Raw genomic sequence first — 144,179 nt, forward strand, 5'->3', positions numbered from 1 at the left:
GGTAAATGTTCTTCCAGCCTTTCATCCTAAGCATATGCTTATTTCTGTCGGTGAGATGAGTCTCCTGTAAGCAACAAATTGTTGGATCTTCTTTTTTAATCCATTTTGTCAAACGGTGTCTTTTGATGGGTGAATTAAGTCCATTAACATTAAGTGTTAGTACTGATAGGTATGTGGTGATTCCTGCCATTTAGTTGTCTTAGTTATTTGAAGGTTTGATTGTGTGTACCTAACTTGATGTTACTCTCTACTGTCTTGCTTTTTCTTATCCTGTGGTTTGGTGCTGCCTGCCTTTTCATGGTTAAGTTGGGTGTCACTTTCTGTGTGCAGGATCCCTTGCAGAATCTTTTGTAATGGTGGCTTTGTGGTCACATATTGTTTTAGTTTCTGCTTATCATGGAAGACTTTTATTGCTCCATCTATTTTGAATGATAGCTTTGCTGGGTAGAGTATCCTGGGGTTGAAGTTATTTTCATTCAGTGCCCGGAAGATCTCACCCCACGCTCTTCTTGCTTTTAATGTTTCTGTTGAGAAGTCTGCTGTGATTTTGATGGGTTTACCTTTGTATGTTACTTGTTTTTTCTCTCTTACAGCCTTCAATATTCTTTCCTTAGTTTCTGAACTTGTTGTTTTAATGATGATATGTCGTGGAGTAGTTCTATTTTGATCTGCTCTGTTTGGTGTCCTGGAGGCCTCTTGCATTTGTATGGGAATATCTTTCTCTAGATTTGAGAAATTTCCCGTTATTATTTTGTTGAATATATTACGCATTCCCTTCGCTTGCACCTCTTCTCCTTCTTCGATGCCCATGATTCTCAAGTTTGGTCTTTTGATGGAGTCAGTGAGTTCTTGCATTTTCTTTTCACAGGTCTTGAGTTGTTTAATTAATAGTTCTTCAGTTTTTCCTTTAATTACCATTTCATCTTCAAGTTCTGAGATTCTGTCTTCTGTTTGTTCTATTCTGCTGGATTGGCCTTCCATTTTGTTTTACAGTTCTGTTTCGTTCTTTTTTCTGAGGTTTTCCATATCCTGGCTGGTTTCTTCTTTATTGTTGTCTATTTTTGTCCTGAGCTCATTTATCCATTTATTCATTGTGTTCTCTCTTTCACTTTGGTGTTTATACAGTGCTTCTATGGTTTCCTTTATTTCTTCTTTTGCTTTTTCAAATTCTCTATTTTTATTGTCTTGGAATTTCTTGAGTGTCTCCTGTACATTTTGGTTGACCCTATCCAGTATCATCTCTATAAAATTCTCATTGAGTACTTGTAGTATATCTTCTTTTAAATTATTCTTGTGGGCTTCATTGGGTCCTTTGGCATAGTTTATCTTCATTTTGTTGGAGTCTGGATCTGAGTTTCTCTTCTCTTCATTCCCCTCTGGTTCCTGTACTAATTTTTTGCTGTGGGGAAACTGGTTTCCTTGTTTTTTCTGTCTTGCGGTCATTGTCCTTGGTGTTGTTACTGTGCCTGTACTGTGTGTAATTAAGTATTTTCTAGCTTGTAATAATAACAATGGTAATATTGAGAATGGAAGAGTGAGCTGAGATGGAAAGCAAGAAGTTGAAGAAAAGGGGAAAACAAATATACAGACAAGAGGGAGAAAGCAGAACAAGGTATCAGACAAGAGAGTTTCAAAGGTATAAACAGGGAGTGTTAGTGTACTAATCGACAGTAAGCTGAACAGACAATAGAGAGACAGAGAGAGGATTGAAAATCAACGATAAAAAAATAAAAAATAAGTATATGAAAGTAATATCTATATATAAAAATGAGTTAAAATAAAATGGAAAATAGAAAATTAAAAAGAAAAAACCAAAAAACTTCCAAGTTTATATGCAATGCAATTTCAGTCTTAATAATTTGGATGTCCGTCTCAATCTCCAGTCCTGGAGTTGGTGCCTCAGATGTTGTTCTGTAGTTGTCTCATCAAAGGGGATGCATAAAGTAGAACAAAACTACACTCACACAAACACAGAAGAAAAAAAAAGCCCCACCAAGTGTCCCCAGTTCAAATGCAATACAGTTTCAGTAAGTTTTTCAGCTTGCAGGTGTAATTCGGTTGTTCTCTCATCAAAGGTAGGGAGAAAAAGAAAAAAAAAGCATCTGGAGGCAGTTCTGAGAGTGGTATCTGCAACTGTGGCTTGCCTGCCTGCTGCTCTCAGCCTGTAGCTGGCGGCGTTATTTATGCAGATCTCTGGGGTGAGCTAGCACTCACCTGGTCCCACAGGCTTTGTTTGCTCAGAGTTCTCCTGTGCGGGAGCCTCTGCTACAGGCTTTCCCCTTTCCAAGCACTGGGAAAGGTGACACTGCCCCGCGTTGTCAGGCTTGCGTGTTTATTTACAGTTCACGTGGGAAGTGGGTCTTCCCTCCTCTCACAAGCGTCCCCGCTCCTGGTTGCTGGGCGCGCCCCGCTCCCGCCAGAGCCTCTCCGGCCCTCCCGGCTTGTTTATTTACAGTCCCGGGAAGGATTCCCTTCCCCCAATCTTCAGCGCTCAGGGCGCCCCACCCTCTTTCCAGCGTGTCTTAACTGTTCTTATTGCTTAGTACTCAGTTTCTCTTTTTTTCCCGGGTGGAGGTCAGTCTGTACAGGGGGCTATGCTGCTGTGCCCCAGGCTTGTCTGTGGGGCTACCACAGTACCGCGAAGCTCACCTGGTCCACGTCTTCCCAAGCCGTATGGGCGCCGGCCACTGGCGGCCCCGGGGTCCCTCCTCGGTTCTCCGTTTAACGTGAAGTGGAGATTCTCTGCACCGGCTGGAGGTGTGGAGGAGTCAAAGTTATGCCTTTTCTCGGTGATTATACCTACAAAGTGTGTCTCCAGCGTCTCTCCAAGATTTCACTATAGGAGGGTCGCTTTCTGCTTCCTACCTCTAGCCGCCATCTTGGAATTGCAGTACTCCTTTAAAGAGCAAACTGAATTCACAATATTAGCTAAGTTGCTAGACCCTCTTGTTTCCTCCATGAAGGATTTGCTTACAAAAACTGCAGTTTTCATCCCATTCACGTGTATGCAGTGATTTTGCACAAAATTGATGTTCCTCACCCATGAAAACGCTGACAGTTAGGCAGTGTTGCTTTCAAAATCTAACTCAGTTGACCACGCTTAACATAGTGCAAGTCCCACTTGTTTGAAACATTAATGCTTCTCTTACAAGAGCTGCAGTGCTTCTCCCTTTCACTTGAATGGGGTGATTCAGCAAAGGTGATGCAGCTCATCCTGGAAAACATTGAGAGGTATGCAGTAGTCCTTTAAACAGCAAACTGAATTCACAATATTAACCAAGTTGCTAGACCTTCTTGTTTCCAATGTTAAGGTTTCGCTTAAAAAAAACTGCAGTTTTTCTCCCATTTACTTTGATGCGGTGATTCTGCACAAAGTATATGTTCCTCACCAATGAAAACGCTGAAAGTTAGGCAGCGTTCCTCTCCAAAACTAACTCAGTTCACCATGCTTAACACAGTGCAAGGCCCTCTTGCTTGTAACATTAATGCTTCTCTTACAAGAGCTGCAGTGCTTCTCCCTTTCACTTGAATGGGGAGATTCAGCAGAAAGGTGATGTTGCTGACCCAGGAGAACACTGAGAGGTACGCAGTACTCCTTTAAAGAGCAAACTGAATTCACAATAATAACCATGTTGCTATACCCTCTTCTTTCCAACATTAAGGATTCTCTTTCAAATCTGCAGTTTTTCTCCCATTTACTTGTATGCAGTGATTTTCCACAAAGTTGATGTTTCTCACCCATGAAAACGCTGACAGTTAGGCAGCACTCCTTTCAAAATCTAACTCACTTCACCATGTTTAACAAGGTGCAAGAGCCTCTGCCTTGTAACATTAATGCTTCTCTTACAAGAGCTGCAGTGCTTCTCCCGTTCACTTGAATGGGGTGATTCAGCAAAAGTGATGCAGCTCATCCTGGAAAACATTGAGAGGTATGCAGTACTCCTTTAAAGGGCAAACTGAATTCACAAAATCAACTAAGTTGCTAGACCCTCTTATTCTTCCATGAAGGATTTGCTTACAAAAACTGCAGTTTTCCTCCCATTCACGTGTATGCGGTGATTTTCCACAAAGTTGACGTTCCTCACCCATGAAAACGCTGAAAGTTAGGCAGCGTTCCTTTCAAAAGCTAACTCAGTTCACCATGCTTAACAAGGTGCAAGGACCTCTTGCTTGTAACATTAATGCTTCTCTTACAAGAGCTGCAATGCTTCTCCCTTTCACTTGAATGGGGAGATTCAGCAGAAAGGTGATGTTGCTGATCCAGGAAAACACTGGGAAGTATTCAGTACTCCTTTAAACACCAAACTGAATTCACAATATTATCCAAGTTGCTAGACCATCTTGTTTATAACTTAAGAAGAATCTCTTAAAAGACTGCAGGTTTTCTCCCATTCACTTGTATGCTCTCATTATGTGCAAACATGATGTTCCTCACCCATGGAAACACTGAGAGGGAGAGCGTATTGCCTTAAACGGCACACTCAATTCTCAAACCTAAACATGCTGCTAAATCATCTTGCTTCTAACATTAATTGTTTTCTTAGAACAGCTACAGTTTTTCTCCATTCTTTTGAAAGAAGCTGTTTTGCACAAAGTTGATGTTCTTCACCTTTGACAACGCTGACAGTCAGGAAGCTTTCTTTTCAAATGCTAACTCGGTTCACCAAGCATAACAAGGTAAAAGGCCCTCTTGCTTGTAACACTAATGCTTCTATTACAGAGCTGCAGTGCTTCTCCCATTCACTTGAATGGGGTGATTCAGCAGAAAGTTGATGTTGCTCATCCAGGAAAACACTAAGAGTTATGCAGTACTCCTTTAAAGAGCAAACTGAATTCACAATATTAACCAAGTTTCTAAACCCTCTTGTTTCTAACATTAAGGATTCTCTTACAAAAGCTGCAGTTTTTCTCCCATTTACTTTTATGCGGTGATTTTACACAAAGTTTATGTTCCTCACCCAGGTAAACGCTGAAAGTTAGGCAGCGATCCTCTTAAAAATTAACGCAGTTCATCAGGCTTAACAAGGTACAAGACCCTCTTACTTGTAAAATTAATCCTTCTCTTACAAAAGCTGCAATGCTTCTCCCATTCACTTGAATAGGGTGATTGACACAAAGGTGATGTTGCTCATCCAGGAAAACACTGAGAGGTATTCAGTACTCCTTTAAAGAGCAAACTGAATTCACAATATTAACCACGTTGCTAGACCCTCTTGTTCCTAACATTAAGGATTCTCTTACAAATCTGCAGTTTTTCTCCCATTTACTTGTATGCGGTGATTTTGCACAAAGTTTATGTTCCTCACCCACGAAAACGCTAAAAGTTAGGCAGCATTCCTCTCAATAACTAACACAGTTCAGCATGCTTAACAAGGTGCAAGACCCTCTTGATTATAAAATTAATCCTTCTCTTACAAGAGCTGCAGTGCTTCTCCCATTCACTTGAAAGGGGTGATTCAGCACAAAAGTGATGTTGCTTATCCAGGAAAACAGTGAAAAGTAGGCAGAATTCCTTTAAAGAGCAAAATGAATTCACAATACTAACCATGTTGCTAGACCCTCTTTTTTCTAACATTAAAGATTCTCTTACAAACCTGCAGTTTTTCTCCCATTTACTTCTATGTGTTGATTTTGCACAAAGTTTATGTTCCTCACCCATGAAAACGCTGAAAGTTAAGCAGCATTCCTTTCAATAACTAACACAGTTCAACATGCTTAACAAGGTGCAAGACCCTCTTGCTTGTAAAACTAATCCTTCTCTTACAAGAGATGCAGTGCTCCTCCCATTCACTTGAATAGGGTGATTGACACAAAGGTGATGTTGGTCATCCAGGAAAACACTGAGAGGTATTCAGTACTCCTTTAAGGAGCAAACTGAATTCACCATACTAACCATGTTGCTAGACCCTCTTGTTTCTAACATGAAGGATTCTCTTACAAATCGGCAGTTTTTCTGCCATTTACTTGTATGCAGTGATTTTGCACAAAGTTTCTGTTCCTCACCCATGAAAACGCTGAAAGCTAGGCAGCATTCCTTTCAAAAACTAACACAGTTCACCATGCTTAACAAGGTGCAAGACCCTCTTCTTTGTAAAATTAATCCTTCTCTTACAAGTGCTACAGTGCTTCTCCCATTCACTTGACAGGGGTGATTCAGCACAAACGTGATGTTGCTCATCCAGGAAAACAGTGAGAAGTAGGCAGAATTCCTTTAACGAGCAAAATGAATTCACAATTCTAACCATGTGGCTAGACCCTCTTTTTTAAAACATTAAAGATTCTCTTACAAACCTGCAGTTTTTCTCCCATTTACTGGTATGCAGTGATTTTGCACAAAGTTGACGGTCCTCACCCATGAAAACGCTGACAGTAGGGCAGCGTTCCTTTCAAAAGCTAACTCAGTTCACCATGCTTAACAAGGTGCATGGCCCTCTTGCTTGTAACATTAATGCTTCTCTTACAAGAGCTGCAATGCTTCTCCCTTTCACTTGAATGGGGAGATTCAGCAGAAAGGTGATGTTGCTGATCCAGGAAAACACTGGGAAGTATTCAGTACTCCTTTAAACAGCAAACTGAATCCACAATATTATCCAAGTTGCTAGACCATCTTGTTTATAACTTAAAAGGATTCTCTTAAAAAACTGCAGTTTTTCTCCCATTCACTTGTATGCTCTCATTATGCACAAACATGATGTTCCTCACCCATGGAAACACTGAGAGGTGGAGCGTACTGCCTTAAACGGCACACTCAATTCTCAAACCTAAACATGCTGCTAAATCATCTTGCTTCTAACATTATTTGTTTTCTTAGAAAAGCTACAGTTTTTCTACATTCACTTGAAAGAGGCTGTTTTGCACAAAGTTGATGTTCTTCACCTTTGAAAACGCTGACAGTCAGGAAGCGTTCTTTTCAAATGCTAACTCGGTTCACCATGCAAAAGAAGGTGAAAAGCCCTCTTGCTTATAACACTAATGCTTCTCTTACAGAGCTGCAGTGCTTCTCCCATTCACTTGAATGGGGTGATTCAGCAGAAAGGTGATGTTGCTCATCCAGGAAAACACTGAAAGGTAGGCAGTACTTCCTTATAGTGCAAACTGAATTCACGATACTAACAATGTTGCTAGACCCTCTTTTTTCTAACATTAAGGATTCTCTTAGAAAAACTGCAGTATTTCTCCCTTTTATTTAATGCGGTGATTTTGCACAAAGTTTATGTTCCTCACCCATGAAAACGCTGAAAGTTAGGCAGCATTCCTTTCAATAACTAACACAGTTCAACATGCTTACCGAGGTGCAAGATCCTCTTGCTTGTAAAATTAATCCTTCTCTTACAAGAGCTGTAGTGCTTCTCCCATTCACTTGAAAGGGGTGATTCAGCACAAAGGTGATGTTGCTCACCCAGGAAAGCACTGAGAGCTATTCAGTACTCCTTTAAAGAACAAAATGAATTCACAATACTAACCATGTTGCTAGACCCTCTTTTTTCTAACATTAAAGATTCTCTTAAAAACATGCAGTTTTTCTCCCATTTACTTGTATGCGGTGATTTTGCACAAAGTTTATGTTCCTCACCCATGAAAACGCTGAAAGTTAGGCAGCGTTCCTTTTTAAAATTAACCTAGTCCCCATGCTTAAGAAGGTGCAAGACCCTCTTGCTTTTAATATTAATGCTTCTCTTACAAGAGCTGCAGTGCTTCTCCCATTCACTTCAATAGAGTGATTGAACACAAAGGTGATGTTGCTCATCCAGGAAAACACTGAGAAGTAGGCAGTACTCTTTTAAACAGCAAACTGAATTCACAATATTAACCAAGTTGCTAGACCCTCTTGTTTCAAACATAAAAGGATTCTCTTAAAAAACTGCAGTTTTTCTCCCATTCACTTGTAGGCGGTGATTTTGCACAAAGTTTATGTTCCTCACCCATGAAAATGCTGAAGGTTAGGCAGCGTTCCTTTCAAAAGCTAACTCAGTTCACCATGCTTAACAAGGTACAAGACCCACTTGCTTGTAAAATTAATCCTTCTCTTTCAAGAGATGCACTGCTTCTCCCATTCACTTGAATGGGGTGATTGACACAAAGGTGATGTTGCTCATCCAGGAAAACACTGAGAGGTATTCAGTACTCCTTTAAAGAGCAAACTGAATTCACAATATTAACCACGTTGCTAGACCCTCTTGTTCCTAACATTAAGGATTCTCTTACAAATCTGCAGTTTTTCTCCCATTTACTTGTATGCGGTGATTTTGCACAAAGTTTATGTTCCTCACCCATGAAAACGCTAAAAGTTAGGCAGCATTCCTCTCAATAACTAACACAGTTCAGCATGCTTAACAAGGTGCAAGACCCTCTTGATTATAAAATTAATCCTTCTCTTACAAGAGCTGCAGTGCTTCTCCCATTCACTTGAAAGGGGTGATTCAGCACAAAAGTGATGTTGCTTATCCAGGAAAACAGTGAAAAGTAGGCAGAATTCCTTTAAAGAGCAAAATGAATTCACAATACTAACCATGTTGCTAGACCCTCTTTTTTCTAACATTAAAGATTCTCTTACAAACCTGCAGTTTTTCTCCCATTTACTTCTATGTGTTGATTTTGCACAAAGTTTATGTTCCTCACCCATGAAAACGCTGAAAGTTAAGCAGCATTCCTTTCAATAACTAACACAGTTCAACATGCTTAACAAGGTGCAAGACCCTCTTGCTTGTAAAACTAATCCTTCTCTTACAAGAGATGCAGTGCTCCTCCCATTCACTTGAATAGGGTGATTGACACAAAGGTGATGTTGGTCATCCAGGAAAACACTGAGAGGTATTCAGTACTCCTTTAAGGAGCAAACTGAATTCACCATACTAACCATGTTGCTAGACCCTCTTGTTTCTAACATGAAGGATTCTCTTACAAATCGGCAGTTTTTCTGCCATTTACTTGTATGCAGTGATTTTGCACAAAGTTTCTGTTCCTCACCCATGAAAACGCTGAAAGCTAGGCAGCATTCCTTTCAAAAACTAACACAGTTCACCATGCTTAACAAGGTGCAAGACCCTCTTCTTTGTAAAATTAATCCTTCTCTTACAAGTGCTACAGTGCTTCTCCCATTCACTTGACAGGGGTGATTCAGCACAAACGTGATGTTGCTCATCCAGGAAAACAGTGAGAAGTAGGCAGAATTCCTTTAACGAGCAAAATGAATTCACAATTCTAACCATGTGGCTAGACCCTCTTTTTTAAAACATTAAAGATTCTCTTACAAACCTGCAGTTTTTCTCCCATTTACTGGTATGCAGTGATTTTGCACAAAGTTGACGGTCCTCACCCATGAAAACGCTGACAGTAGGGCAGCGTTCCTTTCAAAAGCTAACTCAGTTCACCATGCTTAACAAGGTGCATGGCCCTCTTGCTTGTAACATTAATGCTTCTCTTACAAGAGCTGCAATGCTTCTCCCTTTCACTTGAATGGGGAGATTCAGCAGAAAGGTGATGTTGCTGATCCAGGAAAACACTGGGAAGTATTCAGTACTCCTTTAAACAGCAAACTGAATCCACAATATTATCCAAGTTGCTAGACCATCTTGTTTATAACTTAAAAGGATTCTCTTAAAAATCTGCAGTTTTTCTCCCATTCACTTGTATGCTCTCATTATGCACAAACATGATGTTCCTCACCCATGGAAACACTGAGAGGTGGAGCGTACTGCCTTAAACGGCACACTCAATTCTCAAACCTAAACATGCTGCTAAATCATCTTGCTTCTAACATTATTTGTTTTCTTAGAAAAGCTACAGTTTTTCTACATTCACTTGAAAGAGGCTGTTTTGCACAAAGTTGATGTTCTTCACCTTTGAAAACGCTGACAGTCAGGAAGCGTTCTTTTCAAATGCTAACTCGGTTCACCATGCAAAAGAAGGTGAAAAGCCCTCTTGCTTATAACACTAATGCTTCTCTTACAGAGCTGCAGTGCTTCTCCCATTCACTTGAATGGGGTGATTCAGCAGAAAGGTGATGTTGCTCATCCAGGAAAACACTGAAAGGTAGGCAGTACTTCCTTATAGTGCAAACTGAATTCACGATACTAACAATGTTGCTAGACCCTCTTTTTTCTAACATTAAGGATTCTCTTAGAAAAACTGCAGTATTTCTCCCTTTTATTTAATGCGGTGATTTTGCACAAAGTTTATGTTCCTCACCCATGAAAACGCTGAAAGTTAGGCAGCATTCCTTTCAATAACTAACACAGTTCAACATGCTTACCGAGGTGCAAGATCCTCTTGCTTGTAAAATTAATCCTTCTCTTACAAGAGCTGTAGTGCTTCTCCCATTCACTTGAAAGGGGTGATTCAGCACAAAGGTGATGTTGCTCACCCAGGAAAGCACTGAGAGCTATTCAGTACTCCTTTAAAGAACAAAATGAATTCACAATACTAACCATGTTGCTAGACCCTCTTTTTTCTAACATTAAAGATTCTCTTAAAAACATGCAGTTTTTCTCCCATTTACTTGTATGCGGTGATTTTGCACAAAGTTTATGTTCCTCACCCATGAAAACGCTGAAAGTTAGGCAGCGTTCCTTTTTAAAATTAACCTAGTCCCCATGCTTAAGAAGGTGCAAGACCCTCTTGCTTTTAATATTAATGCTTCTCTTACAAGAGCTGCAGTGCTTCTCCCATTCACTTCAATAGAGTGATTGAACACAAAGGTGATGTTGCTCATCCAGGAAAACACTGAGAAGTAGGCAGTACTCTTTTAAACAGCAAACTGAATTCACAATATTAACCAAGTTGCTAGACCCTCTTGTTTCAAACATAAAAGGATTCTCTTAAAAAACTGCAGTTTTTCTCCCATTCACTTGTAGGCGGTGATTTTGCACAAAGTTTATGTTCCTCACCCATGAAAATGCTGAAGGTTAGGCAGCGTTCCTTTCAAAAGCTAACTCAGTTCACCATGCTTAACAAGGTACAAGACCCACTTGCTTGTAAAATTAATCCTTCTCTTTCAAGAGATGCACTGCTTCTCCCATTCACTTGAATGGGGTGATTGACACAAAGGTGATGTTGCTCATCCAGGAAAACACTGAAAGGTTTCAGTACTCCTTTTAAGAGCAAACTGAAGTAACAGTCTTTTGGGTATATCCCCAAGATTGGTATTGCTGGATCAAATGGTAGATCGATGTCCAGCTTTTTAAGTAGCCTCCAAATTTTTTTCCAGAGTGGTTGTACTAGTCTACATTCCCACCAACAGTGTAAGAGGGTTCCTTTTTCCCCGCATCCTCGCCAACACCTGTTGGTGGTGGTGGTGCTGATGATGGCTATTCTAACAGGGGTGAGGTGGAATCTTAGTGTGGTTTTAATTTGCATTTCCTTTATTGCTAGAGATGGTGAGCATTTTTTCATGTGTTTTCTGACCATTTGAATTTCTTCTTTTGAGAAAGTTCTGTTTAGTTCACATGCCCATTTCTTTATTGGTTCATTAGTTTTGGGAGAATTTAGTTTTTTAAGTTCCTTGTATATTCTGGTTATCAGTCCTTTGTCTGATGTATAATTGGCAAATATTTGCTCCCACTCTGTGGGTGTTCTCTTCAGTTTAGAGACCATTTCTTTTGATGAACAGAAGCTTTTTAGTTTTATGAGGTCCCATTTATCTATGCTATCTCTTAGTTGCTGTGCTGCTGGGGTTTCATTGAGAAAGTTCTTACCTATACCTACTAATTCCAGAGTATTTCCTACTCTTTCTTGTATCAACTTAAGAGTTTGGGGTCTGATATTAAGATCCTTGATCCATTTTGAGTTAATCTTGGTACAGGGTGATATACATGGATCTAGTTTCAGTTTTTTGCAGACTGCTAACCAGTTTTCCCAGCAGTTTTTGTTGAAGAGGCTGCTATTTCTCCATCGTATATTTTTAGCTCCTTTGTCAAAGATAAGTTGCTCATAGTTGTGTGGCTTCATGTCTGGATCCTCTATTCTGTTCCACTGGTCTTCATGTCTGTTTTTGTGCCAGTACCATGCTGTTTTTATTGTTATTGCTTTGTAATATAGTTTGAAGTCAGGTATTGTGATACCTCCTGCATTGTTCTTTTGACTGAGTATTGCCTTGGCTATTCGTGGCCTCTTGTGTTTCCATATAAATTTCACAGTAGATTTTTCAATCTCTTTAATGAATGTCATTGGAATTTTGATGGGAATTCCATTAAACATGTAGATTACTTTGGGGAGTATTGACATTTTTACTATGTTGATTCTACCAATCCATGAGCATGGGAGATCTCTCCACTTTCTATAGTCTTCCTCAATCTCTTTCTTCAGAAGTGTATAGTTTTCCTTGTAGAGGTCATTCACATCTTTTGTTAGGTTTACACCTAGGTATTTGATTTTGTTTGAGGCTATTGTAAATGGAATTGTTTTCATACATTCTTTTTCCGTTTGCTCATTGTTAGTGTATAGAAATGCTAATGATTTTTCTATGTTGATTTTATATCCTGCTACCTTGCTATAGCTATTGATGATGTCTAGAAGCTTCTGAGTAGAGTTTTTTGGGTCTTCAAGGTATAGGATCATGTCGTCTGCAAATAGGGATATTTTGACAGTTTCTTTACCTATTTGTATTCCTTTTATTCCTTCTTCTTGCCTAATTGCTCTGGCTAGGAATTCCAGCACTATGTTGAATAGGAGTGGAGATAGTGGGCAACCTTGTCTGGGTCCTGATTTTAGAGGGAATGGTTTTAATTTTTCTCCGTTAAGTATAATGCTGGCTGTAGGTTTGTCATATATAGCTTTTATAATGTTGAGGAACTTTCCTTCTATTCCTAGTTTTCTTAGAGCTTTTATCATGAAATGATGTTGGATCTTATCAAAGGCTTTTTCTGCATCTATTGAGATGATCAAGTGGTTTTTGTCTTTGCTTCTGTTAATGTGGTTTATTACGTTTATTGATTTTCGTATGTTGAACCACCCCTGCATTCCTGGGATGAAGCCTACCTGGTCGTGGTGAATAATCTTTTTGATGTGTTGCTGAATTCGGTTTGCCATTATTTTGTTGAGGATTTTTGCATCAATGTTCATTAAGGAGATTGGCCTATAGTTCTCCTTTTTGGAGGTGTCTTTGCCTGGTTTTGGGATAAGTGTAATACTGGCTTCATAAAATGTGTTTGGCAGTTTTCCTTCCCTTTCTATTTCGTGGAACAGTTTAAGGAGGGTTGGTATCAGTTCTTCTTTAAAGGTCTGATAGAATTCAGCAGAGAATCCATCAGGTCCTGGACTTTTCTTTTTGGGGAGACTCTTGATTGCTGCTTCAATTTCATTTTGTGTTATAGGTCTATTCAGGTGATTAATTTCCTCTTGGTTCAGTTTTGGATGATCATATGTATCTAGAAATCTGTCCATTTCTTTTAGATTTTCAAATTTATTTGAATATAGGTTCTCAAAGTAGTCTCTGATGATTTCCTGGACTTCCATGGTGTTTGTTGTTATCTCCCCTTTTGCATTCCTAATTCTACTAATTTGGGTTTTTTCTCTCCTCATTTTAGTCAGGTTTGCCAGGGGTCTATCGATCTTGTTTATTTTTTCAAAGAACCAACTTTTTGTTTCATTAATTCTTTGTATGGTTTTTTTGGTTTCTATTTCATTGATTTCAGCTCTTATTTTTATTATTTCTCTCCTTGTATTTGTTTTGGGATTTGCTTGTTCTTGTTTTTCTAGGAGTTTGAGATGTATCATTAGGTCATTGATTTGGGATCTTTCAATCTTTTTAATATATGCACTCATGGCTATAAACTTTCCTCTCAAGACTGCCTTAGCTGTGTCCCATAGGTTCCGGTAGGTTGTGTTTTCGTTTTCATTGACTTCTAGGAACTTTTTAATTTCCTCTTTTATTGCATCGATGATCCATTCTTCATTAAGTAATGAGTTATTTAGTTTCCAGCTGTTTGCATGTTTTTTGTCTTTACTTTTGTTGTTGAGTTCTACTTTTACTGCATTGTGGTCAGATAGTATGCATGGTATTATTTCTATTTTCTTATATTTGCTGAGGCTTGCTTTGTGCCCTAGGATATGATCTATTTTGGAGAAGGTTCCATGGGCTGCTGAGAAGAATGTATATTGTGTAGAGGTTGGATGAAATGTTCTGTAGACATCTACTAGGTCCACTTGATCTATTGCATATTTTAGATCTTGGATTTCTTTATTGAGTTTTTGTTTGGATGACCTATCTATTGATGATAATGGACTGTTAAAGTCTCCCACAACCACTGTGTTGGCGTTTATATATGCTTTTAGGTCTTTCAGGGTATGTTTGATGAAATTGGGTGCGTTGACATTGGGTGCGTACAGATTGATGATTATTATTTCCTTTTGGTCTATTTCCCCTTTTATTAGTATGGAATGTCCTTCTTTATCTCGTTTGATCAATGTAGGTTTGAAGTCTACTTTGTCAGAGATAAGTATTGCTACTCCTGCTTGTTTTCGGGGGCCATTGGCTTGGTAAATGTTCTTCCAGCCTTTCATCCTAAGCATATGCTTATTTCTGTCGGTGAGATGAGTCTCCTGTAAGCAACAAATTGTTGGATCTTCTTTTTTAATCCATTTTGTCAAACGGTGTCTTTTGATGGGTGAATTAAGTCCATTAACATTAAGTGTTAGTACTGATAGGTATGTGGTGATTCCTGCCATTTAGTTGTCTTAGTTATTTGAAGGTTTGATTGTGTGTACCTAACTTGATGTTACTCTCTACTGTCTTGCTTTTTCTTATCCTGTGGTTTGGTGCTGCCTGCCTTTTCATGGTTAAGTTGGGTGTCACTTTCTGTGTGCAGGATCCCTTGCAGAATCTTTTGTAATGGTGGCTTTGTGGTCACATATTGTTTTAGTTTCTGCTTATCATGGAAGACTTTTATTGCTCCATCTATTTTGAATGATAGCTTTGCTGGGTAGAGTATCCTGGGGTTGAAGTTATTTTCATTCAGTGCCCGGAAGATCTCACCCCACGCTCTTCTTGCTTTTAATGTTTCTGTTGAGAAGTCTGCTGTGATTTTGATGGGTTTACCTTTGTATGTTACTTGTTTTTTCTCTCTTACAGCCTTCAATATTCTTTCCTTAGTTTCTGAACTTGTTGTTTTAATGATGATATGTCGTGGAGTAGTTCTATTTTGATCTGCTCTGTTTGGTGTCCTGGAGGCCTCTTGCATTTGTATGGGAATATCTTTCTCTAGATTTGAGAAATTTCCCGTTATTATTTTGTTGAATATATTACGCATTCCCTTCGCTTGCACCTCTTCTCCTTCTTCGATGCCCATGATTCTCAAGTTTGGTCTTTTGATGGAGTCAGTGAGTTCTTGCATTTTCTTTTCACAGGTCTTGAGTTGTTTAATTAATAGTTCTTCAGTTTTTCCTTTAATTACCATTTCATCTTCAAGTTCTGAGATTCTGTCTTCTGTTTGTTCTATTCTGCTGGATTGGCCTTCCATTTTGTTTTACAGTTCTGTTTCGTTCTTTTTTCTGAGGTTTTCCATATCCTGGCTGGTTTCTTCTTTATTGTTGTCTATTTTTGTCCTGAGCTCATTTATCCATTTATTCATTGTGTTCTCTCTTTCACTTTGGTGTTTATACAGTGCTTCTATGGTTTCCTTTATTTCTTCTTTTGCTTTTTCAAATTCTCTATTTTTATTGTCTTGGAATTTCTTGAGTGTCTCCTGTACATTTTGGTTGACCCTATCCAGTATCATCTCTATAAAATTCTCATTGAGTACTTGTAGTATATCTTCTTTTAAATTATTCTTGTGGGCTTCATTGGGTCCTTTGGCATAGTTTATCTTCATTTTGTTGGAGTCTGGATCTGAGTTTCTCTTCTCTTCATTCCCCTCTGGTTCCTGTACTAATTTTTTGCTGTGGGGAAACTGGTTTCCTTGTTTTTTCTGTCTTGCGGTCATTGTCCTTGGTGTTGTTACTGTGCCTGTACTGTGTGTAATTAAGTATTTTCTAGCTTGTAATAATAACAATGGTAATATTGAGAATGGAAGAGTGAGCTGAGATGGAAAGCAAGAAGTTGAAGAAAAGGGGAAAACAAATATACAGACAAGAGGGAGAAAGCAGAACAAGGTATCAGACAAGAGAGTTTCAAAGGTATAAACAGGGAGTGTTAGTGTACTAATCGACAGTAAGCTGAACAGACAATAGAGAGACAGAGAGAGGATTGAAAATCAACGATAAAAAAATAAAAAATAAGTATATGAAAGTAATATCTATATATAAAAATGAGTTAAAATAAAATGGAAAATAGAAAATTAAAAAGAAAAAACCAAAAAACTTCCAAGTTTATATGCAATGCAATTTCAGTCTTAATAATTTGGATGTCCGTCTCAATCTCCAGTCCTGGAGTTGGTGCCTCAGATGTTGTTCTGTAGTTGTCTCATCAAAGGGGATGCATAAAGTAGAACAAAACTACACTCACACAAACACAGAAGAAAAAAAAAGCCCCACCAAGTGTCCCCAGTTCAAATGCAATACAGTTTCAGTAAGTTTTTCAGCTTGCAGGTGTAATTCGGTTGTTCTCTCATCAAAGGTAGGGAGAAAAAGAAAAAAAAAGCATCTGGAGGCAGTTCTGAGAGTGGTATCTGCAACTGTGGCTTGCCTGCCTGCTGCTCTCAGCCTGTAGCTGGCGGCGTTATTTATGCAGATCTCTGGGGTGAGCTAGCACTCACCTGGTCCCACAGGCTTTGTTTGCTCAGAGTTCTCCTGTGCGGGAGCCTCTGCTACAGGCTTTCCCCTTTCCAAGCACTGGGAAAGGTGACACTGCCCCGCGTTGTCAGGCTTGCGTGTTTATTTACAGTTCACGTGGGAAGTGGGTCTTCCCTCCTCTCACAAGCGTCCCCGCTCCTGGTTGCTGGGCGCGCCCCGCTCCCGCCAGAGCCTCTCCGGCCCTCCCGGCTTGTTTATTTACAGTCCCGGGAAGGATTCCCTTCCCCCAATCTTCAGCGCTCAGGGCGCCCCACCCTCTTTCCAGCGTGTCTTAACTGTTCTTATTGCTTAGTACTCAGTTTCTCTTTTTTTCCCGGGTGGAGGTCAGTCTGTACAGGGGGCTATGCTGCTGTGCCCCAGGCTTGTCTGTGGGGCTACCACAGTACCGCGAAGCTCACCTGGTCCACGTCTTCCCAAGCCGTATGGGCGCCGGCCACTGGCGGCCCCGGGGTCCCTCCTCGGTTCTCCGTTTAACGTGAAGTGGAGATTCTCTGCACCGGCTGGAGGTGTGGAGGAGTCAAAGTTATGCCTTTTCTCGGTGATTATACCTACAAAGTGTGTCTCCAGCGTCTCTCCAAGATTTCACTATAGGAGGGTCGCTTTCTGCTTCCTACCTCTAGCCGCCATCTTGGAATTGCAGTACTCCTTTAAAGAGCAAACTGAATTCACAATATTAGCTAAGTTGCTAGACCCTCTTGTTTCCTCCATGAAGGATTTGCTTACAAAAACTGCAGTTTTCATCCCATTCACGTGTATGCAGTGATTTTGCACAAAATTGATGTTCCTCACCCATGAAAACGCTGACAGTTAGGCAGTGTTGCTTTCAAAATCTAACTCAGTTGACCACGCTTAACATAGTGCAAGTCCCACTTGTTTGAAACATTAATGCTTCTCTTACAAGAGCTGCAGTGCTTCTCCCTTTCACTTGAATGGGGTGATTCAGCAAAGGTGATGCAGCTCATCCTGGAAAACATTGAGAGGTATGCAGTAGTCCTTTAAACAGCAAACTGAATTCACAATATTAACCAAGTTGCTAGACCTTCTTGTTTCCAATGTTAAGGTTTCGCTTAAAAAAAACTGCAGTTTTTCTCCCATTTACTTTGATGCGGTGATTCTGCACAAAGTATATGTTCCTCACCAATGAAAACGCTGAAAGTTAGGCAGCGTTCCTCTCCAAAACTAACTCAGTTCACCATGCTTAACACAGTGCAAGGCCCTCTTGCTTGTAACATTAATGCTTCTCTTACAAGAGCTGCAGTGCTTCTCCCTTTCACTTGAATGGGGAGATTCAGCAGAAAGGTGATGTTGCTGACCCAGGAGAACACTGAGAGGTACGCAGTACTCCTTTAAAGAGCAAACTGAATTCACAATAATAACCATGTTGCTATACCCTCTTCTTTCCAACATTAAGGATTCTCTTTCAAATCTGCAGTTTTTCTCCCATTTACTTGTATGCAGTGATTTTCCACAAAGTTGATGTTTCTCACCCATGAAAACGCTGACAGTTAGGCAGCACTCCTTTCAAAATCTAACTCACTTCACCATGTTTAACAAGGTGCAAGAGCCTCTGCCTTGTAACATTAATGCTTCTCTTACAAGAGCTGCAGTGCTTCTCCCGTTCACTTGAATGGGGTGATTCAGCAAAAGTGATGCAGCTCATCCTGGAAAACATTGAGAGGTATGCAGTACTCCTTTAAAGGGCAAACTGAATTCACAAAATCAACTAAGTTGCTAGACCCTCTTATTCTTCCATGAAGGATTTGCTTACAAAAACTGCAGTTTTCCTCCCATTCACGTGTATGCGGTGATTTTCCACAAAGTTGACGTTCCTCACCCATGAAAACGCTGAAAGTTAGGCAGCGTTCCTTTCAAAAGCTAACTCAGTTCACCATGCTTAACAAGGTGCAAGGACCTCTTGCTTGTAACATTAATGCTTCTCTTACAAGAGCTGCAATGCTTCTCCCTTTCACTTGAATGGGGAGATTCAGCAGAAAGGTGATGTTGCTGATCCAGGAAAACACTGGGAAGTATTCAGTACTCCTTTAAACACCAAACTGAATTCACAATATTATCCAAGTTGCTAGACCATCTTGTTTATAACTTAAGAAGAATCTCTTAAAAGACTGCAGGTTTTCTCCCATTCACTTGTATGCTCTCATTATGTGCAAACATGATGTTCCTCACCCATGGAAACACTGAGAGGGAGAGCGTATTGCCTTAAACGGCACACTCAATTCTCAAACCTAAACATGCTGCTAAATCATCTTGCTTCTAACATTAATTGTTTTCTTAGAACAGCTACAGTTTTTCTCCATTCTTTTGAAAGAAGCTGTTTTGCACAAAGTTGATGTTCTTCACCTTTGACAACGCTGACAGTCAGGAAGCTTTCTTTTCAAATGCTAACTCGGTTCACCAAGCATAACAAGGTAAAAGGCCCTCTTGCTTGTAACACTAATGCTTCTATTACAGAGCTGCAGTGCTTCTCCCATTCACTTGAATGGGGTGATTCAGCAGAAAGTTGATGTTGCTCATCCAGGAAAACACTAAGAGTTATGCAGTACTCCTTTAAAGAGCAAACTGAATTCACAATATTAACCAAGTTTCTAAACCCTCTTGTTTCTAACATTAAGGATTCTCTTACAAAAGCTGCAGTTTTTCTCCCATTTACTTTTATGCGGTGATTTTACACAAAGTTTATGTTCCTCACCCAGGTAAACGCTGAAAGTTAGGCAGCGATCCTCTTAAAAATTAACGCAGTTCATCAGGCTTAACAAGGTACAAGACCCTCTTACTTGTAAAATTAATCCTTCTCTTACAAAAGCTGCAATGCTTCTCCCATTCACTTGAATAGGGTGATTGACACAAAGGTGATGTTGCTCATCCAGGAAAACACTGAGAGGTATTCAGTACTCCTTTAAAGAGCAAACTGAATTCACAATATTAACCACGTTGCTAGACCCTCTTGTTCCTAACATTAAGGATTCTCTTACAAATCTGCAGTTTTTCTCCCATTTACTTGTATGCGGTGATTTTGCACAAAGTTTATGTTCCTCACCCACGAAAACGCTAAAAGTTAGGCAGCATTCCTCTCAATAACTAACACAGTTCAGCATGCTTAACAAGGTGCAAGACCCTCTTGATTATAAAATTAATCCTTCTCTTACAAGAGCTGCAGTGCTTCTCCCATTCACTTGAAAGGGGTGATTCAGCACAAAAGTGATGTTGCTTATCCAGGAAAACAGTGAAAAGTAGGCAGAATTCCTTTAAAGAGCAAAATGAATTCACAATACTAACCATGTTGCTAGACCCTCTTTTTTCTAACATTAAAGATTCTCTTACAAACCTGCAGTTTTTCTCCCATTTACTTCTATGTGTTGATTTTGCACAAAGTTTATGTTCCTCACCCATGAAAACGCTGAAAGTTAAGCAGCATTCCTTTCAATAACTAACACAGTTCAACATGCTTAACAAGGTGCAAGACCCTCTTGCTTGTAAAACTAATCCTTCTCTTACAAGAGATGCAGTGCTCCTCCCATTCACTTGAATAGGGTGATTGACACAAAGGTGATGTTGGTCATCCAGGAAAACACTGAGAGGTATTCAGTACTCCTTTAAGGAGCAAACTGAATTCACCATACTAACCATGTTGCTAGACCCTCTTGTTTCTAACATGAAGGATTCTCTTACAAATCGGCAGTTTTTCTGCCATTTACTTGTATGCAGTGATTTTGCACAAAGTTTCTGTTCCTCACCCATGAAAACGCTGAAAGCTAGGCAGCATTCCTTTCAAAAACTAACACAGTTCACCATGCTTAACAAGGTGCAAGACCCTCTTCTTTGTAAAATTAATCCTTCTCTTACAAGTGCTACAGTGCTTCTCCCATTCACTTGACAGGGGTGATTCAGCACAAACGTGATGTTGCTCATCCAGGAAAACAGTGAGAAGTAGGCAGAATTCCTTTAACGAGCAAAATGAATTCACAATTCTAACCATGTGGCTAGACCCTCTTTTTTAAAACATTAAAGATTCTCTTACAAACCTGCAGTTTTTCTCCCATTTACTGGTATGCAGTGATTTTGCACAAAGTTGACGGTCCTCACCCATGAAAACGCTGACAGTAGGGCAGCGTTCCTTTCAAAAGCTAACTCAGTTCACCATGCTTAACAAGGTGCATGGCCCTCTTGCTTGTAACATTAATGCTTCTCTTACAAGAGCTGCAATGCTTCTCCCTTTCACTTGAATGGGGAGATTCAGCAGAAAGGTGATGTTGCTGATCCAGGAAAACACTGGGAAGTATTCAGTACTCCTTTAAACAGCAAACTGAATCCACAATATTATCCAAGTTGCTAGACCATCTTGTTTATAACTTAAAAGGATTCTCTTAAAAAACTGCAGTTTTTCTCCCATTCACTTGTATGCTCTCATTATGCACAAACATGATGTTCCTCACCCATGGAAACACTGAGAGGTGGAGCGTACTGCCTTAAACGGCACACTCAATTCTCAAACCTAAACATGCTGCTAAATCATCTTGCTTCTAACATTATTTGTTTTCTTAGAAAAGCTACAGTTTTTCTACATTCACTTGAAAGAGGCTGTTTTGCACAAAGTTGATGTTCTTCACCTTTGAAAACGCTGACAGTCAGGAAGCGTTCTTTTCAAATGCTAACTCGGTTCACCATGCAAAAGAAGGTGAAAAGCCCTCTTGCTTATAACACTAATGCTTCTCTTACAGAGCTGCAGTGCTTCTCCCATTCACTTGAATGGGGTGATTCAGCAGAAAGGTGATGTTGCTCATCCAGGAAAACACTGAAAGGTAGGCAGTACTTCCTTATAGTGCAAACTGAATTCACGATACTAACAATGTTGCTAGACCCTCTTTTTTCTAACATTAAGGATTCTCTTAGAAAAACTGCAGTATTTCTCCCTTTTATTTAATGCGGTGATTTTGCACAAAGTTTATGTTCCTCACCCATGAAAACGCTGAAAGTTAGGCAGCATTCCTTTCAATAACTAACACAGTTCAACATGCTTACCGAGGTGCAAGATCCTCTTGCTTGTAAAATTAATCCTTCTCTTACAAGAGCTGTAGTGCTTCTCCCATTCACTTGAAAGGGGTGATTCAGCACAAAGGTGATGTTGCTCACCCAGGAAAGCACTGAGAGCTATTCAGTACTCCTTTAAAGAACAAAATGAATTCACAATACTAACCATGTTGCTAGACCCTCTTTTTTCTAACATTAAAGATTCTCTTAAAAACATGCAGTTTTTCTCCCATTTACTTGTATGCGGTGATTTTGCACAAAGTTTATGTTCCTCACCCATGAAAACGCTGAAAGTTAGGCAGCGTTCCTTTTTAAAATTAACCTAGTCCCCATGCTTAAGAAGGTGCAAGACCCTCTTGCTTTTAATATTAATGCTTCTCTTACAAGAGCTGCAGTGCTTCTCCCATTCACTTCAATAGAGTGATTGAACACAAAGGTGATGTTGCTCATCCAGGAAAACACTGAGAAGTAGGCAGTACTCTTTTAAACAGCAAACTGAATTCACAATATTAACCAAGTTGCTAGACCCTCTTGTTTCAAACATAAAAGGATTCTCTTAAAAAACTGCAGTTTTTCTCCCATTCACTTGTAGGCGGTGATTTTGCACAAAGTTTATGTTCCTCACCCATGAAAATGCTGAAGGTTAGGCAGCGTTCCTTTCAAAAGCTAACTCAGTTCACCATGCTTAACAAGGTACAAGACCCACTTGCTTGTAAAATTAATCCTTCTCTTTCAAGAGATGCACTGCTTCTCCCATTCACTTGAATGGGGTGATTGACACAAAGGTGATGTTGCTCATCCAGGAAAACACTGAGAGGTATTCAGTACTCCTTTAAAGAGCAAACTGAATTCACAATATTAACCACGTTGCTAGACCCTCTTGTTCCTAACATTAAGGATTCTCTTACAAATCTGCAGTTTTTCTCCCATTTACTTGTATGCGGTGATTTTGCACAAAGTTTATGTTCCTCACCCACGAAAACGCTAAAAGTTAGGCAGCATTCCTCTCAATAACTAACACAGTTCAGCATGCTTAACAAGGTGCAAGACCCTCTTGATTATAAAATTAATCCTTCTCTTACAAGAGCTGCAGTGCTTCTCCCATTCACTTGAAAGGGGTGATTCAGCACAAAAGTGATGTTGCTTATCCAGGAAAACAGTGAAAAGTAGGCAGAATTCCTTTAAAGAGCAAAATGAATTCACAATACTAACCATGTTGCTAGACCCTCTTTTTTCTAACATTAAAGATTCTCTTACAAACCTGCAGTTTTTCTCCCATTTACTTCTATGTGTTGATTTTGCACAAAGTTTATGTTCCTCACCCATGAAAACGCTGAAAGTTAAGCAGCATTCCTTTCAATAACTAACACAGTTCAACATGCTTAACAAGGTGCAAGACCCTCTTGCTTGTAAAACTAATCCTTCTCTTACAAGAGATGCAGTGCTCCTCCCATTCACTTGAATAGGGTGATTGACACAAAGGTGATGTTGGTCATCCAGGAAAACACTGAGAGGTATTCAGTACTCCTTTAAGGAGCAAACTGAATTCACCATACTAACCATGTTGCTAGACCCTCTTGTTTCTAACATGAAGGATTCTCTTACAAATCGGCAGTTTTTCTGCCATTTACTTGTATGCAGTGATTTTGCACAAAGTTTCTGTTCCTCACCCATGAAAACGCTGAAAGCTAGGCAGCATTCCTTTCAAAAACTAACACAGTTCACCATGCTTAACAAGGTGCAAGACCCTCTTCTTTGTAAAATTAATCCTTCTCTTACAAGTGCTACAGTGCTTCTCCCATTCACTTGACAGGGGTGATTCAGCACAAACGTGATGTTGCTCATCCAGGAAAACAGTGAGAAGTAGGCAGAATTCCTTTAACGAGCAAAATGAATTCACAATTCTAACCATGTGGCTAGACCCTCTTTTTTAAAACATTAAAGATTCTCTTACAAACCTGCAGTTTTTCTCCCATTTACTGGTATGCAGTGATTTTGCACAAAGTTGACGGTCCTCACCCATGAAAACGCTGACAGTAGGGCAGCGTTCCTTTCAAAAGCTAACTCAGTTCACCATGCTTAACAAGGTGCATGGCCCTCTTGCTTGTAACATTAATGCTTCTCTTACAAGAGCTGCAATGCTTCTCCCTTTCACTTGAATGGGGAGATTCAGCAGAAAGGTGATGTTGCTGATCCAGGAAAACACTGGGAAGTATTCAGTACTCCTTTAAACAGCAAACTGAATCCACAATATTATCCAAGTTGCTAGACCATCTTGTTTATAACTTAAAAGGATTCTCTTAAAAAACTGCAGTTTTTCTCCCATTCACTTGTATGCTCTCATTATGCACAAACATGATGTTCCTCACCCATGGAAACACTGAGAGGTGGAGCGTACTGCCTTAAACGGCACACTCAATTCTCAAACCTAAACATGCTGCTAAATCATCTTGCTTCTAACATTATTTGTTTTCTTAGAAAAGCTACAGTTTTTCTACATTCACTTGAAAGAGGCTGTTTTGCACAAAGTTGATGTTCTTCACCTTTGAAAACGCTGACAGTCAGGAAGCGTTCTTTTCAAATGCTAACTCGGTTCACCATGCAAAAGAAGGTGAAAAGCCCTCTTGCTTATAACACTAATGCTTCTCTTACAGAGCTGCAGTGCTTCTCCCATTCACTTGAATGGGGTGATTCAGCAGAAAGGTGATGTTGCTCATCCAGGAAAACACTGAAAGGTAGGCAGTACTTCCTTATAGTGCAAACTGAATTCACGATACTAACAATGTTGCTAGACCCTCTTTTTTCTAACATTAAGGATTCTCTTAGAAAAACTGCAGTATTTCTCCCTTTTATTTAATGCGGTGATTTTGCACAAAGTTTATGTTCCTCACCCATGAAAACGCTGAAAGTTAGGCAGCATTCCTTTCAATAACTAACACAGTTCAACATGCTTACCGAGGTGCAAGATCCTCTTGCTTGTAAAATTAATCCTTCTCTTACAAGAGCTGTAGTGCTTCTCCCATTCACTTGAAAGGGGTGATTCAGCACAAAGGTGATGTTGCTCACCCAGGAAAGCACTGAGAGCTATTCAGTACTCCTTTAAAGAACAAAATGAATTCACAATACTAACCATGTTGCTAGACCCTCTTTTTTCTAACATTAAAGATTCTCTTAAAAACATGCAGTTTTTCTCCCATTTACTTGTATGCGGTGATTTTGCACAAAGTTTATGTTCCTCACCCATGAAAACGCTGAAAGTTAGGCAGCGTTCCTTTTTAAAATTAACCTAGTCCCCATGCTTAAGAAGGTGCAAGACCCTCTTGCTTTTAATATTAATGCTTCTCTTACAAGAGCTGCAGTGCTTCTCCCATTCACTTCAATAGAGTGATTGAACACAAAGGTGATGTTGCTCATCCAGGAAAACACTGAGAAGTAGGCAGTACTCTTTTAAACAGCAAACTGAATTCACAATATTAACCAAGTTGCTAGACCCTCTTGTTTCAAACATAAAAGGATTCTCTTAAAAAACTGCAGTTTTTCTCCCATTCACTTGTAGGCGGTGATTTTGCACAAAGTTTATGTTCCTCACCCATGAAAATGCTGAAGGTTAGGCAGCGTTCCTTTCAAAAGCTAACTCAGTTCACCATGCTTAACAAGGTACAAGACCCACTTGCTTGTAAAATTAATCCTTCTCTTTCAAGAGATGCACTGCTTCTCCCATTCACTTGAATGGGGTGATTGACACAAAGGTGATGTTGCTCATCCAGGAAAACACTGAGAGGTATTCAGTACTCCTTTAAAGAGCAAACTGAATTCACAATATTAACCACGTTGCTAGACCCTCTTGTTCCTAACATTAAGGATTCTCTTACAAATCTGCAGTTTTTCTCCCATTTACTTGTATGCGGTGATTTTGCACAAAGTTTATGTTCCTCACCCATGAAAACGCTAAAAGTTAGGCAGCATTCCTCTCAATAACTAACACAGTTCAGCATGCTTAACAAGGTGCAAGACCCTCTTGATTATAAAATTAATCCTTCTCTTACAAGAGCTGCAGTGCTTCTCCCATTCACTTGAAAGGGGTGATTCAGCACAAAAGTGATGTTGCTTATCCAGGAAAACAGTGAAAAGTAGGCAGAATTCCTTTAAAGAGCAAAATGAATTCACAATACTAACCATGTTGCTAGACCCTCTTTTTTCTAACATTAAAGATTCTCTTACAAACCTGCAGTTTTTCTCCCATTTACTTCTATGTGTTGATTTTGCACAAAGTTTATGTTCCTCACCCATGAAAACGCTGAAAGTTAAGCAGCATTCCTTTCAATAACTAACACAGTTCAACATGCTTAACAAGGTGCAAGACCCTCTTGCTTGTAAAACTAATCCTTCTCTTACAAGAGATGCAGTGCTCCTCCCATTCACTTGAATAGGGTGATTGACACAAAGGTGATGTTGGTCATCCAGGAAAACACTGAGAGGTATTCAGTACTCCTTTAAGGAGCAAACTGAATTCACCATACTAACCATGTTGCTAGACCCTCTTGTTTCTAACATGAAGGATTCTCTTACAAATCGGCAGTTTTTCTGCCATTTACTTGTATGCAGTGATTTTGCACAAAGTTTCTGTTCCTCACCCATGAAAACGCTGAAAGCTAGGCAGCATTCCTTTCAAAAACTAACACAGTTCACCATGCTTAACAAGGTGCAAGACCCTCTTCTTTGTAAAATTAATCCTTCTCTTACAAGTGCTACAGTGCTTCTCCCATTCACTTGACAGGGGTGATTCAGCACAAACGTGATGTTGCTCATCCAGGAAAACAGTGAGAAGTAGGCAGAATTCCTTTAACGAGCAAAATGAATTCACAATTCTAACCATGTGGCTAGACCCTCTTTTTTAAAACATTAAAGATTCTCTTACAAACCTGCAGTTTTTCTCCCATTTACTGGTATGCAGTGATTTTGCACAAAGTTGACGGTCCTCACCCATGAAAACGCTGACAGTAGGGCAGCGTTCCTTTCAAAAGCTAACTCAGTTCACCATGCTTAACAAGGTGCATGGCCCTCTTGCTTGTAACATTAATGCTTCTCTTACAAGAGCTGCAATGCTTCTCCCTTTCACTTGAATGGGGAGATTCAGCAGAAAGGTGATGTTGCTGATCCAGGAAAACACTGGGAAGTATTCAGTACTCCTTTAAACAGCAAACTGAATCCACAATATTATCCAAGTTGCTAGACCATCTTGTTTATAACTTAAAAGGATTCTCTTAAAAATCTGCAGTTTTTCTCCCATTCACTTGTATGCTCTCATTATGCACAAACATGATGTTCCTCACCCATGGAAACACTGAGAGGTGGAGCGTACTGCCTTAAACGGCACACTCAATTCTCAAACCTAAACATGCTGCTAAATCATCTTGCTTCTAACATTATTTGTTTTCTTAGAAAAGCTACAGTTTTTCTACATTCACTTGAAAGAGGCTGTTTTGCACAAAGTTGATGTTCTTCACCTTTGAAAACGCTGACAGTCAGGAAGCGTTCTTTTCAAATGCTAACTCGGTTCACCATGCAAAAGAAGGTGAAAAGCCCTCTTGCTTATAACACTAATGCTTCTCTTACAGAGCTGCAGTGCTTCTCCCATTCACTTGAATGGGGTGATTCAGCAGAAAGGTGATGTTGCTCATCCAGGAAAACACTGAAAGGTAGGCAGTACTTCCTTATAGTGCAAACTGAATTCACGATACTAACAATGTTGCTAGACCCTCTTTTTTCTAACATTAAGGATTCTCTTAGAAAAACTGCAGTATTTCTCCCTTTTATTTAATGCGGTGATTTTGCACAAAGTTTATGTTCCTCACCCATGAAAACGCTGAAAGTTAGGCAGCATTCCTTTCAATAACTAACACAGTTCAACATGCTTACCGAGGTGCAAGATCCTCTTGCTTGTAAAATTAATCCTTCTCTTACAAGAGCTGTAGTGCTTCTCCCATTCACTTGAAAGGGGTGATTCAGCACAAAGGTGATGTTGCTCACCCAGGAAAGCACTGAGAGCTATTCAGTACTCCTTTAAAGAACAAAATGAATTCACAATACTAACCATGTTGCTAGACCCTCTTTTTTCTAACATTAAAGATTCTCTTAAAAACATGCAGTTTTTCTCCCATTTACTTGTATGCGGTGATTTTGCACAAAGTTTATGTTCCTCACCCATGAAAACGCTGAAAGTTAGGCAGCGTTCCTTTTTAAAATTAACCTAGTCCCCATGCTTAAGAAGGTGCAAGACCCTCTTGCTTTTAATATTAATGCTTCTCTTACAAGAGCTGCAGTGCTTCTCCCATTCACTTCAATAGAGTGATTGAACACAAAGGTGATGTTACTCATCCAAGAAAACACTGAGAAGTAGGCAGTACTCTTTTAAACAGCAAACTGAATTCACAATATTAACCAAGTTGCTAGACCCTCTTGTTTCAAACATAAAAGGATTCTCTTAAAAAACTGCAGTTTTTCTCCCATTCACTTGTAGGCGGTGATTTTGCACAAAGTTTATGTTCCTCACCCATGAAAATGCTGAAGGTTAGGCAGCGTTCCTTTCAAAAGCTAACTCAGTTCACCATGCTTAACAAGGTACAAGACCCACTTGCTTGTAAAATTAATCCTTCTCTTTCAAGAGATGCACTGCTTCTCCCATTCACTTGAATGGGGTGATTGACACAAAGGTGATGTTGCTCATCCAGGAAAACACTGAAAGGTTTCAGTACTCCTTTAAAGAGCAAACTGAATTCACAATATTTACCAATTTTCTAGACCCTCTTGTTTCTAACATGAAGGATTCTCTTACAAATCTGCAGTTTTTCTGCCATTTACTTGTATGCGGTGAATTTGCACGAAGTTTATGCTTCTCACCCATGAAAACGCTGAAAGCTACGCGGCATTCCTTTCAAAAACTAACAGAGTTCACCATGCTTAACAAGGTGCAAGACCCTCTTGCTTGTAAAATTAATCCTTCTCTTACAAGAGCTGCAGTGCTTCACCCTTTCACTTGAATAGGGTGATTGACACAAAGGAGATGTTGCTCATCCAGGAAAACACTGAGAGGTATTCAGTACTCCTTTTAAGAGCAAACTGAAGTAACAGTCTTTTGGGTATATCCCCAAGATTGGTATTGCTGGATCAAATGGTAGATCGATGTCCAGCTTTTTAAGTAGCCTCCAAATTTTTTTCCAGAGTGGTTGTACTAGTCTACATTCCCACCAACAGTGTAAGAGGGTTCCTTTTTCCCCGCATCCTCGCCAACACCTGTTGGTGGTGGTGGTGCTGATGATGGCTATTCTAACAGGGGTGAGGTGGAATCTTAGTGTGGTTTTAATTTGCATTTCCTTTATTGCTAGAGATGGTGAGCATTTTTTCATGTGTTTTCTGACCATTTGAATTTCTTCTTTTGAGAAAGTTCTGTTTAGTTCACATGCCCATTTCTTTATTGGTTCATTAGTTTTGGGAGAATTTAGTTTTTTAAGTTCCTTGTATATTCTGGTTATCAGTCCTTTGTCTGATGTATAATTGGCAAATATTTGCTCCCACTCTGTGGGTGTTCTCTTCAGTTTAGAGACCATTTCTTTTGATGAGCAGAAGCTGTTTAGTTTTATGAGGTCCCATTTATCTATGCTATCTCTTAGTTGCTGTGCTGCTGGGGTTTCATTGAGAAAGTTCTTACCTATACCTACTAATTCCAGAGTATTTCCTACTCTTTCTTGTATCAACTTAAGAGTTTGGGGTCTGATATTAAGATCCTTGATCCATTTTGAGTTAATCTTGGTATAGGGTGATATACATGGATCTAGTTTCAGTTTTTTGCAGACTGCTAACCAGTTTTCCCAGCAGTTTTTGTTGAAGAGGCTGCTATTTCTCCATCGTATATTTTTAGCTCCTTTGTCAAAGATAAGTTGCTCATAGTTGTGTGGCTTCATGTCTGGATCCTCTATTCTGTTCCACTGGTCTTCATGTCTGTTTTTGTGCCAGTACCATGCTGTTTTTATTGTTATTGCTTTGTAATATAGTTTGAAGTCAGGTATTGTGATACCTCCTGCATTGTTCTTTTGACTGAGTATTGCCTTGGCTATTCGTGGCCTCTTGTGTTTCCATATAAATTTCACAGTAGATTTTTCAATCTCTTTAATGAATGTCATTGGAATTTTGATGGGAATTCCATTAAACATGTAGATTACTTTGGGGAGTATTGACATTTTTACTATGTTGATTCTACCAATCCATGAGCATGGGAGATCTCTCCACTTTCTATAGTCTTCCTCAATCTCTTTCTTCAGAAGTGTATAGTTTTCCTTGTAGAGGTCATTCACATCTTTTGTTAGGTTTACACCTAGGTATTTGATTTTGTTTGAGGCTATTGTAAATGGAATTGTTTTCATACATTCTTTTTCCGTTTGCTCATTGTTAGTGTATAGAAATGCTAATGATTTTTCTATGTTGATTTTATATCCTGCTACCTTGCTATAGTTATTGATGATGTCTAGAAGCTTCTGAGTAGAGTTTTTTGGGTCTTCAAGGTATAGGATCATGTCGTCTGCAAATAGGGATATTTTGACAGTTTCTTTACCTATTTGTATTCCTTTTATTCCTTCTTCTTGCCTAATTGCTCTGGCTAGGAATTCCAGTACTATGTTGAATAGGAGTGGAGATAGTGGGCATCCTTGTCTGGGTCCTGATTTTAGAGGGAATGGTTTTAATTTTTCTCCGTTAAGTATAATGCTGGCTGTAGGTTTGTCATATATAGCTTTTATAATGTTGAGGAACTTTCCTTCTATTCCTAGTTTTCTTAGAGCTTTTATCATGAAATGATGTTGGATCTTATCAAAGGCTTTTTCTGCATCTATTGAGATGATCAAGTGGTTTTTGTCTTTGCTTCTGTTAATGTGGTTTATTACGTTTATTGATTTTCGTATGTTGAACCACCCCTGCATTCCTGGGATGAAGCCTACCTGGTCGTGGTGAATAATCTTTTTGATGTGTTGCTGAATTCGGTTTGCCATTATTTTGTTGAGGATTTTTGCATCAATGTTCATTAAGGAGATTGGCCTATAGTTCTCCTTTTTGGAGGTGTCTTTGCCTGGTTTTGGGATAAGTGTAATACTGGCTTCATAAAATGTGTTTGGCAGTTTTCCTTCCCTTTCTATTTCATGGAACAGTTTAAGGAGGGTTGGTATCAGTTCTTCTTTAAAGGTCTGATAGAATTCAGCAGAGAATCCATCAGGTCCTGGACTTTTCTTTTTGGGGAGACTCTTGATTGCTGCTTCAATTTCATTTTGTGTTATAGGTCTATTCAGGTGATTAATTTCCTCTTGGTTCAGTTTTGGATGATCATATGTATCTAGAAATCTGTCCATTTCTTTTAGATTTTCAAATTTATTTGAATATAGGTTCTCAAAGTAGTCTCTGATGATTTCCTGGACTTCCATGGTGTTTGTTGTTATCTCCCCTTTTGCATTCCTAATTCTACTAATTTGGGTTTTTTCTCTCCTCATTTTAGTCAGGTTTGCCAGGGGTCTATCGATCTTGTTTATTTTTTCAAAGAACCAACTTTTTGTTTCATTAATTCTTTGTATGGTTTTTTTGGTTTCTATTTCATTGATTTCAGCTCTTATTTTTATTATTTCTCTCCTTGTATTTGTTTTGGGATTTGCTTGTTCTTGTTTTTCTAGGAGTTTGAGATGTATCATTAGGTCATTGATTTGGGATCTTTCAATCTTTTTAATATATGCACTCATGGCTATAAACTTTCCTCTCAAGACTGCCTTAGCTGTGTCCCATAGGTTCCGGTAGGTTGTGTTTTCGTTTTCATTGACTTCTAGGAACTTTTTAATTTCCTCTTTTATTGCATCGATGATCCATTCTTCATTAAGTAATGAGTTATTTAGTTTCCAGCTGTTTGCATGTTTTTTGTCTTTACTTTTGTTGTTGAGTTCTACTTTTACTGCATTGTGGTCAGATAGTATGCATGGTATTATTTCTATTTTCTTATATTTGCTGAGGCTTGCTTTGTGCCCTAGGATATGATCTATTTTGGAGAAGGTTCCATGGGCTGCTGAGAAGAATGTATATTGTGTAGAGGTTGGATGAAATGTTCTGTAGACATCTACTAGGTCCACTTGATCTATTGCATATTTTAGATCTTGGATTTCTTTATTGAGTTTTTGTTTGGATGACCTATCTATTGATGATAATGGACTGTTAAAGTCTCCCACAACCACTGTGTTGGCGTTTATATATGCTTTTAGGTCTTTCAGGGTATGTTTGATGAAATTGGGTGCGTTGACATTGGGTGCGTACAGATTGATGATTATTATTTCCTTTTGGTCTATTTCCCCTTTTATTAGTATGGAATGTCCTTCTTTATCTCGTTTGATCAATGTAGGTTTGAAGTCTACTTTGTCAGAGATAAGTATTGCTACTCCTGCTTGTTTTCGGGGGCCATTGGCTTGGTAAATGTTCTTCCAGCCTTTCATCCTAAGCATATGCTTATTTCTGTCGGTGAGATGAGTCTCCTGTAAGCAACAAATTGTTGGATCTTCTTTTTTAATCCATTTTGTCAAACGGTGTCTTTTGATGGGTGAATTAAGTCCATTAACATTAAGTGTTAGTACTGATAGGTATGTGGTGATTCCTGCCATTTAGTTGTCTTAGTTATTTGAAGGTTTGATTGTGTGTACCTAACTTGATGTTACTCTCTACTGTCTTGCTTTTTCTTATCCTGTGGTTTGGTGCTGCCTGCCTTTTCATGGTTAAGTTGGGTGTCACTTTCTGTGTGCAGGATCCCTTGCAGAATCTTTTGTAATGGTGGCTTTGTGGTCACATATTGTTTTAGTTTCTGCTTATCATGGAAGACTTTTATTGCTCCATCTATTTTGAATGATAGCTTTGCTGGGTAGAGTATCCTGGGGTTGAAGTTATTTTCATTCAGTGCCCGGAAGATCTCACCCCACGCTCTTCTTGCTTTTAATGTTTCTGTTGAGAAGTCTGCTGTGATTTTGATGGGTTTACCTTTGTATGTTACTTGTTTTTTCTCTCTTACAGCCTTCAATATTCTTTCCTTAGTTTCTGAACTTGTTGTTTTAATGATGATATGTCGTGGAGTAGTTCTATTTTGATCTGCTCTGGTCCTGGAGGCCTCTTGCATTTGTATGGGAATATCTTTCTCTAAATTTGAGAAATTTCCCGTTATTATTTTGTTGAATATATTACGCATTCCCTTCGCTTGCACCTCTTCTCCTTCTTCGATGCCCATGATTCTCAAGTTTGGTCTTTTGATGGAGTCAGTGAGTTCTTGCATTTTCTTTTCACAGGTCTTGAGTTGTTTAATTAATAGTTCTTCAGTTTTTCCTTTAATTACCATTTCATCTTCAAGTTCTGAGATTCTGTCTTCTGTTTGTTCTATTCTGCTGGATTGGCCTTCCATTTTGTTTTACAGTTCTGTTTCGTTCTTTTTTCTGAGGTTTTCCATATCCTGGCTGTTTTCTTCTTTATTGTTGTCTATTTTTGTCCTGAGCTCATTTATCCATTTATTCATTGTGTTCTCTCTTTCACTTTGGTGTTTATACAGTGCTTCTATGGTTTCCTTTATTTCTTCTTTTGCTTTTTCAAATTCTCTATTTTTATTGTCTTGGAATTTCTTGAGTGTCTCCTGTACATTTTGGTTGACCCTATCCAGTATCATCTCTATAAATTCTCATTGAGTACTTGTAGTATATCTTCTTTTAAATTATTCTTGTGGGCTTCATTGGGTCCTTTGGCATAGTTTATCTTCATTTTGTTGGAGTCTGGATCTGAGTTTCTGTTCTCTTCATTCCCCTCTGGTTCCTGTACTAATTTTTTGCTGTGGGGAAACTGGTTTCCTTGTTTTTTCTGTCTTGCGGTCATTGTCCTTGGTGTTGTTACTGTCCCTGTACTGTGTGTAATTAAGTATTTTCTAGCTTGTAATAATAACAATGGTAATATTGAGAATGGAAGAGTGAGCTGAGATGGAAAGCAAGAAGTTAAAGAAAAGGGGAAAACAAATATACAGACAAGAGGGAGAAAGCAGAACAAGGTATCAGACAAGAGAGTTTCAAAGGTATAAACAGGGAGTGTTAGTGTACTAATCGACAGTAAGCTGAACAGACAATAGAGAGACAGAGAGAGGATTGAAAATCAAAGATAAAAAAAATAAAAAATAAGTATATGAAAGTAATATCTATATATAAAAATGAGTTAAAATAAAATGGAAAATAGAAAATTAAAAAAAAAAAACCAAAAAACTTCCAAGTTTATATGCAATGCAATTTCAGTCTTAATAATTTGGATGTCCGTCTCAATCTCCAGTACTGGAGTTGGTGCCTCAGATGTTGTTCTGTAGTTGTCTCATCAAAGGGGATGCATAAAGTAGAACAAAACTACACTCACACACACACAGAAGAAAAAAAAAAAGCCCCACCAAGTGTCCCCAGTTCAAATGCAATACAGTTTCAGTAAGTTTTTCAGCTTGCAGGTGTAATTCGGTTGTTCTCTCATCAAAGGTAGGGAGAAAAAGAAAAAAAAAGCATCTGGAGGCAGTTCTGAGAGTGGTATCTGCAACTGTGGCTTGCCTGCCTGCTGCTCTCAGCCTGTAGCTGGCGGCGTTATTTATGCAGATCTCTGGGGTGAGCTAGCACTCACCTGGTCCCACAGGCTTTGTTTGCTCAGAGTTCTCCTGTGCGGGAGCCTCTGCTACAGACTTTCCCCTTTCCAAGCACTGGGAAAGGTGACACTGCCCCGCGTTGTCAGGCTTGCGTGTTTATTTACAGTTCACGTGGGAAGTGGGTCTTCCCTCCTCTCACAAGCGTCCCCGCTCCTGGTTGCTGGGCGCGCCCCGCTCCCGCCAGAGCCTCTCCGGCCCTCCCGGCTTGTTTATTTACAGTCCCAGGAAGGATTCCCTTCCCCCAATCTTCAGCGCTCAGGGCGCCCCACCCTCTTTCCAGCGTGTCTTAACTGTTCTTATTGCTTAGTACTCAGTTTCTCTTTTTTTCCCGGGTGGAGGTCAGTCTGTACAGGGGGCTATGCTGCTGTGCCCCAGGCTTGTCTGTGGGGCTACCACAGTACCACGAAGCTCACCTGGTCCACGTCTTCCCAAGCCGTATGGGCGCCGGCCACTGGCGGCCCCGGGGTCCCTCCTCGGTTCTCCGTTTAACGTGAAGTGGAGATTCTCTGCACCGGCTGGAGGTGTGGAGGAGTCAAAGTTATGCCTTTTCTCGGTGATTATACCTACAAAGTGTGTCTCCAGCGTCTCTCCAAGATTTCACTATAGGAGGGTCGCTTTCTGCTTCCTACCTCTAGCCGCCATCTTGGAATTGCAGTACTCCTTTAAAGAGCAAACTGAATTCACAATATTAACTAAGTTGCTAGACCCTCTTGTTTCCTCCATGAAGGATTTGCTTACAAAAACTGCAGTTTTCATCCCATTCACGTGTATGCAGTGATTTTGCACAAAATTGATGTTCCTCACCCATGAAAACGCTGACAGTTAGGCAGTGTTGCTTTCAAAATCTAACTCAGTTGACCACGCTTAACATAGTGCAAGTCCCACTTGTTTGAAACATTAATGCTTCTCTTACAAGAGCTGCAGTGCTTCTCCCTTTCACTTGAATGGGGTGATTCAGCAAAGGTGATGCAGCTCGTCCTGGAAAACATTGAGAGGTATGCAGTAGTCCTTTAAACAGCAAACTGAATTCACAATATTAACCAAGTTGCTAGACCTTCTTGTTTCCAATGTTAAGGTTTCGCTTAAAAAAAACTGCAGTTTTTCTCCCATTTACTTTGATGCGGTGATTCTGCACAAAGTATATGTTCCTCACCAATGAAAACGCTGAAAGTTAGGCAGCGTTCCTCTCCAAAACTAACTCAGTTCACCATGCTTAACACAGTGCAAGGCCCTCTTGCTTGTAACATTAATGCTTCTCTTACAAGAGCTGCAGTGCTTCTCCCTTTCACTTGAATGGGGAGATTCAGCAGAAAGGTGATGTTGCTGACCCAGGAGAACACTGAGAGGTACGCAGTACTCCTTTAAAGAGCAAACTGAATTCACAATAATAACCATGTTGCTATACCCTCTTCTTTCCAACATTAAGGATTCTCTTTCAAATCTGCAGTTTTTCTCCCATTTACTTGTATGCAGTGATTTTCCACAAAGTTGATGTTTCTCACCCATGAAAACGCTGACAGTTAGGCAGCACTCCTTTCAAAATCTAACTCACTTCACCATGTTTAACAAGGTGCAAGAGCCTCTGCCTTGTAACATTAATGCTTCTCTTACAAGAGCTGCAGTGCTTCTCCCGTTCACTTGAATGGGGTGATTCAGCAAAAGTGATGCAGCTCATCCTGGAAAACATTGAGAGGTATGCAGTACTCCTTTAAAGGGCAAACTGAATTCACAAAATCAACTAAGTTGCTAGACCCTCTTATTCTTCCATGAAGGATTTGCTTACAAAAACTGCAGTTTTCCTCCCATTCACGTGTATGCGGTGATTTTCCACAAAGTTGACGTTCCTCACCCATGAAAACGCTGAAAGTTAGGCAGCGTTCCTTTCAAAAGCTAACTCAGTTCACCATGCTTAACAAGGTGCAAGGACCTCTTGCTTGTAACATTAATGCTTCTCTTACAAGAGCTGCAATGCTTCTCCCTTTCACTTGAATGGGGAGATTCAGCAGAAAGGTGATGTCGCTGATCCAGGAAAACACTGGGAAGTATTCAGTACTCCTTTAAACACCAAACTGAATTCACAATATTATCCAAGTTGCTAGACCATCTTGTTTATAACTTAAGAAGAATCTCTTAAAAGACTGCAGGTTTTCTCCCATTCACTTGTATGCTCTCATTATGTGCAAACATGATGTTCCTCACCCATGGAAACACTGAGAGGGAGAGCGTATTGCCTTAAACGGCACACTCAATTCTCAAACCTAAACATGCTGCTAAATCATCTTGCTTCTAACATTAATTGTTTTCTTAGAACAGCTACAGTTTTTCTCCATTCTTTTGAAAGAAGCTGTTTTGCACAAAGTTGATGTTCTTCACCTTTGACAACGCTGACAGTCAGGAAGCTTTCTTTTCAAATGCTAACTCGGTTCACCAAGCATAACAAGGTAAAAGGCCCTCTTGCTTGTAACACTAATGCTTCTCTTACAGAGCTGCAGTGCTTCTCCCATTCACTTGAATGGGGTGATTCAGCAGAAAGTTGATGTTGCTCATCCAGGAAAACACTAAGAGTTATGCAGTACTCCTTTAAAGAGCAAACTGAATTCACAATATTAACCAAGTTTCTAAACCCTCTTGTTTCTAACATTAAGGATTCTCTTACAAAAGCTGCAGTTTTTCTCCCATTTACTTTTATGCGGTGATTTTACACAAAGTTTATGTTCCTCACCCATGTAAACGCTGAAAGTTAGGCAGCGATCCTCTTAAAAATTAACGCAGTTCATCAGGCTTAACAAGGTACAAGACCCTCTTACTTGTAAAATTAATCCTTCTCTTACAAAAGCTGCAATGCTTCTCCCATTCACTTGAATAGGGTGATTGACACAAAGGTGATGTTGCTCATCCAGGGAAACACTGAGAGGTATTCAGTACTCCTTTAAAGAGCAAACTGAATTCACAATATTAACCACGTTGCTAGACCCTCTTGTTCCTAACATTAAGGATTCTCTTACAAATCTGCAGTTTTTCTCCCATTTACTTGTATGCGGTGATTTTGCACAAAGTTTATGTTCCTCACCCACGAAAACGCTAAAAGTTAGGCAGCATTCCTCTCAATAACTAACACAGTTCAGCATGCTTAACAAGGTGCAAGACCCTCTTGATTATAAAATTAATCCTTCTCTTACAAGAGCTGCAGTGCTTCTCCCATTCACTTGAAAGGGGTGATTCAGCACAAAAGTGATGTTGCTTATCCAGGAAAACAGTGAAAAGTAGGCAGAATTCCTTTAAAGAGCAAAATGAATTCACAATACTAACCATGTTGCTAGACCCTCTTTTTTCTAACATTAAAGATTCTCTTACAAACCTGCAGTTTTTCTCCCATTTACTTCTATGTGTTGATTTTGCACAAAGTTTATGTTCCTCACCCATGAAAACGCTGAAAGTTAAGCAGCATTCCTTTCAATAACTAACACAGTTCAACATGCTTAACAAGGTGCAAGACCCTCTTGCTTGTAAAACTAATCCTTCTCTTACAAGAGATGCAGTGCTCCTCCCATTCACTTGAATAGGGTGATTGACACAAAGGTGATGTTGGTCATCCAGGAAAACACTGAGAGGTATTCAGTACTCCTTTAAGGAGCAAACTGAATTCACCATACTAACCATGTTGCTAGACCCTCTTGTTTCTAACATGAAGGATTCTCTTACAAATCGGCAGTTTTTCTGCCATTTACTTGTATGCAGTGATTTTGCACAAAGTTTCTGTTCCTCACCCATGAAAACGCTGAAAGCTAGGCAGCATTCCTTTCAAAAACTAACACAGTTCACCATGCTTAACAAGGTGCAAGACCCTCTTCTTTGTAAAATTAATCCTTCTCTTACAAGTGCTACAGTGCTTCTCCCATTCACTTGACAGGGGTGATTCAGCACAAACGTGATGTTGCTCATCCAGGAAAACAGTGAGAAGTAGGCAGAATTCCTTTAACGAGCAAAATGAATTCACAATTCTAACCATGTGGCTAGACCCTCTTTTTTAAAACATTAAAGATTCTCTTACAAACCTGCAGTTTTTCTCCCATTTACTGGTATGCAGTGATTTTGCACAAAGTTGACGGTCCTCACCCATGAAAACGCTGACAGTAGGGCAGCGTTCCTTTCAAAAGCTAACTCAGTTCACCATGCTTAACAAGGTGCATGGCCCTCTTGCTTGTAACATTAATGCTTCTCTTACAAGAGCTGCAATGCTTCTCCCTTTCACTTGAATGGGGAGATTCAGCAGAAAGGTGATGTTGCTGATCCAGGAAAACACTGGGAAGTATTCAGTACTCCTTTAAACAGCAAACTGAATCCACAATATTATCCAAGTTGCTAGACCATCTTGTTTATAACTTAAAAGGATTCTCTTAAAAAACTGCAGTTTTTCTCCCATTCACTTGTATGCTCTCATTATGCACAAACATGATGTTCCTCACCCATGGAAACACTGAGAGGTGGAGCGTACTGCCTTAAACGGCACACTCAATTCTCAAACCTAAACATGCTGCTAAATCATCTTGCTTCTAACATTATTTGTTTTCTTAGAAAAGCTACAGTTTTTCTACATTCACTTGAAAGAGGCTGTTTTGCACAAAGTTGATGTTCTTCACCTTTGAAAACGCTGACAGTCAGGAAGCGTTCTTTTCAAATGCTAACTCGGTTCACCATGCAAAAGAAGGTGAAAAGCCCTCTTGCTTATAACACTAATGCTTCTCTTACAGAGCTGCAGTGCTTCTCCCATTCACTTGAATGGGGTGATTCAGCAGAAAGGTGATGTTGCTCATCCAGGAAAACACTGAAAGGTAGGCAGTACTTCCTTATAGTGCAAACTGAATTCACGATACTAACAATGTTGCTAGACCCTCTTTTTTCTAACATTAAGGATTCTCTTAGAAAAACTGCAGTATTTCTCCCTTTTATTTAATGCGGTGATTTTGCACAAAGTTTATGTTCCTCACCCATGAAAACGCTGAAAGTTAGGCAGCATTCCTTTCAATAACTAACACAGTTCAACATGCTTACCGAGGTGCAAGATCCTCTTGCTTGTAAAATTAATCCTTCTCTTACAAGAGCTGTAGTGCTTCTCCCATTCACTTGAAAGGGGTGATTCAGCACAAAGGTGATGTTGCTCACCCAGGAAAGCACTGAGAGCTATTCAGTACTCCTTTAAAGAACAAAATGAATTCACAATACTAACCATGTTGCTAGACCCTCTTTTTTCTAACATTAAAGATTCTCTTAAAAACATGCAGTTTTTCTCCCATTTACTTGTATGCGGTGATTTTGCACAAAGTTTATGTTCCTCACCCATGAAAACGCTGAAAGTTAGGCAGCGTTCCTTTTTAAAATTAACCTAGTCCCCATGCTTAAGAAGGTGCAAGACCCTCTTGCTTTTAATATTAATGCTTCTCTTACAAGAGCTGCAGTGCTTCTCCCATTCACTTCAATAGAGTGATTGAACACAAAGGTGATGTTGCTCATCCAGGAAAACACTGAGAAGTAGGCAGTACTCTTTTAAACAGCAAACTGAATTCACAATATTAACCAAGTTGCTAGACCCTCTTGTTTCAAACATAAAAGGATTCTCTTAAAAAACTGCAGTTTTTCTCCCATTCACTTGTAGGCGGTGATTTTGCACAAAGTTTATGTTCCTCACCCATGAAAATGCTGAAGGTTAGGCAGCGTTCCTTTCAAAAGCTAACTCAGTTCACCATGCTTAACAAGGTACAAGACCCACTTGCTTGTAAAATTAATCCTTCTCTTTCAAGAGATGCACTGCTTCTCCCATTCACTTGAATGGGGTGATTGACACAAAGGTGATGTTGCTCATCCAGGAAAACACTGAAAGGTTTCAGTACTCCTTTAAAGAGCAAACTGAATTCACAATATTTACCAATTTTCTAGACCCTCTTGTTTCTAACATGAAGGATTCTCTTACAAATCTGCAGTTTTTCTGCCATTTACTTGTATGCGGTGAATTTGCACGAAGTTTATGCTTCTCACCCATGAAAACGCTGAAAGCTAGGCAGCATTCCTTTCAAAAACTAACAGAGTTCACCATGCTTAACAAGGTGCAAGACCCTCTTGCTTGTAAAATTAATCCTTCTCTTACAAGAGTTGCAGTGCTTCACCCTTTCACTTGAATAGGGTGATTGACACAAAGGAGATGTTGCTCATCCAGGAAAACACTGAGAGGTATTCAGTACTCCTTTTAAGAGCAAACTGAAGTAACAGTCTTTTGGGTATATCCCCAAGATTGGTATTGCTGGATCAAATGGTAGATCGATGTCCAGCTTTTTAAGTAGCCTCCAAATTTTTTTCCAGAGTGGTTGTACTAGTCTACATTCCCACCAACAGTGTAAGAGGGTTCCTTTTTCCCCGCATCCTCGCCAACACCTGTTGGTGGTGGTGGTGCTGATGATGGCTATTCTAACAGGGGTGAGGTGGAATCTTAGTGTGGTTTTAATTTGCATTTCCTTTATTGCTAGAGATGGTGAGCATTTTTTCATGTGTTTTCTGACCATTTGAATTTCTTCTTTTGAGAAAGTTCTGTTTAGTTCACATGCCCATTTCTTTATTGGTTCATTAGTTTTGGGAGAATTTAGTTTTTTAAGTTCCTTGTATATTCTGGTTATCAGTCCTTTGTCTGATGTATAATTGGCAAATATTTGCTCCCACTCTGTGGGTGTTCTCTTCAGTTTAGAGACCATTTCTTTTGATGAGCAGAAGCTGTTTAGTTTTATGAGGTCCCATTTATCTATGCTATCTCTTAGTTGCTGTGCTGCTGGGGTTTCATTGAGAAAGTTCTTACCTATACCTACTAATTCCAGAGTATTTCCTACTCTTTCTTGTATCAACTTAAGAGTTTGGGGTCTGATATTAAGATCCTTGATCCATTTTGAGTTAATCTTGGTATAGGGTGATATACATGGATCTAGTTTCAGTTTTTTGCAGACTGCTAACCAGTTTTCCCAGCAGTTTTTGTTGAAGAGGCTGCTATTTCTCCATCGTATATTTTTAGCTCCTTTGTCAAAGATAAGTTGCTCATAGTTGTGTGGCTTCATGTCTGGATCCTCTATTCTGTTCCACTGGTCTTCATGTCTGTTTTTGTGCCAGTACCATGCTGTTTTTATTGTTATTGCTTTGTAATATAGTTTGAAGTCAGGTATTGTGATACCTCCTGCATTGTTCTTTTGACTGAGTATTGCCTTGGCTATTCGTGGCCTCTTGTGTTTCCATATAAATTTCACAGTAGATTTTTCAATCTCTTTAATGAATGTCATTGGAATTTTGATGGGAATTCCATTAAACATGTAGATTACTTTGGGGAGTATTGACATTTTTACTATGTTGATTCTACCAATCCATGAGCATGGGAGATCTCTCCACTTTCTATAGTCTTCCTCAATCTCTTTCTTCAGAAGTGTATAGTTTTCCTTGTAGAGGTCATTCACATCTTTTGTTAGGTTTACACCTAGGTATTTGATTTTGTTTGAGGCTATTGTAAATGGAATTGTTTTCATACATTCTTTTTCCGTTTGCTCATTGTTAGTGTATAGAAATGCTAATGATTTTTCTATGTTGATTTTATATCCTGCTACCTTGCTATAGCTATTGATGATGTCTAGAAGCTTCTGAGTAGAGTTTTTTGGGTCTTCAAGGTATAGGATCATGTCGTCTGCAAATAGGGATATTTTGACAGTTTCTTTACCTATTTGTATTCCTTTTATTCCTTCTTCTTGCCTAATTGCTCTGGCTAGGAATTCCAGTACTATGTTGAATAGGAGTGGAGATAGTGGGCATCCTTGTCTGGGTCCTGATTTTAGAGGGAATGGTTTTAATTTTTCTCCGTTAAGTATAATGCTGGCTGTAGGTTTGTCATATATAGCTTTTATAATGTTGAGGAACTTTCCTTCTATTCCTAGTTTTCTTAGAGCTTTTATCATGAAATGATGTTGGATCTTATCAAAGGCTTTTTCTGCATCTATTGAGATGATCAAGTGGTTTTTGTCTTTGCTTCTGTTAATGTGGTTTATTACGTTTATTGATTTTCGTATGTTGAACCACCCCTGCATTCCTGGGATGAAGCCTACCTGGTCGTGGTGAATAATCTTTTTGATGTGTTGCTGAATTCGGTTTGCCATTATTTTGTTGAGGATTTTTGCATCAATGTTCATTAAGGAGATTGGCCTATAGTTCTCCTTTTTGGAGGTGTCTTTGCCTGGTTTTGGGATAAGTGTAATACTGGCTTCATAAAATGTGTTTGGCAGTTTTCCTTCCCTTTCTATTTCGTGGAACAGTTTAAGGAGGGTTGGTATCAGTTCTTCTTTAAAGGTCTGATAGAATTCAGCAGAGAATCCATCAGGTCCTGGACTTTTCTTTTTGGGGAGACTCTTGATTGCTGCTTCAATTTCATTTTGTGTTATAGGTCTATTCAGGTGATTAATTTCCTCTTGGTTCAGTTTTGGATGATCATATGTATCTAGAAATCTGTCCATTTCTTTTAGATTTTCAAATTTATTTGAATATAGGTTCTCAAAGTAGTCTCTGATGATTTCCTGGACTTCCATGGTGTTTGTTGTTATCTCCCCTTTTGCATTCCTAATTCTACTAATTTGGGTTTTTTCTCTCCTCATTTTAGTCAGGTTTGCCAGGGGTCTATCGATCTTGTTTATTTTTTCAAAGAACCAACTTTTTGTTTCATTAATTCTTTGTATGGTTTTTTTGGTTTCTATTTCATTGATTTCAGCTCTTATTTTTATTATTTCTCTCCTTGTATTTGTTTTGGGATTTGCTTGTTCTTGTTTTTCTAGGAGTTTGAGATGTATCATTAGGTCATTGATTTGGGATCTTTCAATCTTTTTAATATATGCACTCATGGCTATAAACTTTCCTCTCAAGACTGCCTTAGCTGTGTCCCATAGGTTCCGGTAGGTTGTGTTTTCGTTTTCATTGACTTCTAGGAACTTTTTAATTTCCTCTTTTATTGCATCGATGATCCATTCTTCATTAAGTAATGAGTTATTTAGTTTCCAGCTGTTTGCATGTTTTTTGTCTTTACTTTTGTTGTTGAGTTCTACTTTTACTGCATTGTGGTCAGATAGTATGCATGGTATTATTTCTATTTTCTTATATTTGCTGAGGCTTGCTTTGTGCCCTAGGATATGATCTATTTTGGAGAAGGTTCCATGGGCTGCTGAGAAGAATGTATATTGTGTAGAGGTTGGATGAAATGTTCTGTAGACATCTACTAGGTCCACTTGATCTATTGCATATTTTAGATCTTGGATTTCTTTATTGAGTTTTTGTTTGGATGACCTATCTATTGATGATAATGGACTGTTAAAGTCTCCCACAACCACTGTGTTGGCGTTTATATATGCTTTTAGGTCTTTCAGGGTATGTTTGATGAAATTGGGTGCGTTGACATTGGGTGCGTACAGATTGATGATTATTATTTCCTTTTGGTCTATTTCCCCTTTTATTAGTATGGAATGTCCTTCTTTATCTCGTTTGATCAATGTAGGTTTGAAGTCTACTTTGTCAGAGATAAGTATTGCTACTCCTGCTTGTTTTCGGGGGCCATTGGCTTGGTAAATGTTCTTCCAGCCTTTCATCCTAAGCATATGCTTATTTCTGTCGGTGAGATGAGTCTCCTGTAAGCAACAAATTGTTGGATCTTCTTTTTTAATCCATTTTGTCAAACGGTGTCTTTTGATGGGTGAATTAAGTCCATTAACATTAAGTGTTAGTACTGATAGGTATGTGGTGATTCCTGCCATTTAGTTGTCTTAGTTATTTGAAGGTTTGATTGTGTGTACCTAACTTGATGTTACTCTCTACTGTCTTGCTTTTTCTTATCCTGTGGTTTGGTGCTGCCTGCCTTTTCATGGTTAAGTTGGGTGTCACTTTCTGTGTGCAGGATCCCTTGCAGAATCTTTTGTAATGGTGGCTTTGTGGTCACATATTGTTTTAGTTTCTGCTTATCATGGAAGACTTTTATTGCTCCATCTATTTTGAATGATAGCTTTGCTGGGTAGAGTATCCTGGGGTTGAAGTTATTTTCATTCAGTGCCCGGAAGATCTCACCCCACGCTCTTCTTGCTTTTAATGTTTCTGTTGAGAAGTCTGCTGTGATTTTGATGGGTTTACCTTTGTATGTTACTTGTTTTTTCTCTCTTACAGCCTTCAATATTCTTTCCTTAGTTTCTGAACTTGTTGTTTTAATGATGATATGTCGTGGAGTAGTTCTATTTTGATCTGCTCTGGTCCTGGAGGCCTCTTGCATTTGTATGGGAATATCTTTCTCTAAATTTGAGAAATTTCCCGTTATTATTTTGTTGAATATATTACGCATTCCCTTCGCTTGCACCTCTTCTCCTTCTTCGATGCCCATGATTCTCAAGTTTGGTCTTTTGATGGAGTCAGTGAGTTCTTGCATTTTCTTTTCACAGGTCTTGAGTTGTTTAATTAATAGTTCTTCAGTTTTTCCTTTAATTACCATTTCATCTTCAAGTTCTGAGATTCTGTCTTCTGTTTGTTCTATTCTGCTGGATTGGCCTTCCATTTTGTTTTACAGTTCTGTTTCGTTCTTTTTTCTGAGGTTTTCCATATCCTGGCTGTTTTCTTCTTTATTGTTGTCTATTTTTGTCCTGAGCTCATTTATCCATTTATTCATTGTGTTCTCTCTTTCACTTTGGTGTTTATACAGTGCTTCTATGGTTTCCTTTATTTCTTCTTTTGCTTTTTCAAATTCTCTATTTTTATTGTCTTGGAATTTCTTGAGTGTCTCCTGTACATTTTGGTTGACCCTATCCAGTATCATCTCTATAAATTCTCATTGAGTACTTGTAGTATATCTTCTTTTAAATTATTCTTGTGGGCTTCATTGGGTCCTTTGGCATAGTTTATCTTCATTTTGTTGGAGTCTGGATCTGAGTTTCTGTTCTCTTCATTCCCCTCTGGTTCCTGTACTAATTTTTTGCTGTGGGGAAACTGGTTTCCTTGTTTTTTCTGTCTTGCGGTCATTGTCCTTGGTGTTGTTACTGTCCCTGTACTGTGTGTAATTAAGTATTTTCTAGCTTGTAATAATAACAATGGTAATATTGAGAATGGAAGAGTGAGCTGAGATGGAAAGCAAGAAGTTAAAGAAAAGGGGAAAACAAATATACAGACAAGAGGGAGAAAGCAGAACAAGGTATCAGACAAGAGAGTTTCAAAGGTATAAACAGGGAGTGTTAGTGTACTAATCGACAGTAAGCTGAACAGACAATAGAGAGACAGAGAGAGGATTGAAAATCAAAGATAAAAAAAATAAAAAATAAGTATATGAAAGTAATATCTATATATAAAAATGAGTTAAAATAAAATGGAAAATAGAAAATTAAAAAAAAAAAACCAAAAAACTTCCAAGTTTATATGCAATGCAATTTCAGTCTTAATAATTTGGATGTCCGTCTCAATCTCCAGTACTGGAGTTGGTGCCTCAGATGTTGTTCTGTAGTTGTCTCATCAAAGGGGATGCATAAAGTAGAACAAAACTACACTCACACACACACAGAAGAAAAAAAAAAAGCCCCACCAAGTGTCCCCAGTTCAAATGCAATACAGTTTCAGTAAGTTTTTCAGCTTGCAGGTGTAATTCGGTTGTTCTCTCATCAAAGGTAGGGAGAAAAAGAAAAAAAAAGCATCTGGAGGCAGTTCTGAGAGTGGTATCTGCAACTGTGGCTTGCCTGCCTGCTGCTCTCAGCCTGTAGCTGGCGGCGTTATTTATGCAGATCTCTGGGGTGAGCTAGCACTCACCTGGTCCCACAGGCTTTGTTTGCTCAGAGTTCTCCTGTGCGGGAGCCTCTGCTACAGACTTTCCCCTTTCCAAGCACTGGGAAAGGTGACACTGCCCCGCGTTGTCAGGCTTGCGTGTTTATTTACAGTTCACGTGGGAAGTGGGTCTTCCCTCCTCTCACAAGCGTCCCCGCTCCTGGTTGCTGGGCGCGCCCCGCTCCCGCCAGAGCCTCTCCGGCCCTCCCGGCTTGTTTATTTACAGTCCCAGGAAGGATTCCCTTCCCCCAATCTTCAGCGCTCAGGGCGCCCCACCCTCTTTCCAGCGTGTCTTAACTGTTCTTATTGCTTAGTACTCAGTTTCTCTTTTTTTCCCGGGTGGAGGTCAGTCTGTACAGGGGGCTATGCTGCTGTGCCCCAGGCTTGTCTGTGGGGCTACCACAGTACCACGAAGCTCACCTGGTCCACGTCTTCCCAAGCCGTATGGGCGCCGGCCACTGGCGGCCCCGGGGTCCCTCCTCGGTTCTCCGTTTAACGTGAAGTGGAGATTCTCTGCACCGGCTGGAGGTGTGGAGGAGTCAAAGTTATGCCTTTTCTCGGTGATTATACCTACAAAGTGTGTCTCCAGCGTCTCTCCAAGATTTCACTATAGGAGGGTCGCTTTCTGCTTCCTACCTCTAGCCGCCATCTTGGAATTGCAGTACTCCTTTAAAGAGCAAACTGAATTCACAATATTAACTAAGTTGCTAGACCCTCTTGTTTCCTCCATGAAGGATTTGCTTACAAAAACTGCAGTTTTCATCCCATTCACGTGTATGCAGTGATTTTGCACAAAATTGATGTTCCTCACCCATGAAAACGCTGACAGTTAGGCAGTGTTGCTTTCAAAATCTAACTCAGTTGACCACGCTTAACATAGTGCAAGTCCCACTTGTTTGAAACATTAATGCTTCTCTTACAAGAGCTGCAGTGCTTCTCCCTTTCACTTGAATGGGGTGATTCAGCAAAGGTGATGCAGCTCGTCCTGGAAAACATTGAGAGGTATGCAGTAGTCCTTTAAACAGCAAACTGAATTCACAATATTAACCAAGTTGCTAGACCTTCTTGTTTCCAATGTTAAGGTTTCGCTTAAAAAAAACTGCAGTTTTTCTCCCATTTACTTTGATGCGGTGATTCTGCACAAAGTATATGTTCCTCACCAATGAAAACGCTGAAAGTTAGGCAGCGTTCCTCTCCAAAACTAACTCAGTTCACCATGCTTAACACAGTGCAAGGCCCTCTTGCTTGTAACATTAATGCTTCTCTTACAAGAGCTGCAGTGCTTCTCCCTTTCACTTGAATGGGGAGATTCAGCAGAAAGGTGATGTTGCTGACCCAGGAGAACACTGAGAGGTACGCAGTACTCCTTTAAAGAGCAAACTGAATTCACAATAATAACCATGTTGCTATACCCTCTTCTTTCCAACATTAAGGATTCTCTTTCAAATCTGCAGTTTTTCTCCCATTTACTTGTATGCAGTGATTTTCCACAAAGTTGATGTTTCTCACCCATGAAAACGCTGACAGTTAGGCAGCACTCCTTTCAAAATCTAACTCACTTCACCATGTTTAACAAGGTGCAAGAGCCTCTGCCTTGTAACATTAATGCTTCTCTTACAAGAGCTGCAGTGCTTCTCCCGTTCACTTGAATGGGGTGATTCAGCAAAAGTGATGCAGCTCATCCTGGAAAACATTGAGAGGTATGCAGTACTCCTTTAAAGGGCAAACTGAATTCACAAAATCAACTAAGTTGCTAGACCCTCTTATTCTTCCATGAAGGATTTGCTTACAAAAACTGCAGTTTTCCTCCCATTCACGTGTATGCGGTGATTTTCCACAAAGTTGACGTTCCTCACCCATGAAAACGCTGAAAGTTAGGCAGCGTTCCTTTCAAAAGCTAACTCAGTTCACCATGCTTAACAAGGTGCAAGGACCTCTTGCTTGTAACATTAATGCTTCTCTTACAAGAGCTGCAATGCTTCTCCCTTTCACTTGAATGGGGAGATTCAGCAGAAAGGTGATGTCGCTGATCCAGGAAAACACTGGGAAGTATTCAGTACTCCTTTAAACACCAAACTGAATTCACAATATTATCCAAGTTGCTAGACCATCTTGTTTATAACTTAAGAAGAATCTCTTAAAAGACTGCAGGTTTTCTCCCATTCACTTGTATGCTCTCATTATGTGCAAACATGATGTTCCTCACCCATGGAAACACTGAGAGGGAGAGCGTATTGCCTTAAACGGCACACTCAATTCTCAAACCTAAACATGCTGCTAAATCATCTTGCTTCTAACATTAATTGTTTTCTTAGAACAGCTACAGTTTTTCTCCATTCTTTTGAAAGAAGCTGTTTTGCACAAAGTTGATGTTCTTCACCTTTGACAACGCTGACAGTCAGGAAGCTTTCTTTTCAAATGCTAACTCGGTTCACCAAGCATAACAAGGTAAAAGGCCCTCTTGCTTGTAACACTAATGCTTCTCTTACAGAGCTGCAGTGCTTCTCCCATTCACTTGAATGGGGTGATTCAGCAGAAAGTTGATGTTGCTCATCCAGGAAAACACTAAGAGTTATGCAGTACTCCTTTAAAGAGCAAACTGAATTCACAATATTAACCAAGTTTCTAAACCCTCTTGTTTCTAACATTAAGGATTCTCTTACAAAAGCTGCAGTTTTTCTCCCATTTACTTTTATGCGGTGATTTTACACAAAGTTTATGTTCCTCACCCATGTAAACGCTGAAAGTTAGGCAGCGATCCTCTTAAAAATTAACGCAGTTCATCAGGCTTAACAAGGTACAAGACCCTCTTACTTGTAAAATTAATCCTTCTCTTACAAAAGCTGCAATGCTTCTCCCATTCACTTGAATAGGGTGATTGACACAAAGGTGATGTTGCTCATCCAGGGAAACACTGAGAGGTATTCAGTACTCCTTTAAAGAGCAAACTGAATTCACAATATTAACCACGTTGCTAGACCCTCTTGTTCCTAACATTAAGGATTCTCTTACAAATCTGCAGTTTTTCTCCCATTTACTTGTATGCGGTGATTTTGCACAAAGTTTATGTTCCTCACCCACGAAAACGCTAAAAGTTAGGCAGCATTCCTCTCAATAACTAACACAGTTCAGCATGCTTAACAAGGTGCAAGACCCTCTTGATTATAAAATTAATCCTTCTCTTACAAGAGCTGCAGTGCTTCTCCCATTCACTTGAAAGGGGTGATTCAGCACAAAAGTGATGTTGCTTATCCAGGAAAACAGTGAAAAGTAGGCAGAATTCCTTTAAAGAGCAAAATGAATTCACAATACTAACCATGTTGCTAGACCCTCTTTTTTCTAACATTAAAGATTCTCTTACAAACCTGCAGTTTTTCTCCCATTTACTTCTATGTGTTGATTTTGCACAAAGTTTATGTTCCTCACCCATGAAAACGCTGAAAGTTAAGCAGCATTCCTTTCAATAACTAACACAGTTCAACATGCTTAACAAGGTGCAAGACCCTCTTGCTTGTAAAACTAATCCTTCTCTTACAAGAGATGCAGTGCTCCTCCCATTCACTTGAATAGGGTGATTGACACAAAGGTGATGTTGGTCATCCAGGAAAACACTGAGAGGTATTCAGTACTCCTTTAAGGAGCAAACTGAATTCACCATACTAACCATGTTGCTAGACCCTCTTGTTTCTAACATGAAGGATTCTCTTACAAATCGGCAGTTTTTCTGCCATTTACTTGTATGCAGTGATTTTGCACAAAGTTTCTGTTCCTCACCCATGAAAACGCTGAAAGCTAGGCAGCATTCCTTTCAAAAACTAACACAGTTCACCATGCTTAACAAGGTGCAAGACCCTCTTCTTTGTAAAATTAATCCTTCTCTTACAAGTGCTACAGTGCTTCTCCCATTCACTTGACAGGGGTGATTCAGCACAAACGTGATGTTGCTCATCCAGGAAAACAGTGAGAAGTAGGCAGAATTCCTTTAACGAGCAAAATGAATTCACAATTCTAACCATGTGGCTAGACCCTCTTTTTTAAAACATTAAAGATTCTCTTACAAACCTGCAGTTTTTCTCCCATTTACTGGTATGCAGTGATTTTGCACAAAGTTGACGGTCCTCACCCATGAAAACGCTGACAGTAGGGCAGCGTTCCTTTCAAAAGCTAACTCAGTTCACCATGCTTAACAAGGTGCATGGCCCTCTTGCTTGTAACATTAATGCTTCTCTTACAAGAGCTGCAATGCTTCTCCCTTTCACTTGAATGGGGAGATTCAGCAGAAAGGTGATGTTGCTGATCCAGGAAAACACTGGGAAGTATTCAGTACTCCTTTAAACAGCAAACTGAATCCACAATATTATCCAAGTTGCTAGACCATCTTGTTTATAACTTAAAAGGATTCTCTTAAAAAACTGCAGTTTTTCTCCCATTCACTTGTATGCTCTCATTATGCACAAACATGATGTTCCTCACCCATGGAAACACTGAGAGGTGGAGCGTACTGCCTTAAACGGCACACTCAATTCTCAAACCTAAACATGCTGCTAAATCATCTTGCTTCTAACATTATTTGTTTTCTTAGAAAAGCTACAGTTTTTCTACATTCACTTGAAAGAGGCTGTTTTGCACAAAGTTGATGTTCTTCACCTTTGAAAACGCTGACAGTCAGGAAGCGTTCTTTTCAAATGCTAACTCGGTTCACCATGCAAAAGAAGGTGAAAAGCCCTCTTGCTTATAACACTAATGCTTCTCTTACAGAGCTGCAGTGCTTCTCCCATTCACTTGAATGGGGTGATTCAGCAGAAAGGTGATGTTGCTCATCCAGGAAAACACTGAAAGGTAGGCAGTACTTCCTTATAGTGCAAACTGAATTCACGATACTAACAATGTTGCTAGACCCTCTTTTTTCTAACATTAAGGATTCTCTTAGAAAAACTGCAGTATTTCTCCCTTTTATTTAATGCGGTGATTTTGCACAAAGTTTATGTTCCTCACCCATGAAAACGCTGAAAGTTAGGCAGCATTCCTTTCAATAACTAACACAGTTCAACATGCTTACCGAGGTGCAAGATCCTCTTGCTTGTAAAATTAATCCTTCTCTTACAAGAGCTGTAGTGCTTCTCCCATTCACTTGAAAGGGGTGATTCAGCACAAAGGTGATGTTGCTCACCCAGGAAAGCACTGAGAGCTATTCAGTACTCCTTTAAAGAACAAAATGAATTCACAATACTAACCATGTTGCTAGACCCTCTTTTTTCTAACATTAAAGATTCTCTTAAAAACATGCAGTTTTTCTCCCATTTACTTGTATGCGGTGATTTTGCACAAAGTTTATGTTCCTCACCCATGAAAACGCTGAAAGTTAGGCAGCGTTCCTTTTTAAAATTAACCTAGTCCCCATGCTTAAGAAGGTGCAAGACCCTCTTGCTTTTAATATTAATGCTTCTCTTACAAGAGCTGCAGTGCTTCTCCCATTCACTTCAATAGAGTGATTGAACACAAAGGTGATGTTGCTCATCCAGGAAAACACTGAGAAGTAGGCAGTACTCTTTTAAACAGCAAACTGAATTCACAATATTAACCAAGTTGCTAGACCCTCTTGTTTCAAACATAAAAGGATTCTCTTAAAAAACTGCAGTTTTTCTCCCATTCACTTGTAGGCGGTGATTTTGCACAAAGTTTATGTTCCTCACCCATGAAAATGCTGAAGGTTAGGCAGCGTTCCTTTCAAAAGCTAACTCAGTTCACCATGCTTAACAAGGTACAAGACCCACTTGCTTGTAAAATTAATCCTTCTCTTTCAAGAGATGCACTGCTTCTCCCATTCACTTGAATGGGGTGATTGACACAAAGGTGATGTTGCTCATCCAGGAAAACACTGAAAGGTTTCAGTACTCCTTTAAAGAGCAAACTGAATTCACAATATTTACCAATTTTCTAGACCCTCTTGTTTCTAACATGAAGGATTCTCTTACAAATCTGCAGTTTTTCTGCCATTTACTTGTATGCGGTGAATTTGCACGAAGTTTATGCTTCTCACCCATGAAAACGCTGAAAGCTAGGCAGCATTCCTTTCAAAAACTAACAGAGTTCACCATGCTTAACAAGGTGCAAGACCCTCTTGCTTGTAAAATTAATCCTTCTCTTACAAGAGTTGCAGTGCTTCACCCTTTCACTTGAATAGGGTGATTGACACAAAGGAGATGTTGCTCATCCAGGAAAACACTGAGAGGTATTCAGTACTCCTTTTAAGAGCAAACTGAAGTAACAGTCTTTTGGGTATATCCCCAAGATTGGTATTGCTGGATCAAATGGTAGATCGATGTCCAGCTTTTTAAGTAGCCTCCAAATTTTTTTCCAGAGTGGTTGTACTAGTCTACATTCCCACCAACAGTGTAAGAGGGTTCCTTTTTCCCCGCATCCTCGCCAACACCTGTTGGTGGTGGTGGTGCTGATGATGGCTATTCTAACAGGGGTGAGGTGGAATCTTAGTGTGGTTTTAATTTGCATTTCCTTTATTGCTAGAGATGGTGAGCATTTTTTCATGTGTTTTCTGACCATTTGAATTTCTTCTTTTGAGAAAGTTCTGTTTAGTTCACATGCCCATTTCTTTATTGGTTCATTAGTTTTGGGAGAATTTAGTTTTTTAAGTTCCTTGTATATTCTGGTTATCAGTCCTTTGTCTGATGTATAATTGGCAAATATTTGCTCCCACTCTGTGGGTGTTCTCTTCAGTTTAGAGACCATTTCTTTTGATGAGCAGAAGCTGTTTAGTTTTATGAGGTCCCATTTATCTATGCTATCTCTTAGTTGCTGTGCTGCTGGGGTTTCATTGAGAAAGTTCTTACCTATACCTACTAATTCCAGAGTATTTCCTACTCTTTCTTGTATCAACTTAAGAGTTTGGGGTCTGATATTAAGATCCTTGATCCATTTTGAGTTAATCTTGGTACAGGGTGATATACATGGATCTAGTTTCAGTTTTTTGCAGACTGCTAACCAGTTTTCCCAGCAGTTTTTGTTGAAGAGGCTGCTATTTCTCCATCGTATATTTTTAGCTCCTTTGTCAAAGATAAGTTGCTCATAGTTGTGTGGCTTCATGTCTGGATCCTCTATTCTGTTCCACTGGTCTTCATGTCTGTTTTTGTGCCAGTACCATGCTGTTTTTATTGTTATTGCTTTGTAATATAGTTTGAAGTCAGGTATTGTGATACCTCCTGCATTGTTCTTTTGACTGAGTATTGCCTTGGCTATTCGTGGCCTCTTGTGTTTCCATATAAATTTCACAGTAGATTTTTCAATCTCTTTAATGAATGTCATTGGAATTTTGATGGGAATTCCATTAAACATGTAGATTACTTTGGGGAGTATTGACATTTTTACTATGTTGATTCTACCAATCCATGAGCATGGGAGATCTCTCCACTTTCTATAGTCTTCCTCAATCTCTTTCTTCAGAAGTGTATAGTTTTCCTTGTAGAGGTCATTCACATCTTTTGTTAGGTTTACACCTAGGTATTTGATTTTGTTTGAGGCTATTGTAAATGGAATTGTTTTCATACATTCTTTTTCCGTTTGCTCATTGTTAGTGTATAGAAATGCTAATGATTTTTCTATGTTGATTTTATATCCTGCTACCTTGCTATAGCTATTGATGATGTCTAGAAGCTTCTGAGTAGAGTTTTTTGGGTCTTCAAGGTATAGGATCATGTCGTCTGCAAATAGGGATATTTTGACAGTTTCTTTACCTATTTGTATTCCTTTTATTCCTTCTTCTTGCCTAATTGCTCTGGCTAGGAATTCCAGCACTATGTTGAATAGGAGTGGAGATAGTGGGCATCCTTGTCTGGGTCCTGATTTTAGAGGGAATGGTTTTAATTTTTCTCCGTTAAGTATAATGCTGGCTGTAGGTTTGTCATATATAGCTTTTATAATGTTGAGGAACTTTCCTTCTATTCCTAGTTTTCTTAGAGCTTTTATCATGAAATGATGTTGGATCTTATCAAAGGCTTTTTCTGCATCTATTGAGATGATCAAGTGGTTTTTGTCTTTGCTTCTGTTAATGTGGTTTATTACGTTTATTGATTTTCGTATGTTGAACCACCCCTGCATTCCTGGGATGAAGCCTACCTGGTCGTGGCGAATAATCTTTTTGATGTGTTGCTGAATTCGGTTTGCCATTATTTTGTTGAGGATTTTTGCATCAATGTTCATTAAGGAGATTGGCCTATAGTTCTCCTTTTTGGAGGTGTCTTTGCCTGGTTTTGGGATAAGTGTAATACTGGCTTCATAAAATGTGTTTGGCAGTTTTCCTTCCCTTTCTATTTCGTGGAACAGTTTAAGGAGGGTTGGTATCAGTTCTCCTTTAAAGGTCTGATAGAATTCAGCAGAGAATCCATCAGGTCCTGGACTTTTCTTTTTGGGGAGACTCTTGATTGCTGCTTCAATTTCATTTTGTGTTATAGGTCTATTCAGGTGATTAATTTCCTCTTGGTTCAGTTTTGGATGATCATATGTATCTAGAAATCTGTCCATTTCTTTTAGATTTTCAAATTTATTTGAATATAGGTTCTCAAAGTAGTCTCTGATGATTTCCTGGACTTCCATGGTGTTTGTTGTTATCTCCCCTTTTGCATTCCTAATTCTACTAATTTGGGTTTTTTCTCTCCTCATTTTAGTCAGGTTTGCCAGGGGTCTATCGATCTTGTTTATTTTTTCAAAGAACCAACTTTTTGTTTCATTAATTCTTTGTATGGTTTTTTTGGTTTCTATTTCATTGATTTCAGCTCTTATTTTTATTATTTCTCTCCTTGTATTTGTTTTGGGATTTGCTTGTTCTTGTTTTTCTAGGAGTTTGAGATGTATCATTAGGTCATTGATTTGGGATCTTTCAATCTTTTTAATATATGCACTCATGGCTATAAACTTTCCTCTCAAGACTGCCTTAGCTGTGTCCCATAGGTTCCGGTAGGTTGTGTTTTCGTTTTCATTGACTTCTAGGAACTTTTTAATTTCCTCTTTTATTGCATCGATGATCCATTCTTCATTAAGTAATGAGTTATTTAGTTTCCAGCTGTTTGCATGTTTTTTGTCTTTACTTTTGTTGTTGAGTTCTACTTTTACTGCATTGTGGTCAGATAGTATGCATGGTATTATTTCTATTTTCTTATATTTGCTGAGGCTTGCTTTGTGCCCTAGGATATGATCTATTTTGGAGAAGGTTCCATGGGCTGCTGAGAAGAATGTATATTGTGTAGAGGTTGGATGAAATGTTCTGTAGACATCTACTAGGTCCACTTGATCTATTGCATATTTTAGATCTTGGATTTCTTTATTGAGTTTTTGTTTGGATGACCTATCTATTGATGATAATGGACTGTTAAAGTCTCCCACAACCACTGTGTTGGCGTTTATATATGCTTTTAGGTCTTTCAGGGTATGTTTGATGAAATTGGGTGCGTTGACATTGGGTGCGTACAGATTGATGATTATTATTTCCTTTTGGTCTATTTCCCCTTTTATTAGTATGGAATGTCCTTCTTTATCTCGTTTGATCAATGTAGGTTTGAAGTCTACTTTGTCAGAGATAAGTATTGCTACTCCTGCTTGTTTTCGGGGGCCATTGGCTTGGTAAATGTTCTTCCAGCCTTTCATCCTAAGCATATGCTTATTTCTGTCGGTGAGATGAGTCTCCTGTAAGCAACAAATTGTTGGATCTTCTTTTTTAATCCATTTTGTCAAACGGTGTCTTTTGATGGGTGAATTAAGTCCATTAACATTAAGTGTTAGTACTGATAGGTATGTGGTGATTCCTGCCATTTAGTTGTCTTAGTTATTTGAAGGTTTGATTGTGTGTACCTAACTTGATGTTACTCTCTACTGTCTTGCTTTTTCTTATCCTGTGGTTTGGTGCTGCCTGCCTTTTCATGGTTAAGTTGGGTGTCACTTTCTGTGTGCAGGATCCCTTGCAGAATCTTTTGTAATGGTGGCTTTGTGGTCACATATTGTTTTAGTTTCTGCTTATCATGGAAGACTTTTATTGCTCCATCTATTTTGAATGATAGCTTTGCTGGGTAGAGTATCCTGGGGTTGAAGTTATTTTCATTCAGTGCCCGGAAGATCTCACCCCACGCTCTTCTTGCTTTTAATGTTTCTGTTGAGAAGTCTGCTGTGATTTTGATGGGTTTACCTTTGTATGTTACTTGTTTTTTCTCTCTTACAGCCTTCAATATTCTTTCCTTAGTTTCTGAACTTGTTGTTTTAATGATGATATGTCGTGGAGTAGTTCTATTTTGATCTGCTCTGTTTGGTGTCCTGGAGGCCTCTTGCATTTGTATGGGAATATCTTTCTCTAGATTTGAGAAATTTCCCGTTATTATTTTGTTGAATATATTACGCATTCCCTTCGCTTGCACCTCTTCTCCTTCTTCGATGCCCATGATTCTCAAGTTTGGTCTTTTGATGGAGTCAGTGAGTTCTTGCATTTTCTTTTCACAGGTCTTGAGTTGTTTAATTAATAGTTCTTCAGTTTTTCCTTTAATTACCATTTCATCTTCAAGTTCTGAGATTCTGTCTTCTGTTTGTTCTATTCTGCTGGATTGGCCTTCCATTTTGTTTTACAGTTCTGTTTCGTTCTTTTTTCTGAGGTTTTCCATATCCTGGCTGTTTTCTTCTTTATTGTTGTCTATTTTTGTCCTGAGCTCATTTATCCATTTATTCATTGTGTTCTCTCTTTCACTTTGGTGTTTATACAGTGCTTCTATGGTTTCCTTTATTTCTTCTTTTGCTTTTTCAAATTCTCTATTTTTATTGTCTTGGAATTTCTTGAGTGTCTCCTGTACATTTTGGTTGACCCTATCCAGTATCATCTCTATAAAATTCTCATTGAGTACTTGTAGTATATCTTCTTTTAAATTATTCTTGTGGGCTTCATTGGGTCCTTTGGCATAGTTTATCTTCATTTTGTTGGAGTCTGGATCTGAGTTTCTCTTCTCTTCATTCCCCTCTGGTTCCTGTACTAATTTTTTGCTGTGGGGAAACTGGTTTCCTTGTTTTTTCTGTCTTGCGGTCATTGTCCTTGGTGTTGTTACTGTGCCTGTACTGTGTGTAATTAAGTATTTTCTAGCTTGTAATAATAACAATGGTAATATTGAGAATGGAAGAGTGAGCTGAGATGGAAAGCAAGAAGTTGAAGAAAAGGGGAAAACAAATATACAGACAAGAGGGAGAAAGCAGAACAAGGTATCAGACAAGAGAGTTTCAAAGGTATAAACAGGGAGTGTTAGTGTACTAATCGACAGTAAGCTGAACAGACAATAGAGAGACAGAGAGAGGATTGAAAATCAACGATAAAAAAATAAAAAATAAGTATATGAAAGTAATATCTATATATAAAAATGAGTTAAAATAAAATGGAAAATAGAAAATTAAAAAAAAAAACCAAAAAACTTCCAAGTTTATATGCAATGCAATTTCAGTCTTAATAATTTGGATGTCCGTCTCAATCTCCAGTCCTGGAGTTGGTGCCTCAGATGTTGTTCTGTAGTTGTCTCATCAAAGGGGATGCATAAAGTAGAACAAAACTACACTCACACAAACACAGAAGAAAAAAAAAAGCCCCACCAAGTGTCCCCAGTTCAAATGCAATACAGTTTCAGTAAGTTTTTCAGCTTGCAGGTGTAATTCGGTTGTTCTCTCATCAAAGGTAGGGAGAAAAAGAAAAAAAAAGCATCTGGAGGCAGTTCTGAGAGTGGTATCTGCAACTGTGGCTTGCCTGCCTGCTGCTCTCAGCCTGTAGCTGGCGGCGTTATTTATGCAGATCTCTGGGGTGAGCTAGCACTCACCTGGTCCCACAGGCTTTGTTTGCTCAGAGTTCTCCTGTGCGGGAGCCTCTGCTACAGGCTTTCCCCTTTCCAAGCACTGGGAAAGGTGACACTGCCCCGCGTTGTCAGGCTTGCGTGTTTATTTACAGTTCACGTGGGAAGTGGGTCTTCCCTCCTCTCACAAGCGTCCCCGCTCCTGGTTGCTGGGCGCGCCCCGCTCCCGCCAGAGCCTCTCCGGCCCTCCCGGCTTGTTTATTTACAGTCCCGGGAAGGATTCCCTTCCCCCAATCTTCAGCGCTCAGGGCGCCCCACCCTCTTTCCAGCGTGTCTTAACTGTTCTTATTGCTTAGTACTCAGTTTCTCTTTTTTTCCCGGGTGGAGGTCAGTCTGTACAGGGGGCTATGCTGCTGTGCCCCAGGCTTGTCTGTGGGGCTACCACAGTACCGCGAAGCTCACCTGGTCCACGTCTTCCCAAGCCGTATGGGCGCCGGCCACTGGCGGCCCCGGGGTCCCTCCTCGGTTCTCCGTTTAACGTGAAGTGGAGATTCTCTGCACCGGCTGGAGGTGTGGAGGAGTCAAAGTTATGCCTTTTCTCGGTGATTATACCTACAAAGTGTGTCTCCAGCGTCTCTCCAAGATTTCACTATAGGAGGGTCGCTTTCTGCTTCCTACCTCTAGCCGCCATCTTGGAATTGCAGTACTCCTTTAAAGAGCAAACTGAATTCACAATATTAGCTAAGTTGCTAGACCCTCTTGTTTCCTCCATGAAGGATTTGCTTACAAAAACTGCAGTTTTCATCCCATTCACGTGTATGCAGTGATTTTGCACAAAATTGATGTTCCTCACCCATGAAAACGCTGACAGTTAGGCAGTGTTGCTTTCAAAATCTAACTCAGTTGACCACGCTTAACATAGTGCAAGTCCCACTTGTTTGAAACATTAATGCTTCTCTTACAAGAGCTGCAGTGCTTCTCCCTTTCACTTGAATGGGGTGATTCAGCAAAGGTGATGCAGCTCATCCTGGAAAACATTGAGAGGTATGCAGTAGTCCTTTAAACAGCAAACTGAATTCACAATATTAACCAAGTTGCTAGACCTTCTTGTTTCCAATGTTAAGGTTTCGCTTAAAAAAAACTGCAGTTTTTCTCCCATTTACTTTGATGCGGTGATTCTGCACAAAGTATATGTTCCTCACCAATGAAAACGCTGAAAGTTAGGCAGCGTTCCTCTCCAAAACTAACTCAGTTCACCATGCTTAACACAGTGCAAGGCCCTCTTGCTTGTAACATTAATGCTTCTCTTACAAGAGCTGCAGTGCTTCTCCCTTTCACTTGAATGGGGAGATTCAGCAGAAAGGTGATGTTGCTGACCCAGGAGAACACTGAGAGGTACGCAGTACTCCTTTAAAGAGCAAACTGAATTCACAATAATAACCATGTTGCTATACCCTCTTCTTTCCAACATTAAGGATTCTCTTTCAAATCTGCAGTTTTTCTCCCATTTACTTGTATGCAGTGATTTTCCACAAAGTTGATGTTTCTCACCCATGAAAACGCTGACAGTTAGGCAGCACTCCTTTCAAAATCTAACTCACTTCACCATGTTTAACAAGGTGCAAGAGCCTCTGCCTTGTAACATTAATGCTTCTCTTACAAGAGCTGCAGTGCTTCTCCCGTTCACTTGAATGGGGTGATTCAGCAAAAGTGATGCAGCTCATCCTGGAAAACATTGAGAGGTATGCAGTACTCCTTTAAAGGGCAAACTGAATTCACAAAATCAACTAAGTTGCTAGACCCTCTTATTCTTCCATGAAGGATTTGCTTACAAAAACTGCAGTTTTCCTCCCATTCACGTGTATGCGGTGATTTTCCACAAAGTTGACGTTCCTCACCCATGAAAACGCTGAAAGTTAGGCAGCGTTCCTTTCAAAAGCTAACTCAGTTCACCATGCTTAACAAGGTGCAAGGACCTCTTGCTTGTAACATTAATGCTTCTCTTACAAGAGCTGCAATGCTTCTCCCTTTCACTTGAATGGGGAGATTCAGCAGAAAGGTGATGTCGCTGATCCAGGAAAACACTGGGAAGTATTCAGTACTCCTTTAAACACCAAACTGAATTCACAATATTATCCAAGTTGCTAGACCATCTTGTTTATAACTTAAGAAGAATCTCTTAAAAGACTGCAGGTTTTCTCCCATTCACTTGTATGCTCTCATTATGTGCAAACATGATGTTCCTCACCCATGGAAACACTGAGAGGGAGAGCGTATTGCCTTAAACGGCACACTCAATTCTCAAACCTAAACATGCTGCTAAATCATCTTGCTTCTAACATTAATTGTTTTCTTAGAACAGCTACAGTTTTTCTCCATTCTTTTGAAAGAAGCTGTTTTGCACAAAGTTGATGTTCTTCACCTTTGACAACGCTGACAGTCAGGAAGCTTTCTTTTCAAATGCTAACTCGGTTCACCAAGCATAACAAGGTAAAAGGCCCTCTTGCTTGTAACACTAATGCTTCTCTTACAGAGCTGCAGTGCTTCTCCCATTCACTTGAATGGGGTGATTCAGCAGAAAGTTGATGTTGCTCATCCAGGAAAACACTAAGAGTTATGCAGTACTCCTTTAAAGAGCAAACTGAATTCACAATATTAACCAAGTTTCTAAACCCTCTTGTTTCTAACATTAAGGATTCTCTTACAAAAGCTGCAGTTTTTCTCCCATTTACTTTTATGCGGTGATTTTACACAAAGTTTATGTTCCTCACCCAGGTAAACGCTGAAAGTTAGGCAGCGATCCTCTTAAAAATTAACGCAGTTCATCAGGCTTAACAAGGTACAAGACCCTCTTACTTGTAAAATTAATCCTTCTCTTACAAAAGCTGCAATGCTTCTCCCATTCACTTGAATAGGGTGATTGACACAAAGGTGATGTTGCTCATCCAGGAAAACACTGAGAGGTATTCAGTACTCCTTTAAAGAGCAAACTGAATTCACAATATTAACCACGTTGCTAGACCCTCTTGTTCCTAACATTAAGGATTCTCTTACAAATCTGCAGTTTTTCTCCCATTTACTTGTATGCGGTGATTTTGCACAAAGTTTATGTTCCTCACCCACGAAAACGCTAAAAGTTAGGCAGCATTCCTCTCAATAACTAACACAGTTCAGCATGCTTAACAAGGTGCAAGACCCTCTTGATTATAAAATTAATCCTTCTCTTACAAGAGCTGCAGTGCTTCTCCCATTCACTTGAAAGGGGTGATTCAGCACAAAAGTGATGTTGCTTATCCAGGAAAACAGTGAAAAGTAGGCAGAATTCCTTTAAAGAGCAAAATGAATTCACAATACTAACCATGTTTCTAGACCCTCTTTTTTCTAACATTAAAGATTCTCTTACAAACCTGCAGTTTTTCTCCCATTTACTTCTATGTGTTGATTTTGCACAAAGTTTATGTTCCTCAACCATGAAAACGCTGAAAGTTAAGCAGCATTCCTTTCAATAACTAACACAGTTCAACATGCTTAACAAGGTGCAAGACCCTCTTGCTTGTAAAACTAATCCTTCTCTTACAAGAGATGCAGTGCTCCTCCCATTCACTTGAATAGGGTGATTGACACAAAGGTGATGTTGGTCATCCAGGAAAACACTGAGAGGTATTCAGTACTCCTTTAAGGAGCAAACTGAATTCACCATACTAACCATGTTGCTAGACCCTCTTGTTTCTAACATGAAGGATTCTCTTACAAATCGGCAGTTTTTCTGCCATTTACTTGTATGCAGTGATTTTGCACAAAGTTTCTGTTCCTCACCCATGAAAACGCTGAAAGCTAGGCAGCATTCCTTTCAAAAACTAACACAGTTCACCATGCTTAACAAGGTGCAAGACCCTCTTCTTTGTAAAATTAATCCTTCTCTTACAAGTGCTACAGTGCTTCTCCCATTCACTTGACAGGGGTGATTCAGCACAAACGTGATGTTGCTCATCCAGGAAAACAGTGAGAAGTAGGCAGAATTCCTTTAACGAGCAAAATGAATTCACAATTCTAACCATGTGGCTAGACCCTCTTTTTTAAAACATTAAAGATTCTCTTACAAACCTGCAGTTTTTCTCCCATTTACTGGTATGCAGTGATTTTGCACAAAGTTGACGGTCCTCACCCATGAAAACGCTGACAGTAGGGCAGCGTTCCTTTCAAAAGCTAACTCAGTTCACCATGCTTAACAAGGTGCATGGCCCTCTTGCTTGTAACATTAATGCTTCTCTTACAAGAGCTGCAATGCTTCTCCCTTTCACTTGAATGGGGAGATTCAGCAGAAAGGTGATGTTGCTGATCCAGGAAAACACTGGGAAGTATTCAGTACTCCTTTAAACAGCAAACTGAATCCACAATATTATCCAAGTTGCTAGACCATCTTGTTTATAACTTAAAAGGATTCTCTTAAAAAACTGCAGTTTTTCTCCCATTCACTTGTATGCTCTCATTATGCACAAACATGATGTTCCTCACCCATGGAAACACTGAGAGGTGGAGCGTACTGCCTTAAACGGCACACTCAATTCTCAAACCTAAACATGCTGCTAAATCATCTTGCTTCTAACATTATTTGTTTTCTTAGAAAAGCTACAGTTTTTCTACATTCACTTGAAAGAGGCTGTTTTGCACAAAGTTGATGTTCTTCACCTTTGAAAACGCTGACAGTCAGGAAGCGTTCTTTTCAAATGCTAACTCGGTTCACCATGCAAAAGAAGGTGAAAAGCCCTCTTGCTTATAACACTAATGCTTCTCTTACAGAGCTGCAGTGCTTCTCCCATTCACTTGAATGGGGTGATTCAGCAGAAAGGTGATGTTGCTCATCCAGGAAAACACTGAAAGGTAGGCAGTACTTCCTTATAGTGCAAACTGAATTCACGATACTAACAATGTTGCTAGACCCTCTTTTTTCTAACATTAAGGATTCTCTTAGAAAAACTGCAGTATTTCTCCCTTTTATTTAATGCGGTGATTTTGCACAAAGTTTATGTTCCTCACCCATGAAAACGCTGAAAGTTAGGCAGCATTCCTTTCAATAACTAACACAGTTCAACATGCTTACCGAGGTGCAAGATCCTCTTGCTTGTAAAATTAATCCTTCTCTTACAAGAGCTGTAGTGCTTCTCCCATTCACTTGAAAGGGGTGATTCAGCACAAAGGTGATGTTGCTCACCCAGGAAAGCACTGAGAGCTATTCAGTACTCCTTTAAAGAACAAAATGAATTCACAATACTAACCATGTTGCTAGACCCTCTTTTTTCTAACATTAAAGATTCTCTTAAAAACATGCAGTTTTTCTCCCATTTACTTGTATGCGGTGATTTTGCACAAAGTTTATGTTCCTCACCCATGAAAACGCTGAAAGTTAGGCAGCGTTCCTTTTTAAAATTAACCTAGTCCCCATGCTTAAGAAGGTGCAAGACCCTCTTGCTTTTAATATTAATGCTTCTCTTACAAGAGCTGCAGTGCTTCTCCCATTCACTTCAATAGAGTGATTGAACACAAAGGTGATGTTGCTCATCCAGGAAAACACTGAGAAGTAGGCAGTACTCTTTTAAACAGCAAACTGAATTCACAATATTAACCAAGTTGCTAGACCCTCTTGTTTCAAACATAAAAGGATTCTCTTAAAAAACTGCAGTTTTTCTCCCATTCACTTGTAGGCGGTGATTTTGCACAAAGTTTATGTTCCTCACCCATGAAAATGCTGAAGGTTAGGCAGCGTTCCTTTCAAAAGCTAACTCAGTTCACCATGCTTAACAAGGTACAAGACCCACTTGCTTGTAAAATTAATCCTTCTCTTTCAAGAGATGCACTGCTTCTCCCATTCACTTGAATGGGGTGATTGACACAAAGGTGATGTTGCTCATCCAGGAAAACACTGAAAGGTTTCAGTACTCCTTTAAAGAGCAAACTGAATTCACAATATTTACCAATTTTCTAGACCCTCTTGTTTCTAACATGAAGGATTCTCTTACAAATCTGCAGTTTTTCTGCCATTTACTTGTATGCGGTGAATTTGCACGAAGTTTATGCTTCTCACCCATGAAAACGCTGAAAGCTAGGCAGCATTCCTTTCAAAAACTAACAGAGTTCACCATGCTTAACAAGGTGCAAGACCCTCTTGCTTGTAAAATTAATCCTTCTCTTACAAGAGTTGCAGTGCTTCACCCTTTCACTTGAATAGGGTGATTGACACAAAGGAGATGTTGCTCATCCAGGAAAACACTGAGAGGTATTCAGTACTCCTTTTAAGAGCAAACTGAAGTAACAGTCTTTTGGGTATATCCCCAAGATTGGTATTGCTGGATCAAATGGTAGATCGATGTCCAGCTTTTTAAGTAGCCTCCAAATTTTTTTCCAGAGTGGTTGTACTAGTCTACATTCCCACCAACAGTGTAAGAGGGTTCCTTTTTCCCCGCATCCTCGCCAACACCTGTTGTTGGTGGTGGTGCTGATGATGGCTATTCTAACAGGGGTGAGGTGGAATCTTAGTGTGGTTTTAATTTGCATTTCCTTTATTGCTAGAGATGGTGAGCATTTTTTCATGTGTTTTCTGACCATTTGAATTTCTTCTTTTGAGAAAGTTCTGTTTAGTTCACATGCCCATTTCTTTATTGGTTCATTAGTTTTGGGAGAATTTAGTTTTTTAAGTTCCTTGTATATTCTGGTTATCAGTCCTTTGTCTGATGTATAATTGGCAAATATTTGCTCCCACTCTGTGGGTGTTCTCTTCAGTTTAGAGACCATTTCTTTTGATGAGCAGAAGCTGTTTAGTTTTATGAGGTCCCATTTATCTATGCTATCTCTTAGTTGCTGTGCTGCTGGGGTTTCATTGAGAAAGTTCTTACCTATACCTACTAATTCCAGAGTATTTCCTACTCTTTCTTGTATCAACTTAAGAGTTTGGGGTCTGATATTAAGATCCTTGATCCATTTTGAGTTAATCTTGGTACAGGGTGATATACATGGATCTAGTTTCAGTTTTTTGCAGACTGCTAACCAGTTTTCCCAGCAGTTTTTGTTGAAGAGGCTGCTATTTCTCCATCGTATATTTTTAGCTCCTTTGTCAAAGATAAGTTGCTCATAGTTGTGTGGCTTCATGTCTGGATCCTCTATTCTGTTCCACTGGTCTTCATGTCTGTTTTTGTGCCAGTACCATGCTGTTTTTATTGTTATTGCTTTGTAATATAGTTTGAAGTCAGGTATTGTGATACCTCCTGCATTGTTCTTTTGACTGAGTATTGCCTTGGCTATTCGTGGCCTCTTGTGTTTCCATATAAATTTCACAGTAGATTTTTCAATCTCTTTAATGAATGTCATTGGAATTTTGATGGGAATTCCATTAAACATGTAGATTACTTTGGGGAGTATTGACATTTTTACTATGTTGATTCTACCAATCCATGAGCATGGGAGATCTCTCCACTTTCTATAGTCTTCCTCAATCTCTTTCTTCAGAAGTGTATAGTTTTCCTTGTAGAGGTCATTCACATCTTTTGTTAGGTTTACACCTAGGTATTTGATTTTGTTTGAGGCTATTGTAAATGGAATTGTTTTCATACATTCTTTTTCCGTTTGCTCATTGTTAGTGTATAGAAATGCTAATGATTTTTCTATGTTGATTTTATATCCTGCTACCTTGCTATAGCTATTGATGATGTCTAGAAGCTTCTGAGTAGAGTTTTTTGGGTCTTCAAGGTATAGGATCATGTCGTCTGCAAATAGGGATATTTTGACAGTTTCTTTACCTATTTGTATTCCTTTTATTCCTTCTTCTTGCCTAATTGCTCTGGCTAGGAATTCCAGTACTATGTTGAATAGGAGTGGAGATAGTGGGCATCCTTGTCTGGGTCCTGATTTTAGAGGGAATGGTTTTAATTTTTCTCCGTTAAGTATAATGCTGGCTGTAGGTTTGTCATATATAGCTTTTATAATGTTGAGGAACTTTCCTTCTATTCCTAGTTTTCTTAGAGCTTTTATCATGAAATGATGTTGGATCTTATCAAAGGCTTTTTCTGCATCTATTGAGATGATCAAGTGGTTTTTGTCTTTGCTTCTGTTAATGTGGTTTATTACGTTTATTGATTTTCGTATGTTGAACCACCCCTGCATTCCTGGGATGAAGCCTACCTGGTCGTGGTGAATAATCTTTTTGATGTGTTGCTGAATTCGGTTTGCCATTATTTTGTTGAGGATTTTTGCATCAATGTTCATTAAGGAGATTGGCCTATAGTTCTCCTTTTTGGAGGTGTCTTTGCCTGGTTTTGGGATAAGTGTAATACTGGCTTCATAAAATGTGTTTGGCAGTTTTCCTTCCCTTTCTATTTCATGGAACAGTTTAAGGAGGGTTGGTATCAGTTCTTCTTTAAAGGTCTGATAGAATTCAGCAGAGAATCCATCAGGTCCTGGACTTTTCTTTTTGGGGAGACTCTTGATTGCTGCTTCAATTTCATTTTGTGTTATAGGTCTATTCAGGTGATTAATTTCCTCTTGGTTCAGTTTTGGATGATCATATGTATCTAGAAATCTGTCCATTTCTTTTAGATTTTCAAATTTATTTGAATATAGGTTCTCAAAGTAGTCTCTGATGATTTCCTGGACTTCCATGGTGTTTGTTGTTATCTCCCCTTTTGCATTCCTAATTCTACTAATTTGGGTTTTTTCTCTCCTCATTTTAGTCAGGTTTGCCAGGGGTCTATCGATCTTGTTTATTTTTTCAAAGAACCAACTTTTTGTTTCATTAATTCTTTGTATGGTTTTTTTGGTTTCTATTTCATTGATTTCAGCTCTTATTTTTATTATTTCTCTCCTTGTATTTGTTTTGGGATTTGCTTGTTCTTGTTTTTCTAGGAGTTTGAGATGTATCATTAGGTCATTGATTTGGGATCTTTCAATCTTTTTAATATATGCACTCATGGCTATAAACTTTCCTCTCAAGACTGCCTTAGCTGTGTCCCATAGGTTCCGGTAGGTTGTGTTTTCGTTTTCATTGACTTCTAGGAACTTTTTAATTTCCTCTTTTATTGCATCGATGATCCATTCTTCATTAAGTAATGAGTTATTTAGTTTCCAGCTGTTTGCATGTTTTTTGTCTTTACTTTTGTTGTTGAGTTCTACTTTTACTGCATTGTGGTCAGATAGTATGCATGGTATTATTTCTATTTTCTTATATTTGCTGAGGCTTGCTTTGTGCCCTAGGATATGATCTATTTTGGAGAAGGTTCCATGGGCTGCTGAGAAGAATGTATATTGTGTAGAGGTTGGATGAAATGTTCTGTAGACATCTACTAGGTCCACTTGATCTATTGCATATTTTAGATCTTGGATTTCTTTATTGAGTTTTTGTTTGGATGACCTATCTATTGATGATAATGGACTGTTAAAGTCTCCCACAACCACTGTGTTGGCGTTTATATATGCTTTTAGGTCTTTCAGGGTATGTTTGATGAAATTGGGTGCGTTGACATTGGGTGCGTACAGATTGATGATTATTATTTCCTTTTGGTCTATTTCCCCTTTTATTAGTATGGAATGTCCTTCTTTATCTCGTTTGATCAATGTAGGTTTGAAGTCTACTTTGTCAGAGATAAGTATTGCTACTCCTGCTTGTTTTCGGGGGCCATTGGCTTGGTAAATGTTCTTCCAGCCTTTCATCCTAAGCATATGCTTATTTCTGTCGGTGAGATGAGTCTCCTGTAAGCAACAAATTGTTGGATCTTCTTTTTTAATCCATTTTGTCAAACGGTGTCTTTTGATGGGTGAATTAAGTCCATTAACATTAAGTGTTAGTACTGATAGGTATGTGGTGATTCCTGCCATTTAGTTGTCTTAGTTATTTGAAGGTTTGATTGTGTGTACCTAACTTGATGTTACTCTCTACTGTCTTGCTTTTTCTTATCCTGTGGTTTGGTGCTGCCTGCCTTTTCATGGTTAAGTTGGGTGTCACTTTCTGTGTGCAGGATCCCTTGCAGAATCTTTTGTAATGGTGGCTTTGTGGTCACATATTGTTTTAGTTTCTGCTTATCATGGAAGACTTTTATTGCTCCATCTATTTTGAATGATAGCTTTGCTGGGTAGAGTATCCTGGGGTTGAAGTTATTTTCATTCAGTGCCCGGAAGATCTCACCCCACGCTCTTCTTGCTTTTAATGTTTCTGTTGAGAAGTCTGCTGTGATTTTGATGGGTTTACCTTTGTATGTTACTTGTTTTTTCTCTCTTACAGCCTTCAATATTCTTTCCTTAGTTTCTGAACTTGTTGTTTTAATGATGATATGTCGTGGAGTAGTTCTATTTTGATCTGCTCTGTTTGGTGTCCTGGAGGCCTCTTGCATTTGTATGGGAATATCTTTCTCTAGATTTGAGAAATTTCCCGTTATTATTTTGTTGAATATATTAAGCATTCCCTTCGCTTGCACCTCTTCTCCTTCTTCGATGCCCATGATTCTCAAGTTTGGTCTTTTGATGGAGTCAGTGAGTTCTTGCATTTTCTTTTCACAGGTCTTGAGTTGTTTAATTAATAGTTCTTCAGTTTTTCCTTTAATTACCATTTCATCTTCAAGTTCTGAGATTCTGTCTTCTGTTTGTTCTATTCTGCTGGATTGGCCTTCCATTTTGTTTTACAGTTCTGTTTCGTTCTTTTTTCTGAGGTTTTCCATATCCTGGCTGGTTTCTTCTTTATTGTTGTCTATTTTTGTCCTGAGCTCATTTATCCATTTATTCATTGTGTTCTCTCTTTCACTTTGGTGTTTATACAGTGCTTCTATGGTTTCCTTTATTTCTTCTTTTGCTTTTTCAAATTCTCTATTTTTATTGTCTTGGAATTTCTTGAGTGTCTCCTGTACATTTTGGTTGACCCTATCCAGTATCATCTCTATAAAATTCTCATTGAGTACTTGTAGTATATCTTCTTTTAAATTATTCTTGTGGGCTTCATTGGGTCCTTTGGCATAGTTTATCTTCATTTTGTTGGAGTCTGGATCTGAGTTTCTCTTCTCTTCATTCCCCTCTGGTTCCTGTACTAATTTTTTGCTGTGGGGAAACTGGTTTCCTTGTTTTTTCTGTCTTGCGGTCATTGTCCTTGGTGTTGTTACTGTGCCTGTACTGTGTGTAATTAAGTATTTTCTAGCTTGTAATAATAACAATGGTAATATTGAGAATGGAAGAGTGAGCTGAGATGGAAAGCAAGAAGTTGAAGAAAAGGGGAAAACAAATATACAGACAAGAGGGAGAAAGCAGAACAAGGTATCAGACAAGAGAGTTTCAAAGGTATAAACAGGGAGTGTTAGTGTACTAATCGACAGTAAGCTGAACAGACAATAGAGAGACAGAGAGAGGATTGAAAATCAACGATAAAAAAATAAAAAATAAGTATATGAAAGTAATATCTATATATAAAAATGAGTTAAAATAAAATGGAAAATAGAAAATTAAAAAAAAAAAACCAAAAAACTTCCAAGTTTATATGCAATGCAATTTCAGTCTTAATAATTTGGATGTCCGTCTCAATCTCCAGTCCTGGAGTTGGTGCCTCAGATGTTGTTCTGTAGTTGTCTCATCAAAGGGGATGCATAAAGTAGAACAAAACTACACTCACACAAACACAGAAGAAAAAAAAAAGCCCCACCAAGTGTCCCCAGTTCAAATGCAATACAGTTTCAGTAAGTTTTTCAGCTTGCAGGTGTAATTCGGTTGTTCTCTCATCAAAGGTAGGGAGAAAAAGAAAAAAAAAGCATCTGGAGGCAGTTCTGAGAGTGGTATCTGCAACTGTGGCTTGCCTGCCTGCTGCTCTCAGCCTGTAGCTGGCGGCGTTATTTATGCAGATCTCTGGGGTGAGCTAGCACTCACCTGGTCCCACAGGCTTTGTTTGCTCAGAGTTCTCCTGTGCGGGAGCCTCTGCTACAGGCTTTCCCCTTTCCAAGCACTGGGAAAGGTGACACTGCCCCGCGTTGTCAGGCTTGCGTGTTTATTTACAGTTCACGTGGGAAGTGGGTCTTCCCTCCTCTCACAAGCGTCCCCGCTCCTGGTTGCTGGGCGCGCCCCGCTCCCGCCAGAGCCTCTCCGGCCCTCCCGGCTTGTTTATTTACAGTCCCGGGAAGGATTCCCTTCCCCCAATCTTCAGCGCTCAGGGCGCCCCACCCTCTTTCCAGCGTGTCTTAACTGTTCTTATTGCTTAGTACTCAGTTTCTCTTTTTTTCCCGGGTGGAGGTCAGTCTGTACAGGGGGCTATGCTGCTGTGCCCCAGGCTTGTCTGTGGGGCTACCACAGTACCGCGAAGCTCACCTGGTCCACGTCTTCCCAAGCCGTATGGGCGCCGGCCACTGGCGGCCCCGGGGTCCCTCCTCGGTTCTCCGTTTAACGTGAAGTGGAGATTCTCTGCACCGGCTGGAGGTGTGGAGGAGTCAAAGTTATGCCTTTTCTCGGTGATTATACCTACAAAGTGTGTCTCCAGCGTCTCTCCAAGATTTCACTATAGGAGGGTCGCTTTCTGCTTCCTACCTCTAGCCGCCATCTTGGAATTGCAGTACTCCTTTAAAGAGCAAACTGAATTCACAATATTAGCTAAGTTGCTAGACCCTCTTGTTTCCTCCATGAAGGATTTGCTTACAAAAACTGCAGTTTTCATCCCATTCACGTGTATGCAGTGATTTTGCACAAAATTGATGTTCCTCACCCATGAAAACGCTGACAGTTAGGCAGTGTTGCTTTCAAAATCTAACTCAGTTGACCACGCTTAACATAGTGCAAGTCCCACTTGTTTGAAACATTAATGCTTCTCTTACAAGAGCTGCAGTGCTTCTCCCTTTCACTTGAATGGGGTGATTCAGCAAAGGTGATGCAGCTCATCCTGGAAAACATTGAGAGGTATGCAGTAGTCCTTTAAACAGCAAACTGAATTCACAATATTAACCAAGTTGCTAGACCTTCTTGTTTCCAATGTTAAGGTTTCGCTTAAAAAAAACTGCAGTTTTTCTCCCATTTACTTTGATGCGGTGATTCTGCACAAAGTATATGTTCCTCACCAATGAAAACGCTGAAAGTTAGGCAGCGTTCCTCTCCAAAACTAATTCAGTTCACCATGCTTAACACAGTGCAAGGCCCTCTTGCTTGTAACATTAATGCTTCTCTTACAAGAGCTGCAGTGCTTCTCCCTTTCACTTGAATGGGGAGATTCAGCAGAAAGGTGATGTTGCTGACCCAGGAGAACACTGAGAGGTACGCAGTACTCCTTTAAAGAGCAAACTGAATTCACAATAATAACCATGTTGCTATACCCTCTTCTTTCCAACATTAAGGATTCTCTTTCAAATCTGCAGTTTTTCTCCCATTTACTTGTATGCAGTGATTTTCCACAAAGTTGATGTTTCTCACCCATGAAAACGCTGACAGTTAGGCAGCACTCCTTTCAAAATCTAACTCACTTCACCATGTTTAACAAGGTGCAAGAGCCTCTGCCTTGTAACATTAATGCTTCTCTTACAAGAGCTGCAGTGCTTCTCCCGTTCACTTGAATGGGGTGATTCAGCAAAAGTGATGCAGCTCATCCTGGAAAACATTGAGAGGTATGCAGTACTCCTTTAAAGGGCAAACTGAATTCACAAAATCAACTAAGTTGCTAGACCCTCTTATTCTTCCATGAAGGATTTGCTTACAAAAACTGCAGTTTTCCTCCCATTCACGTGTATGCGGTGATTTTCCACAAAGTTGACGTTCCTCACCCATGAAAACGCTGAAAGTTAGGCAGCGTTCCTTTCAAAAGCTAACTCAGTTCACCATGCTTAACAAGGTGCAAGGACCTCTTGCTTGTAACATTAATGCTTCTCTTACAAGAGCTGCAATGCTTCTCCCTTTCACTTGAATGGGGAGATTCAGCAGAAAGGTGATGTCGCTGATCCAGGAAAACACTGGGAAGTATTCAGTACTCCTTTAAACACCAAACTGAATTCACAATATTATCCAAGTTGCTAGACCATCTTGTTTATAACTTAAGAAGAATCTCTTAAAAGACTGCAGGTTTTCTCCCATTCACTTGTATGCTCTCATTATGTGCAAACATGATGTTCCTCACCCATGGAAACACTGAGAGGGAGAGCGTATTGCCTTAAACGGCACACTCAATTCTCAAACCTAAACATGCTGCTAAATCATCTTGCTTCTAACATTAATTGTTTTCTTAGAACAGCTACAGTTTTTCTCCATTCTTTTGAAAGAAGCTGTTTTGCACAAAGTTGATGTTCTTCACCTTTGACAACGCTGACAGTCAGGAAGCTTTCTTTTCAAATGCTAACTCGGTTCACCAAGCATAACAAGGTAAAAGGCCCTCTTGCTTGTAACACTAATGCTTCTATTACAGAGCTGCAGTGCTTCTCCCATTCACTTGAATGGGGTGATTCAGCAGAAAGTTGATGTTGCTCATCCAGGAAAACACTAAGAGTTATGCAGTACTCCTTTAAAGAGCAAACTGAATTCACAATATTAACCAAGTTTCTAAACCCTCTTGTTTCTAACATTAAGGATTCTCTTACAAAAGCTGCAGTTTTTCTCCCATTTACTTTTATGCGGTGATTTTACACAAAGTTTATGTTCCTCACCCATGTAAACGCTGAAAGTTAGGCAGCGATCCTCTTAAAAATTAACGCAGTTCATCAGGCTTAACAAGGTACAAGACCCTCTTACTTGTAAAATTAATCCTTCTCTTACAAAAGCTGCAATGCTTCTCCCATTCACTTGAATAGGGTGATTGACACAAAGGTGATGTTGCTCATCCAGGAAAACACTGAGAGGTATTCAGTACTCCTTTAAAGAGCAAACTGAATTCACAATATTAACCACGTTGCTAGACCCTCTTGTTCCTAACATTAAGGATTCTCTTACAAATCTGCAGTTTTTCTCCCATTTACTTGTATGCGGTGATTTTGCACAAAGTTTATGTTCCTCACCCACGAAAACGCTAAAAGTTAGGCAGCATTCCTCTCAATAACTAACACAGTTCAGCATGCTTAACAAGGTGCAAGACCCTCTTGATTATAAAATTAATCCTTCTCTTACAAGAGCTGCAGTGCTTCTCCCATTCACTTGAAAGGGGTGATTCAGCACAAAAGTGATGTTGCTTATCCAGAAAAACAGTGAAAAGTAGGCAGAATTCCTTTAAAGAGCAAAATGAATTCACAATACTAACCATGTTGCTAGACCCTCTTTTTTCTAACATTAAAGATTCTCTTACAAACCTGCAGTTTTTCTCCCATTTACTTCTATGTGTTGATTTTGCACAAAGTTTATGTTCCTCACCCATGAAAACGCTGAAAGTTAAGCAGCATTCCTTTCAATAACTAACACAGTTCAACATGCTTAACAAGGTGCAAGACCCTCTTGCTTGTAAAACTAATCCTTCTCTTACAAGAGATGCAGTGCTCCTCCCATTCACTTGAATAGGGTGATTGACACAAAGGTGATGTTGGTCATCCAGGAAAACACTGAGAGGTATTCAGTACTCCTTTAAGGAGCAAACTGAATTCACCATACTAACCATGTTGCTAGACCCTCTTGTTTCTAACATGAAGGATTCTCTTACAAATCGGCAGTTTTTCTGCCATTTACTTGTATGCAGTGATTTTGCACAAAGTTTCTGTTCCTCACCCATGAAAACGCTGAAAGCTAGGCAGCATTCCTTTCAAAAACTAACACAGTTCACCATGCTTAACAAGGTGCAAGACCCTCTTCTTTGTAAAATTAATCCTTCTCTTACAAGTGCTACAGTGCTTCTCCCATTCACTTGACAGGGGTGATTCAGCACAAACGTGATGTTGCTCATCCAGGAAAACAGTGAGAAGTAGGCAGAATTCCTTTAACGAGCAAAATGAATTCACAATTCTAACCATGTGGCTAGACCCTCTTTTTTAAAACATTAAAGATTCTCTTACAAACCTGCAGTTTTTCTCCCATTTACTGGTATGCAGTGATTTTGCACAAAGTTGACGGTCCTCACCCATGAAAACGCTGACAGTAGGGCAGCGTTCCTTTCAAAAGCTAACTCAGTTCACCATGCTTAACAAGGTGCATGGCCCTCTTGCTTGTAACATTAATGCTTCTCTTACAAGAGCTGCAATGCTTCTCCCTTTCACTTGAATGGGGAGATTCAGCAGAAAGGTGATGTTGCTGATCCAGGAAAACACTGGGAAGTATTCAGTACTCCTTTAAACAGCAAACTGAATCCACAATATTATCCAAGTTGCTAGACCATCTTGTTTATAACTTAAAAGGATTCTCTTAAAAAACTGCAGTTTTTCTCCCATTCACTTGTATGCTCTCATTATGCACAAACATGATGTTCCTCACCCATGGAAACACTGAGAGGTGGAGCGTACTGCCTTAAACGGCACACTCAATTCTCAAACCTAAACATGCTGCTAAATCATCTTGCTTCTAACATTATTTGTTTTCTTAGAAAAGCTACAGTTTTTCTACATTCACTTGAAAGAGGCTGTTTTGCACAAAGTTGATGTTCTTCACCTTTGAAAACGCTGACAGTCAGGAAGCGTTCTTTTCAAATGCTAACTCGGTTCACCATGCAAAAGAAGGTGAAAAGCCCTCTTGCTTATAACACTAATGCTTCTCTTACAGAGCTGCAGTGCTTCTCCCATTCACTTGAATGGGGTGATTCAGCAGAAAGGTGATGTTGCTCATCCAGGAAAACACTGAAAGGTAGGCAGTACTTCCTTATAGTGCAAACTGAATTCACGATACTAACAATGTTGCTAGACCCTCTTTTTTCTAACATTAAGGATTCTCTTAGAAAAACTGCAGTATTTCTCCCTTTTATTTAATGCGGTGATTTTGCACAAAGTTTATGTTCCTCACCCATGAAAACGCTGAAAGTTAGGCAGCATTCCTTTCAATAACTAACACAGTTCAACATGCTTACCGAGGTGCAAGATCCTCTTGCTTGTAAAATTAATCCTTCTCTTACAAGAGCTGTAGTGCTTCTCCCATTCACTTGAAAGGGGTGATTCAGCACAAAGGTGATGTTGCTCACCCAGGAAAGCACTGAGAGCTATTCAGTACTCCTTTAAAGAACAAAATGAATTCACAATACTAACCATGTTGCTAGACCCTCTTTTTTCTAACATTAAAGATTCTCTTAAAAACATGCAGTTTTTCTCCCATTTACTTGTATGCGGTGATTTTGCACAAAGTTTATGTTCCTCACCCATGAAAACGCTGAAAGTTAGGCAGCGTTCCTTTTTAAAATTAACCTAGTCCCCATGCTTAAGAAGGTGCAAGACCCTCTTGCTTTTAATATTAATGCTTCTCTTACAAGAGCTGCAGTGCTTCTCCCATTCACTTCAATAGAGTGATTGAACACAAAGGTGATGTTGCTCATCCAGGAAAACACTGAGAAGTAGGCAGTACTCTTTTAAACAGCAAACTGAATTCACAATATTAACCAAGTTGCTAGACCCTCTTGTTTCAAACATAAAAGGATTCTCTTAAAAAACTGCAGTTTTTCTCCCATTCACTTGTAGGCGGTGATTTTGCACAAAGTTTATGTTCCTCACCCATGAAAATGCTGAAGGTTAGGCAGCGTTCCTTTCAAAAGCTAACTCAGTTCACCATGCTTAACAAGGTACAAGACCCACTTGCTTGTAAAATTAATCCTTCTCTTTCAAGAGATGCACTGCTTCTCCCATTCACTTGAATGGGGTGATTGACACAAAGGTGATGTTGCTCATCCAGGAAAACACTGAGAGGTATTCAGTACTCCTTTAAAGAGCAAACTGAATTCACAATATTAACCACGTTGCTAGACCCTCTTGTTCCTAACATTAAGGATTCTCTTACAAATCTGCAGTTTTTCTCCCATTTACTTGTATGCGGTGATTTTGCACAAAGTTTATGTTCCTCACCCATGAAAACGCTAAAAGTTAGGCAGCATTCCTCTCAATAACTAACACAGTTCAGCATGCTTAACAAGGTGCAAGACCCTCTTGATTATAAAATTAATCCTTCTCTTACAAGAGCTGCAGTGCTTCTCCCATTCACTTGAAAGGGGTGATTCAGCACAAAAGTGATGTTGCTTATCCAGGAAAACAGTGAAAAGTAGGCAGAATTCCTTTAAAGAGCAAAATGAATTCACAATACTAACCATGTTGCTAGACCCTCTTTTTTCTAACATTAAAGATTCTCTTACAAACCTGCAGTTTTTCTCCCATTTACTTCTATGTGTTGATTTTGCACAAAGTTTATGTTCCTCAACCATGAAAACGCTGAAAGTTAAGCAGCATTCCTTTCAATAACTAACACAGTTCAACATGCTTAACAAGGTGCAAGACCCTCTTGCTTGTAAAACTAATCCTTCTCTTACAAGAGATGCAGTACTTCTCCCATTCACTTGAATAGGGTGATTGACACAAAGGTGATGTTGGTCATCCAGGAAAACACTGAGAGGTATTCAGTACTCCTTTAAGGAGCAAACTGAATTCACCATACTAACCATGTTGCTAGACCCTCTTGTTTCTAACATGAAGGATTCTCTTACAAATCGGCAGTTTTTCTGCCATTTACTTGTATGCAGTGATTTTGCACAAAGTTTCTGTTCCTCACCCATGAAAACGCTGAAAGCTAGGCAGCATTCCTTTCAAAAACTAACACAGTTCACCATGCTTAACAAGGTGCAAGACCCTCTTCTTTGTAAAATTAATCCTTCTCTTACAAGTGCTACAGTGCTTCTCCCATTCACTTGACAGGGGTGATTCAGCACAAACGTGATGTTGCTCATCCAGGAAAACAGTGAGAAGTAGGCAGAATTCCTTTAACGAGCAAAATGAATTCACAATTCTAACCATGTGGCTAGACCCTCTTTTTTAAAACATTAAAGATTCTCTTACAAACCTGCAGTTTTTCTCCCATTTACTGGTATGCAGTGATTTTGCACAAAGTTGACGGTCCTCACCCATGAAAACGCTGACAGTAGGGCAGCGTTCCTTTCAAAAGCTAACTCAGTTCACCATGCTTAACAAGGTGCATGGCCCTCTTGCTTGTAACATTAATGCTTCTCTTACAAGAGCTGCAATGCTTCTCCCTTTCACTTGAATGGGGAGATTCAGCAGAAAGGTGATGTTGCTGATCCAGGAAAACACTGGGAAGTATTCAGTACTCCTTTAAACAGCAAACTGAATCCACAATATTATCCAAGTTGCTAGACCATCTTGTTTATAACTTAAAAGGATTCTCTTAAAAAACTGCAGTTTTTCTCCCATTCACTTGTATGCTCTCATTATGCACAAACATGATGTTCCTCACCCATGGAAACACTGAGAGGGAGAGCGTACTGCCTTAAACGGCACACTCAATTCTCAAACCTAAACATGCTGCTAAATCATCTTGCTTCTAACATTATTTGTTTTCTTAGAAAAGCTACAGTTTTTCTACATTCACTTGAAAGAGGCTGTTTTGCACAAAGTTGATGTTCTTCACCTTTGAAAACGCTGACAGTCAGGAAGCGTTCTTTTCAAATGCTAACTCGGTTCACCATGCAAAAGAAGGTGAAAAGCCCTCTTGCTTATAACACTAATGCTTCTCTTACAGAGCTGCAGTGCTTCTCCCATTCACTTGAATGGGGTGATTCAGCAGAAAGGTGATGTTGCTCATCCAGGAAAACACTGAAAGGTAGGCAGTACTTCCTTATAGTGCAAACTGAATTCACGATACTAACAATGTTGCTAGACCCTCTTTTTTCTAACATTAAGGATTCTCTTAGAAAAACTGCAGTATTTCTCCCTTTTATTTAATGCGGTGATTTTGCACAAAGTTTATGTTCCTCACCCATGAAAACGCTGAAAGTTAGGCAGCATTCCTTTCAATAACTAACACAGTTCAACATGCTTACCGAGGTGCAAGATCCTCTTGCTTGTAAAATTAATCCTTCTCTTACAAGAGCTGTAGTGCTTCTCCCATTCACTTGAAAGGGGTGATTCAGCACAAAGGTGATGTTGCTCACCCAGGAAAGCACTGAGAGCTATTCAGTACTCCTTTAAAGAACAAAATGAATTCACAATACTAACCATGTTGCTAGACCCTCTTTTTTCTAACATTAAAGATTCTCTTAAAAACATGCAGTTTTTCTCCCATTTACTTGTATGCGGTGATTTTGCACAAAGTTTATGTTCCTCACCCATGAAAACGCTGAAAGTTAGGCAGCGTTCCTTTTTAAAATTAACCTAGTCCCCATGCTTAAGAAGGTGCAAGACCCTCTTGCTTTTAATATTAATGCTTCTCTTACAAGAGCTGCAGTGCTTCTCCCATTCACTTCAATAGAGTGATTGAACACAAAGGTGATGTTGCTCATCCAAGAAAACACTGAGAAGTAGGCAGTACTCTTTTAAACAGCAAACTGAATTCACAATATTAACCAAGTTGCTAGACCCTCTTGTTTCAAACATAAAAGGATTCTCTTAAAAAACTGCAGTTTTTCTCCCATTCACTTGTAGGCGGTGATTTTGCACAAAGTTTATGTTCCTCACCCATGAAAATGCTGAAGGTTAGGCAGCGTTCCTTTCAAAAGCTAACTCAGTTCACCATGCTTAACAAGGTACAAGACCCACTTGCTTGTAAAATTAATCCTTCTCTTTCAAGAGATGCACTGCTTCTCCCATTCACTTGAATGGGGTGATTGACACAAAGGTGATGTTGCTCATCCAGGAAAACACTGAAAGGTTTCAGTACTCCTTTAAAGAGCAAACTGAATTCACAATATTTACCAATTTTCTAGACCCTCTTGTTTCTAACATGAAGGATTCTCTTACAAATCTGCAGTTTTTCTGCCATTTACTTGTATGCGGTGAATTTGCACGAAGTTTATGCTTCTCACCCATGAAAACGCTGAAAGCTACGCGGCATTCCTTTCAAAAACTAACAGAGTTCACCATGCTTAACAAGGTGCAAGACCCTCTTGCTTGTAAAATTAATCCTTCTCTTACAAGAGCTGCAGTGCTTCACCCTTTCACTTGAATAGGGTGATTGACACAAAGGAGATGTTGCTCATCCAGGAAAACACTGAGAGGTATTCAGTACTCCTTTTAAGAGCAAACTGAAGTAACAGTCTTTTCGGTATATCCCCAAGATTGGTATTGCTGGATCAAATGGTAGATCGATGTCCAGCTTTTTAAGTAGCCTCCAAATTTTTTTCCAGAGTGGTTGTACTAGTCTACATTCCCACCAACAGTGTAAGAGGGTTCCTTTTTCCCCGCATCCTCGCCAACACCTGTTGGTGGTGGTGGTGCTGATGATGGCTATTCTAACAGGGGTGAGGTGGAATCTTAGTGTGGTTTTAATTTGCATTTCCTTTATTGCTAGAGATGGTGAGCATTTTTTCATGTGTTTTCTGACCATTTGAATTTCTTCTTTTGAGAAAGTTCTGTTTAGTTCACATGCCCATTTCTTTATTGGTTCATTAGTTTTGGGAGAATTTAGTTTTTTAAGTTCCTTGTATATTCTGGTTATCAGTCCTTTGTCTGATGTATAATTGGCAAATATTTGCTCCCACTCTGTGGGTGTTCTCTTCAGTTTAGAGACCATTTCTTTTGATGAGCAGAAGCTGTTTAGTTTTATGAGGTCCCATTTATCTATGCTATCTCTTAGTTGCTGTGCTGCTGGGGTTTCATTGAGAAAGTTCTTACCTATACCTACTAATTCCAGAGTATTTCCTACTCTTTCTTGTATCAACTTAAGAGTTTGGGGTCTGATATTAAGATCCTTGATCCATTTTGAGTTAATCTTGGTATAGGGTGATATACATGGATCTAGTTTCAGTTTTTTGCAGACTGCTAACCAGTTTTCCCAGCAGTTTTTGTTGAAGAGGCTGCTATTTCTCCATCGTATATTTTTAGCTCCTTTGTCAAAGATAAGTTGCTCATAGTTGTGTGGCTTCATGTCTGGATCCTCTATTCTGTTCCACTGGTCTTCATGTCTGTTTTTGTGCCAGTACCATGCTGTTTTTATTGTTATTGCTTTGTAATATAGTTTGAAGTCAGGTATTGTGATACCTCCTGCATTGTTCTTTTGACTGAGTATTGCCTTGGCTATTCGTGGCCTCTTGTGTTTCCATATAAATTTCACAGTAGATTTTTCAATCTCTTTAATGAATGTCATTGGAATTTTGATGGGAATTCCATTAAACATGTAGATTACTTTGGGGAGTATTGACATTTTTACTATGTTGATTCTACCAATCCATGAGCATGGGAGATCTCTCCACTTTCTATAGTCTTCCTCAATCTCTTTCTTCAGAAGTGTATAGTTTTCCTTGTAGAGGTCATTCACATCTTTTGTTAGGTTTACACCTAGGTATTTGATTTTGTTTGAGGCTATTGTAAATGGAATTGTTTTCATACATTCTTTTTCCGTTTGCTCATTGTTAGTGTATAGAAATGCTAATGATTTTTCTATGTTGATTTTATATCCTGCTACCTTGCTATAGCTATTGATGATGTCTAGAAGCTTCTGAGTAGAGTTTTTTGGGTCTTCAAGGTATAGGATCATGTCGTCTGCAAATAGGGATATTTTGACAGTTTCTTTACCTATTTGTATTCCTTTTATTCCTTCTTCTTGCCTAATTGCTCTGGCTAGGAATTCCAGTACTATGTTGAATAGGAGTGGAGATAGTGGGCATCCTTGTCTGGGTCCTGATTTTAGAGGGAATGGTTTTAATTTTTCTCCGTTAAGTATAATGCTGGCTGTAGGTTTGTCATATATAGCTTTTATAATGTTGAGGAACTTTCCTTCTATTCCTAGTTTTCTTAGAGCTTTTATCATGAAATGATGTTGGATCTTATCAAAGGCTTTTTCTGCATCTATTGAGATGATCAAGTGGTTTTTGTCTTTGCTTCTGTTAATGTGGTTTATTACGTTTATTGATTTTCGTATGTTGAACCACCCCTGCATTCCTGGGATGAAGCCTACCTGGTCGTGGTGAATAATCTTTTTGATGTGTTGCTGAATTCGGTTTGCCATTATTTTGTTGAGGATTTTTGCATCAATGTTCATTAAGGAGATTGGCCTATAGTTCTCCTTTTTGGAGGTGTCTTTGCCTGGTTTTGGGATAAGTGTAATACTGGCTTCATAAAATGTGTTTGGCAGTTTTCCTTCCCTTTCTATTTCATGGAACAGTTTAAGGAGGGTTGGTATCAGTTCTTCTTTAAAGGTCTGATAGAATTCAGCAGAGAATCCATCAGGTCCTGGACTTTTCTTTTTGGGGAGACTCTTGATTGCTGCTTCAATTTCATTTTGTGTTATAGGTCTATTCAGGTGATTAATTTCCTCTTGGTTCAGTTTTGGATGATCATATGTATCTAGAAATCTGTCCATTTCTTTTAGATTTTCAAATTTATTTGAATATAGGTTCTCAAAGTAGTCTCTGATGATTTCCTGGACTTCCATGGTGTTTGTTGTTATCTCCCCTTTTGCATTCCTAATTCTACTAATTTGGGTTTTTTCTCTCCTCATTTTAGTCAGGTTTGCCAGGGGTCTATCGATCTTGTTTATTTTTTCAAAGAACCAACTTTTTGTTTCATTAATTCTTTGTATGGTTTTTTTGGTTTCTATTTCATTGATTTCAGCTCTTATTTTTATTATTTCTCTCCTTGTATTTGTTTTGGGATTTGCTTGTTCTTGTTTTTCTAGGAGTTTGAGATGTATCATTAGGTCATTGATTTGGGATCTTTCAATCTTTTTAATATATGCACTCATGGCTATAAACTTTCCTCTCAAGACTGCCTTAGCTGTGTCCCATAGGTTCCGGTAGGTTGTGTTTTCGTTTTCATTGACTTCTAGGAACTTTTTAATTTCCTCTTTTATTGCATCGATGATCCATTCTTCATTAAGTAATGAGTTATTTAGTTTCCAGCTGTTTGCATGTTTTTTGTCTTTACTTTTGTTGTTGAGTTCTACTTTTACTGCATTGTGGTCAGATAGTATGCATGGTATTATTTCTATTTTCTTATATTTGCTGAGGCTTGCTTTGTGCCCTAGGATATGATCTATTTTGGAGAAGGTTCCATGGGCTGCTGAGAAGAATGTATATTGTGTAGAGGTTGGATGAAATGTTCTGTAGACATCTACTAGGTCCACTTGATCTATTGCATATTTTAGATCTTGGATTTCTTTATTGAGTTTTTGTTTGGATGACCTATCTATTGATGATAATGGACTGTTAAAGTCTCCCACAACCACTGTGTTGGCGTTTATATATGCTTTTAGGTCTTTCAGGGTATGTTTGATGAAATTGGGTGCGTTGACATTGGGTGCGTACAGATTGATGATTATTATTTCCTTTTGGTCTATTTCCCCTTTTATTAGTATGGAATGTCCTTCTTTATCTCGTTTGATCAATGTAGGTTTGAAGTCTACTTTGTCAGAGATAAGTATTGCTACTCCTGCTTGTTTTCGGGGGCCATTGGCTTGGTAAATGTTCTTCCAGCCTTTCATCCTAAGCATATGCTTATTTCTGTCGGTGAGATGAGTCTCCTGTAAGCAACAAATTGTTGGATCTTCTTTTTTAATCCATTTTGTCAAACGGTGTCTTTTGATGGGTGAATTAAGTCCATTAACATTAAGTGTTAGTACTGATAGGTATGTGGTGATTCCTGCCATTTAGTTGTCTTAGTTATTTGAAGGTTTGATTGTGTGTACCTAACTTGATGTTACTCTCTACTGTCTTGCTTTTTCTTATCCTGTGGTTTGGTGCTGCCTGCCTTTTCATGGTTAAGTTGGGTGTCACTTTCTGTGTGCAGGATCCCTTGCAGAATCTTTTGTAATGGTGGCTTTGTGGTCACATATTGTTTTAGTTTCTGCTTATCATGGAAGACTTTTATTGCTCCATCTATTTTGAATGATAGCTTTGCTGGGTAGAGTATCCTGGGGTTGAAGTTATTTTCATTCAGTGCCCGGAAGATCTCACCCCACGCTCTTCTTGCTTTTAATGTTTCTGTTGAGAAGTCTGCTGTGATTTTGATGGGTTTACCTTTGTATGTTACTTGTTTTTTCTCTCTTACAGCCTTCAATATTCTTTCCTTAGTTTCTGAACTTGTTGTTTTAATGATGATATGTCGTGGAGTAGTTCTATTTTGATCTGCTCTGGTCCTGGAGGCCTCTTGCATTTGTATGGGAATATCTTTCTCTAGATTTGAGAAATTTCCCGTTATTATTTTGTTGAATATATTACGCATTCCCTTCGCTTGCACCTCTTCTCCTTCTTCGATGCCCATGATTCTCAAGTTTGGTCTTTTGATGGAGTCAGTGAGTTCTTGCATTTTCTTTTCACAGGTCTTGAGTTGTTTAATTAATAGTTCTTCAGTTTTTCCTTTAATTACCATTTCATCTTCAAGTTCTGAGATTCTGTCTTCTGTTTGTTCTATTCTGCTGGATTGGCCTTCCATTTTGTTTTACAGTTCTGTTTCGTTCTTTTTTCTGAGGTTTTCCATATCCTGGCTGGTTTCTTCTTTATTGTTGTCTATTTTTGTCCTGAGCTCATTTATCCATTTATTCATTGTGTTCTCTCTTTCACTTTGGTGTTTATACAGTGCTTCTATGGTTTCCTTTATTTCTTCTTTTGCTTTTTCAAATTCTCTATTTTTATTGTCTTGGAATTTCTTGAGTGTCTCCTGTACATTTTGGTTGACCCTATCCAGTATCATCTCTATAAATTCTCATTGAGTACTTGTAGTATATCTTCTTTTAAATTATTCTTGTGGGCTTCATTGGGTCCTTTGGCATAGTTTATCTTCATTTTGTTGGAGTCTGGATCTGAGTTTCTGTTCTCTTCATTCCCCTCTGGTTCCTGTACTAATTTTTTGCTGTGGGGAAACTGGTTTCCTTGTTTTTTCTGTCTTGCGGTCATTGTCCTTGGTGTTGTTACTGTCCCTGTACTGTGTGTAATTAAGTATTTTCTAGCTTGTAATAATAACAATGGTAATATTGAGAATGGAAGAGTGAGCTGAGATGGAAAGCAAGAAGTTAAAGAAAAGGGGAAAACAAATATACAGACAAGAGGGAGAAAGCAGAACAAGGTATCAGACAAGAGAGTTTCAAAGGTATAAACAGGGAGTGTTAGTGTACTAATCGACAGTAAGCTGAACAGACAATAGAGAGACAGAGAGAGGATTGAAAATCAAAGATAAAAAAAATAAAAAATAAGTATATGAAAGTAATATCTATATATAAAAATGAGTTAAAATAAAATGGAAAATAGAAAATTAAAAAAAAAAAACCAAAAAACTTCCAAGTTTATATGCAATGCAATTTCAGTCTTAATAATTTGGATGTCCGTCTCAATCTCCAGTCCTGGAGTTGGTGCCTCAGATGTTGTTCTGTAGTTGTCTCATCAAAGGGGATGCATAAAGTAGAACAAAACTACACTCACACACACACAGAAGAAAAAAAAAAAGCCCCACCAAGTGTCCCCAGTTCAAATGCAATACAGTTTCAGTAAGTTTTTCAGCTTGCAGGTGTAATTCGGTTGTTCTCTCATCAAAGGTAGGGAGAAAAAGAAAAAAAAAGCATCTGGAGGCAGTTCTGAGAGTGGTATCTGCAACTGTGGCTTGCCTGCCTGCTGCTCTCAGCCTGTAGCTGGCGGCGTTATTTATGCAGATCTCTGGGGTGAGCTAGCACTCACCTGGTCCCACAGGCTTTGTTTGCTCAGAGTTCTCCTGTGCGGGAGCCTCTGCTACAGGCTTTCCCCTTTCCAAGCACTGGGAAAGGTGACACTGCCCCGCGTTGTCAGGCTTGCATGTTTATTTACAGTTCACGTGGGAAGTGGGTCTTCCCTCCTCTCACAAGCGTCCACGCTCCTGGTTGCTGGGCGCGCCCCGCTCCCGCCAGAGCCTCTCCGGCCCTCCCGGCTTGTTTATTTACAGTCCCGGGAAGGATTCCCTTCCCCCAATCTTCAGCGCTCAGGGCGCCCCACCCTCTTTCCAGCGTGTCTTAACTGTTCTTATTGCTTAGTACTCAGTTTCTCTTTTTTTCCCGGGTGGAGGTCAGTCTGTACAGGGGGCTATGCTGCTGTGCCCCAGGCTTGTCTGTGGGGCTACCACAGTACCACGAAGCTCACCTGGTCCGCGTCTTCCCAAGCCGTATGGGCGCCGGCCACTGGCGGCCCCGGGGTCCCTCCTCGGTTCTCCGTTTAACATGAAGTGGAGATTCTCTGCACCGGCTGGAGGTGTGGAGGAGTCAAAGTTATGCCTTTTCTCGGTGATTATACCTACAAAGTGTGTCTCCAGCGTCTCTCCAAGATTTCACTATAGGAGGGTCGCTTTCTGCTTCCTACCTCTAGCCGCCATCTTGGAATTGCAGTACTCCTTTAAAGAGCAAACTGAATTCACAATATTAACTAAGTTGCTAGACCCTCTTGTTTCCTCCATGAAGGATTTGCTTACAAAAACTGCAGTTTTCATCCCATTCACGTGTATGCAGTGATTTTGCACAAAATTGATGTTCCTCACCCATGAAAACGCTGACAGTTAGGCAGTGTTGCTTTCAAAATCTAACTCAGTTGACCACGCTTAACATAGTGCAAGTCCCACTTGTTTGAAACATTAATGCTTCTCTTACAAGAGCTGCAGTGCTTCTCCCTTTCACTTGAATGGGGTGATTCAGCAAAGGTGATGCAGCTCATCCTGGAAAACATTGAGAGGTATGCAGTAGTCCTTTAAACAGCAAACTGAATTCACAATATTAACCAAGTTGCTAGACCTTCTTGTTTCCAATGTTAAGGTTTCGCTTAAAAAAAACTGCAGTTTTTCTCCCATTTACTTTGATGCGGTGATTCTGCACAAAGTTTATGTTCCTCACCAATGAAAACGCTGAAAGTTAGGCAGCGTTCCTCTCCAAAACTAACTCAGTTCACCATGCTTAACACAGTGCAAGGCCCTCTTGCTAGTAACATTAATGCTTCTCTTACAAGAGCTGCAGTGCTTCTCCCTTTCACTTGAATGGGGAGATTCAGCAGAAAGGTGATGTTGCTGACCCAGGAGAACACTGAGAGGTACGCAGTACTCCTTTAAAGAGCAAACTGAATTCACAATAATAACCATGTTGCTATACCCTCTTCTTTCCAACATTAAGGATTCTCTTTCAAATCTGCAGTTTTTCTCCCATTTACTTGTATGCAGTGATTTTCCACAAAGTTGATGTTTCTCACCCATGAAAACGCTGACAGTTAGGCAGCACTCCTTTCAAAATCTAACTCACTTCACCATGTTTAACAAGGTGCAAGAGCCTCTGCCTTGTAACATTAATGCTTCTCTTACAAGAGCTGCAGTGCTTCTCCCGTTCACTTGAATGGGGTGATTCAGCAAAAGTGATGCAGCTCATCCTGGAAAACATTGAGAGGTATGCAGTACTCCTTTAAAGGGCAAACTGAATTCACAATATTAACCAAGTTGCTAGACCCTCTTGTTTCAAACATAAAAGGATTCTCTTAAAAAACTGCAGTTTTCCTCCCATTCACTTGTAGGCGGTGATTTTGCACAAAGTTTATGTTCCTCACCCATGAAAATGCTGAAGGTTAGGCAGCGTTCCTTTCAAAAGCTAACTCAGTTCACCATGCTTAACAAGGTACAAGACCCACTTGCTTGTAAAATTAATCCTTCTCTTTCAAGAGATGCACTGCTTCTCCCATTCACTTGAATGGGGTGATTGACACAAAGGTGATGTTGCTCATCCAGGAAAACACTGAAAGGTTTCAGTACTCCTTTAAAGAGCAAACTGAATTCACAATATTAACCAATTTTCTAGACCCTCTTGTTTCTAACATGAAGGATTCTCTTACAAATCTGCAGTTTTTCTGCCATTTACTTGTATGCGGTGAATTTGCACGAAGTTTATGCTTCTCACCCATGAAAACGCTGAAAGCTACGTGGCATTCCTTTCAAAAACTAACAGAGTTCACCATGCTTAACAAGGTGCAAGACCCTCTTGCTTGTAAAATTAATCCTTCTCTTACAAGAGCTGCAGTGCTTCACCCTTTCACTTGAATAGGGTGATTGACACAAAGGTGATGTTGCTCATCCAGGAAAACACTGAGAGGTATTCAGTACTCCTTTTAAGAGCAAACTGAAGTAACAGTCTTTTGGGTATATCCCCAAGATTGGTATTGCTGGATCAAATGGTAGATCGATGTCCAGCTTTTTAAGTAGCCTCCAAATTTTTTTCCAGAGTGGTTGTACTAGTCTACATTCCCACCAACAGTGTAAGAGGGTTCCTTTTTCCCCGCATCCTCGCCAACACCTGTTGGTGGTGGTGGTGCTGATGATGGCTATTCTAACAGGGGTGAGGTGGAATCTTAGTGTGGTTTTAATTTGCATTTCCTTTATTGCTGGAGATGGTGAGCATTTTTTCATGTGTTTTCTGACCATTTGAATTTCTTCTTTTGAGAAAGTTCTGTTTAGTTCACATGCCCATTTCTTTATTGGTTCATTAGTTTTGGGAGAATTTAGTTTTTTAAGTTCCTTGTATATTCTGGTTATCAGTCCTTTGTCTGATGTATAATTGGCAAATATTTGCTCCCACTCTGTGGGTGTTCTCTTCAGTTTAGAGACCATTTCTTTTGATGAACAGAAGCTTTTTAGTTTTATGAGGTCCCATTTATCTATGCTATCTCTTAGTTGCTGTGCTGCTGGGGTTTCATTGAGAAAGTTCTTACCTATACCTACTAATTCCAGAGTATTTCCTACTCTTTCTTGTATCAACTTAAGAGTTTGGGGTCTGATATTAAGATCCTTGATCCATTTTGAGTTAAACTTGGTACAGGGTGATATACATGGATCTAGTTTCAGTTTTTTGCAGACTGCTAACCAGTTTTCCCAGCAGTTTTTGTTGAAGAGGCTGCTATTTCTCCATCGTATATTTTTAGCTCCTTTGTCAAAGATAAGTTGCTCATAGTTGTGTGGCTTCATGTCTGGATCCTCTATTCTGTTCCACTGGTCTTCATGTCTGTTTTTGTGCCAGTACCATGCTGTTTTTATTGTTATTGCTTTGTAATATAGTTTGAAGTCAGGTATTGTGATACCTCCTGCATTGTTCTTTTGACTGAGTATTGCCTTGGCTATTCGTGGCCTCTTGTGTTTCCATATAAATTTCACAGTAGATTTTTCAATCTCTTTAATGAATGTCATTGGAATTTTGATGGGAATTCCATTAAACATGTAGATTACTTTGGGGAGTATTGACATTTTTACTATGTTGATTCTACCAATCCATGAGCATGGGAGATCTCTCCACTTTCTATAGTCTTCCTCAATCTCTTTCTTCAGAAGTGTATAGTTTTCCTTGTAGAGGTCATTCACATCTTTTGTTAGGTTTACACCTAGGTATTTGATTTTGTTTGAGGCTATTGTAAATGGAATTGTTTTCATACATTCTTTTTCCGTTTGCTCATTGTTAGTGTATAGAAATGCTAATGATTTTTCTATGTTGATTTTATATCCTGCTACCTTGCTATAGCTATTGATGATGTCTAGAAGCTTCTGAGTAGAGTTTTTTGGGTCTTCAAGGTATAGGATCATGTCGTCTGCAAATAGGGATATTTTGACAGTTTCTTTACCTATTTGTATTCCTTTTATTCCTTCTTCTTGCCTAATTGCTCTGGCTAGGAATTCCAGCACTATGTTGAATAGGAGTGGAGATAGTGGGCATCCTTGTCTGGGTCCTGATTTTAGAGGGAATGGTTTTAATTTTTCTCCGTTAAGTATAATGCTGGCTGTAGGTTTGTCATATATAGCTTTTATAATGTTGAGGAACTTTCCTTCTATTCCTAGTTTTCTTAGAGCTTTTATCATGAAATGATGTTGGATCTTATCAAAGGCTTTTTCTGCATCTATTGAGATGATCAAGTGGTTTTTGTCTTTGCTTCTGTTAATGTGGTTTATTACGTTTATTGATTTTCGTATGTTGAACCACCCCTGCATTCCTGGGATGAAGCCTACCTGGTCGTGGCGAATAATCTTTTTGATGTGTTGCTGAATTCGGTTTGCCATTATTTTGTTGAGGATTTTTGCATCAATGTTCATTAAGGAGATTGGCCTATAGTTCTCCTTTTTGGAGGTGTCTTTGCCTGGTTTTGGGATAAGTGTAATACTGGCTTCATAAAATGTGTTTGGCAGTTTTCCTTCCCTTTCTATTTCGTGGAACAGTTTAAGGAGGGTTGGTATCAGTTCTCCTTTAAAGGTCTGATAGAATTCAGCAGAGAATCCATCAGGTCCTGGACTTTTCTTTTTGGGGAGACTCTTGATTGCTGCTTCAATTTCATTTTGTGTTATAGGTCTATTCAGGTGATTAATTTCCTCTTGGTTCAGTTTTGGATGATCATATGTATCTAGAAATCTGTCCATTTCTTTTAGATTTTCAAATTTATTTGAATATAGGTTCTCAAAGTAGTCTCTGATGATTTCCTGGACTTCCATGGTGTTTGTTGTTATCTCCCCTTTTGCATTCCTAATTCTACTAATTTGGGTTTTTTCTCTCCTCATTTTAGTCAGGTTTGCCAGGGGTCTATCGATCTTGTTTATTTTTTCAAAGAACCAACTTTTTGTTTCATTAATTCTTTGTATGGTTTTTTTGGTTTCTATTTCATTGATTTCAGCTCTTATTTTTATTATTTCTCTCCTTGTATTTGTTTTGGGATTTGCTTGTTCTTGTTTTTCTAGGAGTTTGAGATGTATCATTAGGTCATTGATTTGGGATCTTTCAATCTTTTTAATATATGCACTCATGGCTATAAACTTTCCTCTCAAGACTGCCTTAGCTGTGTCCCATAGGTTCCGGTAGGTTGTGTTTTCGTTTTCATTGACTTCTAGGAACTTTTTAATTTCCTCTTTTATTGCATCGATGATCCATTCTTCATTAAGTAATGAGTTATTTAGTTTCCAGCTGTTTGCATGTTTTTTGTCTTTACTTTTGTTGTTGAGTTCTACTTTTACTGCATTGTGGTCAGATAGTATGCATGGTATTATTTCTATTTTCTTATATTTGCTGAGGCTTGCTTTGTGCCCTAGGATATGATCTATTTTGGAGAAGGTTCCATGGGCTGCTGAGAAGAATGTATATTGTGTAGAGGTTGGATGAAATGTTCTGTAGACATCTACTAGGTCCACTTGATCTATTGCATATTTTAGATCTTGGATTTCTTTATTGAGTTTTTGTTTGGATGACCTATCTATTGATGATAATGGACTGTTAAAGTCTCCCACAACCACTGTGTTGGCGTTTATATATGCTTTTAGGTCTTTCAGGGTATGTTTGATGAAATTGGGTGCGTTGACATTGGGTGCGTACAGATTGATGATTATTATTTCCTTTTGGTCTATTTCCCCTTTTATTAGTATGGAATGTCCTTCTTTATCTCGTTTGATCAATGTAGGTTTGAAGTCTACTTTGTCAGAGATAAGTATTGCTACTCCTGCTTGTTTTCGGGGGCCATTGGCTTGGTAAATGTTCTTCCAGCCTTTCATCCTAAGCATATGCTTATTTCTGTCGGTGAGATGAGTCTCCTGTAAGCAACAAATTGTTGGATCTTCTTTTTTAATCCATTTTGTCAAACGGTGTCTTTTGATGGGTGAATTAAGTCCATTAACATTAAGTGTTAGTACTGATAGGTATGTGGTGATTCCTGCCATTTAGTTGTCTTAGTTATTTGAAGGTTTGATTGTGTGTACCTAACTTGATGTTACTCTCTACTGTCTTGCTTTTTCTTATCCTGTGGTTTGGTGCTGCCTGCCTTTTCATGGTTAAGTTGGGTGTCACTTTCTGTGTGCAGGATCCCTTGCAGAATCTTTTGTAATGGTGGCTTTGTGGTCACATATTGTTTTAGTTTCTGCTTATCATGGAAGACTTTTATTGCTCCATCTATTTTGAATGATAGCTTTGCTGGGTAGAGTATCCTGGGGTTGAAGTTATTTTCATTCAGTGCCCGGAAGATCTCACCCCACGCTCTTCTTGCTTTTAATGTTTCTGTTGAGAAGTCTGCTGTGATTTTGATGGGTTTACCTTTGTATGTTACTTGTTTTTTCTCTCTTACAGCCTTCAATATTCTTTCCTTAGTTTCTGAACTTGTTGTTTTAATGATGATATGTCGTGGAGTAGTTCTATTTTGATCTGCTCTGTTTGGTGTCCTGGAGGCCTCTTGCATTTGTATGGGAATATCTTTCTCTAGATTTGAGAAATTTCCCGTTATTATTTTGTTGAATATATTACGCATTCCCTTCGCTTGCACCTCTTCTCCTTCTTCGATGCCCATGATTCTCAAGTTTGGTCTTTTGATGGAGTCAGTGAGTTCTTGCATTTTCTTTTCACAGGTCTTGAGTTGTTTAATTAATAGTTCTTCAGTTTTTCCTTTAATTACCATTTCATCTTCAAGTTCTGAGATTCTGTCTTCTGTTTGTTCTATTCTGCTGGATTGGCCTTCCATTTTGTTTTACAGTTCTGTTTCATTCTTTTTTCTGAGGTTTTCCATATCCTGGCTGGTTTCTTCTTTATTGTTGTCTATTTTTGTCCTGAGCTCATTTATCCATTTATTCATTGTGTTCTCTCTTTCACTTTGGTGTTTATACAGTGCTTCTATGGTTTCCTTTATTTCTTCTTTTGCTTTTTCAAATTCTCTATTTTTATTGTCTTGGAATTTCTTGAGTGTCTCCTGTACATTTTGGTTGACCCTATCCAGTATCATCTCTATAAAATTCTCATTGAGTACTTGTAGTATATCTTCTTTTAAATTATTCTTGTGGGCTTCATTGGGTCCTTTGGCATAGTTTATCTTCATTTTGTTGGAGTCTGGATCTGAGTTTCTCTTCTCTTCATTCCCCTCTGGTTCCTGTACTAATTTTTTGCTGTGGGGAAACTGGTTTCCTTGTTTTTTCTGTCTTGCGGTCATTGTCCTTGGTGTTGTTACTGTGCCTGTACTGTGTGTAATTAAGTATTTTCTAGCTTGTAATAATAACAATGGTAATATTGAGAATGGAAGAGTGAGCTGAGATGGAAAGCAAGAAGTTAAAGAAAAGGGGAAAACAAATATACAGACAAGAGGGAGAAAGCAGAACAAGGTATCAGACAAGAGAGTTTCAAAGGTATAAACAGGGAGTGTTAGTGTACTAATCGACAGTAAGCTGAACAGACAATAGAGAGACAGAGAGAGGATTGAAAATCAAAGATAAAAAAAATAAAAAATAAGTATATGAAAGTAATATCTATATATAAAAATGAGTTAAAATAAAATGGAAAATAGAAAATTAAAAAAAAAAAACCAAAAAACTTCCAAGTTTATATGCAATGCAATTTCAGTCTTAATAATTTGGATGTCCGTCTCAATCTCCAGTCCTGGAGTTGGTGCCTCAGATGTTGTTCTGTAGTTGTCTCATCAAAGGGGATGCATAAAGTAGAACAAAACTACACTCACACACACACAGAAGAAAAAAAAAAAGCCCCACCAAGTGTCCCCAGTTCAAATGCAATACAGTTTCAGTAAGTTTTTCAGCTTGCAGGTGTAATTCGGTTGTTCTCTCATCAAAGGTAGGGAGAAAAAGAAAAAAAAAGCATCTGGAGGCAGTTCTGAGAGTGGTATCTGCAACTGTGGCTTGCCTGCCTGCTGCTCTCAGCCTGTAGCTGGCGGCGTTATTTATGCAGATCTCTGGGGTGAGCTAGCACTCACCTGGTCCCACAGGCTTTGTTTGCTCAGAGTTCTCCTGTGCGGGAGCCTCTGCTACAGGCTTTCCCCTTTCCAAGCACTGGGAAAGGTGACACTGCCCCGCGTTGTCAGGCTTGCGTGTTTATTTACAGTTCACGTGGGAAGTGGGTCTTCCCTCCTCTCACAAGCGTCCCCGCTCCTGGTTGCTGGGCGCGCCCCGCTCCCGCCAGAGCCTCTCCGGCCCTCCCGGCTTGTTTATTTACAGTCCCGGGAAGGATTCCCTTCCCCCAATCTTCAGCGCTCAGGGCGCCCCACCCTCTTTCCAGCGTGTCTTAACTGTTCTTATTGCTTAGTACTCAGTTTCTCTTTTTTTCCCGGGTGGAGGTCAGTCTGTACAGGGGGCTATGCTGCTGTGCCCCAGGCTTGTCTGTGGGGCTACCACAGTACCACGAAGCTCACCTGGTCCGCGTCTTCCCAAGCCGTATGGGCGCCGGCCACTGGCGGCCCCGGGGTCCCTCCTCGGTTCTCCGTTTAACGTGAAGTGGAGATTCTCTGCACCGGCTGGAGGTGTGGAGGAGTCAAAGTTATGCCTTTTCTCGGTGATTATACCTACAAAGTGTGTCTCCAGCGTCTCTCCAAGATTTCACTATAGGAGGGTCGCTTTCTGCTTCCTACCTCTAGCCGCCATCTTGGAATTGCAGTACTCCTTTAAAGAGCAAACTGAATTCACAATATTAACTAAGTTGCTAGACCCTCTTGTTTCCTCCATGAAGGATTTGCTTACAAAAACTGCAGTTTTCATCCCATTCACGTGTATGCAGTGATTTTGCACAAAATTGATGTTCCTCACCCATGAAAACGCTGACAGTTAGGCAGTGTTGCTTTCAAAATCTAACTCAGTTGACCACGCTTAACATAGTGCAAGTCCCACTTGTTTAAAACATTAATGCTTCTCTTACAAGAGCTGCAGTGCTTCTCCCTTTCACTTGAACGGGGTGATTCAGCAAAGGTGATGCAGCTCATCCTGGAAAACATTGAGAGGTATGCAGTAGTCCTTTAAACAGCAAACTGAATTCACAATATTAACCAAGTTGCTAGACCTTCTTGTTTCCAATGTTAAGGTTTCGCTTAAAAAAAACTGCAGTTTTTCTCCCATTTACTTTGATGCGGTGATTCTGCACAAAGTATATGTTCCTCACCAATGAAAACGCTGAAAGTTAGGCAGCGTTCCTCTCCAATACTAACTCAGTTCACCATGCTTAACACAGTGCAAGGCCCTCTTGCTTGTAACATTAATGCTTCTCTTACAAGAGCTGCAGTGCTTCTCCCTTTCACTTGAATGGGGAGATTCAGCAGAAAGGTGATGTTGCTGACCCAGGAGAACACTGAGAGGTACGCAGTACTCCTTTAAAGAGCAAACTGAATTCACAATAATAACCATGTTGCTATACCCTCTTCTTTCCAACATTAAGGATTCTCTTTCAAATCTGCAGTTTTTCTCCCATTTACTTGTATGCAGTGATTTTCCACAAAGTTGATGTTTCTCACCCATGAAAACGCTGACAGTTAGGCAGCACTCCTTTCAAAATCTAACTCACTTCACCATGTTTAACAAGGTGCAAGAGCCTCTGCCTTGTAACATTAATGCTTCTCTTACAAGAGCTGCAGTGCTTCTCCCGTTCACTTGAATGGGGTGATTCAGCAAAAGTGATGCAGCTCATCCTGGAAAACATTGAGAGGTATGCAGTACTCCTTTAAAGGGCAAACTGAATTCACAAAATCAACTAAGTTGCTAGACCCTCTTATTCTTCCATGAAGGATTTGCTTACAAAAACTGCAGTTTTCCTCCCATTCACGTGTATGCGGTGATTTTCCACAAAGTTGACGTTCCTCACCCATGAAAACGCTGAAAGTTAGGCAGTGTTCCTTTCAAAAGCTAACTCAGTTCACCATGCTTAACAAGGTGCAAGGACCTCTTGCTTGTAACATTAATGCTTCTCTTACAAGAGCTGCAATGCTTCTCCCTTTCACTTGAATGGGGAGATTCAGCAGAAAGGTGATGTTGCTGATCCAGGAAAACACTGGGAAGTATTCAGTACTCCTTTAAACACCAAACTGAATTCACAATATTATCCAAGTTGCTAGACCATCTTGTTTATAACTTAAAAAGAATCTCTTAAAAGACTGCAGGTTTTCTCCCATTCACTTGTATGCTCTCATTATGTGCAAACATGATGTTCCTCACCCATGGAAACACTGAGAGGGAGAGCGTATTGCCTTAAACGGCACACTCAATTCTCAAACCTAAACATGCTGCTAAATCATCTTGCTTCTAACATTAATTGTTTTCTTAGAACAGCTACAGTTTTTCTCCATTCTTTTGAAAGAAGCTGTTTTGCACAAAGTTGATGTTCTTCACCTTTGAAAACGCTGACAGTCAGGAAGCTTTCTTTTCAAATGCTAACTCGGTTCACCAAGCATAACAAGGTAAAAGGCCCTCTTGCTTGTAACACTAATGCTTCTCTTACAGAGCTGCAGTGCTTCTCCCATTCACTTGAATGGGGTGATTCAGCAGAAAGTTGATGTTGCTCATCCAGGAAAACACTAAGAGTTATGCAGTACTCCTTTAAAGAGCAAACTGAATTCACAATATTAACCAAGTTTCTAAACCCTCTTGTTTCTAACATTAAGGATTCTCTTACAAAAGCTGCAGTTTTTCTCCCATTTACTTTTATGCGGTGATTTTACACAAAGTTTATGTTCCTCACCCATGTAAACGCTGAAAGTTAGGCAGCGATCCTCTTAAAAATTAACGCAGTTCATCAGGCTTAACAAGGTACAAGACCCTCTTACTTGTAAAATTAATCCTTCTCTTACAAAAGCTGCAATGCTTCTCCCATTCACTTGAATAGGGTGATTGACACAAAGGTGATGTTGCTCATCCAGGAAAACACTGAGAGGTATTCAGTACTCCTTTAAAGAGCAAACTGAATTCACAATATTAACCACGTTGCTAGACCCTCTTGTTCCTAACATTAAGGATTCTCTTACAAATCTGCAGTTTTTCTCCCATTTACTTGTATGCGGTGATTTTGCACAAAGTTTATGTTCCTCACCCATGAAAACGCTAAAAGTTAGGCAGCATTCCTCTCAATAACTAACACAGTTCAGCATGCTTAATAAGGTGCAAGACCCTCTTGATTATAAAATTAATCCTTCTCTTACAAGAGCTGCAGTGCTTCTCCCATTCACTTGAAAGGGGTGATTCAGCACAAAAGTGATGTTGCTTATCCAGGAAAACAGTGAAAAGTAGGCAGAATTCCTTTAAAGAGCAAAATGAATTCACAATACTAACCATGTTGCTAGACCCTCTTTTTTCTAACATTAAAGATTCTCTTACAAACCTGCAGTTTTTCTCCCATTTACTTCTATGTGTTGATTTTGCACAAAGTTTATGTTCCTCACCCATGAAAACGCTGAAAGTTAAGCAGCATTCCTTTCAATAACTAACACAGTTCAACATGCTTAACAAGGTGCAAGACCCTCTTGCTTGTAAAATTAATCCTTCTCTTACAAAAGCTGCAATGCTTCTCCCATTCACTTGAATAGGGTGATTGACACAAAGGTGATGTTGGTCATCCAGGAAAACACTGAGAGGTATTCAGTACTCCTTTAAGGAGCAAACTGAATTCACCATACTAACCATGTTGCTAGACCCTCTTGTTTCTAACATGAAGGATTCTCTTACAAATCGGCAGTTTTTCTGCCATTTACTTGTATGCAGTGATTTTGCACAAAGTTTCTGTTCCTCACCCATGAAAACGCTGAAAGCTAGGCAGCATTCCTTTCAAAAACTAACACAGTTCACCATGCTTAACAAGGTGCAAGACCCTCTTCTTTGTAAAATTAATCCTTCTCTTACAAGTGCTACAGTGCTTCTCCCATTCACTTGACAGGGGTGATTCAGCACAAACGTGATGTTGCTCATCCAGGAAAACAGTGAGAAGTAGGCAGAATTCCTTTAACGAGCAAAATGAATTCACAATTCTAACCATGTGGCTAGACCCTCTTTTTTAAAACATTAAAGATTCTCTTACAAACCTGCAGTTTTTCTCCCATTTACTGGTATGCAGTGATTTTGCACAAAGTTGACGGTCCTCACCCATGAAAACGCTGACAGTAGGGCAGCGTTCCTTTCAAAAGCTAACTCAGTTCACCATGCTTAACAAGGTGCATGGCCCTCTTGCTTGTAACATTAATGCTTCTCTTACAAGAGCTGCAGGGCTTCTCCGTTTCACTTGAATGGGGAGATTCAGCAGAAAGGTGATGTTGCTGATCCAGGAAAACACTGAGAAGTATTCAGTACTCCTTTAAACAGCAAACTGAATCCACAATATTATCCAAGTTGCTAGACCATCTTGTTTATAACTTAAAAGGATTCTCTTAAAAAACTGCAGTTTTTCTCCCATTCACTTGTATGCTCTCATTATGCACAAACATGATGTTCCTCACCCATGGAAACACTGAGAGGTGGAGCGTACTGCCTTAAACGGCACACTCAATTCTCAAACCTAAACATGCTGCTAAATCATCTTGCTTCTAACATTATTTGTTTTCTTAGAAAAGCTACAGTTTTTCTACATTCACTTGAAAGAGGCTGTTTTGCACAAAGTTGATGTTCTTCACCTTTGAAAACGCTGACAGTCAGGAAGCGTTCTTTTCAAATGCTAACTCGGTTCACCATGCAAAAGAAGGTGAAAAGCCCTCTTGCTTATAACACTAATGCTTCTCTTACAGAGCTGCAGTGCTTCTCCCATTCACTTGAATGGGGTGATTCAGCAGAAAGGTGATGTTGCTCATCCAGGAAAACACTGAAAGGTAGGCAGTACTTCCTTATAGTGCAAACTGAATTCACGATACTAACAATGTTGCTAGACCCTCTTTTTTCTAACATTAAGGATTCTCTTAGAAAAACTGCAGTATTTCTCCCTTTTATTTAATGCGGTGATTTTGCACAAAGTTTATGTTCCTCACCCATGAAAACGCTGAAAGTTAGGCAGCATTCCTTTCAATAACTAACACAGTTCAACATGCTTACTGAGGTGCAAGATCCTCTTGCTTGTAAAATTAATCCTCTTACAAGAGCTGTAGTGCTTCTCCCATTCACTTGAAAGGGGTGATTCAGCACAAAGGTGATGTTGCTCACCCAGGAAAGCACTGAGAGCTATTCAGTACTCCTTTAAAGAACAAAATGAATTCACAATACTAACCATGTTGCTAGACCCTCTTTTTTCTAACATTAAAGATTCTCTTAAAAACATGCAGTTTTTCTCCCATTTACTTGTATGCGGTGATTTTGCACAAAGTTTATGTTCCTCACCCATGAAAACGCTGAAAGTTAGGCAGCGTTCCTTTTTAAAATTAACCTAGTCCCCATGCTTAAGAAGGTGCAAGACCCTCTTGCTTTTAATATTAATGCTTCTCTTACAAGAGCTGCAGTGCTTCTCCCATTCACTTCAATAGAGTGATTGAACACAAAGGTGATGTTGCTCATCCAGGAAAACACTGAGAAGTAGGCAGTACTCTTTTAAACAGCAAACTGAATTCACAATATTAACCAAGTTGCTACACCCTCTTGTTTCAAACATAAAAGGATTCTCTTAAAAAACTGCAGTTTTTCTCCCATTCACTTGTAGGCGGTGATTTTGCACAAAGTTTATGTTCCTCACCCATGAAAATGCTGAAGGTTAGGCAGCGTTCCTTTCAAAAGCTAACTCAGTTCACCATGCTTAACAAGGTACAAGACCCACTTGCTTGTAAAATTAATCCTTCTCTTTCAAGAGATGCACTGCTTCTCCCATTCACTTGAATGGGGTGATTGACACAAAGGTGATGTTGCTCATCCAGGAAAACACTGAAAGGTTTCAGTACTCCTTTTAAGAGCAAACTGAAGTAACAGTCTTTTGGGTATATCCCCAAGATTGGTATTGCTGGATCAAATGGTAGATCGATGTCCAGCTTTTTAAGTAGCCTCCAAATTTTTTTCCAGAGTGGTTGTACTAGTCTACATTCCCACCAACAGTGTAAGAGGGTTCCTTTTTCCCCGCATCCTCGCCAACACCTGTTGGTGGTGGTGGTGCTGATGATGGCTATTCTAACAGGGGTGAGGTGGAATCTTAGTGTGGTTTTAATTTGCATTTCCTTTATTGCTAGAGATGGTGAGCATTTTTTCATGTGTTTTCTGACCATTTGAATTTCTTCTTTTGAGAAAGTTCTGTTTAGTTCACATGCCCATTTCTTTATTGGTTCATTAGTTTTGGGAGAATTTAGTTTTTTAAGTTCCTTGTATATTCTGGTTATCAGTCCTTTGTCTGATGTATAATTAGCAAATATTTGCTCCCACTCTGTGGGTGTTCTCTTCAGTTTAGAGACCATTTCTTTTGATGAACAGAAGCTTTTTAGTTTTATGAGGTCCCATTTATCTATGCTATCTCTTAGTTGCTGTGCTGCTGGGGTTTCATTGAGAAAGTTCTTACCTATACCTACTAATTCCAGAGTATTTCCTACTCTTTCTTGTATCAACTTAAGAGTTTGGGGTCTGATATTAAGATCCTTGATCCATTTTGAGTTAAACTTGGTACAGGGTGATATACATGGATCTAGTTTCAGTTTTTTGCAGACTGCTAACCAGTTTTCCCAGCAGTTTTTGTTGAAGAGGCTGCTATTTCTCCATCGTATATTTTTAGCTCCTTTGTCAAAGATAAGTTGCTCATAGTTGTGTGGCTTCATGTCTGGATCCTCTATTCTGTTCCACTGGTCTTCATGTCTGTTTTTGTGCCAGTACCATGCTGTTTTTATTGTTGTTGCTTTGTAATATAGTTTGAAGTCAGGTATTGTGATACCTCCTGCATTGTTCTTTTGACTGAGTATTGCCTTGGCTATTCGTGGCCTCTTGTGTTTCCATATAAATTTCACAGTAGATTTTTCAATCTCTTTAATGAATGTCATTGGAATTTTGATGGGAATTCCATTAAACATGTAGATTACTTTGGGGAGTATTGACATTTTTACTATGTTGATTCTACCAATCCATGAGCATGGGAGATCTCTCCACTTTCTATAGTCTTCCTCAATCTCTTTCTTCAGAAGTGTATAGTTTTCCTTGTAGAGGTCATTCACATCTTTTGTTAGGTTTACACCTAGGTATTTGATTTTGTTTGAGGCTATTGTAAATGGAATTGTTTTCATACATTCTTTTTCCGTTTGCTCATTGTTAGTGTATAGAAATGCTAATGATTTTTCTATGTTGATTTTATATCCTGCTACCTTGCTATAGCTATTGATGATGTCTAGAAGCTTCTGAGTAGAGTTTTTTGGGTCTTCAAGGTATAGGATCATGTCGTCTGCAAATAGGGATATTTTGACAGTTTCTTTACCTATTTGTATTCCTTTTATTCCTTCTTCTTGCCTAATTGCTCTGGCTAGGAATTCCAGTACTATGTTGAATAGGAGTGGAGATAGTGGGCATCCTTGTCTGGGTCCTGATTTTAGAGGGAATGGTTTTAATTTTTCTCCGTTAAGTATAATGCTGGCTGTAGGTTTGTCATATATAGCTTTTATAATGTTGAGGAACTTTCCTTCTATTCCTAGTTTTCTTAGAGCTTTTATCATGAAATGATGTTGGATCTTATCAAAGGCTTTTTCTGCATCTATTGAGATGATCAAGTGGTTTTTGTCTTTGCTTCTGTTAATGTGGTTTATTACGTTTATTGATTTTCGTATGTTGAACCACCCCTGCATTCCTGGGATGAAGCCTACCTGGTCGTGGCGAATAATCTTTTTGATGTGTTGCTGAATTCGGTTTGCCATTATTTTGTTGAGGATTTTTGCATCAATGTTCATTAAGGAGATTGGCCTATAGTTCTCCTTTTTGGAGGTGTCTTTGCCTGGTTTTGGGATAAGTGTAATACTGGCTTCATAAAATGTGTTTGGCAGTTTTCCTTCCCTTTCTATTTCGTGGAACAGTTTAAGGAGGGTTGGTATCAGTTCTCCTTTAAAGGTCTGATAGAATTCAGCAGAGAATCCATCAGGTCCTGGACTTTTCTTTTTGGGGAGACTCTTGATTGCTGCTTCAATTTCATTTTGTGTTATAGGTCTATTCAGGTGATTAATTTCCTCTTGGTTCAGTTTTGGATGATCATATGTATCTAGAAATCTGTCCATTTCTTTTAGATTTTCAAATTTATTTGAATATAGGTTCTCAAAGTAGTCTCTGATGATTTCCTGGACTTCCATGGTGTTTGTTGTTATCTCCCCTTTTGCATTCCTAATTCTACTAATTTGGGTTTTTTCTCTCCTCATTTTAGTCAGGTTTGCCAGGGGTCTATCGATCTTGTTTATTTTTTCAAAGAACCAACTTTTTGTTTCATTAATTCTTTGTATGGTTTTTTGGTTTCTATTTCATTGATTTCAGCTCTTATTTTTATTATTTCTCTCCTTGTATTTGTTTTGGGATTTGCTTGTTCTTGTTTTTCTAGGAGTTTGAGATGTATCATTAGGTCATTGATTTGGGATCTTTCAATCTTTTTAATATATGCACTCATGGCTATAAACTTTCCTCTCAAGACTGCCTTAGCTGTGTCCCATAGGTTCCGGTAGGTTGTGTTTTCGTTTTCATTGACTTCTAGGAACTTTTTAATTTCCTCTTTTATTGCATCGATGATCCATTCTTCATTAAGTAATGAGTTATTTAGTTTCCAGCTGTTTGCATGTTTTTTGTCTTTACTTTTGTTGTTGAGTTCTACTTTTACTGCATTGTGGTCAGATAGTATGCATGGTATTATTTCTATTTTCTTATATTTGCTGAGGCTTGCTTTGTGCCCTAGGATATGATCTATTTTGGAGAAGGTTCCATGGGCTGCTGAGAAGAATGTATATTGTGTAGAGGTTGGATGAAATGTTCTGTAGACATCTACTAGGTCCACTTGATCTATTGCATATTTTAGATCTTGGATTTCTTTATTGAGTTTTTGTTTGGATGACCTATCTATTGATGATAATGGACTGTTAAAGTCTCCCACAACCACTGTGTTGGCGTTTATATATGCTTTTAGGTCTTTCAGGGTATGTTTGATGAAATTGGGTGCGTTGACATTGGGTGCATACAGATTGATGATTATTATTTCCTTTTGGTCTATTTCCCCTTTTATTAGTATGGAATGTCCTTCTTTATCTCGTTTGATCAATGTAGGTTTGAAGTCTACTTTGTCAGAGATAAGTATTGCTACTCCTGCTTGTTTTCGGGGGCCATTGGCTTGGTAAATGTTCTTCCAGCCTTTCATCCTAAGCATATGCTTATTTCTGTCGGTGAGATGAGTCTCCTGTAAGCAACAAATTGTTGGATCTTCTTTTTTAATCCATTTTGTCAAACGGTGTCTTTTGATGGGTGAATTAAGTCCATTAACATTAAGTGTTAGTACTGATAGGTATGTGGTGATTCCTGCCATTTAGTTGTCTTAGTTATTTGAAGGTTTGATTGTGTGTACCTAACTTGATGTTACTCTCTACTGTCTTGCTTTTTCTTATCCTGTGGTTTGGTGCTGCCTGCCTTTTCATGGTTAAGTTGGGTGTCACTTTCTGTGTGCAGGATCCCTTGCAGAATCTTTTGTAATGGTGGCTTTGTGGTCACATATTGTTTTAGTTTCTGCTTATCATGGAAGACTTTTATTGCTCCATCTATTTTGAATGATAGCTTTGCTGGGTAGAGTATCCTGGGGTTGAAGTTATTTTCATTCAGTGCCCGGAAGATCTCACCCCACGCTCTTCTTGCTTTTAATGTTTCTGTTGAGAAGTCTGCTGTGATTTTGATTTGTTTACCTTTGTATGTTACTTGTTTTTTCTCTCTTACAGCCTTCAATATTCTTTCCTTAGTTTCTGAACTTGTTGTTTTAATGATGATATGTCATGGAGTAGTTCTATTTTCATCTGCTCTGTTTGGTGTCCTGGAGGCCTCTTGCATTTGTATGGGAATATCTTTCTCTAGATTTGAGAAATTTCCCGTTATTATTTTGTTGAATATATTACGCATTCCCTTCGCTTGCACCTCTTCTCCTTCTTCGATGCCCATGATTCTCAAGTTTGGTCTTTTGATGGAGTCAGTGAGTTCTTGCATTTTCTTTTCACAGGTCTTGAGTTGTTTAATTAATAGTTCTTCAGTTTTTCCTTTAATTACCATTTCATCTTCAAGTTCTGAGATTCTGTCTTCTGTTTGTTCTATTCTGCTGGATTGGCCTTCCATTTTGTTTTACAGTTCTGTTTCGTTCTTTTTTCTGAGGTTTTCCATATCCTGGCTGGTTTCTTCTTTATTGTTGTCTATTTTTGTCCTGAGCTCATTTATCCATTTATTCATTGTGTTCTCTCTTTCACTTTGGTGTTTATACAGTGCTTCTATGGTTTCCTTTATTTCTTCTTTTGCTTTTTCAAATTCTCTATTTTTATTGTCTTGGAATTTCTTGAATGTCTCCTGTACATTTTGGTTGACCCTATCCAGTATCATCTCTATAAAATTCTCATTGAGTACTTGTAGTATATCTTCTTTTAAATTATTCTTGTGGGCTTCATTGGGTCCTTTGGCATAGTTTATCTTCATTTTGTTGGAGTCTGGATCTGAGTTTCTGTTCTCTTCATTCCCCTCTGGTTCCTGTACTAATTTTTTGCTGTGGGGAAACTGGTTTCCTTGTTTTTTCTGTCTTGCGGTCATTGTCCTTGGTGTTGTTACTGTGCCTGTACTGTGTGTAATTAAGTATTTTCTAGCTTGTAATAATAACAATGGTAATATTGAGAATGGAAGAGTGAGCTGAGATGGAAAGGAAGAAGTTAAAGAAAAGGGGAAAACAAATATACAGACAAGAGGGAGAAAGCAGAACAAGGTATCAGACAAGAGAGTTTCAAAGGTATAAACAGGGAGTGTTAGTGTACTAATCGACAGTAAGCTGAACAGACAATAGAGAGACAGAGAGAGGATTGAAAATCAAAGATAAAAAAAATAAAAAATAAGTATATGAAAGTAATATCTATATATAAAAATGAGTTAAAATAAAATGGAAAATAGAAAATTTAAAAAAAAAACCAAAAAACTTCCAAGTTTATATGCAATGCAATTTCAGTCTTAATAATTTGGATGTCCGTCTCAATCTCCAGTCCTGGAGTTGGTGCCTCAGATGTTGTTCTGTAGTTGTCTCATCAAAGGGGATGCATAAAGTAGAACAAAACTACACTCACACACACACAGAAGAAAAAAAAAAAGCCCCACCAAGTGTCCCCAGTTCAAATGCAATACAGTTTCAGTAAGTTTTTCAGCTTGCAGGTGTAATTCGGTTGTTCTCTCATCAAAGGTAGGGAGAAAAAGAAAAAAAAAGCATCTGGAGGCAGTTCTGAGAGTGGTATCTGCAACTGTGGCTTGCCTGCCTGCTGCTCTCAGCCTGTAGCTGGCGGCGTTATTTATGCAGATCTCTGGGGTGAGCTAGCACTCACCTGGTCCCACAGGCTTTGTTTGCTCAGAGTTCTCCTGTGCGGGAGCCTCTGCTACAGGCTTTCCCCTTTCCAAGCACTGGGAAAGGTGACACTGCCCCGCGTTGTCAGGCTTGCGTGTTTATTTACAGTTCACGTGGGAAGTGGGTCTTCCCTCCTCTCACAAGCGTCCCCGCTCCTGGTTGCTGGGCGCGCCCCGCTCCCGCCAGAGCCTCTCCGGCCCTCCCGGCTTGTTTATTTACAGTCCCGGGAAGGATTCCCTTCCCCCAATCTTCAGCGCTCAGGGCGCCCCACCCTCTTTCCAGCGTGTCTTAACTGTTCTTATTGCTTAGTACTCAGTTTCTCTTTTTTTCCCGGGTGGAGGTCAGTCTGTACAGGGGGCTATGCTGCTGTGCCCCAGGCTTGTCTGTGGGGCTACCACAGTACCGCGAAGCTCACCTGGTCCGCGTCTTCCCAAGCCGTATGGGCGCCGGCCACTGGCGGCCCCGGGGTCCCTCCTCGGTTCTCCGTTTAACGTGAAGTGGAGATTCTCTGCACCGGCTGGAGGTGTGGAGGAGTCAAAGTTATGCCTTTTCTCGGTGATTATACCTACAAAGTGTGTCTCCAGCGTCTCTCCAAGATTTCACTATAGGAGGGTCGCTTTCTGCTTCCTACCTCTAGCCGCCATCTTGGAATTGCAGTACTCCTTTAAAGAGCAAACTGAATTCACAATATTAACTAAGTTGCTAGACCCTCTTGTTTCCTCCATGAAGGATTTGCTTACAAAAACTGCAGTTTTCATCCCATTCACGTGTATGCAGTGATTTTGCACAAAATTGATGTTCCTCACCCATGAAAACGCTGACAGTTAGGCAGTGTTGCTTTCAAAATCTAACTCAGTTGACCACGCTTAACATAGTGCAAGTCCCACTTGTTTAAAACATTAATGCTTCTCTTACAAGAGCTGCAGTGCTTCTCCCTTTCACTTGAACGGGGTGATTCAGCAAAGGTGATGCAGCTCATCCTGGAAAACATTGAGAGGTATGCAGTAGTCCTTTAAACAGCAAACTGAATTCACAATATTAACCAAGTTGCTAGACCTTCTTGTTTCCAATGTTAAGGTTTCGCTTAAAAAAAACTGCAGTTTTTCTCCCATTTACTTTGATGCGGTGATTCTGCACAAAGTATATGTTCCTCACCAATGAAAACGCTGAAAGTTAGGCAGCGTTCCTCTCCAAAACTAACTCAGTTCACCATGCTTAACACAGTGCAAGGCCCTCTTGCTTGTAACATTAATGCTTCTCTTACAAGAGCTGCAGTGCTTCTCCCTTTCACTTGAATGGGGAGATTCAGCAGAAAGGTGATGTTGCTGACCCAGGAGAACACTGAGAGGTACGCAGTACTCCTTTAAAGAGCAAACTGAATTCACAATAATAACCATGTTGCTATACCCTCTTCTTTCCAACATTAAGGATTCTCTTTCAAATCTGCAGTTTTTCTCCCATTTACTTGTATGCAGTGATTTTCCACAAAGTTGATGTTTCTCACCCATGAAAACGCTGACAGTTAGGCAGCACTCCTTTCAAAATCTAACTCACTTCACCATGTTTAACAAGGTGCAAGAGCCTCTGCCTTGTAACATTAATGCTTCTCTTACAAGAGCTGCAGTGCTTCTCCCGTTCACTTGAATGGGGTGATTCAGCAAAAGTGATGCAGCTCATCCTGGAAAACATTGAGAGGTATGCAGTACTCCTTTAAAGGGCAAACTGAATTCACAAAATCAACTAAGTTGCTAGACCCTCTTATTCTTCCATGAAGGATTTGCTTACAAAAACTGCAGTTTTCCTCCCATTCACGTGTATGCGGTGATTTTCCACAAAGTTGACGTTCCTCACCCATGAAAACGCTGAAAGTTAGGCAGTGTTCCTTTCAAAAGCTAACTCAGTTCACCATGCTTAACAAGGTGCAAGGACCTCTTGCTTGTAACATTAATGCTTCTCTTACAAGAGCTGCAATGCTTCTCCCTTTCACTTGAATGGGGAGATTCAGCAGAAAGGTGATGTTGCTGATCCAGGAAAACACTGGGAAGTATTCAGTACTCCTTTAAACACCAAACTGAATTCACAATATTATCCAAGTTGCTAGACCATCTTGTTTATAACTTAAAAAGAATCTCTTAAAAGACTGCAGGTTTTCTCCCATTCACTTGTATGCTCTCATTATGTGCAAACATGATGTTCCTCACCCATGGAAACACTGAGAGGGAGAGCGTATTGCCTTAAACGGCACACTCAATTCTCAAACCTAAACATGCTGCTAAATCATCTTGCTTCTAACATTAATTGTTTTCTTAGAACAGCTACAGTTTTTCTCCATTCTTTTGAAAGAAGCTGTTTTGCACAAAGTTGATGTTCTTCACCTTTGAAAACGCTGACAGTCAGGAAGCTTTCTTTTCAAATGCTAACTCGGTTCACCAAGCATAACAAGGTAAAAGGCCCTCTTGCTTGTAACACTAATGCTTCTCTTACAGAGCTGCAGTGCTTCTCCCATTCACTTGAATGGGGTGATTCAGCAGAAAGTTGATGTTGCTCATCCAGGAAAACACTAAGAGTTATGCAGTACTCCTTTAAAGAGCAAACTGAATTCACAATATTAACCAAGTTTCTAAACCCTCTTGTTTCTAACATTAAGGATTCTCTTACAAAAGCTGCAGTTTTTCTCCCATTTACTTTTATGCGGTGATTTTACACAAAGTTTATGTTCCTCACCCATGTAAACGCTGAAAGTTAGGCAGCGATCCTCTTAAAAATTAACGCAGTTCATCAGGCTTAACAAGGTACAAGACCCTCTTACTTGTAAAATTAATCCTTCTCTTACAAAAGCTGCAATGCTTCTCCCATTCACTTGAATAGGGTGATTGACACAAAGGTGATGTTGCTCATCCAGGAAAACACTGAGAGGTATTCAGTACTCCTTTAAAGAGCAAACTGAATTCACAATATTAACCACGTTGCTAGACCCTCTTGTTCCTAACATTAAGGATTCTCTTACAAATCTGCAGTTTTTCTCCCATTTACTTGTATGCGGTGATTTTGCACAAAGTTTATGTTCCTCACCCATGAAAACGCTAAAAGTTAGGCAGCATTCCTCTCAATAACTAACACAGTTCAGCATGCTTAATAAGGTGCAAGACCCTCTTGATTATAAAATTAATCCTTCTCTTACAAGAGCTGCAGTGCTTCTCCCATTCACTTGAAAGGGGTGATTCAGCACAAAAGTGATGTTGCTTATCCAGGAAAACAGTGAAAAGTAGGCAGAATTCCTTTAAAGAGCAAAATGAATTCACAATACTAACCATGTTGCTAGACCCTCTTTTTTCTAACATTAAAGATTCTCTTACAAACCTGCAGTTTTTCTCCCATTTACTTCTATGTGTTGATTTTGCACAAAGTTTATGTTCCTCACCCATGAAAACGCTGAAAGTTAAGCAGCATTCCTTTCAATAACTAACACAGTTCAACATGCTTAACAAGGTGCAAGACCCTCTTGCTTGTAAAATTAATCCTTCTCTTACAAAAGCTGCAATGCTTCTCCCATTCACTTGAATAGGGTGATTGACACAAAGGTGATGTTGGTCATCCAGGAAAACACTGAGAGGTATTCAGTACTCCTTTAAGGAGCAAACTGAATTCACCATACTAACCATGTTGCTAGACCCTCTTGTTTCTAACATGAAGGATTCTCTTACAAATCGGCAGTTTTTCTGCCATTTACTTGTATGCAGTGATTTTGCACAAAGTTTCTGTTCCTCACCCATGAAAACGCTGAAAGCTAGGCAGCATTCCTTTCAAAAACTAACACAGTTCACCATGCTTAACAAGGTGCAAGACCCTCTTCTTTGTAAAATTAATCCTTCTCTTACAAGTGCTACAGTGCTTCTCCCATTCACTTGACAGGGGTGATTCAGCACAAACGTGATGTTGCTCATCCAGGAAAACAGTGAGAAGTAGGCAGAATTCCTTTAACGAGCAAAATGAATTCACAATTCTAACCATGTGGCTAGACCCTCTTTTTTAAAACATTAAAGATTCTCTTACAAACCTGCAGTTTTTCTCCCATTTACTGGTATGCAGTGATTTTGCACAAAGTTGACGGTCCTCACCCATGAAAACGCTGACAGTAGGGCAGCGTTCCTTTCAAAAGCTAACTCAGTTCACCATGCTTAACAAGGTGCATGGCCCTCTTGCTTGTAACATTAATGCTTCTCTTACAAGAGCTGCAGGGCTTCTCCGTTTCACTTGAATGGGGAGATTCAGCAGAAAGGTGATGTTGCTGATCCAGGAAAACACTGAGAAGTATTCAGTACTCCTTTAAACAGCAAACTGAATCCACAATATTATCCAAGTTGCTAGACCATCTTGTTTATAACTTAAAAGGATTCTCTTAAAAAACTGCAGTTTTTCTCCCATTCACTTGTATGCTCTCATTATGCACAAACATGATGTTCCTCACCCATGGAAACACTGAGAGGTGGAGCGTACTGCCTTAAACGGCACACTCAATTCTCAAACCTAAACATGCTGCTAAATCATCTTGCTTCTAACATTATTTGTTTTCTTAGAAAAGCTACAGTTTTTCTACATTCACTTGAAAGAGGCTGTTTTGCACAAAGTTGATGTTCTTCACCTTTGAAAACGCTGACAGTCAGGAAGCGTTCTTTTCAAATGCTAACTCGGTTCACCATGCAAAAGAAGGTGAAAAGCCCTCTTGCTTATAACACTAATGCTTCTCTTACAGAGCTGCAGTGCTTCTCCCATTCACTTGAATGGGGTGATTCAGCAGAAAGGTGATGTTGCTCATCCAGGAAAACACTGAAAGGTAGGCAGTACTTCCTTATAGTGCAAACTGAATTCACGATACTAACAATGTTGCTAGACCCTCTTTTTTCTAACATTAAGGATTCTCTTAGAAAAACTGCAGTATTTCTCCCTTTTATTTAATGCGGTGATTTTGCACAAAGTTTATGTTCCTCACCCATGAAAACGCTGAAAGTTAGGCAGCATTCCTTTCAATAACTAACACAGTTCAACATGCTTACTGAGGTGCAAGATCCTCTTGCTTGTAAAATTAATCCTCTTACAAGAGCTGTAGTGCTTCTCCCATTCACTTGAAAGGGGTGATTCAGCACAAAGGTGATGTTGCTCACCCAGGAAAGCACTGAGAGCTATTCAGTACTCCTTTAAAGAACAAAATGAATTCACAATACTAACCATGTTGCTAGACCCTCTTTTTTCTAACATTAAAGATTCTCTTAAAAACATGCAGTTTTTCTCCCATTTACTTGTATGCGGTGATTTTGCACAAAGTTTATGTTCCTCACCCATGAAAACGCTGAAAGTTAGGCAGCGTTCCTTTTTAAAATTAACCTAGTCCCCATGCTTAAGAAGGTGCAAGACCCTCTTGCTTTTAATATTAATGCTTCTCTTACAAGAGCTGCAGTGCTTCTCCCATTCACTTCAATAGAGTGATTGAACACAAAGGTGATGTTGCTCATCCAGGAAAACACTGAGAAGTAGGCAGTACTCTTTTAAACAGCAAACTGAATTCACAATATTAACCAAGTTGCTACACCCTCTTGTTTCAAACATAAAAGGATTCTCTTAAAAAACTGCAGTTTTTCTCCCATTCACTTGTAGGCGGTGATTTTGCACAAAGTTTATGTTCCTCACCCATGAAAATGCTGAAGGTTAGGCAGCGTTCCTTTCAAAAGCTAACTCAGTTCACCATGCTTAACAAGGTACAAGACCCACTTGCTTGTAAAATTAATCCTTCTCTTTCAAGAGATGCACTGCTTCTCCCATTCACTTGAATGGGGTGATTGACACAAAGGTGATGTTGCTCATCCAGGAAAACACTGAAAGGTTTCAGTACTCCTTTTAAGAGCAAACTGAAGTAACAGTCTTTTGGGTATATCCCCAAGATTGGTATTGCTGGATCAAATGGTAGATCGATGTCCAGCTTTTTAAGTAGCCTCCAAATTTTTTTCCAGAGTGGTTGTACTAGTCTACATTCCCACCAACAGTGTAAGAGGGTTCCTTTTTCCCCGCATCCTCGCCAACACCTGTTGGTGGTGGTGGTGCTGATGATGGCTATTCTAACAGGGGTGAGGTGGAATCTTAGTGTGGTTTTAATTTGCATTTCCTTTATTGCTAGAGATGGTGAGCATTTTTTCATGTGTTTTCTGACCATTTGAATTTCTTCTTTTGAGAAAGTTCTGTTTAGTTCACATGCCCATTTCTTTATTGGTTCATTAGTTTTGGGAGAATTTAGTTTTTTAAGTTCCTTGTATATTCTGGTTATCAGTCCTTTGTCTGATGTATAATTAGCAAATATTTGCTCCCACTCTGTGGGTGTTCTCTTCAGTTTAGAGACCATTTCTTTTGATGAACAGAAGCTTTTTAGTTTTATGAGGTCCCATTTATCTATGCTATCTCTTAGTTGCTGTGCTGCTGGGGTTTCATTGAGAAAGTTCTTACCTATACCTACTAATTCCAGAGTATTTCCTACTCTTTCTTGTATCAACTTAAGAGTTTGGGGTCTGATATTAAGATCCTTGATCCATTTTGAGTTAAACTTGGTACAGGGTGATATACATGGATCTAGTTTCAGTTTTTTGCAGACTGCTAACCAGTTTTCCCAGCAGTTTTTGTTGAAGAGGCTGCTATTTCTCCATCGTATATTTTTAGCTCCTTTGTCAAAGATAAGTTGCTCATAGTTGTGTGGCTTCATGTCTGGATCCTCTATTCTGTTCCACTGGTCTTCATGTCTGTTTTTGTGCCAGTACCATGCTGTTTTTATTGTTGTTGCTTTGTAATATAGTTTGAAGTCAGGTATTGTGATACCTCCTGCATTGTTCTTTTGACTGAGTATTGCCTTGGCTATTCGTGGCCTCTTGTGTTTCCATATAAATTTCACAGTAGATTTTTCAATCTCTTTAATGAATGTCATTGGAATTTTGATGGGAATTCCATTAAACATGTAGATTACTTTGGGGAGTATTGACATTTTTACTATGTTGATTCTACCAATCCATGAGCATGGGAGATCTCTCCACTTTCTATAGTCTTCCTCAATCTCTTTCTTCAGAAGTGTATAGTTTTCCTTGTAGAGGTCATTCACATCTTTTGTTAGGTTTACACCTAGGTATTTGATTTTGTTTGAGGCTATTGTAAATGGAATTGTTTTCATACATTCTTTTTCCGTTTGCTCATTGTTAGTGTATAGAAATGCTAATGATTTTTCTATGTTGATTTTATATCCTGCTACCTTGCTATAGCTATTGATGATGTCTAGAAGCTTCTGAGTAGAGTTTTTTGGGTCTTCAAGGTATAGGATCATGTCGTCTGCAAATAGGGATATTTTGACAGTTTCTTTACCTATTTGTATTCCTTTTATTCCTTCTTCTTGCCTAATTGCTCTGGCTAGGAATTCCAGTACTATGTTGAATAGGAGTGGAGATAGTGGGCATCCTTGTCTGGGTCCTGATTTTAGAGGGAATGGTTTTAATTTTTCTCCGTTAAGTATAATGCTGGCTGTAGGTTTGTCATATATAGCTTTTATAATGTTGAGGAACTTTCCTTCTATTCCTAGTTTTCTTAGAGCTTTTATCATGAAATGATGTTGGATCTTATCAAAGGCTTTTTCTGCATCTATTGAGATGATCAAGTGGTTTTTGTCTTTGCTTCTGTTAATGTGGTTTATTACGTTTATTGATTTTCGTATGTTGAACCACCCCTGCATTCCTGGGATGAAGCCTACCTGGTCGTGGCGAATAATCTTTTTGATGTGTTGCTGAATTCGGTTTGCCATTATTTTGTTGAGGATTTTTGCATCAATGTTCATTAAGGAGATTGGCCTATAGTTCTCCTTTTTGGAGGTGTCTTTGCCTGGTTTTGGGATAAGTGTAATACTGGCTTCATAAAATGTGTTTGGCAGTTTTCCTTCCCTTTCTATTTCGTGGAACAGTTTAAGGAGGGTTGGTATCAGTTCTCCTTTAAAGGTCTGATAGAATTCAGCAGAGAATCCATCAGGTCCTGGACTTTTCTTTTTGGGGAGACTCTTGATTGCTGCTTCAATTTCATTTTGTGTTATAGGTCTATTCAGGTGATTAATTTCCTCTTGGTTCAGTTTTGGATGATCATATGTATCTAGAAATCTGTCCATTTCTTTTAGATTTTCAAATTTATTTGAATATAGGTTCTCAAAGTAGTCTCTGATGATTTCCTGGACTTCCATGGTGTTTGTTGTTATCTCCCCTTTTGCATTCCTAATTCTACTAATTTGGGTTTTTTCTCTCCTCATTTTAGTCAGGTTTGCCAGGGGTCTATCGATCTTGTTTATTTTTTCAAAGAACCAACTTTTTGTTTCATTAATTCTTTGTATGGTTTTTTGGTTTCTATTTCATTGATTTCAGCTCTTATTTTTATTATTTCTCTCCTTGTATTTGTTTTGGGATTTGCTTGTTCTTGTTTTTCTAGGAGTTTGAGATGTATCATTAGGTCATTGATTTGGGATCTTTCAATCTTTTTAATATATGCACTCATGGCTATAAACTTTCCTCTCAAGACTGCCTTAGCTGTGTCCCATAGGTTCCGGTAGGTTGTGTTTTCGTTTTCATTGACTTCTAGGAACTTTTTAATTTCCTCTTTTATTGCATCGATGATCCATTCTTCATTAAGTAATGAGTTATTTAGTTTCCAGCTGTTTGCATGTTTTTTGTCTTTACTTTTGTTGTTGAGTTCTACTTTTACTGCATTGTGGTCAGATAGTATGCATGGTATTATTTCTATTTTCTTATATTTGCTGAGGCTTGCTTTGTGCCCTAGGATATGATCTATTTTGGAGAAGGTTCCATGGGCTGCTGAGAAGAATGTATATTGTGTAGAGGTTGGATGAAATGTTCTGTAGACATCTACTAGGTCCACTTGATCTATTGCATATTTTAGATCTTGGATTTCTTTATTGAGTTTTTGTTTGGATGACCTATCTATTGATGATAATGGACTGTTAAAGTCTCCCACAACCACTGTGTTGGCGTTTATATATGCTTTTAGGTCTTTCAGGGTATGTTTGATGAAATTGGGTGCGTTGACATTGGGTGCATACAGATTGATGATTATTATTTCCTTTTGGTCTATTTCCCCTTTTATTAGTATGGAATGTCCTTCTTTATCTCGTTTGATCAATGTAGGTTTGAAGTCTACTTTGTCAGAGATAAGTATTGCTACTCCTGCTTGTTTTCGGGGGCCATTGGCTTGGTAAATGTTCTTCCAGCCTTTCATCCTAAGCATATGCTTATTTCTGTCGGTGAGATGAGTCTCCTGTAAGCAACAAATTGTTGGATCTTCTTTTTTAATCCATTTTGTCAAACGGTGTCTTTTGATGGGTGAATTAAGTCCATTAACATTAAGTGTTAGTACTGATAGGTATGTGGTGATTCCTGCCATTTAGTTGTCTTAGTTATTTGAAGGTTTGATTGTGTGTACCTAACTTGATGTTACTCTCTACTGTCTTGCTTTTTCTTATCCTGTGGTTTGGTGCTGCCTGCCTTTTCATGGTTAAGTTGGGTGTCACTTTCTGTGTGCAGGATCCCTTGCAGAATCTTTTGTAATGGTGGCTTTGTGGTCACATATTGTTTTAGTTTCTGCTTATCATGGAAGACTTTTATTGCTCCATCTATTTTGAATGATAGCTTTGCTGGGTAGAGTATCCTGGGGTTGAAGTTATTTTCATTCAGTGCCCGGAAGATCTCACCCCACGCTCTTCTTGCTTTTAATGTTTCTGTTGAGAAGTCTGCTGTGATTTTGATTTGTTTACCTTTGTATGTTACTTGTTTTTTCTCTCTTACAGCCTTCAATATTCTTTCCTTAGTTTCTGAACTTGTTGTTTTAATGATGATATGTCATGGAGTAGTTCTATTTTCATCTGCTCTGTTTGGTGTCCTGGAGGCCTCTTGCATTTGTATGGGAATATCTTTCTCTAGATTTGAGAAATTTCCCGTTATTATTTTGTTGAATATATTACGCATTCCCTTCGCTTGCACCTCTTCTCCTTCTTCGATGCCCATGATTCTCAAGTTTGGTCTTTTGATGGAGTCAGTGAGTTCTTGCATTTTCTTTTCACAGGTCTTGAGTTGTTTAATTAATAGTTCTTCAGTTTTTCCTTTAATTACCATTTCATCTTCAAGTTCTGAGATTCTGTCTTCTGTTTGTTCTATTCTGCTGGATTGGCCTTCCATTTTGTTTTACAGTTCTGTTTCGTTCTTTTTTCTGAGGTTTTCCATATCCTGGCTGGTTTCTTCTTTATTGTTGTCTATTTTTGTCCTGAGCTCATTTATCCATTTATTCATTGTGTTCTCTCTTTCACTTTGGTGTTTATACAGTGCTTCTATGGTTTCCTTTATTTCTTCTTTTGCTTTTTCAAATTCTCTATTTTTATTGTCTTGGAATTTCTTGAATGTCTCCTGTACATTTTGGTTGACCCTATCCAGTATCATCTCTATAAAATTCTCATTGAGTACTTGTAGTATATCTTCTTTTAAATTATTCTTGTGGGCTTCATTGGGTCCTTTGGCATAGTTTATCTTCATTTTGTTGGAGTCTGGATCTGAGTTTCTGTTCTCTTCATTCCCCTCTGGTTCCTGTACTAATTTTTTGCTGTGGGGAAACTGGTTTCCTTGTTTTTTCTGTCTTGCGGTCATTGTCCTTGGTGTTGTTACTGTGCCTGTACTGTGTGTAATTAAGTATTTTCTAGCTTGTAATAATAACAATGGTAATATTGAGAATGGAAGAGTGAGCTGAGATGGAAAGGAAGAAGTTAAAGAAAAGGGGAAAACAAATATACAGACAAGAGGGAGAAAGCAGAACAAGGTATCAGACAAGAGAGTTTCAAAGGTATAAACAGGGAGTGTTAGTGTACTAATCGACAGTAAGCTGAACAGACAATAGAGAGACAGAGAGAGGATTGAAAATCAAAGATAAAAAAAATAAAAAATAAGTATATGAAAGTAATATCTATATATAAAAATGAGTTAAAATAAAATGGAAAATAGAAAATTTAAAAAAAAAACCAAAAAACTTCCAAGTTTATATGCAATGCAATTTCAGTCTTAATAATTTGGATGTCCGTCTCAATCTCCAGTCCTGGAGTTGGTGCCTCAGATGTTGTTCTGTAGTTGTCTCATCAAAGGGGATGCATAAAGTAGAACAAAACTACACTCACACACACACAGAAGAAAAAAAAAAAGCCCCACCAAGTGTCCCCAGTTCAAATGCAATACAGTTTCAGTAAGTTTTTCAGCTTGCAGGTGTAATTCGGTTGTTCTCTCATCAAAGGTAGGGAGAAAAAGAAAAAAAAAGCATCTGGAGGCAGTTCTGAGAGTGGTATCTGCAACTGTGGCTTGCCTGCCTGCTGCTCTCAGCCTGTAGCTGGCGGCGTTATTTATGCAGATCTCTGGGGTGAGCTAGCACTCACCTGGTCCCACAGGCTTTGTTTGCTCAGAGTTCTCCTGTGCGGGAGCCTCTGCTACAGGCTTTCCCCTTTCCAAGCACTGGGAAAGGTGACACTGCCCCGCGTTGTCAGGCTTGCGTGTTTATTTACAGTTCACGTGGGAAGTGGGTCTTCCCTCCTCTCACAAGCGTCCCCGCTCCTGGTTGCTGGGCGCGCCCCGCTCCCGCCAGAGCCTCTCCGGCCCTCCCGGCTTGTTTATTTACAGTCCCGGGAAGGATTCCCTTCCCCCAATCTTCAGCGCTCAGGGCGCCCCACCCTCTTTCCAGCGTGTCTTAACTGTTCTTATTGCTTAGTACTCAGTTTCTCTTTTTTTCCCGGGTGGAGGTCAGTCTGTACAGGGGGCTATGCTGCTGTGCCCCAGGCTTGTCTGTGGGGCTACCACAGTACCGCGAAGCTCACCTGGTCCGCGTCTTCCCAAGCCGTATGGGCGCCGGCCACTGGCGGCCCCGGGGTCCCTCCTCGGTTCTCCGTTTAACGTGAAGTGGAGATTCTCTGCACCGGCTGGAGGTGTGGAGGAGTCAAAGTTATGCCTTTTCTCGGTGATTATACCTACAAAGTGTGTCTCCAGCGTCTCTCCAAGATTTCACTATAGGAGGGTCGCTTTCTGCTTCCTACCTCTAGCCGCCATCTTGGAATTGCAGTACTCCTTTAAAGAGCAAACTGAATTCACAATATTAACTAAGTTGCTAGACCCTCTTGTTTCCTCCATGAAGGATTTGCTTACAAAAACTGCAGTTTTCATCCCATTCACGTGTATGCAGTGATTTTGCACAAAATTGATGTTCCTCACCCATGAAAACGCTGACAGTTAGGCAGTGTTGCTTTCAAAATCTAACTCAGTTGACCACGCTTAACATAGTGCAAGTCCCACTTGTTTAAAACATTAATGCTTCTCTTACAAGAGCTGCAGTGCTTCTCCCTTTCACTTGAACGGGGTGATTCAGCAAAGGTGATGCAGCTCATCCTGGAAAACATTGAGAGGTATGCAGTAGTCCTTTAAACAGCAAACTGAATTCACAATATTAACCAAGTTGCTAGACCTTCTTGTTTCCAATGTTAAGGTTTCGCTTAAAAAAAACTGCAGTTTTTCTCCCATTTACTTTGATGCGGTGATTCTGCACAAAGTATATGTTCCTCACCAATGAAAACGCTGAAAGTTAGGCAGCGTTCCTCTCCAAAACTAACTCAGTTCACCATGCTTAACACAGTGCAAGGCCCTCTTGCTTGTAACATTAATGCTTCTCTTACAAGAGCTGCAGTGCTTCTCCCTTTCACTTGAATGGGGAGATTCAGCAGAAAGGTGATGTTGCTGACCCAGGAGAACACTGAGAGGTACGCAGTACTCCTTTAAAGAGCAAACTGAATTCACAATAATAACCATGTTGCTATACCCTCTTCTTTCCAACATTAAGGATTCTCTTTCAAATCTGCAGTTTTTCTCCCATTTACTTGTATGCAGTGATTTTCCACAAAGTTGATGTTTCTCACCCATGAAAACGCTGACAGTTAGGCAGCACTCCTTTCAAAATCTAACTCACTTCACCATGTTTAACAAGGTGCAAGAGCCTCTGCCTTGTAACATTAATGCTTCTCTTACAAGAGCTGCAGTGCTTCTCCCGTTCACTTGAATGGGGTGATTCAGCAAAAGTGATGCAGCTCATCCTGGAAAACATTGAGAGGTATGCAGTACTCCTTTAAAGGGCAAACTGAATTCACAAAATCAACTAAGTTGCTAGACCCTCTTATTCTTCCATGAAGGATTTGCTTACAAAAACTGCAGTTTTCCTCCCATTCACGTGTATGCGGTGATTTTCCACAAAGTTGACGTTCCTCACCCATGAAAACGCTGAAAGTTAGGCAGTGTTCCTTTCAAAAGCTAACTCAGTTCACCATGCTTAACAAGGTGCAAGGACCTCTTGCTTGTAACATTAATGCTTCTCTTACAAGAGCTGCAATGCTTCTCCCTTTCACTTGAATGGGGAGATTCAGCAGAAAGGTGATGTTGCTGATCCAGGAAAACACTGGGAAGTATTCAGTACTCCTTTAAACACCAAACTGAATTCACAATATTATCCAAGTTGCTAGACCATCTTGTTTATAACTTAAAAAGAATCTCTTAAAAGACTGCAGGTTTTCTCCCATTCACTTGTATGCTCTCATTATGTGCAAACATGATGTTCCTCACCCATGGAAACACTGAGAGGGAGAGCGTATTGCCTTAAACGGCACACTCAATTCTCAAACCTAAACATGCTGCTAAATCATCTTGCTTCTAACATTAATTGTTTTCTTAGAACAGCTACAGTTTTTCTCCATTCTTTTGAAAGAAGCTGTTTTGCACAAAGTTGATGTTCTTCACCTTTGAAAACGCTGACAGTCAGGAAGCTTTCTTTTCAAATGCTAACTCGGTTCACCAAGCATAACAAGGTAAAAGGCCCTCTTGCTTGTAACACTAATGCTTCTCTTACAGAGCTGCAGTGCTTCTCCCATTCACTTGAATGGGGTGATTCAGCAGAAAGTTGATGTTGCTCATCCAGGAAAACACTAAGAGTTATGCAGTACTCCTTTAAAGAGCAAACTGAATTCACAATATTAACCAAGTTTCTAAACCCTCTTGTTTCTAACATTAAGGATTCTCTTACAAAAGCTGCAGTTTTTCTCCCATTTACTTTTATGCGGTGATTTTACACAAAGTTTATGTTCCTCACCCATGTAAACGCTGAAAGTTAGGCAGCGATCCTCTTAAAAATTAACGCAGTTCATCAGGCTTAACAAGGTACAAGACCCTCTTACTTGTAAAATTAATCCTTCTCTTACAAAAGCTGCAATGCTTCTCCCATTCACTTGAATAGGGTGATTGACACAAAGGTGATGTTGCTCATCCAGGAAAACACTGAGAGGTATTCAGTACTCCTTTAAAGAGCAAACTGAATTCACAATATTAACCACGTTGCTAGACCCTCTTGTTCCTAACATTAAGGATTCTCTTACAAATCTGCAGTTTTTCTCCCATTTACTTGTATGCGGTGATTTTGCACAAAGTTTATGTTCCTCACCCATGAAAACGCTAAAAGTTAGGCAGCATTCCTCTCAATAACTAACACAGTTCAGCATGCTTAATAAGGTGCAAGACCCTCTTGATTATAAAATTAATCCTTCTCTTACAAGAGCTGCAGTGCTTCTCCCATTCACTTGAAAGGGGTGATTCAGCACAAAAGTGATGTTGCTTATCCAGGAAAACAGTGAAAAGTAGGCAGAATTCCTTTAAAGAGCAAAATGAATTCACAATACTAACCATGTTGCTAGACCCTCTTTTTTCTAACATTAAAGATTCTCTTACAAACCTGCAGTTTTTCTCCCATTTACTTCTATGTGTTGATTTTGCACAAAGTTTATGTTCCTCACCCATGAAAACGCTGAAAGTTAAGCAGCATTCCTTTCAATAACTAACACAGTTCAACATGCTTAACATGGTGCAAGACCCTCTTGCTTGTAAAATTAATCCTTCTCTTACAAAAGCTGCAATGCTTCTCCCATTCACTTGAATAGGGTGATTGACACAAAGGTGATGTTGGTCATCCAGGAAAACACTGAGAGGTATTCAGTACTCCTTTAAGGAGCAAACTGAATTCACCATACTAACCATGTTGCTAGACCCTCTTGTTTCTAACATGAAGGATTCTCTTACAAATCGGCAGTTTTTCTGCCATTTACTTGTATGCAGTGATTTTGCACAAAGTTTCTGTTCCTCACCCATGAAAACGCTGAAAGCTAGGCAGCATTCCTTTCAAAAACTAACACAGTTCACCATGCTTAACAAGGTGCAAGACCCTCTTCTTTGTAAAATTAATCCTTCTCTTACAAGTGCTACAGTGCTTCTCCCATTCACTTGACAGGGGTGATTCAGCACAAACGTGATGTTGCTCATCCAGGAAAACAGTGAGAAGTAGGCAGAATTCCTTTAACGAGCAAAATGAATTCACAATTCTAACCATGTGGCTAGACCCTCTTTTTTAAAACATTAAAGATTCTCTTACAAACCTGCAGTTTTTCTCCCATTTACTGGTATGCAGTGATTTTGCACAAAGTTGACGGTCCTCACCCATGAAAACGCTGACAGTAGGGCAGCGTTCCTTTCAAAAGCTAACTCAGTTCACCATGCTTAACAAGGTGCATGGCCCTCTTGCTTGTAACATTAATGCTTCTCTTACAAGAGCTGCAGGGCTTCTCCGTTTCACTTGAATGGGGAGATTCAGCAGAAAGGTGATGTTGCTGATCCAGGAAAACACTGAGAAGTATTCAGTACTCCTTTAAACAGCAAACTGAATCCACAATATTATCCAAGTTGCTAGACCATCTTGTTTATAACTTAAAAGGATTCTCTTAAAAAACTGCAGTTTTTCTCCCATTCACTTGTATGCTCTCATTATGCACAAACATGATGTTCCTCACCCATGGAAACACTGAGAGGTGGAGCGTACTGCCTTAAACGGCACACTCAATTCTCAAACCTAAACATGCTGCTAAATCATCTTGCTTCTAACATTATTTGTTTTCTTAGAAAAGCTACAGTTTTTCTACATTCACTTGAAAGAGGCTGTTTTGCACAAAGTTGATGTTCTTCACCTTTGAAAACGCTGACAGTCAGGAAGCGTTCTTTTCAAATGCTAACTCGGTTCACCATGCAAAAGAAGGTGAAAAGCCCTCTTGCTTATAACACTAATGCTTCTCTTACAGAGCTGCAGTGCTTCTCCCATTCACTTGAATGGGGTGATTCAGCAGAAAGGTGATGTTGCTCATCCAGGAAAACACTGAAAGGTAGGCAGTACTTCCTTATAGTGCAAACTGAATTCACGATACTAACAATGTTGCTAGACCCTCTTTTTTCTAACATTAAGGATTCTCTTAGAAAAACTGCAGTATTTCTCCCTTTTATTTAATGCGGTGATTTTGCACAAAGTTTATGTTCCTCACCCATGAAAACGCTGAAAGTTAGGCAGCATTCCTTTCAATAACTAACACAGTTCAACATGCTTACCGAGGTGCAAGATCCTCTTGCTTGTAAAATTAATCCTCTTACAAGAGCTGTAGTGCTTCTCCCATTCACTTGAAAGGGGTGATTCAGCACAAAGGTGATGTTGCTCACCCAGGAAAGCACTGAGAGCTATTCAGTACTCCTTTAAAGAACAAAATGAATTCACAATACTAACCATGTTGCTAGACCCTCTTTTTTCTAACATTAAAGATTCTCTTAAAAACATGCAGTTTTTCTCCCATTTACTTGTATGCGGTGATTTTGCACAAAGTTTATGTTCCTCACCCATGAAAACGCTGAAAGTTAGGCAGCGTTCCTTTTTAAAATTAACCTAGTCCCCATGCTTAAGAAGGTGCAAGACCCTCTTGCTTTTAATATTAATGCTTCTCTTACAAGAGCTGCAGTGCTTCTCCCATTCACTTCAATAGAGTGATTGAACACAAAGGTGATGTTGCTCATCCAGGAAAACACTGAGAAGTAGGCAGTACTCTTTTAAACAGCAAACTGAATTCACAATATTAACCAAGTTGCTACACCCTCTTGTTTCAAACATAAAAGGATTCTCTTAAAAAACTGCAGTTTTTCTCCCATTCACTTGTAGGCGGTGATTTTGCACAAAGTTTATGTTCCTCACCCATGAAAATGCTGAAGGTTAGGCAGCGTTCCTTTCAAAAGCTAACTCAGTTCACCATGCTTAACAAGGTACAAGACCCACTTGCTTGTAAAATTAATCCTTCTCTTTCAAGAGATGCACTGCTTCTCCCATTCACTTGAATGGGGTGATTGACACAAAGGTGATGTTGCTCATCCAGGAAAACACTGAAAGGTTTCAGTACTCCTTTTAAGAGCAAACTGAAGTAACAGTCTTTTGGGTATATCCCCAAGATTGGTATTGCTGGATCAAATGGTAGATCGATGTCCAGCTTTTTAAGTAGCCTCCAAATTTTTTTCCAGAGTGGTTGTACTAGTCTACATTCCCACCAACAGTGTAAGAGGGTTCCTTTTTCCCCGCATCCTCGCCAACACCTGTTGGTGGTGGTGGTGCTGATGATGGCTATTCTAACAGGGGTGAGGTGGAATCTTAGTGTGGTTTTAATTTGCATTTCCTTTATTGCTAGAGATGGTGAACATTTTTTCATGTGTTTTCTGACCATTTGAATTTCTTCTTTTGAGAAAGTTCTGTTTAGTTCACATGCCCATTTCTTTATTGGTTCATTAGTTTTGGGAGAATTTAGTTTTTTAAGTTCCTTGTATATTCTGGTTATCAGTCCTTTGTCTGATGTATAATTGGCAAATATTTGCTCCCACTCTGTGGGTGTTCTCTTCAGTTTAGAGACCATTTCTTTTGATGAACAGAAGCTTTTTAGTTTTATGAGGTCCCATTTATCTATGCTATCTCTTAGTTGCTGTGCTGCTGGGGTTTCATTGAGAAAGTTCTTACCTATACCTACTAATTCCAGAGTATTTCCTACTCTTTCTTGTATCAACTTAAGAGTTTGGGGTCTGATATTAAGATCCTTGATCCATTTTGAGTTAATCTTGGTACAGGGTGATATACATGGATCTAGTTTCAGTTTTTTGCAGACTGCTAACCAGTTTTCCCAGCAGTTTTTGTTGAAGAGGCTGCTATTTCTCCATCGTATATTTTTAGCTCCTTTGTCAAAGATAAGTTGCTCATAGTTGTGTGGCTTCATGTCTGGATCCTCTATTCTGTTCCACTGGTCTTCATGTCTGTTTTTGTGCCAGTACCATGCTGTTTTTATTGTTGTTGCTTTGTAATATAGTTTGAAGTCAGGTATTGTGATACCTCCTGCATTGTTCTTTTGACTGAGTATTGCCTTGGCTATTCGTGGCCTCTTGTGTTTCCATATAAATTTCACAGTAGATTTTTCAATCTCTTTAATGAATGTCATTGGAATTTTGATGGGAATTCCATTAAACATGTAGATTACTTTGGGGAGTATTGACATTTTTACTATGTTGATTCTACCAATCCATGAGCATGGGAGATCTCTCCACTTTCTATAGTCTTCCTCAATCTCTTTCTTCAGAAGTGTATAGTTTTCCTTGTAGAGGTCATTCACATCTTTTGTTAGGTTTACACCTAGGTATTTGATTTTGTTTGAGGCTATTGTAAATGGAATTGTTTTCATACATTCTTTTTCCGTTTGCTCATTGTTAGTGTATAGAAATGCTAATGATTTTTCTATGTTGATTTTATATCCTGCTACCTTGCTATAGCTATTGATGATGTCTAGAAGCTTCTGAGTAGAGTTTTTTGGGTCTTCAAGGTATAGGATCATGTCGTCTGCAAATAGGGATATTTTGACAGTTTCTTTACCTATTTGTATTCCTTTTATTCCTTCTTCTTGCCTAATTGCTCTGGCTAGGAATTCCAGTACTATGTTGAATAGGAGTGGAGATAGTGGGCATCCTTGTCTGGGTCCTGATTTTAGAGGGAATGGTTTTAATTTTTCTCCGTTAAGTATAATGCTGGCTGTAGGTTTGTCATATATAGCTTTTATAATGTTGAGGAACTTTCCTTCTATTCCTAGTTTTCTTAGAGCTTTTATCATGAAATGATGTTGGATCTTATCAAAGGCTTTTTCTGCATCTATTGAGATGATCAAGTGGTTTTTGTCTTTGCTTCTGTTAATGTGGTTTATTACGTTTATTGATTTTCGTATGTTGAACCACCCCTGCATTCCTGGGATGAAGCCTACCTGGTCGTGGCGAATAATCTTTTTGATGTGTTGCTGAATTCGGTTTGCCATTATTTTGTTGAGGATTTTTGCATCAATGTTCATTAAGGAGATTGGCCTATAGTTCTCCTTTTTGGAGGTGTCTTTGCCTGGTTTTGGGATAAGTGTAATACTGGCTTCATAAAATGTGTTTGGCAGTTTTCCTTCCCTTTCTATTTCATGGAACAGTTTAAAGAGGGTTGGTATCAGTTCTTCTTTAAAGGTCTGATAGAATTCAGCAGAGAATCCATCAGGTCCTGGACTTTTCTTTTTGGGGAGACTCTTGATTGCTGCTTCAATTTCATTTTGTGTTATAGGTCTATTCAGGTGATTAATTTCCTCTTGGTTCAGTTTTGGATGATCATATGTATCTAGAAATCTGTCCATTTCTTTTAGATTTTCAAATTTATTTGAATATAGGTTCTCAAAGTAGTCTCTGATGATTTCCTGGACTTCCATGGTGTTTGTTGTTATCTCCCCTTTTGCATTCCTAATTCTACTAATTTGGGTTTTTTCTCTCCTCATTTTAGTCAGGTTTGCCAGGGGTCTATCGATCTTGTTTATTTTTTCAAAGAACCAACTTTTTGTTTCATTAATTCTTTGTATGGTTTTTTTGGTTTCTATTTCATTGATTTCAGCTCTTATTTTTATTATTTCTCTCCTTGTATTTGTTTTGGGATTTGCTTGTTCTTGTTTTTCTAGGAGTTTGAGATGTATCATTAGGTCATTGATTTGGGATCTTTCAATCTTTTTAATATATGCACTCATGGCTATAAACTTTCCTCTCAAGACTGCCTTAGCTGTGTCCCATAGGTTCCGGTAGGTTGTGTTTTCGTTTTCATTGACTTCTAGGAACTTTTTAATTTCCTCTTTTATTGCATCGATGATCCATTCTTCATTAAGTAATGAGTTATTTAGTTTCCAGCTGTTTGCATGTTTTTTGTCTTTACTTTTGTTGTTGAGTTCTACTTTTACTGCATTGTGGTCAGATAGTATGCATGGTATTATTTCTATTTTCTTATATTTGCTGAGGCTTGCTTTGTGCCCTAGGATATGATCTATTTTGGAGAAGGTTCCATGGGCTGCTGAGAAGAATGTATATTGTGTAGAGGTTGGATGAAATGTTCTGTAGACATCTACTAGGTCCACTTGATCTATTGCATATTTTAGATCTTGGATTTCTTTATTGAGTTTTTGTTTGGATGACCTATCTATTGATGATAATGGACTGTTAAAGTCTCCCACAACCACTGTGTTGGCGTTTATATATGCTTTTAGGTCTTTCAGGGTATGTTTGATGAAATTGGGTGCGTTGACATTGGGTGCATACAGATTGATGATTATTATTTCCTTTTGGTCTATTTCCCCTTTTATTAGTATGGAATGTCCTTCTTTATCTCGTTTGATCAATGTAGGTTTGAAGTCTACTTTGTCAGAGATAAGTATTGCTACTCCTGCTTGTTTTCGGGGGCCATTGGCTTGGTAAATGTTCTTCCAGCCTTTCATCCTAAGCATATGCTTATTTCTGTCGGTGAGATGAGTCTCCTGTAAGCAACAAATTGTTGGATCTTCTTTTTTAATCCATTTTGTCAAACGGTGTCTTTTGATGGGTGAATTAAGTCCATTAACATTAAGTGTTAGTACTGATAGGTATGTGGTGATTCCTGCCATTTAGTTGTCTTAGTTATTTGAAGGTTTGATTGTGTGTACCTAACTTGATGTTACTCTCTACTGTCTTGCTTTTTCTTATCCTGTGGTTTGGTGCTGCCTGCCTTTTCATGGTTAAGTTGGGTGTCACTTTCTGTGTGCAGGATCCCTTGCAGAATCTTTTGTAATGGTGGCTTTGTGGTCACATATTGTTTTAGTTTCTGCTTATCATGGAAGACTTTTATTGCTCCATCTATTTTGAATGATAGCTTTGCTGGGTAGAGTATCCTGGGGTTGAAGTTATTTTCATTCAGTGCCCGGAAGATCTCACCCCACGCTCTTCTTGCTTTTAATGTTTCTGTTGAGAAGTCTGCTGTGATTTTGATGGGTTTACCTTTGTATGTTACTTGTTTTTTCTCTCTTACAGCCTTCAATATTCTTTCCTTAGTTTCTGAACTTGTTGTTTTAATGATGATATGTCGTGGAGTAGTTCTATTTTGATCTGCTCTGTTTGGTGTCCTGGAGGCCTCTTGCATTTGTATGGGAATATCTTTCTCTAGATTTGAGAAATTTCCCGTTATTATTTTGTTGAATATATTACGCATTCCCTTCGCTTGCACCTCTTCTCCTTCTTCGATGCCCATGATTCTCAAGTTTGGTCTTTTGATGGAGTCAGTGAGTTCTTGCATTTTCTTTTCACAGGTCTTGAGTTGTTTAATTAATAGTTCTTCAGTTTTTCCTTTAATTACCATTTCATCTTCAAGTTCTGAGATTCTATCTTCTGTTTGTTCTATTCTGCTGGATTGGCCTTCCATTTTGTTTTACAGTTCTGTTTCGTTCTTTTTTCTGAGGTTTTCCATATCCTGGCTGGTTTCTTCTTTATTGTTGTCTATTTTTGTCCTGAGCTCATTTATCCATTTATTCATTGTGTTCTCTCTTTCACTTTGGTGTTTATACAGTGCTTCTATGGTTTCCTTTATTTCTTCTTTTGCTTTTTCAAATTCTCTATTTTTATTGTCTTGGAATTTCTTGAATGTCTCCTGTACATTTTGGTTGACCCTATCCAGTATCATCTCTATAAAATTCTCATTGAGTACTTGTAGTATATCTTCTTTTAAATTATTCTTGTGGGCTTCATTGGGTCCTTTGGCATAGTTTATCTTCATTTTGTTGGAGTCTGGATCTGAGTTTCTGTTCTCTTCATTCCCCTCTGGTTCCTGTACTAATTTTTTGCTGTGGGGAAACTGGTTTCCTTGTTTTTTCTGTCTTGCGGTCATTGTCCTTGGTGTTGTTACTGTGCCTGTACTGTGTGTAATTAAGTATTTTCTAGCTTGTAATAATAACAATGGTAATATTGAGAATGGAAGAGTGAGCTGAGATGGAAAGCAAGAAGTTAAAGAAAAGGGGAAAACAAATATACAGACAAGAGGGAGAAAGCAGAACAAGGTATCAGACAAGAGAGTTTCAAAGGTATAAACAGGGAGTGTTAGTGTACTAATCGACAGTAAGCTGAACAGACAATAGAGAGACAGAGAGAGGATTGAAAATCAAAGATAAAAAAAATAAAAAATAAGTATATGAAAGTAATATCTATATATAAAAATGAGTTAAAATAAAATGGAAAATAGAAAATTAAAAAAAAAAAACCAAAAAACTTCCAAGTTTATATGCAATGCAATTTCAGTCTTAATAATTTGGATGTCCGTCTCAATCTCCAGTCCTGGAGTTGGTGCCTCAGATGTTGTTCTGTAGTTGTCTCATCAAAGGGGATGCATAAAGTAGAACAAAACTACACTCACACACACACAGAAGAAAAAAAAAAAGCCCCACCAAGTGTCCCCAGTTCAAATGCAATACAGTTTCAGTAAGTTTTTCAGCTTGCAGGTGTAATTCGGTTGTTCTCTCATCAAAGGTAGGGAGAAAAAGAAAAAAAAAGCATCTGGAGGCAGTTCTGAGAGTGGTATCTGCAACTGTGGCTTGCCTGCCTGCTGCTCTCAGCCTGTAGCTGGCGGCGTTATTTATGCAGATCTCTGGGGTGAGCTAGCACTCACCTGGTCCCACAGGCTTTGTTTGCTCAGAGTTCTCCTGTGCGGGAGCCTCTGCTACAGGCTTTCCCCTTTCCAAGCACTGGGAAAGGTGACACTGCCCCGCGTTGTCAGGCTTGCGTGTTTATTTACAGTTCACGTGGGAAGTGGGTCTTCCCTCCTCTCACAAGCGTCCCCGCTCCTGGTTGCTGGGCGCGCCCCGCTCCCGCCAGAGCCTCTCCGGCCCTCCCGGCTTGTTTATTTACAGTCCCGGGAAGGATTCCCTTCCCCCAATCTTCAGCGCTCAGGGCGCCCCACCCTCTTTCCAGCTTGTCTTAACTGTTCTTATTGCTTAGTACTCAGTTTCTCTTTTTTTCCCGGGTGGAGGTCAGTCTGTACAGGGGGCTATGCTGCTGTGCCCCAGGCTTGTCTGTGGGGCTACCACAGTACCGCGAAGCTCACCTGGTCCGCGTCTTCCCAAGCCGTATGGGCGCCGGCCACTGGCGGCCCCGGGGTCCCTCCTCGGTTCTCCGTTTAACGTGAAGTGGAGATTCTCTGCACCGGCTGGAGGTGTGGAGGAGTCAAAGTTATGCCTTTTCTCGGTGATTATACCTACAAAGTGTGTCTCCAGCGTCTCTCCAAGATTTCACTATAGGAGGGTCGCTTTCTGCTTCCTACCTCTAGCCGCCATCTTGGAATTGCAGTACTCCTTTAAAGAGCAAACTGAATTCACAATATTAACTAAGTTGCTAGACCCTCTTGTTTCCTCCATGAAGGATTTGCTTACAAAAACTGCAGTTTTCATCCCATTCACGTGTATGCAGTGATTTTGCACAAAATTGATGTTCCTCACCCATGAAAACGCTGACAGTTAGGCAGTGTTGCTTTCAAAATCTAACTCAGTTGACCACGCTTAACATAGTGCAAGTCCCACTTGTTTAAAACATTAATGCTTCTCTTACAAGAGCTGCAGTGCTTCTCCCTTTCACTTGAACGGGGTGATTCAGCAAAGGTGATGCAGCTCATCCTGGAAAACATTGAGAGGTATGCAGTAGTCCTTTAAACAGCAAACTGAATTCACAATATTAACCAAGTTGCTAGACCTTCTTGTTTCCAATGTTAAGGTTTCGCTTAAAAAAAACTGCAGTTTTTCTCCCATTTACTTTGATGCGGTGATTCTGCACAAAGTATATGTTCCTCACCAATGAAAACGCTGAAAGTTAGGCAGCGTTCCTCTCCAAAACTAACTCAGTTCACCATGCTTAACACAGTGCAAGGCCCTCTTGCTTGTAACATTAATGCTTCTCTTACAAGAGCTGCAGTGCTTCTCCCTTTCACTTGAATGGGGAGATTCAGCAGAAAGGTGATGTTGCTGACCCAGGAGAACACTGAGAGGTACGCAGTACTCCTTTAAAGAGCAAACTGAATTCACAATAATAACCATGTTGCTATACCCTCTTCTTTCCAACATTAAGGATTCTCTTTCAAATCTGCAGTTTTTCTCCCATTTACTTGTATGCAGTGATTTTCCACAAAGTTGATGTTTCTCACCCATGAAAACGCTGACAGTTAGGCAGCACTCCTTTCAAAATCTAACTCACTTCACCATGTTTAACAAGGTGCAAGAGCCTCTGCCTTGTAACATTAATGCTTCTCTTACAAGAGCTGCAGTGCTTCTCCCGTTCACTTGAATGGGGTGATTCAGCAAAAGTGATGCAGCTCATCCTGGAAAACATTGAGAGGTATGCAGTACTCCTTTAAAGGGCAAACTGAATTCACAAAATCAACTAAGTTGCTAGACCCTCTTATTCTTCCATGAAGGATTTGCTTACAAAAACTGCAGTTTTCCTCCCATTCACGTGTATGCGGTGATTTTCCACAAAGTTGACGTTCCTCACCCATGAAAACGCTGAAAGTTAGGCAGTGTTCCTTTCAAAAGCTAACTCAGTTCACCATGCTTAACAAGGTGCAAGGACCTCTTGCTTGTAACATTAATGCTTCTCTTACAAGAGCTGCAATGCTTCTCCCTTTCACTTGAATGGGGAGATTCAGCAGAAAGGTGATGTTGCTGATCCAGGAAAACACTGGGAAGTATTCAGTACTCCTTTAAACACCAAACTGAATTCACAATATTATCCAAGTTGCTAGACCATCTTGTTTATAACTTAAAAAGAATCTCTTAAAAGACTGCAGGTTTTCTCCCATTCACTTGTATGCTCTCATTATGTGCAAACATGATGTTCCTCACCCATGGAAACACTGAGAGGGAGAGCGTATTGCCTTAAACGGCACACTCAATTCTCAAACCTAAACATGCTGCTAAATCATCTTGCTTCTAACATTAATTGTTTTCTTAGAACAGCTACAGTTTTTCTCCATTCTTTTGAAAGAAGCTGTTTTGCACAAAGTTGATGTTCTTCACCTTTGAAAACGCTGACAGTCAGGAAGCTTTCTTTTCAAATGCTAACTCGGTTCACCAAGCATAACAAGGTAAAAGGCCCTCTTGCTTGTAACACTAATGCTTCTCTTACAGAGCTGCAGTGCTTCTCCCATTCACTTGAATGGGGTGATTCAGCAGAAAGTTGATGTTGCTCATCCAGGAAAACACTAAGAGTTATGCAGTACTCCTTTAAAGAGCAAACTGAATTCACAATATTAACCAAGTTTCTAAACCCTCTTGTTTCTAACATTAAGGATTCTCTTACAAAAGCTGCAGTTTTTCTCCCATTTACTTTTATGCGGTGATTTTACACAAAGTTTATGTTCCTCACCCATGTAAACGCTGAAAGTTAGGCAGCGATCCTCTTAAAAATTAACGCAGTTCATCAGGCTTAACAAGGTACAAGACCCTCTTACTTGTAAAATTAATCCTTCTCTTACAAAAGCTGCAATGCTTCTCCCATTCACTTGAATAGGGTGATTGACACAAAGGTGATGTTGCTCATCCAGGAAAACACTGAGAGGTATTCAGTACTCCTTTAAAGAGCAAACTGAATTCACAATATTAACCACGTTGCTAGACCCTCTTGTTCCTAACATTAAGGATTCTCTTACAAATCTGCAGTTTTTCTCCCATTTACTTGTATGCGGTGATTTTGCACAAAGTTTATGTTCCTCACCCATGAAAACGCTAAAAGTTAGGCAGCATTCCTCTCAATAACTAACACAGTTCAGCATGCTTAATAAGGTGCAAGACCCTCTTGATTATAAAATTAATCCTTCTCTTACAAGAGCTGCAGTGCTTCTCCCATTCACTTGAAAGGGGTGATTCAGCACAAAAGTGATGTTGCTTATCCAGGAAAACAGTGAAAAGTAGGCAGAATTCCTTTAAAGAGCAAAATGAATTCACAATACTAACCATGTTGCTAGACCCTCTTTTTTCTAACATTAAAGATTCTCTTACAAACCTGCAGTTTTTCTCCCATTTACTTCTATGTGTTGATTTTGCACAAAGTTTATGTTCCTCACCCATGAAAACGCTGAAAGTTAAGCAGCATTCCTTTCAATAACTAACACAGTTCAACATGCTTAACATGGTGCAAGACCCTCTTGCTTGTAAAATTAATCCTTCTCTTACAAAAGCTGCAATGCTTCTCCCATTCACTTGAATAGGGTGATTGACACAAAGGTGATGTTGGTCATCCAGGAAAACACTGAGAGGTATTCAGTACTCCTTTAAGGAGCAAACTGAATTCACCATACTAACCATGTTGCTAGACCCTCTTGTTTCTAACATGAAGGATTCTCTTACAAATCGGCAGTTTTTCTGCCATTTACTTGTATGCAGTGATTTTGCACAAAGTTTCTGTTCCTCACCCATGAAAACGCTGAAAGCTAGGCAGCATTCCTTTCAAAAACTAACACAGTTCACCATGCTTAACAAGGTGCAAGACCCTCTTCTTTGTAAAATTAATCCTTCTCTTACAAGTGCTACAGTGCTTCTCCCATTCACTTGACAGGGGTGATTCAGCACAAACGTGATGTTGCTCATCCAGGAAAACAGTGAGAAGTAGGCAGAATTCCTTTAACGAGCAAAATGAATTCACAATTCTAACCATGTGGCTAGACCCTCTTTTTTAAAACATTAAAGATTCTCTTACAAACCTGCAGTTTTTCTCCCATTTACTGGTATGCAGTGATTTTGCACAAAGTTGACGGTCCTCACCCATGAAAACGCTGACAGTAGGGCAGCGTTCCTTTCAAAAGCTAACTCAGTTCACCATGCTTAACAAGGTGCATGGCCCTCTTGCTTGTAACATTAATGCTTCTCTTACAAGAGCTGCAGGGCTTCTCCGTTTCACTTGAATGGGGAGATTCAGCAGAAAGGTGATGTTGCTGATCCAGGAAAACACTGAGAAGTATTCAGTACTCCTTTAAACAGCAAACTGAATCCACAATATTATCCAAGTTGCTAGACCATCTTGTTTATAACTTAAAAGGATTCTCTTAAAAAACTGCAGTTTTTCTCCCATTCACTTGTATGCTCTCATTATGCACAAACATGATGTTCCTCACCCATGGAAACACTGAGAGGTGGAGCGTACTGCCTTAAACGGCACACTCAATTCTCAAACCTAAACATGCTGCTAAATCATCTTGCTTCTAACATTATTTGTTTTCTTAGAAAAGCTACAGTTTTTCTACATTCACTTGAAAGAGGCTGTTTTGCACAAAGTTGATGTTCTTCACCTTTGAAAACGCTGACAGTCAGGAAGCGTTCTTTTCAAATGCTAACTCGGTTCACCATGCAAAAGAAGGTGAAAAGCCCTCTTGCTTATAACACTAATGCTTCTCTTACAGAGCTGCAGTGCTTCTCCCATTCACTTGAATGGGGTGATTCAGCAGAAAGGTGATGTTGCTCATCCAGGAAAACACTGAAAGGTAGGCAGTACTTCCTTATAGTGCAAACTGAATTCACGATACTAACAATGTTGCTAGACCCTCTTTTTTCTAACATTAAGGATTCTCTTAGAAAAACTGCAGTATTTCTCCCTTTTATTTAATGCGGTGATTTTGCACAAAGTTTATGTTCCTCACCCATGAAAACGCTGAAAGTTAGGCAGCATTCCTTTCAATAACTAACACAGTTCAACATGCTTACTGAGGTGCAAGATCCTCTTGCTTGTAAAATTAATCCTCTTACAAGAGCTGTAGTGCTTCTCCCATTCACTTGAAAGGGGTGATTCAGCACAAAGGTGATGTTGCTCACCCAGGAAAGCACTGAGAGCTATTCAGTACTCCTTTAAAGAACAAAATGAATTCACAATACTAACCATGTTGCTAGACCCTCTTTTTTCTAACATTAAAGATTCTCTTAAAAACATGCAGTTTTTCTCCCATTTACTTGTATGCGGTGATTTTGCACAAAGTTTATGTTCCTCACCCATGAAAACGCTGAAAGTTAGGCAGCGTTCCTTTTTAAAATTAACCTAGTCCCCATGCTTAAGAAGGTGCAAGACCCTCTTGCTTTTAATATTAATGCTTCTCTTACAAGAGCTGCAGTGCTTCTCCCATTCACTTCAATAGAGTGATTGAACACAAAGGTGATGTTGCTCATCCAGGAAAACACTGAGAAGTAGGCAGTACTCTTTTAAACAGCAAACTGAATTCACAATATTAACCAAGTTGCTACACCCTCTTGTTTCAAACATAAAAGGATTCTCTTAAAAAACTGCAGTTTTTCTCCCATTCACTTGTAGGCGGTGATTTTGCACAAAGTTTATGTTCCTCACCCATGAAAATGCTGAAGGTTAGGCAGCGTTCCTTTCAAAAGCTAACTCAGTTCACCATGCTTAACAAGGTACAAGACCCACTTGCTTGTAAAATTAATCCTTCTCTTTCAAGAGATGCACTGCTTCTCCCATTCACTTGAATGGGGTGATTGACACAAAGGTGATGTTGCTCATCCAGGAAAACACTGAAAGGTTTCAGTACTCCTTTTAAGAGCAAACTGAAGTAACAGTCTTTTGGGTATATCCCCAAGATTGGTATTGCTGGATCAAATGGTAGATCGATGTCCAGCTTTTTAAGTAGCCTCCAAATTTTTTTCCAGAGTGGTTGTACTAGTCTACATTCCCACCAACAGTGTAAGAGGGTTCCTTTTTCCCCGCATCCTCGCCAACACCTGTTGGTGGTGGTGGTGCTGATGATGGCTATTCTAACAGGGGTGAGGTGGAATCTTAGTGTGGTTTTAATTTGCATTTCCTTTATTGCTAGAGATGGTGAACATTTTTTCATGTGTTTTCTGACCATTTGAATTTCTTCTTTTGAGAAAGTTCTGTTTAGTTCACATGCCCATTTCTTTATTGGTTCATTAGTTTTGGGAGAATTTAGTTTTTTAAGTTCCTTGTATATTCTGGTTATCAGTCCTTTGTCTGATGTATAATTGGCAAATATTTGCTCCCACTCTGTGGGTGTTCTCTTCAGTTTAGAGACCATTTCTTTTGATGAACAGAAGCTTTTTAGTTTTATGAGGTCCCATTTATCTATGCTATCTCTTAGTTGCTGTGCTGCTGGGGTTTCATTGAGAAAGTTCTTACCTATACCTACTAATTCCAGAGTATTTCCTACTCTTTCTTGTATCAACTTAAGAGTTTGGGGTCTGATATTAAGATCCTTGATCCATTTTGAGTTAATCTTGGTACAGGGTGATATACATGGATCTAGTTTCAGTTTTTTGCAGACTGCTAACCAGTTTTCCCAGCAGTTTTTGTTGAAGAGGCTGCTATTTCTCCATCGTATATTTTTAGCTCCTTTGTCAAAGATAAGTTGCTCATAGTTGTGTGGCTTCATGTCTGGATCCTCTATTCTGTTCCACTGGTCTTCATGTCTGTTTTTGTGCCAGTACCATGCTGTTTTTATTGTTGTTGCTTTGTAATATAGTTTGAAGTCAGGTATTGTGATACCTCCTGCATTGTTCTTTTGACTGAGTATTGCCTTGGCTATTCGTGGCCTCTTGTGTTTCCATATAAATTTCACAGTAGATTTTTCAATCTCTTTAATGAATGTCATTGGAATTTTGATGGGAATTCCATTAAACATGTAGATTACTTTGGGGAGTATTGACATTTTTACTATGTTGATTCTACCAATCCATGAGCATGGGAGATCTCTCCACTTTCTATAGTCTTCCTCAATCTCTTTCTTCAGAAGTGTATAGTTTTCCTTGTAGAGGTCATTCACATCTTTTGTTAGGTTTACACCTAGGTATTTGATTTTGTTTGAGGCTATTGTAAATGGAATTGTTTTCATACATTCTTTTTCCGTTTGCTCATTGTTAGTGTATAGAAATGCTAATGATTTTTCTATGTTGATTTTATATCCTGCTACCTTGCTATAGCTATTGATGATGTCTAGAAGCTTCTGAGTAGAGTTTTTTGGGTCTTCAAGGTATAGGATCATGTCGTCTGCAAATAGGGATATTTTGACAGTTTCTTTACCTATTTGTATTCCTTTTATTCCTTCTTCTTGCCTAATTGCTCTGGCTAGGAATTCCAGTACTATGTTGAATAGGAGTGGAGATAGTGGGCATCCTTGTCTGGGTCCTGATTTTAGAGGGAATGGTTTTAATTTTTCTCCGTTAAGTATAATGCTGGCTGTAGGTTTGTCATATATAGCTTTTATAATGTTGAGGAACTTTCCTTCTATTCCTAGTTTTCTTAGAGCTTTTATCATGAAATGATGTTGGATCTTATCAAAGGCTTTTTCTGCATCTATTGAGATGATCAAGTGGTTTTTGTCTTTGCTTCTGTTAATGTGGTTTATTACGTTTATTGATTTTCGTATGTTGAACCACCCCTGCATTCCTGGGATGAAGCCTACCTGGTCGTGGCGAATAATCTTTTTGATGTGTTGCTGAATTCGGTTTGCCATTATTTTGTTGAGGATTTTTGCATCAATGTTCATTAAGGAGATTGGCCTATAGTTCTCCTTTTTGGAGGTGTCTTTGCCTGGTTTTGGGATAAGTGTAATACTGGCTTCATAAAATGTGTTTGGCAGTTTTCCTTCCCTTTCTATTTCGTGGAACAGTTTAAGGAGGGTTGGTATCAGTTCTTCTTTAAAGGTCTGATAGAATTCAGCAGAGAATCCATCAGGTCCTGGACTTTTCTTTTTGGGGAGACTCTTGATTGCTGCTTCAATTTCATTTTGTGTTATAGGTCTATTCAGGTGATTAATTTCCTCTTGGTTCAGTTTTGGATGATCATATGTATCTAGAAATCTGTCCATTTCTTTTAGATTTTCAAATTTATTTGAATATAGGTTCTCAAAGTAGTCTCTGATGATTTCCTGGACTTCCATGGTGTTTGTTGTTATCTCCCCTTTTGCATTCCTAATTCTACTAATTTGGGTTTTTTCTCTCCTCATTTTAGTCAGGTTTGCCAGGGGTCTATCGATCTTGTTTATTTTTTCAAAGAACCAACTTTTTGTTTCATTAATTCTTTGTATGGTTTTTTTGGTTTCTATTTCATTGATTTCAGCTCTTATTTTTATTATTTCTCTCCTTGTATTTGTTTTGGGATTTGCTTGTTCTTGTTTTTCTAGGAGTTTGAGATGTATCATTAGGTCATTGATTTGGGATCTTTCAATCTTTTTAATATATGCACTCATGGCTATAAACTTTCCTCTCAAGACTGCCTTAGCTGTGTCCCATAGGTTCCGGTAGGTTGTGTTTTCGTTTTCATTGACTTCTAGGAACTTTTTAATTTCCTCTTTTATTGCATCGATGATCCATTCTTCATTAAGTAATGAGTTATTTAGTTTCCAGCTGTTTGCATGTTTTTTGTCTTTACTTTTGTTGTTGAGTTCTACTTTTACTGCATTGTGGTCAGATAGTATGCATGGTATTATTTCTATTTTCTTATATTTGCTGAGGCTTGCTTTGTGCCCTAGGATATGATCTATTTTGGAGAAGGTTCCATGGGCTGCTGAGAAGAATGTATATTGTGTAGAGGTTGGATGAAATGTTCTGTAGACATCTACTAGGTCCACTTGATCTATTGCATATTTTAGATCTTGGATTTCTTTATTGAGTTTTTGTTTGGATGACCTATCTATTGATGATAATGGACTGTTAAAGTCTCCCACAACCACTGTGTTGGCGTTTATATATGCTTTTAGGTCTTTCAGGGTATGTTTGATGAAATTGGGTGCGTTGACATTGGGTGCATACAGATTGATGATTATTATTTCCTTTTGGTCTATTTCCCCTTTTATTAGTATGGAATGTCCTTCTTTATCTCGTTTGATCAATGTAGGTTTGAAGTCTACTTTGTCAGAGATAAGTATTGCTACTCCTGCTTGTTTTCGGGGGCCATTGGCTTGGTAAATGTTCTTCCAGCCTTTCATCCTAAGCATATGCTTATTTCTGTCGGTGAGATGAGTCTCCTGTAAGCAACAAATTGTTGGATCTTCTTTTTTAATCCATTTTGTCAAACGGTGTCTTTTGATGGGTGAATTAAGTCCATTAACATTAAGTGTTAGTACTGATAGGTATGTGGTGATTCCTGCCATTTAGTTGTCTTAGTTATTTGAAGGTTTGATTGTGTGTACCTAACTTGATGTTACTCTCTACTGTCTTGCTTTTTCTTATCCTGTGGTTTGGTGCTGCCTGCCTTTTCATGGTTAAGTTGGGTGTCACTTTCTGTGTGCAGGATCCCTTGCAGAATCTTTTGTAATGGTGGCTTTGTGGTCACATATTGTTTTAGTTTCTGCTTATCATGGAAGACTTTTATTGCTCCATCTATTTTGAATGATAGCTTTGCTGGGTAGAGTATCCTGGGGTTGAAGTTATTTTCATTCAGTGCCCGGAAGATCTCACCCCACGCTCTTCTTGCTTTTAATGTTTCTGTTGAGAAGTCTGCTGTGATTTTGATGGGTTTACCTTTGTATGTTACTTGTTTTTTCTCTCTTACAGCCTTCAATATTCTTTCCTTAGTTTCTGAACTTGTTGTTTTAATGATGATATGTCGTGGAGTAGTTCTATTTTGATCTGCTCTGTTTGGTGTCCTGGAGGCCTCTTGCATTTGTATGGGAATATCTTTCTCTAGATTTGAGAAATTTCCCGTTATTATTTTGTTGAATATATTACGCATTCCCTTCGCTTGCACCTCTTCTCCTTCTTCGATGCCCATGATTCTCAAGTTTGGTCTTTTGATGGAGTCAGTGAGTTCTTGCATTTTCTTTTCACAGGTCTTGAGTTGTTTAATTAATAGTTCTTCAGTTTTTCCTTTAATTACCATTTCATCTTCAAGTTCTGAGATTCTGTCTTCTGTTTGTCCTATTCTGCTGGATTGGCCTTCCATTTTGTTTTACAGTTCTGTTTCGTTCTTTTTTCTGAGGTTTTCCATATCCTGGCTGGTTTCTTCTTTATTGTTGTCTATTTTTGTCCTGAGCTCATTTATCCATTTATTCATTGTGTTCTCTCTTTCACTTTGGTGTTTATACAGTGCTTCTATGGTTTCCTTTATTTCTTCTTTTGCTTTTTCAAATTCTCTATTTTTATTGTCTTGGAATTTCTTGAGTGTCTCCTGTACATTTTGGTTGACCCTATCCAGTATCATCTCTATAAAATTCTCATTGAGTACTTGTAGTATATCTTCTTTTAAATTATTCTTGTGGGCTTCATTGGGTCCTTTGGCATAGTTTATCTTCATTTTGTTGGAGTCTGGATCTGAGTTTCTGTTCTCTTCATTCCCCTCTGGTTCCTGTACTAATTTTTTGCTGTGGGGAAACTGGTTTCCTTGTTTTTTCTGTCTTGCGGTCATTGTCCTTGGTGTTGTTACTGTGCCTGTACTGTGTGTAATTAAGTATTTTCTAGCTTGTAATAATAACAATGGTAATATTGAGAATGGAAGAGTGAGCTGAGATGGAAAGCAAGAAGTTAAAGAAAAGGGGAAAACAAATATACAGACAAGAGGGAGAAAGCAGAACAAGGTATCAGACAAGAGAGTTTCAAAGGTATAAACAGGGAGTGTTAGTGTACTAATCGACAGTAAGCTGAACAGACAATAGAGAGACAGAGAGAGGATTGAAAATCAAAGATAAAAAAAATAAAAAATAAGTATATGAAAGTAATATCTATATATAAAAATGAGTTAAAATAAAATGGAAAATAGAAAATTAAAAAAAAAAACCAAAAAACTTCCAAGTTTATATGCAATGCAATTTCAGTCTTAATAATTTGGATGTCCGTCTCAATCTCCAGTCCTGGAGTTGGTGCCTCAGATGTTGTTCTGTAGTTGTCTCATCAAAGGGGATGCATAAAGTAGAACAAAACTACACTCACACACACACAGAAGAAAAAAAAAAAGCCCCACCAAGTGTCCCCAGTTCAAATGCAATACAGTTTCAGTAAGTTTTTCAGCTTGCAGGTGTAATTCGGTTGTTCTCTCATCAAAGGTAGGGAGAAAAAGAAAAAAAAAGCATCTGGAGGCAGTTCTGAGAGTGGTATCTGCAACTGTGGCTTGCCTGCCTGCTGCTCTCAGCCTGTAGCTGGCGGCGTTATTTATGCAGATCTCTGGGGTGAGCTAGCACTCACCTGGTCCCACAGGCTTTGTTTGCTCAGAGTTCTCCTGTGCGGGAGCCTCTGCTACAGGCTTTCCCCTTTCCAAGCACTGGGAAAGGTGACACTGCCCCGCGTTGTCAGGCTTGCGTGTTTATTTACAGTTCACGTGGGAAGTGGGTCTTCCCTCCTCTCACAAGCGTCCCCGCTCCTGGTTGCTGGGCGCGCCCCGCTCCCGCCAGAGCCTCTCCGGCCCTCCCGGCTTGTTTATTTACAGTCCCGGGAAGGATTCCCTTCCCCCAGTCTTCAGCGCTCAGGGCGCCCCACCCTCTTTCCAGCGTGTCTTAACTGTTCTTATTGCTTAGTACTCAGTTTCTCTTTTTTTCCCGGGTGGAGGTCAGTCTGTACAGGGGGCTATGCTGCTGTGCCCCAGGCTTGTCTGTGGGGCTACCACAGTACCGCGAAGCTCACCTGGTCCGCGTCTTCCCAAGCCGTATGGGCGCCGGCCACTGGCGGCCCCGGGGTCCCTCCTCGGTTCTCCGTTTAACGTGAAGTGGAGATTCTCTGCACCGGCTGGAGGTGTGGAGGAGTCAAAGTTATGCCTTTTCTCGGTGATTATACCTACAAAGTGTGTCTCCAGCGTCTCTCCAAGATTTCACTATAGGAGGGTCGCTTTCTGCTTCCTACCTCTAGCCGCCATCTTGGAATTGCAGTACTCCTTTAAAGAGCAAACTGAATTCACAATATTAACTAAGTTGCTAGACCCTCTTGTTTCCTCCATGAAGGATTTGCTTACAAAAACTGCAGTTTTCATCCCATTCACGTGTATGCAGTGATTTTGCACAAAATTGATGTTCCTCACCCATGAAAACGCTGACAGTTAGGCAGTGTTGCTTTCAAAATCTAACTCAGTTGACCACGCTTAACATAGTGCAAGTCCCACTTGTTTAAAACATTAATGCTTCTCTTACAAGAGCTGCAGTGCTTCTCCCTTTCACTTGAACGGGGTGATTCAGCAAAGGTGATGCAGCTCATCCTGGAAAACATTGAGAGGTATGCAGTAGTCCTTTAAACAGCAAACTGAATTCACAATATTAACCAAGTTGCTAGACCTTCTTGTTTCCAATGTTAAGGTTTCGCTTAAAAAAAACTGCAGTTTTTCTCCCATTTACTTTGATGCGGTGATTCTGCACAAAGTATATGTTCCTCACCAATGAAAACGCTGAAAGTTAGGCAGCGTTCCTCTCCAAAACTAACTCAGTTCACCATGCTTAACACAGTGCAAGGCCCTCTTGCTTGTAACATTAATGCTTCTCTTACAAGAGCTGCAGTGCTTCTCCCTTTCACTTGAATGGGGAGATTCAGCAGAAAGGTGATGTTGCTGACCCAGGAGAACACTGAGAGGTACGCAGTACTCCTTTAAAGAGCAAACTGAATTCACAATAATAACCATGTTGCTATACCCTCTTCTTTCCAACATTAAGGATTCTCTTTCAAATCTGCAGTTTTTCTCCCATTTACTTGTATGCAGTGATTTTCCACAAAGTTGATGTTTCTCACCCATGAAAACGCTGACAGTTAGGCAGCACTCCTTTCAAAATCTAACTCACTTCACCATGTTTAACAAGGTGCAAGAGCCTCTGCCTTGTAACATTAATGCTTCTCTTACAAGAGCTGCAGTGCTTCTCCCGTTCACTTGAATGGGGTGATTCAGCAAAAGTGATGCAGCTCATCCTGGAAAACATTGAGAGGTATGCAGTACTCCTTTAAAGGGCAAACTGAATTCACAAAATCAACTAAGTTGCTAGACCCTCTTATTCTTCCATGAAGGATTTGCTTACAAAAACTGCAGTTTTCCTCCCATTCACGTGTATGCGGTGATTTTCCACAAAGTTGATGTTCCTCACCCATGAAAACGCTGAAAGTTAGGCAGTGTTCCTTTCAAAAGCTAACTCAGTTCACCATGCTTAACATGGTGCAAGTCCCTCTTGCTTGAAACATTAATGCTTCTCTTACAAGAGCTGCAGTGCTTCTCCCGTTCACTTGAATGGGGTGATTCACCACAAGGTGATGCAGCTGATCCAGGAAAACACTGAGAGGTATGCAGTACTCCTTTAAAGAGCAAACTGAATTCACAATATTGACCAAGTTGCTAGACCCTCTTGTTTCTAACATTAAGGATCCTCTTACAAATCTGCAGTTTTTCTCCCATTTACTTGTATGCGGTGATTTTCCACAAAGTTGATGTTCCTCACCCATGAAAACGCTGACAGTCAGGCAGCGTTCCTTTCAAAACATAACTCAGTTCACCAAGCTTAACAAGGTGCAAGGCCCTCTTGCTTATAGCATTAATGCTTCTCTTACAAGAGCTGCACTGTTCTCCCATTCACTTGAGTGGGGTCATTCAGCAGAAAGGTGTTATTGCTCACCCAGGAAAACACTGAGAAGTACGCAGTACTCCTTTAAAGAGCAAACTGAATTCACAATAATAACCATGTTGCTAGACCCTCTTCTTTCTAACATTAAGGATTCTCTTTCAAATCTGCAGTTTTTCTCCATTTACTTGTGTGCGGTGATTTTCCACAAAGTTGATGTTCCTCACCCATGAAAACGCTGACAGGTAGGCTGCATTCCTTTCAAAATGTCACTCAGTTCACCATGCTTAACAAGGTGCAAGGGCCTCTTGCTTGTAACATTAATGCTTCTCTTACAAGAGCTGCAGTGTTCTCCCGTTCACTTGAATGGGGTGATCCAGCAGAAAGGTGATATTGCTCACCCACGAAATCACTGAGAGGTACGCAGTACTCCTTTAAAGGGCAAACTGAATTCACAATATTAACTAAGTTGCTAGACCCTCTTGTTTCCTCCATGAAGGATTTGCTTACAAAAACTGCAGTTTTCATCCCATTCACGTGTGTGCAGTGATTTTGCACAAAATTGATGTTCCTCACCCATGAAAACGCTGACAGTTAGGCAGTGTTGCTTTCAAAATCTAACTCAGTTGACCACGCTTAACATAGTGCAAGTCCCACTTGTTTGAAACATTAATGCTTCTCTTACAAGAGATGCAGTGCTTCTCCCTTTCACTTGAACAGATTGATTCAGCACAAAGGTGATGTTGCTGACCCAGGAGAACACTGAGAGGTACGCAGTACTCCTTTAAAGAGCAAACTGAATTCACAATAATAACCATGTTGCTATACCCTCTTCTTTCCAACATTAAGGATTCTCTTTCAAATCTGCAGTTTTTCTCCCATTTTCTTGTATGCAGTGATTTTCCACAAAGTTGATGTTTCTCACCCATGAAAACGCTGACAGTTAGGCAGCACTCCTTTCAAAATCTAACTCACTTTACCATGTTTAACAAGGTGCAAGAGCCTCTGCCTTGTAACATTATTGCTTCTCTTACAAGAGCTGCAGTGCTTCTCCCTTTCACTTGAATTTGGTGATTCAGCACAAAGGTGATGTTGCTGAAAACAACAGGAAAACACTGAGAGGTAGGCAGTACTCCTTTAAAGATTATACTGAATTCAAAATACTAACCAAGTTGCTACACCCTCTTGTTTCTAACATTAAGGATTCTCTTTAAAAAATGCAGTTTTTCTCCCAGTCACTTGTATGCTGTAATGTCGCACAAAGATTATGTTCCTCACCCATTGAAACCCTGAGAGGGAGAGTGTATTCCCTTAACCAGCGTACTCAATTCTGGATCCTAAACATGCTGCTAAGCCATCTTGCCTCTAACATTAATGGTTTTCTTAGAAAAGCTAAAGTGTTTCTCCATTCCCTTGAAACTGGCTGTTTTCCACAAAGTTGTTGTTCTTCACCCATGAAAACGTTGACAGTCAGGCAGCGTTCCTTTCAAAAACTAACTCAGTTCACCATGCTTAACAAGGTGAAAGGCCCTCAGGCTTGTAGCATTAATGCTTCTCTTACAAGAGCTGCAGTGCTTCTCCCTTTCACTTGAATGGGGTGATTAAGCACAAGGTGATGTTGCTCATCCAGGAAAATAGTGAGAAGTAGGCAGTACTCCTTTAAAGAGCAAACTGAGTTCACAATAATAACCATGTTGCTAGACCCTCTTGTTTCTAACATTAAGGATTCCCTTTCAAATCTGCAGTTTTTCTCCCATTTACTTGTATGCATTGATTTTCCACAAAGTTGATGTTTCTCACCCATGATAACGCTGACAGTTAGGCTGCATTCTTTTCAAAATTGACTCAGTTAACCATGCTTAACATGGTGCAAGATCCTCTTCCTTGTAAGATTAATGCTTCTCTTACAAGAGCTGCAGTGCTTCTCCCTTTCACTTGAATGGGGTGATTCAGCACAAAGGTGATGTTGCTGATCCAGGAAAACACTGAGAGGTAGGCAGTACTCCTTTAAAGATTAAACTGAATTCAAAATACTAACCAAGTTGCTACACCCTCTTGTTTCTAACATTTAGGATTCTCTTTAAAAAATGCAGTTTTTGTCCCAGTCACTTGTATGCTGTGATGTCGCACAAAGATTATGTTCCTCACCCATTGAAACCCTGAGAGGGGGAGTGTATTCCCTTAAAGAGCGCACTCAATTCTCGATCCTAAACAGGCTGTTAAACTATCTTGCTTCTAACATTAACGGTTTTCTTAGAAAATCTAAAGTGTTTCTCCATTCACTTGAAAGAGGCTGTTTTCCACAAAGTTGATGCTCTTCACCCATGAAAACGCTGGCAGTTAGGCAGTGTTTCTTTCAAAAGCTAACTCAGTTGACCATGCTTAACATACTGCAAGTCCCTCTTGCTTGAAACATTAAGGCTTCTCTTACAAGAGCTGCAGTGCTTCTCCCATTCACTTGACCTGGGTGATTCAGCACAAGGTGATGCAGCCCATCCAGGAAAACACTGAGAGATATGCAGTACTCCTTTAAAGAGCAAACTGAATTCACAATATTAACCAAGTTTCTAGACCCTCTTGTTTCTAACATTAAGGATCCTCTTACAAATCTGCAGATTTTCTCCCATTTACTTGTATGCGGTGATTTTCCACAAAGTTGATGTTCATCACCCATGAACACGCTGGCAGTTAGGCAGGGTTCCTTTCAAAAACTACCTCAGTTCACCATGCTTAAGAAGGTGCAAGGCCCTCTTACTTGTAACCTTAATGCTTCTCTTACAAGAGCTGCAGTGCTTCTCCTTTTCACTTGAATGGGGTGATTCAGCACAAAGTTGATGTTACTCATCCAGGAAAACACTGAGAGGTAGGCAGTACTGCTTTAAAGAGCAAACTGAATTCACAATATTAACTAAGTTGCTAGA

The sequence above is a fragment of the Castor canadensis genome, chromosome 19, assembly GCF_047511655.1.
Source record: "Castor canadensis chromosome 19, mCasCan1.hap1v2, whole genome shotgun sequence".
Lineage (NCBI taxonomy): Eukaryota > Metazoa > Chordata > Mammalia > Rodentia > Castoridae > Castor > Castor canadensis.